This window comes from Lathyrus oleraceus, chromosome 2, assembly GCF_024323335.1.
Source record: "Lathyrus oleraceus cultivar Zhongwan6 chromosome 2, CAAS_Psat_ZW6_1.0, whole genome shotgun sequence".
Classification (NCBI taxonomy): Eukaryota; Viridiplantae; Streptophyta; class Magnoliopsida; order Fabales; family Fabaceae; genus Lathyrus; species Lathyrus oleraceus.
The window spans coordinates 432,676,282-432,820,460 of record NC_066580.1 but is presented as its reverse complement, the minus strand read 5'-3'; the positions used below and the strand labels follow the sequence as shown (position 1 = coordinate 432,820,460).

General features: G+C 38.3%; 1 protein-coding gene and 1 long non-coding RNA gene across 2 annotated transcripts; both read right to left on the bottom strand.

The window, feature by feature from the left end:
• Window positions 1–56,830: 56,830 nt before the first annotated feature.
• Window positions 56,831–126,910, bottom strand: LOC127123563 (uncharacterized). The gene is made up of 8 exons (XM_051053774.1): window positions 126,469–126,910; window positions 126,194–126,376; window positions 125,995–126,105; window positions 125,839–125,920; window positions 125,654–125,749; window positions 57,260–57,308; window positions 57,076–57,167; window positions 56,831–56,851 (listed from the first exon to the last, which is right to left on the bottom strand). Exons 1-8 carry the CDS (start codon window positions 126,612–126,614, stop codon window positions 56,831–56,833), a joined length of 780 nt encoding a protein of 259 aa, XP_050909731.1. The 5' UTR covers window positions 126,615–126,910.
• Window positions 126,911–132,905: 5,995 nt separating this feature from the next.
• LOC127121505 (uncharacterized) lies at window positions 132,906–134,123 on the bottom strand. Its single transcript, XR_007803469.1, has 3 exons — window positions 134,062–134,123; window positions 133,162–133,384; window positions 132,906–132,997 (listed from the first exon to the last, which is right to left on the bottom strand). It is a non-coding gene; the product is annotated as an uncharacterized LOC127121505 (long non-coding RNA).
• Between the last annotated feature and the right edge of the window lie 10,056 nt (window positions 134,124–144,179).

The window sequence follows — 144,179 nt, the reverse complement described above, 5'->3', positions numbered from 1 at the left end:
TTTGAAACAACTGATCTTGATGTCAACACTTCTCCACATACCTTGATTTGATTCACCATTTTTTGTAACCCTAGTAAAAAAATAACTTATGCTTTCATTGTCTTCCATCTGAAGCAATTCATACGTTCTTTTGTGAGTTTGTAACTTCACTTCTTTCACCTTTTCCGCGCCTCTAAACGATTTTTCCATAATTTCCCATACTTCTTTCGCTGATTCAACATCACTAACCTTTTCAGAATTGTCTGCATCAACACATTGATAGATTATAAAGAGAGCTTTATAATCTTTCTTCTTTAATTCTTTGTGTGCATTATTTTCTTCATTCGTCGCGTTTGCTGCAAGCGGCATCACTCTCTCCTTCATAAGATCCTAAAGATCTTGATAGAAAAAAACAACCTTTATCTGCTTGCACCAATTCTCATAATTCTGATTCTTCAAAATTGGGAGACTCACTAGAAAATGCCCATTCGAATGATTCATTATCATTGTGTTTTGCTTCCCACGAATCGCTCAGTCAGTGCTCTAGATACCAGATGTTGGAAATTAGACCCAAGACTTTGAGTAATTCCGAGTCAATCTTGATGAACAAGATTCAATCACACTGATTGAATTCCCTCTTATTCTTCACTCTTCACTCGAGTAAATCAAACAACCTTGGTTGCAAGATTGTATCGCTGCAAAATGATGATGAAAACAAGAAAATAAAATTGAATCGGGGAAGAAAAAGGTTAAGGTTTATTGAGAGAGGGAAGAAGATGAATTGATTATGCAGAGTAACTCTCTTCTCTCAAGCTGAGAATATTATTCTTTGCAACTTCAAGTATGTGTTATATTACAATGATATGAGTTACTCCATATTTATAGAGTTGGGTTTGCTTGCTCCTCAAGCAAAGCCCAAAATACCTAATTTTGCTAACACCACAAAATTGGGTCTAAGTAAAAAATCAATGTTGAGGTTAACTCCTCAACACTTCGACACTTCGACACCTAGACACTTCGACACCTTGGTGTTCCGACAACAACATGCTTCAAAACCATGAATTACATTCTCAACACACCACCTAATCCATTGTGTCTAAGTTATCTACATTCATCATAGATCTTAACTTCTTAAATACTTCTACTTGCACTCCTTTCGTCATGATGTATGCAATATGATTTTCAGTTCCACAGTGTTCCAACTCCAGCTTTGCTTCTTCTACTTGCTCTCAAAGATAGTGGAACCTCATTTCGATGTGCTTGCTTCGTCCATGCGCAAATCGAATACTTTTCCAGATTGATACAAACATGTTTTCGACCTTCATGGTAATCACTCCATTATTATTCTCTATACAAAGAGAATCAACTATGTACTATGCTTCACATGACGGCAATTCTACTACTGGTTCTTTTCTCGAACTCCAAGCAACCGGTGAACCATCTAGCATAAACACATAACCAACTATGGATTTTTTATCCTCAACATCACTACACCAACTTGAGTCAGTGTATTCCACTAGCTTGCATTCTTTTCCTTCACCAACTGCAGCAAACAAAATACCATAGTCGAGAGTTCCTTTTAGATACCTTAGTATTCTCTTCGTTGCTACTAGTTGTGATACATTTGGCTTCTTCATGAATCTACTCACCATACCTACACTGTATGCTATATCAAGCCTTATGTAACAAAGGTATCAAAGGTATCAAAGTGATCCAATGAGTCTTTTGTACTGCGTTGGATCAACATCATCTTCATTCGTGTGTTTCGACAGTTGCAATCTGGGCGCAGCCGGAGTCGAAGTTGAGTTGCAATCTTACATCTCAAATCTCTTGATTATTTCGCCCGAATATCTTCTTTGGTGCATCATCAAACCTCTATCACTCTTGTAGAATTCGATGCCAAGGAAATATGAGATATTTCCCAAGTATGACATTTCAAACTCCTCACTTAGGTTATGTTTGAAATCTTCGATCTCCTTCTTGCAACTTTCTGTTATCAACAGGTCATCAACATAGAGACATAGTATAAGAAATTCACTATTGTTTCTTCTTACATATACTCCATACTCAGTTGGGCACTTCACAAGTTCCTTTTCCCTTATGAAATTGTCTATCTTCTTATTCCAATCTCTAATGAGCTTGCTTAAGTCCGCACAAGGCATTATGCAACCTGTATACCTTTATTTCTTTGCCATGTTTCACAAGATTCAAAATTCAAGAGAATTGGGAATTGACTTTTAAATTGAAACACACATATCATTTTGCCACAAGTTCCATGCCAAGCTTTTGGAAATCTCCATATAATGAACAATAAGATGGATACACATTTGAATTTATAACTTATGTCATTTTATCAAGTTTTAGACTACAAGGAGAGTTTCAAATGGCTATAATTACAACTTTAAGATTCAAAGTTACACCAAGTGTCTAGAAAAATAATTCCAAGTTGGTACAAGAATTCAACCATTTGATTCATGGTAACATTAGGTTCCTAGTTTACAAATTTCAAATATTACAAGCAAACTACATTCAAGTTCCTAAAGCCAAGCATAAACATGTTCTACCCTTAATTTTCTACAATCATCATCACTTGATTCATTTTTCATCTTCAAACTCCATCACCATTTTAGCATCTTCATCAAAGCTTCATGCTACTTCAAGCGAGCGTCACATTCAAGCCAAAGTCCTAAGCATGAACATAGGTTATTAGCATTAGTAAATATATGAACCAAACCATATTAGCAATGAACATGAACAACAAATGCATATCAGAGGTACAAGTTGTAGACCTTTTAACTCATCTTGTTACTATACCATAACAAAGCTGTAAAATTAACCCTGCTAATAGCAAAACCACAAGTCACAATCATCAAATATACAACCTGACAGTTTTTTTGAAGAAATCATTTGAATGTGCAAGGTGTGTAAAATTGTGTCAACTTGAGATTGTAGCAGCCATGGCATTCAAGTATACTGCACTGAATTCACACGATTATGTAATAAATCTAAGTCGAATAATCTGGTTTTGCATTGATGTTTTGTATCAGTGAATTGGAAAAGATGGAAAGTCCCCCGGTTAAAACTAAAATCTCAGGAAAAATAGGGAGTTTGAACCCACCTCATTCCACAAAATCAGTAACAGTTCGTGCAGTTACATTACCTCCACACTAACTGAGTCAACCCCTTCCCCCTAATTTTCCTCTAACTGAATCCCACGATAAAGTCTATACACGGTTTCATTCAAAAGGGAGAAGAACCGAATTCTGCAAAATATAAAAATCACTCCCCCATAAACTCTTAGAAGGAGAAGGAATCGTGGTATTAAGAAAAAAGGTTTTGTTTTGGTAGATGGATTTGATAACATAGACTTTTTAATTCTTTCTATTCTTATTTATTACTATTTATGTTCCTTTATATAAGAGACAATTCACTTTTTAGATTCTTTGAATAATCAATGTATTTAGTCTATAAATCGACTAAATACATTGATTATTCAATGAACTTAAAAAATAAATTGTCTCTTATATAAAGGAACGAAGATAGTATCATTAATATCTTTCTTTTGTCATAATAATTATTAATAGGGGATTTGAATAATAATTAAATGACCAAAACTTGTTAGGAGGGGGCGTCCGCCCCTTGGTGTGTTGGTTTTGTTTTTTGTACTCTCTCCATCTCCTAGGGCTTGATAGGGGTTGGGTGTGGGCCAAGGTCGATCTTTTAAATTTGGGTGCCTTGGGAGAATCAAAAGAGTGGTGCTCCTATAATTTTTTAACAATAAATACATAAGAATAAAAGAAATAATGAGATAAAAAACACATTTTCATTTGACATTGTGCAAAAAGAATACAAGTATGGATCTTTGAATCAATGTTTATACTACATCAAAACATAAACCACTCTAAAGAGACTTCTTCTTCTTCTTCTCTTCTCTTGATCCGATCTTTTTTTCTATAACTTTTTTTTGAAAAAACCTTTAAATTATTTAAATATCATCCTCTTAGCATATTTTGTTGCAAAATCATTAATAATTCGTTCATAATCAAGGTTCTTCAAAAAACTATTTTCAATTGAAATCAATGCAAGACTATTTAATCTATCTTGTGACATAGTAGATCTCAAATAAGATTTTAATAATTTTAATTTAGAAAAACTTCTTTCAGCAGATGCAACACTGATAGGAATAGTCAATATTATTTTATAAGTTATGCATGCATTAGGCAAATAATATAAAGTATTTAAAGAACTCAATATCATATATCTTGATTTTGATTCAACTGTTAAAAATTCTCTAATAACTTTCAATTCTTCAAACAAAATTTCACCATCAAGATCAAGAAAATCATCATGTTTTAAACAAGTTTCAAGATGCCTATATTGCTCAAATATTTTATCAAGTGAGCCAAGATTAATTGATTGTTTGACTCTTAACCAGACTCAAGATTCAATTGTGTGAGTTGAGATAATGATTTTCACCATAGTGTTGCTTTCTACGAATTTGACATTTTTGAATAAACACACATTCAATCTCCATTTCACTCCCAATCTTTTCAGTACTAGCCATATCATTTATAAATCCAGGTTCTCTATATTTTTTCAAATACTTGATCAAACATTTTATTAGTTCTATAGTCACATCAATACGTATGTATTTTTGTTGTTGCAAACTTTTGCTAATTTCATTAACAACAGTTAAAAATTCAAACCAAATAATTATAGCTACTAAAAATTCAAAGTTTTGAATTTCATGAGTTGCTAAAGATTCGACTTCACTCTTAATTTTAGGATCATTATCTTGTTCAGTTAGTCGAAGTAGTGCTTCTCTTACATCTGAAGTTTGAGATTTAATTACATATACACTATTCATATGAATTTTCTAACGTGTTTATGACAATGGTTTAATAGTTAAATCTTCATATTGTCTCTAATAATTTTCCAACGTTTTGTCGAATGAGAAAATACAGTATAAATACGTTGTAACACTCCAGAAAATCCTTTTGCTTTAGTACAAGAATTTGCAATATCACAAAGTGTCAAGTTAAGGCTATGGTTATTCCATGTTCTTGGATCATAAATGTCCAATAGAATAGACTCGTTAGATTGTTCATCAACAAAATAAGGATATATTCATTTTTATTATTATTATTATTATAACATTCATCATCAAAACTTTCAGCTCCATCATCATCTTCATTTTCATTCAACCAAAATATTTTGCTCTTCAACAATCTTATTTAGTTGTTCATTCTATAAACTCTCAGCTTCAAGGTTCAAATTACCTATATTTGCATCATTTGAAATATAAATTGTAGGGTGTTTTCCAAAAAAATTATGAATAACACCCTTTTGAGATTTATTATCAACTTCAATTAGGTTCTTTCTTTTTCGTTTTAGATGACTAGATAATTGTTTTCTAGGCAATATTCAAGCAATCAAATAGATGAAACAATAGTACCTGATATTGATTTTTAACCTTCAACTTAAATTCTAATCAATTTGTTCTAAAAGTCTTTGAACACCAAATCAAACTTGATCCTGAAAAGTGAAAATCAACATGAAAATTAGAATCTTATAAAAGATTTTTTTAAAATATATTTTTGACTAATAAGTAATAGACATCTCTCTCTCTCTCTCTCTCTCTCTCTCTCTCTCTCTCTCTATATATATATATATATATATATATATATATATATATATATATATATATATATATATATATATATATATAACTTTTTGATTAATTGATTGTTTGACACTTATGATAGTCACTTATGCTTTTCCAATTTTCTTGTTGAATTGACGATTCACACTTATGCTTTTCCAGATAGATGGAGAGATTATAATTAGATTAAGATTTGAGAATTAGAAAGAACATAGATTTATAAACTAGGGTAAAGTTCTGTGACTTTTGGGTCTTAATAAAGAGTTGGAAATCTGACTTTTCAATGATTCATATTTCCTATATCATTATTTTGATTTTAGTGCCCCAATTAGACTCTTTAGTTGCTAAAAATATGGATATATTAATTGATTTTATTTTAGGGGAATTAATTTATTTTATTCTACTCGATATTTTATTTAAGGGAAATTACATTCATTTATTAATTTTGACTTTGCAGTGCCCTAAAATTTTGTTAGCCAGTATTTTTCAAAAAAAATAAATCTAGCAAGTATTTTCATAATAGAAAAATCTCTTTTAATATATATATATATATATATATATATTATATATTATATATATATATATATATAATATATATATATATATATATAATATATATATATATATATTATATATATATATATATATAATTTTTTTGGTGCCCCTAAAGTTATGGTGCCTTGAGCTCCCGCCCCACGAGTCCATGCTCAGGGCCACCCCTGGTGCGAGCCTCTCTAAAGTTGGGCCTGCGCCCTATGTTCTCAACACAACCCCAGCTGTTGTTTATTAACTCTCATTGTGGACCACTTGTTTTCTTTGTGCTGCCTGATCCGTTTGGTTGTTGTTAGCATTTAGTTTTTCTTTTCCTCTTTAGTATTTAGTTTAGTAATTAATTTAATATATAGTTTATTTAACCAATGTTTTTTAGTTTTCCTTAATTTAATGTAATTAGTCTTAATTTAACTAGGTTTATCAATCAAAATTACTTAACTTAATTAATTGATACTAATTGATTAATTTTACCAATTAAGTCTAATTAACCTTATTAATAGATTTTAAATTTTATTATGTTATTCATTTTGTGTTTTAGACTTAGATTTTATTTGTGTGGATCAATTTTATTTCTCTTCATCCATATTGTCCCTATCCAATAAAGGTGTATTACTTCTGCTATCTGTTAATCAAAATAACATAAAATGCATCATTTTTCAAAAGACCAAAAACATGCTCGATCTAATGTTGAGTCCTTTTTTTAAAATCTAAATTGAATACGACTCGAATGCTAGATCCAACACCGAGCACCTCTCTCGTATAATTCCAATTCAATCAAACTAATTTCGATTTTTTTTAAAAATGAAACGCTTGATCCAACATTAAGTGTTTTTCTCCACTTAACCAAATGCTTTCATAATAAATTTCAAACGCTTGATCTAATGTCAAGACGTTTTTATGTGCGAAATTTCTTTTTCATAATAAAATCGAAAGACAAAGTGACAATTGGCGCACTCATCTTGAATACCTTGATCTTTCGCCTAAAAATACTCTAAATAAACTTCGATAATAAATGACAATCAGTGCACGCCTTTTGAATATCTTGGGTAAACAAGCGCTAGGAGCACACCTATTTTCAAATGTTTACTAAAAGTACGCAAAGATTAATTTTCATAAACTTGGATTACAAGTGACAATTGGAAGCACATTCTTTTGAATATCTTAGATAAAAAAGCATTATGAGCACAACTATGCTCAAATATTTACTAAAATTCCATATAAAATCAACTCAACCAATTAAACTTCTTTTTTTCGCCTGTGCGCGACTTAAAAATATTTTTCAGAAACGAGTATGCTTTATCCATTTTGACGCGAAACAAATAAAGACTTCAACCTCCAAGAGCGAGCAACAAGTAAAGGTTTAACCGCTCAAATATGATCTAAGCATCACTCTTTAAAATAAATCAACCAACCCGTGGTTTTCTACCATGAACTACAGAACTTTGATTTTCTCATTGCACCATGAGAATACGTAGGCACATGATTATGAAATCTTGGCGAGCATAGTAATAAAAAACTTAGGTTTAATCCATTTCTTTTCTTTTTTTTTGCTTCTCACATAATAAGTAGAAAATAGCAAACAATTCATGTTAACACTCATTTGCATGACTAACTAAATGGGTCTCGTTGAGTACAATGAAAGCGAGGGGTGCTAATACGTTCCCCTTGCATAATTGACTCCCGAACCTGATCTAGTTGCGACGACTATTTCCCTTGGTTTTAGTAGGTTTTATTCGATATTTTCCCGTTCCTCTGGAATAAATAAAGATCGGTGACGACTCTGTTGTTTATTCCAAGTGTGCGATGCGCCCGAGTGATTTTTCACGCCACGACAGATACATTGAGAGAACTCTTGAGCTTGGCCTGGAGATCTATAAGTAAGATTAGGCATACAAATGTTTAAGTAATTCAAAATTTTGGCAATTATGGAAACATAGAAAAATGACGCCCCTTTGTTGCATTCCTTAATGGCGAACATTCGAGATACAAAGTAATGTGCCTAATTAATTTTGATTTTGTTCAAAAGAATATAAACCAGATGAATTTTAGCAAAATCAATTCTTGAGAATCCACCATTCTTTGTGCGTAAGACATGAGAAACCAACCACATCAAAATTCTAGGAACCATCTTCAGTTGACCAGTAGTAATAAGATCATAACAATCACCAACACGAGGAGCTTTAAGTAGATCATTCACATGAATGTTCCACTTAAAGTGTATATGAGTGTTAGTATCCATCACCAATGGGTCAGTTTCATCATCATCATCATCAACAACAACAATAATACCAAATAATGATTTCAAAAGATCATCAGTGGACTCATAGACAGTGTTACCTATGGTAAACTTGAAACATGAACCTCACCTATCATGTAACCTAGAGTAGAATACACGGATGAGGTCTTCATTATAGTCCTGAGTGAGCTTCAGAAAGTAATCAATTTGTTGATGCAAAACAAGACTATCCACTTCAGGAATATCCAAACAACCAATCATAATAGACTTCCAAACATATTGCTTCACAACAAGCCGATGTTAATGTTTTTCCTCAAATTCCTTAACACACTTAGTTGGAACCAAAGAAAAAGGAGTTTCCAAAGCAGTAAAAGATGTGATTTCCTTACCTTTTCCTTTAGAATCACCCTTGGTTTTTGAAAGCTTAGGCGCCATTGAAAAATCTTCAATTGAAGTTTGCACATCAAATGTTCGATGAAATGTGTGAACAAGAAGTGAAGGAGTTTGAGAGATAAATTATTACCCACAAACTCAAATCAGATACGCAACCCCAGAAACACAAAAAAAAGTGAAGAATAATTGAAGGCAAGTGCAAATTTGGAGTTTTTGAGTGTTTGGGTGAATGAGGGTTTTTGAAGATGAAATGAAGAAAATTGATGAAAATGCTAATGATTTATTGGAAATTTGAATGTATATTACAGATGGTGAATAAACCTAACAAGATTTAATACCAATTGATTCATTTGCAAGATTCAAGAAAAAGTGAAGAGTGATGGAGATTTGGTTCATGTATGAGAACAAAAGAGAAATGAAGAGAGTTTACCCAAAAATGACTTATGAGTCGACCTCTTGGAAGCATGCGCCAACCTAAAAAGGTTATGATTCGACACATACTGAAGCGAATTCAAAAGATTCCAAAAATAAATATATGCACTGACCTATCCAAAATATGAGTCGATACATACTGAACCAATTTTGAAAAATTCAAAAAATATTTTTTATGTGCCAACCTATACAAAATATGTGTCGACACATGATGTCCAAAAATTGAAATTTTTGACACAAGTGAATTTGGGATGACTTTGGAAGACTCAACTTGACTCATGCTTAACTAACTAATGAGAGACACATGCATATGATTTTTTTTTCATGATTTGCTAGCCAATAACATGCAAATACATAAATGTAAGCATGAAATAGTAAGAGATATAGATCTCACATGAATATATTTTGAATGAGGACATTATATACATGTTAAATGAAACACACAATGGTTACACTTGAAATTTTTAGAAATGAACACTCATAACATGTATCATACACACAATATATCACATACTTTTGAGAAATAAACAGGTAAAAGAAAGGACTTACTTACAAAGCAAGAAAAGGATTGAAACGATATTACCTCACCGTACGAATAACAGAGGGTGAACTTGAATTCCATAAGGAACTCTCAAACGAAAGTTGGAATAAATGAAAAACGTGGCACAAACTCTTATGAAAACAAATGCTCTTGCCACTTTTCTCTTTGTAAAAGTAATTGAAAGTGTGATTAATAATATCTCTAAGAAGGTAGTTGACTTAATGATCATCCTTTGTTGTTGGACTTTCACTCTTGTTTAATCGTGATAGTTATCTTGCTCCTCCTCAGGTTACATCATCTTAGGTTGACCAATCCTTAATTTGATGCACTTGAGTATGTCTTGTCGAAGATAAACATACAACATGAAACATAATACCTTTTTCGACACTTCTCGGACAAAAAACATTAATAATAATCAACACACTTTTACCAATTAATAGAACATTAATTGTTAACCTCCTTGGTAACACTATGCTTCTTCCTTGCTATAAAGTCAAAGCAATAAGAAAATGTCACCTGTATCATGTCTTGAGCCTACACAAATGAGATTGCATACTCTCTTCATAGAGCTAAGACATTTATCCTGCAAGATCAACAAAAAGTGATAGGTACCCAATCTTCATTGGGTCCTTGAGGATTCATGAAGCCTTGGATGCATTTAGGCAACCATTGAAAGACTCCTTTATGAACAAAAAGTTTACTAAACTTGCACTTTACAATAGTGTAATGTTAAATTCGTGACCATCAAGCTATGGATAAACTTGACGTCAATAAAATCAGAGTCGCCACCGCGTTTTTATTGTTTCCAAAGGAAAAGGGAAATGTACGAACCAGATATGGCTCAAGTGAGCAAAGTGAAAAGGACTGAATCATAAACAAGTTGCATGAAATATAAAATGGCAGATGAATGGTAAATGACTGAAATTTAAATTGCATAAAGTAAATGGCTTGAAAGTAAAAGATAATGAATAAAAGTTAGTCAATGGTTAGTCAAAAGTTAGTGTTGAGTTTTAATTGATTAAGCCATTCTTTGGAGAACACTCAATCATTCATTCACAAGTATGGATCCTTGAACCAAGACATCATCCATGAGAAGGGCTCCAACTTGGATAATTTAACAAGTATGCCACTAGCTCTCATGAAAGGAAAAAAGGCCAAGTCTCCACACAATGTCATGAAGAATTGGGAAACTTACAATCTCAATTACTAGAATGCTATGCTTTAAGGGTCAAATTTAGCTCTATGTTAAGCAATCATAATTGGACTTATGTAGAAGTCACAACCATCTGAGGCCGGACAATAAAAATATAGGTGTTAATGCATGTTAGAGATTCAGTAGAAAGAACCAAAATCCTAAAATATACTGCACACTAAAATAAAATGGGAGGGACCTATCTCAGCCATACTTGTATTGATTCATCTGACATAAGGTCATTGATGAATCAATTAGCATTTAGACATTAGAGATTTCATTGGTCAAATGAGGAAATGGGAAAGAAAATGGATGAAGATGAAGATGGATGGGAAGATAGAAACACAAATTGATCATGAGAGGAATTTTATCAAATCAAAACCATCCATTCATTTTGGGAGATGAAATGTACATTTCATCAATCCCCTAAATCCAATGGTTTTGATCCAACAAAAGTCAAATCAATCATGACCAAGGCCCAAACAGAAAGTCAAACTTCACAAGACCATAAAAATAGCCCAACATGATTTTTAAACATTTAATCAATTAAAAATCACATTAAAAATGAATTAAAATACATTTTAATTTGGTCAAAACCTAAAATCTCTTTAAAACACCAAATAAATGGCCAATGGATTTATCTTAGGTCAAACGAGGTCAAATGACCTTAGACAAAAAATTTCATGATTTTTAGAAAGTCAGAAGTATTTTTAAACAATTAAAAATATGCATAAAAACATTTAATTCATGAAAATACCAAAATTAATCCAAAAAATTATTTTAATTCATAAAATGGAAGATAGAAATATTTAAAGATTTTTGGAGAAAGTCCCATATTTATTGGATTAAAAATGAAATTAATATGAATTAAACAAAACAAAGGGATTAAATGAAAAATCAGAAAATACAAATAAATTCAAAAAACAAGGGCCATCAGATCTCCCTCATTAATTGAGGTGGCATATCTGATGGCCACGCGCGCGTTATCCACGATAGACCAAGTCAAACGCGTCACACCAATGGTAATCAGAACCAAGGGCCAAGATTAAAACATTTTGAATAGATCAAAGGGTTGGGAACACGCCAACACACCACCGGAGCTAGGGTTTCGGTCATCTTCTCAAGTGAACCTCACTGGACTGGATGACCACCAACCCTCACCAAAATGAAAAACAAGAACATGATTTTAAAGAAAAAATGCTTAGGAGCTCGAATCTGGCCTCAATTTTCTCCAATTCCAAGTATATTTAAAGATACATGGATTTGAATTTTGAGGATCATGAACTGGGTTGCTTTGATTTGATCTCAAAGCAACTCAATCTTGTTGCCTACATTAGTAGGACTTCAGCAAACCAACAATCAATCAAAATGGATGAGAAATGAGGGAGAATCGAAGAAGAAAAGTTTTTGAAATCTCACCTTCGAGGAGCTTCAAATTAGCTTGATCTTGCTTCCAATTTGGCATGGCTTGACTCTAGAAGCTTGCAGGACATGATTTAGATGGTTAAAAAGCTTGGACTCTTGGAGTTTCAATTCCAAAACAGAATGAGAATTGAAACTCGATTTCTCAAGAAATCTTTAAGATTATCCTTTCAATGGTGTTTGGGGAAGAAAGGGGTCGAAGCTTGGGCAAGAGGATCCAATTTTTGATCACTAGGGTCATGTATTTATAGCCATGCTCATTGCTTTTTGCACACTTCAAAAATTGGCCAAAATTGGAAAGGTGAGACGCATTCTTGCATGGGCGTGGGATAGGCCCATGAGATGATGTAATTAAGTCCATAAATGATCATAAGTGATGCTGAAAGTCTATCAATAGGCCATGCATTTGTAATTGAGAAGTGATCATGAGATACATCCAAATGGAACCATGAAGAGTAACCACGCGCAAGTCATTCAAACCTTGTCCAAATGAAGTGATTTTGAACATTTTCGAAAGGTGAGATCAAGGGGAACAACTTTAACATTGAACACTTTTCCATTTGAAGCTTGGATCATGATGAATTTTGATGTGTAAGTTTGAGAAATCAAACATAATTGAAAATTTTCTAAGTACCAAGTCAAATATCCACTACTTCCACCTTGAATAACTTTTTCTATGAGCTTCAAATGGAAAACGTTCCTTCATAAAAGTTGTATCTATTTAAATCCTATTCAATTTGGTCACAAATTTGACCTTATTTGAATTTGGCATGAAGGAGTTATGCATTTAGAAGTTGAGGAAAATTGCTTGTTCAATGGTAATGACCCAAAATGACCTATAATATTTCCTCTTGGCACATGCCCTTGCAAGTTGAATTCGACATTTATCAAAGAATAAAAGTTGGATAGGACATATTGAAATTGATCATTATACTTGGATGTCCTTCGTATCATAAAAATGGAGCAAGTTATGGTCCTTGGAAGTTGACCTTCTAACTAGGGCATATGCAAAATGACCTATAATCTTTCACCATAAAAATGACTTTGCAAGCAAAAATAGATCTTGACCTCAACGTGAAAGTTGTTTGGAATGCAATAAGGAGTAACTTTGGTCTTGGAATAATTTTCATATGACAAAATTTGTAGCAGATAGGGTCTAGGGAACCCCAATTTTGACCAGTTGACTTTCTCTGGTCAACCACCTTGAACCTACTTGCAAACTTGAAGTTATCTTGATCTTTGGGACTCATGGAGGATCATAAATGTATAAGATTATGTGAAATGAAGTATACCCTGATATATTGGACCAATTGTTGAAGAAACTTATTGAGGAAGTCACACAAGATACCTAGATGAATTAGGGTTTCCAAGGCCAACAAGCTTCAAACTCTTGATGATTTCTTGATCCAAATGATAAAGGAAGAACATGGGGGGGGGGGGTCATATATGATTTCTATAACCTTTATGACCATATATTGATTGATCCCCTTGCACTGAGGGTCTCAAACCCTAGTTGTGAGCTTGATGAGGCATTGGTGGATGCACACACTATCTACAAAAGAAACAAAGCTATACATGAACATATTTTTGGTATTTTGGTTAGTAAACAAAGAAAAACAATTCATGATACAATCAAATGTGCTTGGTGATCTCTCCCAATGCAAACAAAATGTATGAGGGCCAAGGTGTGATCCCAAAGCCGATGCATATGATGAGATAACATGAGGGATCTTAGGGTCAAAATTGGGGTCTTACAAATAATATGACCCTTCTTGCAACAATAATGACAATATAAGTTGTGAGAAGATGTGATTTTGCTATTAGAACCCTTTTCAACAAAACTATACCTTCTATAAGGATTATGAGAAGCTGAAGCTAGGCATAAATATACCTGAATGCGTTACACGATCGGACATACCAAAGAGTCACCACTGCACTTTATTTATCCCAAAAGAGGGAAGAGAAAATATCAATAAAACCTAAGGGGAACAAAGAAATGGGTAAGGAATTCGGTTATGCAAGGGGAAGGTAATAACACCCCTCACATCCATGGTACTCCATGGTGTCGCAACCTGAAAAATACAGTGTGCGAAAAAAACAACCGGCGAAAGAAAATGACAGAAGAGTCGCCACCGTGCGTTATTTATCCCAAAGGTGGGAAAGGAAACGCTCGAAGTAAACCTGAAAAGAAGAAAGGAAAAGACAAGGTCTCGCAACCAAATCTTGGGTTCGGGAGTCGGTTATGCGAAGGGAAGGTATTAGCACCCCTACGCATCCGTAGTACTCTACGGGATCCACTTTTGTAGTTCTTGTCTAAAGGGTGTGAGTTTATCTTGTGCTGTTTACCAAAAAAAGGGTTAAATGAAAATGACTCGCGCGGATGTCACATCCACTGCATACGTATCTCGTCTGAATATGAGAATCAGAGTCATCGTAGCTCGACTAACCTATGGGTTGGGGGGTGTGCTCGCTAAGACATCGCATCTTATGCCTACGTATCTCATCTGGAATGAGAATCAGAGCAAGCCGTAGTTCGGCTAACTACGGGGTTATGGATTGGGTTTTGGACGAACGACGCTACTACGCAATCTACCGGATGCTCGACCTTTGGAGACTTACTCACCTGTAGTAGAAGGAGTAAACGTGTGTTTAGGAGAAGAAAAATCAATGAAGGGTAAATTTTGGGGTATTACAGCTGCCCTTATTCAATCAACTAGAGACCTGGAAAGAAGATAGCAACGACTTTCGTGCTTTCGAGGTATCAAGGGATTGAATACAATAAAAGCCCAAAAATTTGTACTGAAGTGAAGTGAAGTAACAATGCCTGTCAGAATCGGCAAAGAGGTGGTCTTGAAAGAAGAATCCGTCTGGTACGGTGAGAGTCAGTCTGAATACCGAAAAAGAATGTTAACCTGGATACCAAAATAAATGGTAACACAGAAATAACCATGGCCTGAATGCCGCTCATCAGTCTGAATACTGGAAATGACTTCGATCTGAACATCGGGAGATATGAGATTATTAATATCGGTCTGAACACCGAGAGGTTGGCCTGAATGCCACAAGTTGCGTCGACCTAAACGTCGGAAACTTCTTTGATCTGAACGTCGGAAAATTGGCCTGAATGCCACAAGTTGCATCGACCTGAACGTCAGAAACTTCTTCGATCTGAACATCAGAAAATTGGCCTAAACGCCACAAGTTGCATCGACCTGAACGTCGGAAACTTCTTCGATCTGAACATCGGAAAACTGGCCTGAACGCCACAAGTTGCATCGACCTGAATGTCGGAAACTTCTTCGATCTGAACATCGGAAAACTGGCCTGAACGCCACAAGTTGCATCGACCTGAACGTCAAAAACTTCTTCGATTTGAACATCGGAAAACTGGCCTGAATGCCACAAGTTGCATCGACCTGAACGTCGGAAACTTCTTCGATCTGAACATCGGAAAACTGGCCTGAACGCCACTTCGGTCTGAATACCGGAAACTTCATGCCTGTCAGCATCGGCAGAAATAGGGAACGATAATAGAGGCGGCGCATGGGCCAATGACACTTGCTGGGGATAACAAAGGTAAGTCATGAACAATCTTCAGTCTGAGTACTGGAAACAACTTCTGGCTTATCACTTGGGATACCGAGAATGTTTTATGCTTACATGCGTATGTTTGAATTTTTCAATGGCGTAATGCTCCATGAAAATGGAAATGCTACGCGATTTGGGAGGATGCAATGCAATATGATTCTACATGCAGGGATGCGAAATGCTGGGTAGAATGCCAAGCTGAGGCAAGGGGATCTGCTGGGGAAATGATCACCATCTTCTGGACCTTGGCAAGGCTGCTGGAGATGCACAGCGCAAAGAATTCTGTGGGGAAACGACCCGCCACACGGTGTTCTAGCAATGACGAAATACCGAGATTCTGACTGGGGAGAGAACGACACTGAAAACCTGCTGTTGGGGAAAGCGATAGTGGTTCTGGCAACCATGATCTGCGAGAGATGACTCAGCAGGGGAAGCAAACACCGATACGGTACCGAGATTCTGCTTCAAGGAAAGAGACCATGGGTCTGGTGTCGAGATCATCGATCTGGCACCGAACTCTGAGAAGCAGCCGCTTCTGCTGGGAAGATACAGTCTGACACTGTCAACTCCGCTGGGGAGTGTAGTCTGACACTGTCAACTCTACTGGGGAGTGTATAATCTGAAACCACCGCTTGGGGGAAGGTACATTGGTGAGAACCTGCTGGGGATTGAAGAATCCAATGCTCTGATCAGCTCTGCAGGGATAAGATACCGAATTCGTCTGTTGGTGGAAAACATTCACGATCATCTGCAGGGGATTTTAAGGAAATGCCCCGAGGGTACCTGTTCTTAATAGACGATCCAAAGCACTTAAAATTTACAGCAATTTTAAATGTTTATTAAGCATGTACCTGTAAAGCTCTTATGTGTCATGATGCAATGTTTATCAAAAATTTGGACGTCATTCTTGCAAACAAAACAGTAAAATGAAAATGAAAACAGAGATATACTGAATAACATGATTTTATTGATTGAACGGCCTCTGAATAGGCATTTACATCAGGAAGCAATCCCTGGAAAGAGGTAATCGCACAAAATATAAAAACAGACATTAATCTAATGGCAATGTGAAATGGATTTCTATTTGGTTCCAATTCTGCTATGACTTGCTCGTCTTCAAGATCCTCCAGATGATCAGCTTTCTGAAAGAGTGATTGGACTGTTTCCTATCCTTCAAAAGTTTCCAGTCATTGACACGAGATGAGATTCAGAACTACTCAGAACGTAGTCATTCGCTTAATCCCTAACTTTTGCCTGGATCGCCCTTTCCGGGTTTTCAATCCACCGGGATACCCATTTTTGCCTAAGTTGCCTTTTCAGGTTTTCAACTTACCGGGTGTACAATCTTTTCACTTTTAATCCCTAACTTTTGCCCGAACCTTTTCATTTTCTTGGTTCGCCGGGATGCCCATATTTTGCCTGGACTATTCTTTTTACTGTCCAGCGGGTTTATTTCATGCGAAGTATTTTTTAACTGCGTCTGAGTTCACCGGGGAGGTGAAGTTTTCACCATCCATCGTTGCAAGCATTAAGGCCCCACCATCAAAAACCTTGGTGACAATATACGGTCCATCATAGTTAGGAGTCCACTTGCCCCTGTGATCTGTCTTAGGAGGAAGGATCCTTTTCAACACCAAATCTCCGACCTGGAAGCATCGAGGACGCACTTTCTGATCAAAGGCTCTCTTCATCCGACTTTGATACAACTGCCCATGACAAATGGCTGCCATTTGCTTCTCTTCGATAAGACTCAACTCATTGAACCTTGTCCGAATCCATTCAGCTTCGTCTAACTTGACATCCAACAGGACTCTTAGAGAAGGAATCTCCACTTCAACAGGTAGGACTGCTTCCATACCATACACAAGGGAGTAAGGGGTTGCCCCGGTCGATGTACGTACTGAAGTACGGTACCCATGCAAGGCGAAGGGTAGCATCTCATGCCAATCTCTGTACGTAAAGACCATCTTCTGCATAATCTTCTTTATGTTCTTATTTGCCGCTTCAACAGCACCGTTCATATTAGGGCGGTAAGGGGAAGAATTGTGATGCTGAATGTTGAAGTTCTGGCACAACTCCTTCATCATTTTGTTATTGAGATTAGAACCATTATCAGTAATGATTCTTTCGGGAACCCCATAGCGACAAATGATTTCTTTCTTGATGAATCGGGCAACCACATGTCTGGTGACATTCGCGAATGATGCTGCTTCGACCCACTTGGTGAAATAGTCGATGGCAACAAGGATGAAGCGATGCCCATTGGAGGCGGTCGGCTCAATCTTTCCAATCACATCAATGCCCCACATAGCGAAAGGCCACGACGAAGACATCACATTCAAAGGATTCGGCGGCACATGCACCTTATCAGCATAAATCTGGCATTTATGGCACTTCCGAGCATATTTGAAACAATCGGATTCCATGGTCATCCAGTAATAACCTGCTCTCAACAATTTCTTAGCCATTGCATGTTCGCCGGCATGAGTACCGAAGGAGCCTTCATGAACTTCCTGCATTAACATGTCTGCTTCGTGTCTGTCCACACATCTGAGCAAAACCTTGTCGAAGTTCCTCTTATACAGAACATCGTCTTTGTTCAAGAAGAAACTGCCTGCCAATCTTCTCAAAGTCTTTCTATCATTGTTGGATGCCCCTGCAGGGTACTCTTGATTCTTCAAAAAGCACTTGATGTCGTGATACCAGGGCTTGTCATCAACTACCAGTTCAGCAGCAAACACATACGCGGCCCTATCAAGGCGCATCACATCGATCTTGGGAGCATGGTTCCAACAGATCACCGTGATCATGGAGGATAGAGTAGCAAGAGCATCTGCCATCTGGTTCTCATCACGAGGTATATGGTACAACTTTACTGTTGTGAAGAAAGTCAACAGTCTTCTCGTGTAATCTCTGTAGGGGACCAGAGTAGGCTTGAGAGTGTTCCAATCACCATTCACTTGATTGATTACCAGAGCTGAATCTCTGAAGATGTCCAAAGTCTTAATTCTCAAATCAATGGCTTGCTCAATACCCAAGATACAGGCTTCATACTCAGCTTCATTATTGGTGCACTCGAAAGTCAGACGAGCGGTGAAAGGCATGTGGGCACCTTTCGGAGTTGTAATGACAACACCAATTCCACTTCCTCTGGCGTTGACGGCCCCATCAAACATTAAAGTCCACTTTTCGTCTGGATCAGGTCCCTCTTCAACAACTGGCTCTTCACAGTCTTTCATCTTGAGGAACATGATGTCTTCATCTGGAAAATCAAACTTCATCGGCTCATAATCTTCAACCGGCTATTGAGCAAGATAGTCTGACAGAATACTCCCCTTGATGGCTTTCTGGGAAGTATACTGGATGTCGTACTCTGTCAGTACCATTTGCTAACGAGCAACTCTTCCGGTGAGATCTGGCTTCTCAAATATATACTTGACTGGATCCATTTTGGAGATCAGTAAGGTTGTGTGAGACATCATGTATTGTCTCAATCGCTTAGCAGCCCATGCAAGTGCACAACATATTTTTTCAAGCATTGAGTATCTCGACTCGCAATCTGTGAATTTCTTACTCAGGTAGTAGATGACATGCTCTTTCCTACCTGCCTCGTCGTGTTGACCGAGAATATAACCCATGGAATTGTCTAGTACTGTCAAATACATAATCAGCGATCTCCCTGGGACCGGAGGCACAAGGATAGGAGGATTCTGCAAATACTCTTTTATCTTCTCGAACGCCCTTTAACAATCATCATTCCACCTGATAGCCTGATCTTTTCTCAACAATTTGAATATCGGCTCACACGTGGCTGTTAGGTGGGAGATGAACCTTGCAATGTAGTTCAACCTCCCTAAGAAACCACAGACTTATTTCTCTATTCTTGGCTCAGGCATTTCCTGTATCGCTTTCACTTTGGCCGGATCCACCTCGATCCCTTTTTCACTAACAATAAAACCCAGCAGTTTCCCAGATCTCACCCCGAAAGTACACTTGTTCGGATTAAGCCTCAGCTTGAATTTTCTCAAACGCTCAAACAATTTCTGCAAATTCACCAAATGTTCTTCTTCCGTCTGAGATTTGGCAATCATATCATCAACATAAACCTCGATTTCATGATGAATCATATCATGGAAAAGAGTCACCATAGCTCGTTGATATGTTGCTCCGGCGTTTTTCAGACCAAACGGCATCACCTTGTAGCAGAAGGTTCCCCATGGGGTTATGAATGTTGTCTTCTCCATGTCTTCTAGTGCCATCTTAATTTGATTATAGCCAGAAAAGCCATCCATGAAGGAGAATACCGAGAACTGAGCCGTGTTATCCACCAAAACGTCAATGTGAGGTAAGGGGAAATCATCTTTAGGACTAGCACTATTTAGATCCCGGTAGTCAACACACATCCGTACCTTTCCATCCTTCTTAGGTACCGGAACGATATTTGCAACCCATGGCGGATAATTTGTGAATGCTAGAAACCCTGCATCCAACTGTTTTTGCACTTCTTCCTTTATCTTGACATCCATCTCTGGTCTTGTTCTTCTGAGCTTCTGCTTGACCGGAGGACAACCTTCTTTGAGCGGCAAGCGATGTACCATGATGTCTGTGTCAATCCCTGGCATGTCCTGATAAGACGAAGCGAAGATGTCAACATACTCTTGCAGCAATTCAATCAACCCCTTCTTCACATTGTCTTCTAAAGCATCCCCTATATTGATTTCTCTCTTGGCGTCCTCGGTGCCGAGATTAATCACTTCAACAGACTCTTGATGCGGTTGAATGACCCTTTCCTCTTGTTTTAATAACCTGGTAAGTTCTTCAGGGAGTTGACAGTCTTCATCACCCTTTTCTTCAGCTTGAAAGATTGGATTTTCAAAATCGAAGCGAGCCATAGCAGAACCGTTATCAATAGGATCCGGTGATGTGCATCTGCATGAGTGATGGTATGTGCTTATGAGTGTGAGAAAAAAGTGGAAACTAAACAAAACATTGCCATTTTTTTTTGAAAAACTGCAAAAATAGAAAGACAGGGAACGAAATATTTGAATGCAAAAAGACGTCCTTTATTTATGATAAAAAATGCAAGTGTCACATAGATGAGCCCTACAATGAGTCATTACGCCCTGGCGGAACGTAAGACTTGGATATGCATGAATAAACAAAGAAAATTACTCCTCCAGACAAGTGGCTTGGACAATCTCCTCAGAAGACCAATTGTTGAGAACTTCACCCGGGATCCTCGGATGCACCCAATTATCGATGTCGCAATCACTATCCCCATCTTCATTGTTGACCGCAGAGACTAATTTGACTTCTCCTTCAACCATGTTAACGTTGTCTCCACCATGCTGGGGCATGGGATTGTTGACGACATTAGGAGCTGGTGCAAAGTTAACGGTCTTTGAATCAATGAGGTCCTGAACTACGTGCTTAAAAGCTTTGCAGTTCTCAATATTGTGGCCAGGTGCCCCAGAGTGGAAGCTACACCTAGCGTTGGCGTCATAACCCACCGGAAGCCTACCAACGGGAGGAGCCAGAGTGCGCAACTGCACAAGTTGTAGTTGTTGAAGACTAGAAAGCAACTGAGCGTACTACATTGGAAGAGTGTCGAAACGCCGGTCCATCGCCCTTGGCCTCGGTTGATAGGCGGGTCTGTTACCCGGTTGTTGTGGTTGGTACTGAGCTGGTTGACGCTGTGGTTGTTGTTGTTGTAGTAGTGCTGCAGCTGGAATGGTCACAGCCGCAACATACGGTTGCTGATGATAGTTCTGAAAGTTATTCCTCCGGTTATCCCTGTTCTGATAAGAAGATATGGCACTTGCATCCCCTTCTTTCCTCTTCTGTCCCTGAATGAACGACTTCTTCACCCCTGATGAGGATCCATCTCCACTCTGGGTCTTGTATGTCCTCAGGTAATTCTCCACCCTCTCTCCGGTAGAGACTACATCAGCAAAATTGGAGGCATTGCAACCCACCAGGCGCTCCAAATAAGGTCTTGGCAGAGTGTTCATGAACATGTTAGCCATTTCCTTCTCCAACATAGGAGGTTGAACACGGGAAGCTGTTTCTCTCCAGCGTTGAGCGTATTCTCTGAAGCACTCATTGCTTTTAAGAGACAGATTTTGAAGTTGAGTTCTGCCCGGAGCCATGTCTGTATTATACTGATACTGCTTCACGAAAGCCTCAGCCAAATCCCTCCAGCAACGGATGTGGGCTCTGTCCAGCCTCATATACCATTCCAGGGATGCCCCAGCTAGGCTGTCCTGGAAAAAGTACATAAGCAACTTTTCGTCATCGGAGTATGCAACCATTTTACGGAAATAGGCTTGCACATGGGTCTTCGGGCAAGAGTTGCCATTGTATTTGTCAAATATCGGGACCTTGAATTTCGGTGGCACCCTCGCGCCTGGGACCAATCCCAAGTCAGCAACGTCTACTCCCAGAGGATTCTGTCCTTCCACTGCCTTCAACCTCTCTTCCAATCTTCTAAACATGGGGTTCATACCATGATCCATGCCAAAGTCTTCTTGAAGTAGGGGAAATTGATCGTCCTGATCATCATGAACGGGTGGTTGACCGGAGGTGACATGTAGGATTGGGGTAGGCCCCGGTCCATTGGGTCCGTTAGCCTCTCCAGCTGGAGGATCAGTCAACGTCTCTAGTTGAGTAGTGGCGGGATTCCTCTGCATCATCTGCCTGAGCTCTTGCTGTCCCTGAGCCACCCCTTGAACCACATCCATGAATTGGTTCATGCGGATCTTCATCTCGGCGAACTCTGCCTGTAGGCTTTCCATTACTCTCTGTTGGTTTCTGCGGGTACCGTACCGGTGAATGCCTGGGTCAGCTATCCTGCTAGTGGAACACCAAATAAACTGAGAATACTGTGGAGGTACCTGTTATGCACGACATGCTAATGTGTATGCAAATGCAATGACATGTTTATCAGTTCCACAAGTATTCTACCCCCTTGATTCCAGTCTCACATTTGATAAACAGTGTAAGAAAAAAAAACCGACTAGAATCAAGAAGAAGATATGAGCCCCTGGGAATAGATAAACATGTGTTAAATGATATGAATGAAAAATGATGTGAATGCAATGCAGTGGCATGGGAATCCGGATCGCTGTATCTGCTTGAACATCTGCCAGGTTGCACTGTCTGGAGAGAAATTAAGAGCACACCAACAAAGGTCATGAGATGGATCATGTTATCCTTAATATCAACCACCCATTTTGGTGGATTATGGCTTACACCTTATCAACACCCAAGTTTCATTGATATTAAGGATACCTGATCGGATCAACCATGAATCAAGGGTTTGTTGCAAGTCACGAGCATGGAGTTTAGGTTAAGAACCACCCAAAAGGAGTGTACTAAGGTTTAAACCTGCCAAACATGTTCTACAAAAGGTTCCCATAGTCATAATCCCATCTTTCGGATATTATCGGAGGAACGACTACTCGTATTCCAAAAATATTCTCAAGAGAGACTCTTATGAGTGTAGTATCGCGTAACAATCGTATCAAATGTTACACTTGAATGACTTTCGCACTACGTCCTACGAATAGGCCAAGATGGGTTTGGTAAACTAAGGTCCTCGGCTTCTAAGGTCTATATCGGAAAAAGTAATGTCTAACCACAACTTACTTGTGTGACATTATTGATCCCAAGATGACCTCCACCAAGTGAATGGGCTTGCAAGTCAACTTGCTAAGGAATAACTCCACACAAGTCGACAAGACTATGCCATTCTCCTATCCTAAGCGCACTCGAGTTCGGGTATAGAACTCATCTCACAAAGATCACCAAGCAGCCATAGCCAGCCAACAGATACAATAATGATATATACACAATGCAATAAGGTAAAGCAGGTAAATAAATAACTGTACAAAAGCATGAACACCCAATAAACAAACAAACTACAAAAGCTAGGAGGGACTCGCTTAGGGAAACCGGGTCCCCAGCAGAGTCGCCAGCTGTCGCAACCTGAAAAATACAGTGTGCGAAAAAAACAACCGGCGAAAGAAAATGACAGAAGAGTCGCCACCGTGCGTTATTGTTATGGACCAATTAGTACTACTTTTTATATTATTTTATTGGTCCCTTTTACCAAACTTTGATGTAATTACACACTTTTATTCTTATTAATTTGTATAAATGCAATTAGATTTAATTTATTTTGTTTTGAATAGTTATTTCACAGATTTGTTAGTTTTGTAGAACTTTTAGATGAAAGAGCTTTTGGAATGCAACACCACATCTTGGATGAAGATTGCAAAACAAGGAAGTTGGATAAGCTTCAGTTCGCGCCGCGAACTGCCTTTGCGCCGCGAAGGCTGCGAATCCAGCAAGCTGATTAAGGGCCAAAAGTGGTGTCTTTCAGGAAAAGCTGTCTTGCCATTTTGGTGTCTGTCTTGGAATAGATTTTCTGCTTTGGATGAAAATGATCAATTAAGGAAATGTCAACCCTTTTTGAAGAAAAAAATACATTATTCTAGGGCATTCATTCAACATTGGTACATTGAGATATTTTGTAAGAGAGAAAACAGAGTTTTCTTCCATTTAACATTCTGCTTTGTAACAATGATGATGAGGAGCTAAACTCCTTTTGTTAAGATTGGAGGTAGTAGCTATTCTCATTTGTTTATGTATTCCATTTGATATATATGTATGAAAAAGATTGTTGATGTATTGAATACTGTTTTTGCCCTAAGTTGAAAACCAAATTTGAGTAGTTGTTGAAAGAGATTATTTGAGTCTTGACATAAAACAGATTTTCAAGTAGTGAATAAGTTGTAGAGATAGATTTATTCATTACTCTTCTTTGGTATTTAACATTAAAGATTGCTATATTGATAGTTAGGTGGAGAGATCGTCTAAGGATCAATATAGTGATTATCACAATATCATTTAGACATAAATGACTTTGAGAGGATACTTGAACATCATCAATAATCTTAAATCTATATAGTTATCATAAGGAATCATAAGCATTTGAAATAGTGAACTCCAATCTTGCTAAGCTTTCACATTTGATTAAAACCATTTTACTGTTTTTAGTGACATTTACTCACAAGATAATTTTCCAACCAAAACAACTTTGTTACTTTCTAAACTTATAACAAATCGGATTATAGAACGGCGGTAATATCAACCAATCTCTGTGGATACGATATAAAAATATTTGCCGAAGATATACTTTTCAACAAATTGGCGCCGTTGCCGGGGATTGGTGTTCGATATTACAAGCATTGCAATAATTCATTGTTTTAAGTTTGATACTTTTATTACTCTCCCTCTTTTGTTTCACTTGGTTTGTTAGTTTTGTAGATTCTAGTGCATGCGAGGAAAAGCTACCGAGGAGCAATTGCAATTCGATCCCGAAATTGAAAGAACACTTCGGAAGCTCAATAGCAAAACACGAAGAAGAAGGAAACTAGCTGAAGAGAGGAACCGGAGAGAAGAAGCATCTACTTCCGCACTTGTTCCAATCGAAGAAGTGGTTGTAGAGGCTTGTGACGGAAAAATGACGGATGACAATCGTACCGAAATGTCCGCTAATAGTCCAAGAAGAAATGCTCAATTTGCCCGTGGAGGAAGAAATACGGAGATGAAGACCAGAATCCTCCAACTTCTCTATGCAAATCCATTCACCGGAATGGACCATGAAGATCCGTATACCCATCTCATCAAATTCTATGAGATTGCGGGTTCTACGGGAATTGATGAAACGGGTGAAGAGGCATTATTCAAAAGGATGTTCCCACACTCCTTAGTGGGAAAGGCAAAGGAGTGGTACCTTGATCAAGCATCGAGAGTGATGACAGATTGGAATTTGTTAGAAGAAAAGTTCTTAGAAAGATATTTCCCTCAATCCCGATTCATGGAAGCCAAAACGGCTATTGCGGTATTCACTCAAGGAAGCAACGAGTCTCTAAATGAAGCTTGAGAAAGATTCAAGTCAATGTTGAGAAAATGCAAGGGTCATGGTTTTGATGAGCTCACTCAAATCCATATTTTTCTAAACGGGCTCTAATCAACTCACAAGACACTTCTGGATGCTACCGCGGGTGGCTCGCTTATGTCAAAGAATGCGGAAGAAGCTAAAGTCATTATTGAACGGATGGCACTCAATGATCACCAAAGTCAACATGATCGTAGCCCTTCACAATGTAAACCGGGAGTTCTTGAGTTAAATACCAATGATGCCATTCTTGCTCAAAACAAGCTACTCTCTCAACAAGTGGAGTTGCTCATTCAACAAATGGCCAAGCTTCCACAACAAATGAAAGAGATTCAAGGGTCTCAAGTTCGGCATCAAGTAGCGTGTTGCGAATTATGTCAAGGGGATCACCCTACTGGTTTTTGTCCTCCACTCTGTCGCATCCGCGAAAAACAACCGGCGGGAAAAACAAACAAACAGAGCCGCCACCGTGCGTTATTTATCCCAAAGGAGGGAAAGGAAATGCTCGAAGTAAACCTGGAAAGGAAATGGTCTTACGACCGGAGATTGCAAGGATCGGGAGTCGGTTACGCAAGGGGAAGGTATTAGCACCCCTCACGTCCGTCGTACTCGACGGGATCCACGCTCAAAAGAATAGAATAAGGTTGCTAAATAACTGCTAAAAAAGAATGCATACACGCTGGAATAAAACACAGGTGGAAGGAGACGGGAACGGGCTCGGCAGGACATCGCATCCTGGTCCTACGTAGTTTGTCAGAAACAAACATCAGAGTCAACGTAGTTCGGGGATACGGGAAACGGGCTCGCTAGGATATCGCATCCTATGCCTACGTATCTCATCTGGAATGAGAATCAGAGCTACCGTAGTTCGGCTAACGCACGCCGAAACAAAACACACGCAAAGACGCTGAGACGTCAAAAGAAACTCGCAAATGGAAACAGACTGCCAATGGCTGGTCTTACGTCCAACTCTGAACACACAAACACAAACGGGAAACCGAATGCCAATCGCTGGACTTACATCAGACTCCACACACAACAAACACGAAAAGGAAAACGAATGCCAATCGCTGGACTTACATCCAACTCCTAACACCCACAAGAGGGTCATCAAACAGACAAGCTAATAGGGAGTCTGGAACTCGAGCCTAATAACTGTCAAGCAAACACACACAAAAAAGGAAAAGGGTGCCCGGAGAGATCTCGCACGATCTCCTGCCTACGTACCTCATCTGGTATGAGGATCAGGGCGACGTAGTTCCCATTAACAGGGGAGAAACTTTCTCCTAAACCAGAGACCGAGAAATAACAACTAAAAGGGAGACTGACTCGAGCCAAAAAGTTGTCATGCAATCCACAATAGTCCTAGGTTGAGGTTTCTAACAGATCCTAACTCGCACAGGCAGCAAGTCAACAACACAGCAAGTAAGCAAACGGGTGAACAAGTATCACACACTATATGCAAACAAGAAGGCTCACACAACATGGATGGGCTTTAGTCAAGGGGTCAAATCAACCTCGACAAACAAGCCAACTGACAAGGGGTGTTTTGAGCTCTTAACCCTAACATTGAGAGTTAGGGTGAAGCAGATGAAATGGGAGATGAGGGTAAGACCTCATAGCTCTTATCCCTGGCCTGGGAGAGCTTCAATCAATGAAAGTGCGGGAGTCTAGAATCAGGAACTCTACTCCACATGACTGACACAACAAGATTTTGGGTTTTTATCCAAAGTGCATCAACACATGGTGTGAGCAAGATGAAAGACACAACTGAATAGCAGGGGATGGATTGCACATCCCTTTTATCTGCCAATGTCTCTTCACTTAGGAGGTCTTTGAATGTACAAGGCACAAAGATAAACAACCATAAACATGGCCTCTTAAGGAGGGCTTCAGACAGGTGCCTGCCAACATAACATGACAGGTCTTCCAGACTACATGAAGAGTAGGAAGTTACCTAAGTGGTATGCCAACCACAAGCAAAGCAAAGCAAAGTTCAAATGAACTTAAAGCAACTTAGGTACCTGTGTAAACAACTAAACACATCAGTATAATACTCAGACAAACAGACAACAGTCAATAGATCTCAACAGACAGACAAATCCAATATGCACAATGAGTAAGCCATAAGGCAAACACTCAAGTGAATTATCATCAAAGCCTACAAAACAAACAAATGTTAGCCAACAACAACAAATGACCAAGCTCAAATGAAGGAGCAACATCAATCATGGAGATGCATACTTGAACCTGAAATTCACAACTCAAATGGTAAGTCCAAACCACTAGGTCAAAGCCTAGGGTCAAAGGTAAAGAAAAAATTAAAAACAAGAGCTGAAATTCAATACAATGCAACTTCAAACACATATTAACATGTCCTAAAAAGGACCAAAGCAAAATCATCAAGTAAAGGCATTTCATGTGCAAGAGAAGTCAAAGACAATTTCAAAGCTCACAAATGATCATCATGAATGAAAATTCCCAATCAAAACAGAAATGATTCAAATAATTCTGGAAAAATTATGAACATTCAACACATCCAATCCAATCATCATACAAAAAATCAGAAGCATCAAAGCTCAATTGGCATGGAAATTAAATTGCACAAGTTGAACAACCAAATGTGTGACACAAATTGTCACACCATGCAAACATGTGTGTAAAACAGAAATGGCAAATGATAAAAATACCAAACTAAGCCTAAAACATCCATCAACATGTCAAGAATCATCATGCAAAATTTCATGTCCATTGGATTAATATTGAGTATTTTATGATAAGATGAATGGAGCAAGGTCACAAATGTACACATGAACACATATTCTAACACAATCCAAAATCCAGCCATGCACAACTTTAGAAATTATCACCATAAAAACTAGACAAACAGAGGATCATGCTACAAAAAATTTGGAATTATTTGGAGCATTTTTCAAATTGTTATTATTTTTCTAAGTTGGAAGAAAATAATTGAAATCAAAATGATCATATACGGAAATTAAGGAGGGAAATGGATAAAAATGTGAATGAATTTGAAAACTGGCGCAGGCAAGGTTCGAACTCGGTAGCAATTCAAAATGAGCGCGCGCCAACCTGAAACGACGTCGTTTCAAACAGAAACCCTAGCGAACCAGAGTGGACGCTAGGTGGACGCAAAGTTGACGCTAAGATGAAGATCATCATCTTCCTCACGAAGATGATGATGAACAGTAACAATGTCCATAAATTTTTTCCAGAATCTCAAAATTTCTACATCATTTAAAAGATCTCTCAATGGAGGTTCCAAATCAACCAAAAGTTAAGCCTAGATCATAATCAATCAAGAGAATCGAACAATAAAAGTTTGGTACACAAAACTTCATTCACACATAACTCACTCAATAATGCACCATTTCATGTGAAATTTCCACCAGATTCATCAGTGTTAAAAGATCTACACAAATATGTACATAGATTTGAGGATTATGAAGGTCGAAAAATTCACCTCTTGAAGAGCAGGTTCTGGATTCACACGATTCAGCACTTGTAATGGTCCAAATCAGCTCCAGAATACTTGTTATGATGATTGATGAAGAATTTGAAGCTTGGAAACGTGTAGATCTAGCTCACCAATCAACTTCCATGGCAATGTTCTTGAACTTCAACTGCTCGATTATGGCTCCAATTCTTCAAACAAAGGCTGAATTCACACTCAATCACACTCACTGATCATGAATCTTCAATCAAAACAAGGTGCTATGTTGAAGAAATTTGAATTTTGCTTAGAAGAAAATTTTGGAGGGAGAGAGAATTTTGAGATCTAGATCTAGAATCCTCTCAAATTCGGTTATGATTATCAATATATATGCTTCACTAATCCACTCTTAATCCAAATTAAACATGTTTTAGTTGAAATTAATCAAGATAAGGTGCATGGCAAAAAATGACAAATTGGAGGGTGTGTGAAGCATGCACACGTGAACAGTAACCATTACCAGCTCAAATGCACTTAAAATCATTTTCTTAACACATTGGCAATGGTAAAAAGTTCATGTAATGCACCATTTTCAAATTTTGCAATTTCCCTCCAAAATGGGCATGGATATGCAAATGATCATGTGATAACATTTTATGCAATGTGATGACTGATTTGGAAACTTCATGACATGAGAAGCATAATGCAAAAAGAACCACCAAATTTGGAGTTATGAATCAAAAGTTATGGCCATTTGAAGTTCCATGTACACTTGGCAATGATTGGACCATATCTCCTTAACCATTCATCAGATGCTCATGATCTTGGACTTTTTGGAAATGGGAGAAAGAGATCTTCAACTTTCATGTTGGACAAAATTTCATTTGAAGCTTATTTGATGATGCAAGATCAAGTTGGATTTGAACCAAAAACTTTCCATTTTTGGAAACTTCCAATTACAGGTCACTTTCCATTTTTGGAAACTTTTGATCTGACCTCAAATTCTTCAAGATATGCATTTGACATGATTAATAAGCCCCTTTTGAACATGAATGAGATGTTGAAACTCATTTCTCCACCTCCTAGCCCTCAGTTGACTCTCAGTTGACTTTCTAATTGACAGATGACTTGGCCATGCTCTGATCAGCCTGAGCCTCAACCACTTGAGGAAATGGCTCCAAAATGAAACCCTAGCTTATACAAGATCAATAAAATCATATGATGATTTCCTTATCAAGAAAGACCTCACCTCCTTGAAAATCCCTGACTGGTAAAATGCAACTGATTAGGGTTGACCAGAGGTCAAAACCCTAATCCCAAAGAATCTGAGCATAAACAATGAGACTTTGAGGATGAAATAACCATGATGATGATGATGTACCCTTGCCAATAAGATAATGCTCAAACTCCTTGAAGGACCAAGAAACCCTAATTGAAGCACAAACCCTCAGATGGCTAGTGATCAATTTATGAGACCCTCATGCTTGCATCTCTTAACCTCTCCATCTTCTGAGAAAGACTTAGGAGGATGACTTGTCTATTTTCACATGATATGCAATATGCAAATGCCTAATATCCTAAAAAATGAAATGCAATATGCTAAGCTAGTCCCAAGAAGAGGAGGGCAAATTTTGAGGTGTTATAGCCTCCAAAAAGAAGTGAGTTATGTGAACAATCAAAATCAGGGCTATCAAAGACAACCGCCTAACAATCAAGGCTACCAACCAAGAAACAATCAAGGCTATCAACCATCTAGGTTCAACAATCAAAATTTTCAGCAGCAAAGTCCTTACCAACATCCAAATTCTCAAGGATAACAATCGCAAGGAGGAAGTTCCAAGCTAGAGGATACTCTTCAACAATTCATGCAAGCTTCCATGGCAAATCGGAAGAGTAACGAAGCAGCAATTAAAAATCTGGAAAATCAAGTAGGCCAACTTGCGAAGCAACTGTCGGAACAAAGTGCAGGATCTTCCTTCTCTGCTAACACTCAACCAAATCCAAAGGAGCATTGTAAAGCAATTGTCACGAGGAGCGGTAAAGAGTTGACAAGTGAAAAGTGAAGAAATTATAGAAGAGAACGATATGGATGGGATGCTGGAAGAAGAAGACATGGTTGGTGGAAGGGAGAACGCTGCTGGAACTGCTCAGTTCGCGGCGCGATCTCCTTTCACGCCGCGAAAAGAGCAGGTTTTGCCAGCAAAGGAGAAACCTGAATTGGAGGTGAAAAAGGATGCTGAACCAAGGAAGAAAAAGAAAGGAGAGAAAGGTGTGAGCGTCATTCCAACCTAACATCTACCCTATCCACATGCTCCATCAAGGAAGGACAATGCTAGGCATTATGCACGGTTCATGGACATCTTCAAGCAACTCCAAATCAATATTCCATTTGCCGATGCATTAGAACAAATGCCACGGTATGCAAAGTTCATGAAGGACATTCTTACAAAGAAAAGGAGACACGTGGAAGACGAAACCATATTGCTTGATGCACGGTGTAGTGCCATCATCCAAAAGACTCTCCCAAGGAAGGAATCCAATCCGGGCCGAGTCGTTTTGCCGGTAACCATTGGAAGCACATACATTGGTAATGGTTTGATTGACTTGGGCTCTAGCATAAATTTAATCCCTCTCTCCATTGTTAAAAGATTGGGGAATGTTGAGATTAAATCGACAAGGGTGACTCTACAACTAGCCGACAAGTCTACCACTTCACCATACGGAATTACTCAAGACATGTTAGTGAAAGTGGACAAATTCTTGTTTCCGGTGGATTTCGTGATAGTAGAGATGGATGAGGATCGTGATGTGCCTCTAATTCTTGGAAGACCTTTTATGAAAACATCCCGGATGATGATTGACATAGATGATGGACTAATGAAGGTGAGAGTGCAAGACGAAGAGGTGACCTTTAATCTTTTTGAAGCTATGAAGCATCCAAACGACAAGCATGATTCTTTCCGAATCGATGCAATTGAGGAGGAGGTAGTGGAGGTCGCGAACCAAGTTCATATTTCTAATCCTCTAGAAAGATCCCTTATCGGAGCATACAATGTGTTGACCGACAATGAGGAAAAAGAGATTGAAGCAATGTTGCATGAGTTAGAATCTTGTGGTGAGCTTACTTATCAAGAAGAAATAAAGGAAGACTTAGATGCGACGAAAAAAATGGAAGAGCCAAAATTAGAGTTGAAAATGCTTCCCTCACACTTGAAGTATGTGTTCCTTGGAGACGAATGTACTAAACTGGTGATTATAAGTAACACCTTATCCACAAAGGAGGAAGACAAGTTGATTCAAGTATTGAAAAAGAACGAAGGTGCAATAGGGTGGGTTTTATCCGATTTAAAAGGTATTAGTCCAGCTTATTGTATGCATAAGATCATGATGGAGGAAAATTTCAAACCCGTTGCACAACCTCAAAGGCGTCTAAATCCATCGATGAAGGAGGTGGTCTGGAAAGAAGTTGTCAAACTCTTGGAAGCCAGAATGATTTATCCTATATCCGATAGTGCATGGGTGAGTCCGGTACAAGTAGTTCCCAAGAAAGGTGGAATGACGGTGATTAAAAATGATAAAAATGAGTTGATTCCGACAAGAACGGTGACCGGGTGGAGGATGTGTATCGACTATAGAAGGTTGAACCAAGCTACAAGGAAAGATCATTTTCCATTACCTTTCATGGACCAAATGTTGGAGAGGTTAGCCGGTAAAAATTTCTACTGTTTCTTGGACGGGTATTCGGGGTACAACCAAATTTCGGTCAATCCTGCGGATCATGAGAAGACAGCTTTTACATGTCCTTTTGGAATCTTTACTTACCGAAGAATGCCTTTTGGGTTATGTAATGCACCGACCACATTTCAACGGTGTATGCAAGCTATATTCTCGGACTTAATAGAAGAATGCATTGAGGTGTTCATGGATGATTTCTCTGTTTATGGATCATCTTTCGAATTGTGCTTAAAACACCTTGATGTAGTTTTGGGGAGATGCGTGGAGACCAACCTAGTGCTCAACTGGGAAAAATGCAACTTTATGGTCACCGAAGGTATCGTACTTGGTCACAAGATTTCTTCCGAAGGACTAGAGGTGGACAAAGCCAAGGTGGAAGTTATCGAGAAACTACCACCTCCAACTAACATAAAAGGGATAAGGAGCTTCCTAGGACATGCCGGTTTCTACCGGAGATTCATACAAGATTTTTCAAAGATAGCGAAGCCATTGAGCAACTTGCTCAATAAAGGTACGCCTTTTCTTTTTGATGAATCATGTCTTAAAGCTTTCCTTGATTTGAAAGAAAAGTTGGTCACCGTACCCATAATCATAGCACCAAATTGGAAACTTAATTTTGAACTCATGTGTGACGCTAGTGATTATGCGGTTGTGCGGTGTTAGGTCAAAAAAGGGATAAAGTTTTTCATGCTATCCACTATGCTAGTAAAGTGTTGAATGAAGCACAAGTCAAGTACGCAACAAATGAAAAAGAATTACTAGCCATAGTGTATGCATTGGAAAAATTTAGAGCTTATTTGATTGGCTCAAAAGTTGTAATCTACACTGACCACTCGGCGATAAAATATTTGCTAAACAAGCCGGATTCCAAACAAAGACTTATTCGTTGGATTCTCTTATTACAAGAGTTTGATTTGGAAATTCGGGATAAAAAAGGTTCCGAAAACTTGGTGGCGGATCATTTGTCTCGGTTGGTCAATGTGGACATTACAAACAAAGAAGAGGAAGTGAGAGAAGAATTTCCAGATGAAAAACTGTATGCGATTCAAGTGAGGCCTTGGTTTGCTGATTTTGCTAACTACAAAGCAACCGGTTTAACACCGGAAGACCTCACTTGCAATCAAAGAAGGAAATTCTTGGCAGATGCAAAATATTATGTTTGGGATGATCCTTATCTGTTTAAAGTAGGAGCAGACAATATTTTGAGAAGGTGTGTAACAATTGAGGAGTCAAGAGACATTCTTTGGCACTGTCACAACTCTCCGTATGGAGGTCACTATAGTGGTTTGAGAACAGCCACTAAAGTGCTCCAATCGGGCTTTTATTGGCCATCTTTATTCAAAGATGCGCATGAACATGCGAAGAGTTGTGATACATGCCAACGGAGTGGAGGAATAGGAAAACGGGATGAAATGCCTCTAACCAACATGCTAGAAGTGGAAGTTTTTGATTGTTGGGGTATTGATTTCGTTAGCCCATTCCCCTCTTCTTTCTCAAATGAGTACATACTAGTGGCTGTTGACTATGTCTCGAAGTGGGTAGAAGCAATTGCCTCACCTAAGGCCGATGCCAAAACAATGATTAAATTTTTAAAGAAAAATATATTTGCACGTTTTGGTGTGCCTAGGGTGTTGATAAGTGATGGAGGCTCACACTTTTGCAATACACCTCTAGAAAAAGTTTTGCAACATTATGGTGTAAAGCACAAGGTGACCACTCCCTACCACCCACAAGCGAATGGTCAAACGGAGGTTTCGAACCGGGAAGTCAAGCGGATTCTTGAGAAAACAGTCTCGAATTCAAGAAAAGATTGGTCCTTAAAACTGGATGAAGCTTTGTGGGCGTATGGTACCGCCTACAAAGCACCTATTGGGCTAACTCCGTTTCAAATGGTGTATGGGAAGACTTGTCATCTTCCAGTGGAATTGGAGCATAGAGCATTATGGGCTCTTAAGTTCTTGAATTTCGACTCCACTCTAGCTGGAAAAAGAAGAAAAGGGCAACTCCATGAATTGGAGGAATTAAGGAATGATGCTTACCATTCGAATAAGCTATACAAGGAAAAGGTAAAGGCATACCATGATGGAAAGGTCCGTCATAAGGAGTTTCATGTTGGACAGATGGTATTGATTTTCAACTCAAGGTTGAAGTTATTTCTTGGTAAGTTGAAGTCGAAGTGGTCAGGACCATTTGTTGTCAAGGAAGTACGGAATTATGGAGCCATTGTGATTGAGGATCCAAAGTCACAAGAGAGCTGGACTGTTAATGGTCAAAGACTCAAAATCTATCATAGTGGTGACGTAAATCGTGATGTGTGTGTTGTGTCTCTATATGGACCGAGCTAATCAAGGGACCGTCGAGCTCTTAACGACGTTAAACAAAACGCTTGTTGGGAGGCAACCCAACGTCGTAAGTTTGCATTTTATTTTTCTCTGCTGTGTTGATTTTCAGCTTTGTTAAAATTTTTAAATTTGGTTCTGTTTTTCACAGTTCGCCCCGCGACCACAGTTCGCCTCGCGAACTGAAGGATGAGTCTCAGGTTGCGCCGCGAACATGGTTCGCCCCGCGAACAGTGCGTGACAGAACCACTTAAGTTCTGTTAGGTTATTTTCATTTTCACTTCAACTCATTTTCAAAACACCCAGTTTGCCTCGCTTTTGCTCCCGCTCCCAAAAACCTCCCAAAAACTGAAAATTTTCCTTCCCCAAATCCCTAATCTTCATTTGCTAACAAAGAACAAGTGATTCAGTAAGGTATGTTGCTTTTCAATTCATCTTCTCCATTTCCTTTTGGGTTCACATTTAGGTTTGGTTAGGGATTGGTAAAATTTGTAGATTGACTCTTGAAATCATGATGCATGTCTGTTTTAGACTAGGATTAGGATAGAGTTGGAGACTTTGACTACTAGAAGGAGCATATCTCCCATTTTTGGAACCCTAGGAAGCTCCTGGAGATTTCCTGGTTCGCAGAGTTCGCGCCGCGAACGGGCCTTTGCGCCACGAACGGGCCTTCGCGCCGCGAACGGGCCTTCGCGCCGCGAACTGGAAATTCCAGGGCCATATTTTTATGTTGATTGATTGCTAACCCTTTCCATATTTGTTTCGTGGTTGCTCTGATGTTGAATGCAGATGTCGAAAAGAACCAAAACCACGGCTCCTGCTCATCCTCGTTCTTTGAGAAGGTTCACAAGCGACGAACATGAGGAACGATTCGAGAGTTTAATCAAGAGAACAATCTTGCCAGAGAGGTTCATCCGTCTAGCACCGAGTGGGACGTATCACAGTTTGGTTGCAACGTTTGAGAGACGAAGGTGGATGAAACCGTGTGAACCAGAAGCGGCAATAAACTATGATATCGTTCGGGAATTCTATGCAAATGCCATGCATCAAGAGGAGGGGACAGCTTTCATCTACCAATCAAGGGTAAGAGGTAGGATTGTTTCTTTTGGAAGGGATGCCATTAATTCATATATGGGTAATTCCTTAACTCTTGGAGAGAGCGAGCGGTGCGAGTACCGTACCATGGAATCAGCTAATAGGTGGAATCTCGAAGCGGTAAATGCTACCCTGTGCATTAGAGGGAAATCCTTTGACCTCAATGATCAAGGCCATCCAAAATCTTGGAAAAGAGAAAATTTCAATCTGGGAGCTAGGGCTTTTCTTGTGCTGCTGTTGAGTAATATTCGGCCAAGGAGCCACACCACCACGATTCCTCTGGACGTAGGGTGTTTGCTATATTTCATTATGGTTGGGAAATCTGTGGATGTAGCATCCATCATCGCGGAAGAAATGAGAAAGATGGTTTTAAGTGGAACCAAATTCGGTGGTAAAGCAGGTGTTCTGCATACCCAGGGCTGATCATGGGACTTTGCCGTCAGGCGAATGTTACCATCCCAGAGGAAGTACACTTCTCTATCACCAATATGATCAATGACGCATATCTGAATAGGTTTTGCCAAAACCAAAATGATAGGACAGAAGCACCTGGAACTTCGTCATCCAGACCCCGACCCCAACCCCACACTACTCCTGTCTTTGACCAGATGGCGTTTGCCAATTACTGTTGCGAAAGCTTTGAGGCCTCCAGGTGGTCTCAATCATTTATCTTTGATGCCATGCAACAACAGTTCCAGAACACGTTCCTGGCACCAGAAGCCCGCACATTTCCGTCTCAGGCGGAATATGTGGCTTATGCTAATTGGCCTGAGGGCAGGCCAAATTTTATGGGGGGTGCAGGAGGTGGTGCAAACCCTAATGAGGAGATGGAGGACGTCCTTGGTGATGTAGGTGGTGGCCAAGAAGAGGAGGATTGAGAATTTGGTGAATTTGAGGAGTTGTTGTCATTTTGAGTTTCTTTGTATTATTTTTGTTTTTGTTTTTGGAAATTTTTGATGTACTTTTGGGTGGCTCTAGTTCACCAAAATTTTGTTTTTGTTAGTTGTTTTGATAATTGCATGAATACTATTTGAGAATTAAGTGTGTTACAATCAAACTGGTTTACCAACATTTTTGTTTAGTTGTTCTTACTCTTAAGTCAAGCTTAAAGCAACCGAGAAATGATCGCAAAGAAAGAAGCATAGGACACTTCGAGTGGTGATGATAAGAATTAGTGTCGGCATTTCAAGGTACACTTTATCGCTTTCTAGACTTAACATGAGTAGTTGATGGTGTGTGCAAATTTCATATCATAAACTCATTGAAATGTATGTCACCTTTGAATCAAAATAGGACTTAACCAATTGTGAGGAAGCTTTCCAGTGTACACTAAAAAGCGGGAAACCAAGCATTATTTTAACTCATTCTTATCATGCTAAATCATGCATCATTCTATTTTTGTGTGAAAATTCTGAAAATGATAGAGGCATTGTTTGTGAGAAAAACCACTTGACCAAAAAGTTTGAATCGACTAACCTTGTGAGGAATAACCCTTAGTTAAACCCCTTTGAGCTTATTTTAGGATTCATTTGATTGATCATTGTAAAATCAATTGAAAATTTTGGAATAAATGAATCCTAATTTCTTTCGTATCAATTGAAACCTCAAACCGAGTTGTTCGCAAATTTTGCCTTTTGGTTATGTCAAAGTAGGGAGCATTATTGAATAAATTTGGTTTTGGAGTCTAAAGTTGGGGAGAGTAAAGTGAAAAGTTGATTAGAAACTTGGAAAAGTGAGTTTTCATGAAAGGGTGAATATTTGAAAAGGAACAAGAAAAAGAAATCACCCTTGAAACCATAGAGCCAAAAAAACAACAAAGAAAATGCTCATGGTTATGTGGATGTAAAAAGAAAAAGAAAAAAGATAGGGATCAAAGAAAAGGAAATTGTGTAGAGTTGAATGTTTGGGAATGCTCCCTTAGGATAGACAACTTTGTTGAACTCTCTTAATCATATCCTTTCTTGTAACCTAAGCCACATTACAACCTTTGAAAGACCTCTTGATTCTTAATTTTTACATGATTTGGTATTTGTTGTGATAATCGTATGATTTGAGTTGTTGTTAATTTAATTGCTTGGATGAGTGAAAGTAACCCTTCATGTTATTCATCATTATTATGATGTGTGTGTAAGTTTGATTCAATTTTGGCATATATGGCTTTGAATTCCTTGGAATGATTTTTGCACTCAACCATTTTCCTTATTCATGTTTTGTCTAGAATTGAGATAAGTGGATTGAGAAAATTGCCAAACACTTTTGAACCATTTGAATGTCCCTAGTAAATCCTTGTTTCAATCTTTTGTGTCATTGCTTTGGTTGTGAGGGTGGAAACTTTTGTTTAGGGACAAACAAAATGCTAAGTTGGGGAGAGTTGTTAGAGACCAATTAGTACTACTTTTTATATCATTTTATTGGTCCCTTTTACCAAACTTTGATGTAATTACACATTTTTATTCTTATTAATTTGTATAAATGCAATTAGATTTAATTTATTTTGTTTTGAATAGTTATTTCACAGATTTGTTAGTTTTGTAGAACTTTTAGATGAAAGAGCTTTTGGAATGCAACACCACATCTTGGATGAAGATTGCAAAACAAGGAAGCTGGATAAGCTTCAGTTCGCGCCGCGAACTGCCTTCGCGCCGCGAAGGCTGCGAATCCAGCAAGCTGATTAAGGGCCAAAAGTGTTGTCTTTCAGGAAAAGCTGTCTTGCCATTTTGGTGTCTGTCTTGGAATAACTTTTCTGCTTTGGATGAAAATGATCAATTAAGGAAATGTCAACCCTTTTTAAAGAAAAAAATACATTATTCTAGGGCATTCATTCAACATTGATACATTGATACATTGAGATATTTTGTAAGAGAGAAAACATAGTTTTCTTCCATTTAACATTCTGCTTTGTAACAATGATGATGAGGAGCTAAACTCCTTTTGTCAAGATTGGAGGTAGTAGTTATTCTCATTTGTTTATGTATTCCATTTGATTTATATGCATGAAAAAGATTGTTGATGTATTGAATACTGTTTTTGCCCTAAGTTGAAAACCAGATTTGAGTAGTTGTTGAAAGAGATTATTTGAGTCTTGACATAAAACAGATTTTCAAGTAGTGAATAAGTTGTAGAGATAGATTTATTCATTACTCTTCTTTGGTATTTAACATTAATGATTGCTATATTGATAGTTAGGTGGAGAGATCGTCTAAGGATCAATATAGTGATTATCACAATATCATTTAGACATAAATGACTTTGAGAGGATACTTGAACATCATCAATAATCTTAAATATATATAGTTATCATAAGGAATCATAAGCATTTGAAATAGTGAACTCCAATCTTGCCAAGCTTTCACATTTGATTAAAACCATTTTACTGTTTTTAGTGACATTTACTCACAAGATAATTTTCCAACCAAAACAACTTTTTTACTTTCTAAACTTATAACAAATCGGATTATAGAACAGCGGTAATATCAACCAATCTCTGTGGATACGATATAAAAATATTTGCCGAAGATATACTTTTCAACAGTTATTTATCCCAAAGGAGGGAAAGGAAACGCTCGAAGTAAACCTGAAAAGAAGAAAGGAAAAGACAAGGTCTCGCAACCAAATCTTGGGTTCGGGAGTCGGTTATGCAAAGGGAAGGTATTAGCACCGCTACGCATCCGTAGTACTCTACGGGATCCACTTTTGTAGTTCTTGTCTAAAGGGTGTGAGTTTATCTTATGATGTTTACCAAAAAAAGGGTTAAATGAAAATGACTCGCGCGGATGTCGCATCCACTGCATACGTATCTCATCTGAATATGAGAATCAGAGTCTTTGTAGCTCGGCTGACCTATGGGTTGGGGGGGTGTGCTCGCTAAGACATCGCGTCTTATGCCTACCTATCTCATCTGGAATGAGAATCAGAGCAAGCCGTAGTTCGGCTAACTACGGGGTTATGGATTGGGTTTTGGACGAACGACGTTACTACGCAATCTACCGGATGCTCGACCTTTGGAGACTTACTCACCTGTAGTAGAAGGAGTAAACGTGTGTTTAGGAGAAGAAAAATCAATGAAGGGTAAATTTTGGGGTATTACACATGGGAACTATTTTGATTGCTCTTGCTTGGATGTGTGTTACGATCTTCATGTACCTGCAAAACAGAAAATGGGTTAGAAAGAGAGTGCTTGAGGAGGATTAAGGCCCTCCTGCCTACGTATATTTATAGTGAAATGAGAAAGTCAGAGCCTCGTAGTTTGTGGAACCAGAGAGCGAAAGGGGAGAAATAAAATAAAAGTGCTCGTTAAGGATTCACATTCTCGTGCTTACGTATTCTTATAGTGTAATAAGGAAGTCAGAGCTCTGTAGTTTGGAGAACTAAGACTAAAAGAAAGATATATCAGGGGTGGTATTTAAACCGGAAAGAGCTAGAAATTGACTGAAGCGGTGTTTAAACCAAAAGGAGGGATTATGGTATTTAATCCAAGAAGTAAGTGTATAACCATAAAGGTGTTACTCAAATTGTGGTGTTTAAATGAAAGAGAAAAAATAAAGGTAAAAATGGTGTCAAAACCAAGAAAGAAGGTGTATAACTATGAAGGTGCAACCTAAGTTGCGGTGCTTAAACCAAAGAGATAAAGGAAGTAGGAACTTATCAAAGAACTGGGACTAACATGACAAGAATCTTACCAAAGCATTGGGACTGAAATGGTAAGGGAAAAAGCAGGAACTTCTAAAAACACTAAGACTGACATGACAAGGATATTACGAAAGCACTAGGACTGACATGGTAAGGGAAAAAGCAGGAACTTGTCAAAGCCCTGGGACTGACATGACAAGGATCTTACCAAAGCACTAGGACTAACATGGTAAGTTAAAAAATAGGAACTTGTCAAAGCACTGAGACTGACATGACAAGGATCTTACCAAAGCACTGGGACTGACATGGTAACATAATGGTGTCAAAACCAAGAGAGGGGTGTATAACCACTGAAGGTGTCATCCCAAGAAAAGAAAGACAAAGGTATATAACCATGAAGGTTTCAACCTGAATTGTGGTGTCACAACTGAGAAAGGAAAGTGGTGTTTAAACCAAGAAAGGGATGTGTACCCATGAAGGTGTAAAAAATGGTCTTTCAATTGAAAAACAATGATTAACCAAGGAAATGGTGTATAACCATGAAGGTGTCAACCTAATAAGAGAAAAAGAGTGGTGTTTAAACCAATAGGAAATTGAAAGGGGATCCATAGGGCCAGCTGCTGACTTGACAGTGAATTGACTTGAATTGCACTAAATTCAATGAATAGAGGTGAATACTCTGAGAAACTGGGTCACATTGTTCCGTACCCCAAATATTCAGAATGAGGATAGGAATACTCCCTCTCACCCCTTCTCTATTGATTAAGGCTCATGGCATGCAATCCTTGTCAATGTCTGACAAGTTGTTGAAATAGGTCCCCAGGGATGCTATGTGGGGATGAGGAAGATGATTGATGCCTTGACTTGAGCTTGAGGTATTGTACTTGTTGGGAAGCTTGAGCTCCAAAGTAGTAGATGCAAGTCCCATCAAGTGACCAAGAGACTTATGGTCACTTGACAAAGATAAAGAGAATATGTGTAAAGTTAAAGGATCTAGTTGATCAAATGGAATTTGATCAAGATAAATCAAGGGGAACGAGATGGATAAAACATACAATGCATGATTATACAAAGGTTAGAACATGGTCTCATTGTTAGGTAGCCCAATAGAAAGTCATGTGTATGCAAAAGTGTACTAAGCCTAGGTCTCATTGTTAGGTAGCCCAAGAGAAAGCCACATGTGTGCAAAAGTGTACTAAGCGTAAGTCTTATTGTTACGTAGCCCAAGAGAAAGCCATGTGTGTGTACTAAAAGAACTTTTTCACCACTCTTACGAAAAACAACTCACGCTCTGCATACTCTAATTATTTCTTCATCACTGTTGTTGTAAGAAAAAGTTTCCATACAAGAGATGCTGCTCAATATTGTGTGGTTATATTTCACTGTTCTTAAATTGTGTCTATACTGCTTATCTAGAAGCATCCTGCGAAACACTTTGTAATTCTTGTAATTATTTTTGATTCCTCAAGTGACTTGTTTAGGCCTGTAGACTCGAGAGGGTTAAGAGGTTGTTGAACCCTTAAATGTACTTTGTAATCTATTGAAATTAGTGGATTAAGTCCTTGTTGAAGGCGAAATCACCTTGCCCAAGTGGATTTGAGTAACTTTGATTTTCAAGTGAACCATGATAAATCGTTTGTGTTGTTATTATTTCTTCTTTACGTGTGTTGTTGCGAAAATCTGTTAACTCTTGTGAAAACAATTCAAATACCCCTTTCTTATTTTTCTCTACCTTCAGCACAAACTATAATTGTAATGAGATAGAACGCGAAATCATGCTCAGAAAAAAGGAAGGAAAGAAAGCTACTCCCTCTGCATTTTTAAAAGTCCTCAAAGTCTTTTATTTTGTTGTCACTTTTGACCTTTATTGAATCTCCTAATCTAAACAAACACCGTCTCAAATGTACAATCTAAAAGTGTAAAATACTCACATCAATTTTTTTTATAATTCTTTTTTATTAATATGAATCAACCAATTCAAAAGTGTAAAATACTCACTTCAATTTTTTTTTAGAATTGACCAAACCATGGGTGTAAGTAGCTCTAAAAAAAATAAGGGAACACTCAATAAGAAGGATGAAACAGGCTAAAAGCCCAATAAAGAGAGACTGAGCATTAGCTTGAATGGGCCTAAGCATTAATCTTGCCGATCTGCAAATGGGACATGGGAATGCCCCTAAAAACTGTGTAACACCATCCCTAAAACGGCACTAAGAAAAACTTGCCAACTCCTACGAAAGACCCCAAAAATATAACAAAAAGGTATGTCCCTCTAAAGAGAGAAAAAGTAAGATAAGTTGTCATAGAGCCACGTGAAGTTATTCAAAAATTAGAATAAATTGAATGGTCCCAAATTGAAAGCCAAATCATTTATAGTGATGGAATCATTACTTTCATCATCGATGTCATGTTATCTTCTTTAGGTTCTCATTCTCATGCACATGAGCAAAGCAAAAATATCAACATAATTAGGATGATAAAGGGACCCTTAACAACTTATGTTCTATCGGCACCATTATACCTCATGAGTTGTAAGAGATTTAATTTCCTTTTTCCATGGGAACCACCACCAAGAGGAACCATGTCCCTTCTTTTGGAATCTACACTACTACTACACATGACACATGGTGATTCATTACATTAGCTACAATTACTTATACTTAAGGTCAGGGTAACTTGGGTCCTGTCTAAAAAAAATATTGACCTTTCTTTTTAAATTAAAAAAAAATATATATTAAATTTTTTTAACATGTACTCTAAAGATGCTAGTTACGAGAAATATTTGCATGAAAATGCATCTATATTTATATTTTTAGAAATAATCATTTTAAATTTATTTAAAAATTAATTTTTAAAAATTAAAATCATGGGATAATTGTGATAATGAAGGAGAGAAAAAATTATATTTTTATCTTTTAATTAATAAAAAGTTGTAATTAATATTGTTCTAACAATAAAGGTGACTTCTTAGTCATCTTGAACGAGTTATCGATTTTTTTAATAAGAAATATAAATTCTTTTTTATTTATATAATAAAGAAAACACTTTTATAAAAAAACTTGAAACCTGTTTTAAAATTATATATAATAGAATCCATTTGATAACTAAGATGTTAAGACCATTAAAAAATTATTAAAAAAAAAAAGAAGTGACTAGAAAATATTTTAGGATAAGAGAAAATTGAAAAATGCGTTTACTTTAATTTGATGTACATTTTATAAAAGGCAGAACATTCTTTATATAATGTGAGACTTTAAGTACCAAAGTGTAAAAGCAATCTTAGTTTAACACTTGGCCCGTTTATTTTGATTTTTTCACAAAAATAAATTTTATAGTGTCATATAATTTAATGTAAAAAAAATTATAACATTTTTTTGTATAAGAATTTAAATAAAAACTTGGTTTGAATAAATTATTTTCAAAATATTATTTTATATATTTTATCATTTTATTAAAATATTTTTTGAAAATCAAAATTTTAAAAAATTATTTAATTCTGATCTTATTTCAAATAATTTTTTATAAAAAATATTTTTGAAAAATAACTTTTTGAAAAAATACGATTTCAAGATTTTTTTTAAAATAACCATTTTAAAAAAAAAATCTAAAATAACCAATATTTTATTTTTTTTTTCAAAATAACCACCTTTCAAAACAGATGCGTCAGATGAACTGACACATCCATTTTGAAACAAGAGGAGGCGCCAATGGTGTTGGCGCATGCTTTCAAAGCATTGCATGGAGGCACCAGCAACCATGGCGTCTATGCTTGGGCTTTGGTGTATACGCCAATTCATCTGGTACACACACCTTTGTATTATTATTTTTTAATTTTTAATTTTTTTAAAGTTTTTTTTAATAAATAATGAAATATAATATTAAAAAAAATAATTCATGATATAATAAAAGTTACATGGGATTGACAAAAATTTAATGACGGTGTGGTTGGGTGAATTGTGGACGGTATAGTTGCCCGAATTGGGACATTGAATCGTCTTGGAAAAGAAGCAATGGTTCCTGGGGTGTACTATAGTTAAACAATAATTGGGTGTTTTGGTGATGGGATGTTTGGGTGGTCATTGGTGGGGGGCTACGATGAAGTGACCCATATGAATCATCTGGGATATAGACGGTTGTGGTTGATGAGTATGGTTGTTGGTGGGTAGGGTTTGATTCTTGGTTTTGTGGTTGGGTGGGTGACATGAATGGATTGCGAGGTTGGGTGTTTGGTTATTGGGTGGGTGACATGAATGGGTTGCGAAGTTGGGTGTTTGATTGTTGGATGTATGTGGTAGGTCGATGGTGTGAGGTTGGTTATTGGGTTTGGGTGGTTTGACATTGGTGTTGGACGGTGACTTGTTGTTGGGCGTATGATTACGAAGCTAGTTGGCGTGAATCAATCAAATAATATGGCTCATACACAAATTGTTGCGTTGTTACCAACCTAAACCATGCCATATATTGTTGAGTTGGTCTTGCACCATGTATGACTGGTTCGTTTAAGATGTGTTGTCGTCGATTCCTCCAATGACGACACATCTCTTTTGCGAAGTCTCTCCATTCGGAATAATTCCATTGTGCATCGACTCTTTTTTATGCCAATATCCCAAACACGTCGGAGGTTCTGGAATCTGTTGTTGCATGCCGAACTGCAGTTTTACCCGGTCACTCTGGTGAATCTCCACAGTAGTGAACCGAATAATTTGTGTCTTTGTTGTCCAAACTGCATCATCATCATGGTTAACCTGATGATCAAGACCCAGATATGGCCTCCATATAAAGTATAATTAATTATATGGTAAAGTTTTAATCTTATTTTGTTACAAACGGGAATATGAATGACTTCTCGTTTACCGGGGCGAGTGACGACATTCTTGACCAACCTCATGGTTGTAGCAAATACACACATGAATAAAAAGTACAAGTATTTTTTTGCCAATTTTACACATTGCACTATATAGATGGGCCAACACAGTTGAACCCCAACTATATGTGCTTACCTTATTAATGTTGCGTAATAACGGTAAATATATAATATTTACTGTATTAACAGTATTTTCTGGAAATAAAAAATTACCAAATAAAATCATAATATAACACCGAGCTTTAATTATTTTTCGTACTCGGTTGATTCTTTGGACAATATTATACTCAAATAATATTGTTTAAGATATTTTAAATTTATACCTTGCCCCCTAGCTTGACCAGATGACTCTCCCTCAGTTTGGTCGTCACACAAAGGGGCATCCAATAATTCATTGCAGATAGAGTTGTCCTGGTTAACTCTACCATTCACGGTCTTACCATCTATACGTAGACCCAACAACATGTATACGTCCTCAAGTGTGACGATACACTCACCAAAAAGAAGGTGAAATGTGTGGGTCTCGAGTCTCTATCTCTCCAACAAAGCAAGAATAAATTTGTAGTCCATCGAGTATGAGACTATGTTGAGGAGATTTCCAAAACCACGTCCTCTAATATATGGTTCTATCAAAGGATCGTGGGGTATATATTCATGTACATGACATCGAAATCACTTTGGGTCCTAATAAAACATAAGTAAGAAATAAAATAAGAAGAAGTAATATATAATAAAAACATAGATAAGAAAGATATACTAAATAAATATGAAATAAGTAAAAAGAGAGTAATAACATACAAATGTCGAGATATTGTCGAGTGTTCCTCTGTGTTCATCACCCATAGTCAACAAAGACATAATGTTGCAGAAGTTGAGTGTTGCAAAGGTTTAGTATGGTAAAGATAGAGTGTTGCAGAGATTGAATGTTAGTGTTGTAGATGATGAGATGTTGTGAGTTGATGCCCTATTTATAGATGATGAAGCATTTACTAGATTGAAGAGTTACATGGCATGTGATTGGATGCATGCATGGCATAATAGAGGAGGCTCCATAGCCTTAGGCGCATGCTTGTAGGAGGTGTTATAGCCTTAGGCGCATGCATGCAATACTCACATGCAAGGTCACATGCGCCAAGGCTAGTGGCGCGTGCATGTGAATTTTGCCATGCAATGAAGAAGCGCCAATAGCATGGGCGCCTAGGTTTCATTATGCGCCATTGGAATGGTCGTCTTCTTTGGACTATTAGGGCAGAGATTCTTGTGAGATTCCTTGTGTGCAGGCACATGCTTTGTATGTGCAAAGATTCTACCAGGCGCATGCATTGTATTATCTTGTCTCTGTATGAATTATTTTCATTACATTGTCTTGTCTTTGCAGATGAATTGCGTGATCAATGCATGTGAATAACATATCAATGCATTCATCATCATTACCCATATAGATTAATAGAAATACTAAAGTTAGATTTAAAAAAATGTCTTCCTCACCACATTACATGATCAGTGCCCATACCGAAGGTGAAATATTTGAGCATCAATTATTCGGTTTTTGTTTTCGCAACACAGAGGTAACTTGGTTTACAATAAATCGAAGATCAAATTTTTCACATATGAAATAAAGAATAAAAAAGAAATTGCAGTGCAGTCCTGTGGGCCAAATCATCTATATAAATCCGGCTTGGTTTGCAGAAAACCAGGTGAAGTTTTATCAGAAGAAGATTCGAGATGATGACGATGTTCAACATATGTTTGTCAGTCACGAACAATCTGGGTAGAATGATATAGTGTTATATATATTACCACAACAACAACAAGTGTCTCAGTTCATTGATCAGTCACAAGTGTTTTGTGAAACTGATGACGACGAACAAGCTGAGGTGAATATTGTAGATGACGAAAAAGAAGAAGCCAAGATTTTGTTTGATTTAATGGTGAACGCTGGTGAAGAAGAGGAGCCATTACCAGCTAGTCATGTATATTGTCCACCTCAACACATGACAAGCTTGAATTTATGTTCCGATGAACCTTCATCAGATATATGGTACAATCCTTATGTGCAAATGCAAGGATCTTTGAAACAAGGAGACACATTTCGCACAAAAGAAAATTGTGTAAAAGCTATTAAAAAGCTTCACATGGAACTATCAGTTGATTTTAGAGTTGATAGAACTAATGCATTGAGGTACAAAATTTATTGTCCAAATAAGCACTGCCTTTTCAGGTTGTCAGCTTTGTACCAGAAGAGGAGTGATTCTTGGGAGATTGGATCCATGAGTCCAGTTCACACATGCATGCTCACAAACCCAATGCAAGACCATCGGAAACTTAGCTCTCAGATAATATGCGATGAAATATTGTTTGTCATTGGCGACAATCCGTTGTTAAATGTGAGTACAATAATCTCACATATTGTAGCACAATACCAGTACACTCCATCATATAGGAAGGCTTGGATAGCTAGGACAAAGGTTGTTGAAAAAGTGTATGGAAATTGGGAGGAGTCTTAAAAACAACTTCCAAAATACATGTTGGCTCTTAAATAATATGCTCCAGGGACTATTGTCAAGTTAGAAATGTTGCCCGTGTATACATCAGACGGGACATGTGCTATTGGAAATGGAATATTCCACCGTCTCTTTTGGGCGTATCAACCATGCATCAAAGATTTTTCTTTCTGTAAACCTATTATACAAATTGACGATACATGGTTGTACGGGAAATACAAAGGAATGTTACTGATGGCAGTGACATAAGATGGCAACAACAACATCTTTCCAATCACCTTTGCCCTTGTTGAAGGGGAGACTGTTGAGGGATGAAGTTTTTTCCTAAGAAATCTCCGATTGCATATTGTTGTAAGACCCCAATTTTGACCCTAAGATCCCTCATGCATTTCATCATAAGCATTGGCATTGGGATCATACCTTTGCATCCTCCTTACCCCTTATTCATTGGGTTTGTTTTAGGAGATATCACCAAGAACTTTGTGATTATATCATACTTGTATTTTATCATTTCACTAACCAAAATACCAAAAATATGTCTTTGTATCTATCTAACTCTTTTGTAGGTGGGGGCATGATTTCCTTGATTCATTGATCACATATAGGGTTTGAGACCCTCATGAACAAAGAGCACAATCAAGAATTTATTCAATAATGGTTATGAGTATCATATATGAGTCCCAATTGTTTCTACATGTTATATTGATCAAGTTTGCTTCAAGAGTTTGAGGGTGATTTGCCTTGGAAACCCTAGTTTGACTGGGTATCTTGAGTAACTTCTCCAATAAGCTATCTCACCAATTGATCCAATTTCTCAAGGGACACTTCAAATTTCATCATCTTATTCATATATGATCTACCATGATCCAAGAAAGTCAAGAGAATTAGAAATTAGCAAGTTGGTTGATGGTGGTTGGCCAGATGGATTCATCTAATCAAAATTGGGTCTCCCTAGACTCTATATCCTACAATTTTCACCATATGAAAATTATTCCAAGAGAAAACTTACTCTAAATGACATTATAAACAACTTTCATGTTGAGACCTAGAGCTAGTTTTGCTTGGAAAATCATTTTCTATGTTGAAACATTATAGGTCATTTTGTCTAAACCCTAATTTGAAAGTCAACTTCCCAAAGCCATAACTTGCTCAATTTTTATGAGATGAAAGATTTCCAAGTTTCAAAATCAAATTCAATGTGTCTACTTCAACTTTTATGTTTGGAGTGAGAGCTGATTCAACTTCTTTTCACATGTGATATGAGGCTACATTATAGGTCACTTTTGACCTATACCTTTGATCAAGTGATTTTGCCAAACTTCAAAAATGCATAACTCTATCATTTCAAATCCAAATGGCTTGAAATTAGTGACCATTTTTAATTTCTTTGAGAGAGATACAACTTTGATGAAGACACTTTTCTCATTTGAAGCTCTCATAAAAAGTAAAGCAAGGTGGAATATTGAGACATATGGCTTGACACTTAGAAAATTTTCAATATGTCAAATTTTTCCAAACTTCCACCTCAAATATCTCCAAGTTCCAAGCTCCAAATGAAAAAGTGTTCAACATCAAACTTGTTCCTCTTGATCTCACCTTTCCAAAGAGCTAAAACTCATGCATTTTGGATGAGAAATGCATAGGTTACGCATGGCTTAAACATACTGGTATCATGTGTCATGGAGAAAACTTCAAATTCAAATTCTCAATTGCCTTGCATTCCAAGCTTGCTTCAACATATATGAACTTCAAATTTGGACTTATGGCAATCATTTGATGGGCATATGCGCGCCCACGCATCAGTTGACCTTACTTTGCCAATTTTAGAAACTTGAATGGAGTGTGCAATTAACACTTGAATCCTCTATAAATTGAAGCTCATTTGCTCACAATCAACACACACACTGCACCAGCTTTGATTCTCCATAGAAAACCCTTCACATTGAGAGGATAAACCTGAAAAATTCAACTGAATTTAAGCTTGAATCTCCACTGTTTTGGAATTCAATTCTCCAGGAGTCCATTGATTCTAAGCCATTCCATTCCTCTTCTACAAGCTATTGGAGTGAAGCAAAGCACAATTCAGATCGAGATCTAGCAAGTTCTGACCTCCATTGAAGGTAAATTTCAGAAAATTTGATCTCTTCGATTCTCTTTGTTTCTTGCTCAATTCTCTTGATTATTGTGTTGGCTGAAGTCCTACCAATGTAGGCAAGGTGTTTGAGTTGTTTTGATGATGAATCGAAGCAACTCAGATCATGAACCTCATTTTTCAATTCCACATATCTCTCAATATAGTTGGAATTGGAAGAAATGGAGGTGATATTCTTGCTCAGTGATGTTTTCTCTTTAAAATCATGTCCCTGTTTTGCATTTTGGTGATGGTTCATCTTAACCAGACCGGTGGAGCTCACCGGGGAAGATGACCGGAGCTCTGGCTCCGGCGATGAGGTGTCTCACCTCTAGACCACTTGATCCAAGTCCCCCGTTATAATCTGGACCGCTTGATTTGATTACTCATTTTGCCACACTGTTGACTAAGGAACACATGGAACGCGTGTTTTGGATCATCAGATCTGCCACCTCAATTAATGAGGGAGATCTGATGGTCCACGTTTTTTTGTAATTTATGATTTTCCATTTAATTCCATTATTTTCAATAATTCATAATAAATTTAATATTGATCCAAAAAGTATGGGACTTTCACTTAAAGTTTTCAAATATTTTTCTCTTTCATATTCTGAATTAAAATTATTTTTTGGATCATTATTAATATTTTTCATGAATTAATTGATTTTTCACTTGTTTTTAATTGTTCAAAAATATTTTTAAGTGTCCAAAAATTATGAAATTTTTTATCCAAGGTCCTTTGACCTTGTTTGACCTATGATAAATCACATGGCCATTTATTTGGTGTTTTGATGGGATTTTAGGATTTTGACAAAACATATTTGAATTTAATGTATTATTTTGATATTTTTAATTGAATAAATGCCATTTTAATTGTGTTGGTCATTTGGATTGATTTATTTGAGTTTCTCATCTGTTGTTGGGCCTTGGTCAAAGTTGATTTGACTTTGTTAAGTTAGTATTATTGGATTTAGGGGATTGATGGAATGTACATTCCATCTCCCAAAATGAATGAATAATATTAATTTGGTAAAAGTCCTCCTTTGACCAATTTGTGATCCCATTCATCCCTTTCCCTCTTCATATAATTCCCCTTCTTCATCCATTCATTTTCAATTGGCGAATGACATCTCAAAGTCCTAATGCTAGTTGATTGAAAGATTAACATGAGTATGGATGAGATTAGGCCACACCTTTGCATATTTTTTGTGTGTGGTATGTTTAATGAGCATAGTTCTTAATACTATGTCTCCAACATGCATTAACACCAAAAATTTATTGCCCGACCTCAAATAGTTGTGACTTCTACATAAGTCCAATTACGATTGCTTAACATAGCGCTAAATTTGTGACACAAAAGGCATAAGCATTCTAGTTAGTGAGATTGTAAGTCTCCCCTCTTCCATGGTATTGTGTGGAAACTTGGCCTTCTTTCCTTCCTTTGGAAGATGTTTTGGTTCAAGGATCCATGCTTGTGGCAAGTGGGTTGAGTGTTCTCCAAAGAATGTCTTGAAATCAAAAGCAAAACAAAACTAACTATTAACTTACTAACCATTAACCTTTACTTTCAAGCTTTTACTTTTAATGCAATTTATTTTTATCATTTGTCATTGTACATATCATTCTAATTGTTTATGTTTATGCAATTTTCACTTTGTCCACTTGGACCATTTTGTGAGATATACTTTGTTGTCTTGTTTGTTTGTTTGGTCTTTGACCATTAATGCACATAATAATAACAAGAACCCTAAAAGACTTTTTGAGTGGACTGTTGTGTTGATCTCCCCAATTGGACTTAGAACTTAGGCAACATTCCTTTGCTAATGGACTTAGCCAATGCCAATTTGTTGAAAGACCAAGAACTTGCATGTTTGAATTCATCTGATACATCAATCAAGATCTCTCCAGTCTCATCTGCAATATTGATCATTGATAAGCTGTTATGTTGAACCTGTGACTTGTGGATTTCATCTGCTACATTGGATATTTTGAAGAAGATCATTGAAGTGGATAAGCTTGGATGAGGCCATCTTTATTTGATGCCTTTGCTCTTCAAGATTGATATAATTGTGCATTGTGTTGCTTGATTCTAAAAAGTCCAAGGGAATTCTGGGTTTCTATTGACATACTTGTCTATTGGATTGCTCCCATTTGGTCAGATCTTTTCAACTTTAAACTTTTAAATTTCTTGTATCTAGGATAGTCTCAAAATCATTCAAACCATTTTAGGCCTTTGTGCCTTTCCAAACTTAATTTTTGTTAAAACCAACATACTCACTTTGAGATTTATAGCACGAACTACGAGGTTTTGATCCCTCATTTACATGTTGGTACGTAGGCACAAGACCGAAGGTCTTGTCAAACACAAAAATATAATTAATCAATTCTTTTCTCATCCCCCCATTCTATTTGTTTGTGAACATCACTTTGTACAAAATACATATGCACACAAAAAGGGCTCCCTAGGAGTACCTAGGACACTTTGGGTGCTAACACCTTCCCTTTGTGTAACCAACCCCCTTACATGTGATCTCTGATGTTTATTAGTTTTTATTTGAAAACTTCTTACTATTTGGGTTTTGTTCGCATTTTTCCATTTTCCCTTGGAAACAATAAAATCGCGGTGGCGACTCTTGTTAATTGATCTTTAGCTTGTCAATAGCTTAATGATCATGAATTTCCCGCTACAGTTGCACCTCAACCTAACTTATGTTTGATCTCCGACAGACACCCTTCAATCATCAGTGCATATAATAACATTGATAATGGCTGGCAGGATCCTCCTTCGACGCATGTCTTCGGTATTAGACATATTGCTCATAATTTTATGCGGGAGATCAAAGACAAAACATTGCGGAAGAAGGTTGTCAACGCATGTTACGCATTATTAGAACCTTCTTTCAAACACTACCGCGAATAAATAAGATTGTCAAACGCAAATGCAGTACGGTGGATCGACAGTATTCCATTGGAGAAGTGGACTAGGGCATACGACAACGATCAACGTTGGGGCCACATGACAACAAATCTTATGGAATCAATGAACTTTGTCTTCAAAGGCATCAGAAATCTACCTATAACCACTTTGGTGCAGACAACATATTTCAAGCTAGGGGCGTTGTTTGAGACCATACGTTCCAAATGGAGTTCAGTGTTGCAATTTGGGCAGTTGTTCAGTGATGCTTCAATGAAATTCATTAGACATGAAGCTGCCAAAGCAAACACACGCGTGGTCACGGTGTTTGACAGTACTAAAGGTTGATATAGTGTTGCCGAGTCCATGGATCAAAATGAGGGCATGCCGTTGGGACAGTTAAGAGTGGAACTAGACAGAGGTTGGTGCAACTACGGAAAGTTCCAAGCCTTTCGTGCGCCCTACTCCCATGTCACTGCGACATGTTCAAAGGTTCGAAGGGATCCATCCTACTTATTATCTGACGTTTACAAAGTCACCAGTCTATCAAATGTTTACAAAATTAGTTTTTCCGTAGTGGTAAAAGAGGATTACTGGCCAGAATATCAAAGAGACATTGTCTGGCACAACGAAGGTATGCGAAGGAAGAAAAAGGGTCGCTCAAACAACACCCGTATTCGAATTGAAATGGATACGTCGAACAAAATGGTTAGATTATGTAGTTCATGCCGTCAGCCAGATCACAATCGTACTACATGTCCTAGTGTTGGAACGAGCACAACAAGATAAATTCACATGTACCTCTATTGCAATATATGAAAAACTAAATTTATTTCATATTATAAGTTTGTGAGGAAATACCATTACATAAACAACAACACAAACAACTAAAACAATTAAAATACCATTACAATAACTAAGCGATTACAACCATCAAAACAATTTTGAACATGTAATGCATCATCCTATTAACGTCTTTGTCAGTCTTAATATCCACCCATTCACGCACTTCTCCATTTTGGTTGAACGTAGACACAAGCCATTGGATTCTTCTAATCCTTTCACCATCTCCAATTTCTCCATCTAACCAACTATTCAACGTCCGATTAAGACGTTCAAACGAATTTATATTCCAAAGTCGAATCTTTATCGGAGACGCAACGGCGGAAAAGATTAAATCGGCATTTCACTTGTAAATGTATTCAGACATGGTTAATACTCAAAAACTTGAAGGAGATTGAAGTTGAATGAAAGAAAATGTGATTGTAGGATAAAAGTTATGTGAAAAATATGGCTGAAGGGCGGGGTATTTATAGAAGGAGTATGAAAATGCATGCGCCAAAGGGTTAGGCGCCACACATGTCAACACATGTAGGTGCCAGAAGCATTGGCGCAAGCACATGCAAGTACATGCATGCGCCAGCACCCTTGGCGCCACCATGCAATGCTTCTAAAGCATGCGCCAGTGGTGCTGACGCCTCCTCTTGGATTTTTTTTTGAAATATTGGTTATTTTGGATTTTTTTTAAAAAAAGTGGTTATTTTAAAAGAAAAATCACAATTTCGACTATGTTTTGATATTCAATAATTAATGTTTATATTATAGAATGTCAAAATTAATTTTTTAATTAAAATAAAAGCTTATAACAATTTTATAAAAAAATAATTTAAAATTAAAACAAACCAATCATTAAGTAACCAAAATGTAAAAGCTATTCAACACAGAACTATGTATTTTTCGGTTGACACATTATTATGCTATATGTTTCAATAATTCTTAACTTGAATTTAAAATTAAATTTCCAAAATAACGTTTCTATAAAGATTATATATAAATAAATGTATTTTCGATGAAAAATTCATATTTTACTAATATGACTCGAATCTTAAACTTATCAATTAGAATAAAATTTGTCTAGCTACAAAGGAATAAATGATTGAGAGACTTTACTCCTATGAAAAAATTAAAATAATTAAAATAAATTATTTAAATAAGAAATAATATTTGATTTAGAGACAAATTAATACAAAATTACTAAATAATAAAGTCACTTAAAATAAATAAATTATAGATATCTTTTTTTATTTTTAGATATCTATTATTAATATATGACAACTTTTTAAGCATGGACTTCTTGGTTGGATGGATGGAATTCTTATTAAGGAAGGAATTGGCAACATCCATCAACTTGGAATTTTTATTTCTACATTATTTACATTGTTTCAAGAAATAACTATTAAATAGACACCAATCCAAATGACATAATTCTCATTCACTTGACTTAAGATATCTCTGATCTACCATTTTCTCTAAGAATGAGACTAGTGGCTTAACCATTTGTTACAAAGCAGCAGGAAGAAGAGTTTGAACAAGAGGAAATAATTCCACATCTGAGACCCAAGAAAAATCGTGGAAGGCCCAGACACCTCAATGATTATGAAGTTTCAAAGGAGAGAAAAAAATGGTAGAATCTACTAAGTATTCTAGAATGTATTTGATATTGCTTTGTTATGAGTCACATTATTGGCATTTTTAGTGAATCAGGAAGAGTTAGTTAGGGAACTCTTGGACTGTGGTGAAATAAAAATACTATAAGTACTAGTCTCTGATGTAATACAATGGAAGCATGAATGAAAAGAATTAGTAGATTTACCCTTGAATAGTTATCGTTGTAGAATCTGCAGTATCCATAACAATATTTATAACAAATTGGTGCTCTCATTAAATTGATCATGACTCACCCTCCACCACCACCCACCTTCGACGAACTTTCTGCCACCCTCAATCAACTCCTCCATAGCCAACAATCATTTCAAGCTAGCGTTTCCGCCAACATCAACACATTAACATCAAAGTTTCAGGATTTGCCCGCTCGCATTCCACCACCAGGGTTTGCGTCACCTATGCCTTCGATTGAATATGAGATTCATTCTTTTCCCCCTACTACCATGAAGCTTGATATACCTCACTTTAATGACACGTATCCCTTAGGTTAGATCTTTAAGATCAACCAATTTTTTGACTATCACATGACGGTGGAGGACCAACAACTTTGCACCGCGTCTTTCTACATGGAGGGCGAAGCTTTGGCATGGTTTCAATGGATGTACTCCAATAACATGCTACTATCGTAGTTAGCTTTATTACAATCAATGGAGTCCATATTCGCTTTGTCACTCTACGAAGATCCTAAGGACGCTCTGTTCAAACTTTCCCAAACTTCCCCTGTGAAAGAATACCAGGATCAATTAAAATCACTCGTAAATCACATCATAGGGCTACCACCTCCGTTTTACCTCATTTGCTTCATCTCAAGACTAAAATCAGCCATCCGTCAAGAGGTACTGGCGTTTCAACCCCTTTCACTGACTCAAGCGATACACTTGGAAAAACTTTAGGAAGAGATACCTGGATCGTACCCCATTTCTGGAGAAATCGTTCCAACTCACTGCACCCACAACCATCAGTTCCTCCTCCTCATTCAAACCTTCCATCGCCGTTAAACCATATAAACCACCAACATCTATCAAACGACTTTCCCCTGAAGAATTACAAGCTCGAACGTAAAAAGGATTATGTTATAATTGTGATGAATACTTTCACACGAGACGCTGTTGCCGCCAAATGTTTTACCTCTTGATCGTGGAACTTGAAGGGACGGATAACACCATCGAATCTCCTTCTGGGAATGATTGGGAAATCCCTCATTATTCACACTAGATTGACGGGTCAGATCAATACCCGGCCCAAATAAGCCTTCATGCCCATATGAGCCACTCAATACCACAAACCCTTCGGGTCATGGACCAGATCCGAACAAGCCCAATAGCCATTTTAATTGACAGTATCCATTTTCGTGACGACGATTTCACCTCATGTATTAAAAAACAGAGGTATAATTCCTAGACGCACTCTATTTTTTTTAAATATACAATATATTCTGTCAGTTATTTTGAAAACTGAAGGGTAAACTTATTCAGTGTACATGCTTCAAATCTCATCAGCCTCATCTTATGTTTTTATCTCATTAAAAGTGGAGCCTTATTGAATATTTTATTTTTAATCTAAAAGTATGTTACTTTTCATCTCGATTTTCTTTCCAACCGATGTGAATATGTTTGTATGGTATATATAACTTTAGGTTGTAGCATCCAGTTTGATTTGTCTAAACAACACAAATAGAAACCTAACATAGAGTCATAAACATCGAGAGCCATAAACACACACTATAGCGGTAAATTTATGACCATCAAGCTATGGATAAGCTTGACGTCAACAAAACCAGAGTCGCCACCACGCTTTATTGTTTCCAAAGGAAAAGGGAAAAGTACGAACAAAACCCAAAGATAAAAAGTTTTCAAATCAAAATTAATAAAACGCCAGAGATTACAGGTAAAGGGGTTGGTTACATGGAGGGAAGGTGTTAGCATCCAAAGTGTACTAGGTACTCCTAGGGAGCCATTTTTTATGTGTGCATATGTGTTTGGTATAAAAGATGTTTGAGAAAAATAGAGTGTGGGGATGAGAAAAGAATTCATTGATTATATTTTTATGTTTGACAAGACCTTCGGTCTTGTGCCTACATACCAACATAAAAATGAGGGATCAAAACCTCGTAGTTCGTGGTAAATATTTCAAATGAGTTAAAAGGAACAAAGGGCCAAATATTTGAATGAGGTTGTTAGTTCTCTTTGTCTTTTAAAATTTTAAGTCAATATGATTAAGTTTATTTACAAATTTGATTAAGAAAAAGTTTGAAAATTCATTGGCATAAGGCAAAAGTTTCTAATTATTAAAACATGTCTAAGTTTTAAATCACAAACAAAGAATTTTTTTGAAAAGGGGGAGAGATTTTGAAATTTAAGAAGTGGGAAAAGATGAAGAGACTATCCTAAGCACAAATTTAAAAGTTAAGAGTTGAAAAGATCTGACCAATGGGATGGAATCCAATTGACAAGAATGTCATATAGAAACCCATTTTCCCTTAGACTTTGAATCAAGCAATAATCAATAAGCAATTATCAATATCCAGACATAAAGAAGATTAAGGCATCAAATAAAGATAGCCACATCCAAGCAAGCAGTTCTCATAGCTAGCATTCTTCTTTGTCTTCCAATGTATCAGATGAAATATTCCTTGACTAACTCAGAGCAAAGCATCAGACACAAGATTAAAATAACAATTAAGCATAAAGATAGAGTAGCAGATGAATTGAAAACAAATCCCAAGGCTTGCATTACATGAAGGCTCAGTTCATAATAGCTCAGCCTCAGAATGTTGGCATTGGCCAAGTCCTTTTTGTACAGGGAATGTTGCCTAATCCTAAGTCCAAAAGTTCAGATCAAGTTCAACAGTCCACCAGATGTTTTTAGGGTTTTTGTTGTTATTAGGTATTTTAAGGTCCTAAGACCACAAACAAAACCAAAACACACAAACAATATATATATATACAATCACAAGATATGACTCAAATGAGCAAAGTGAAAATGACATAAACATAAACAAGTTATATGAAATGTAAAATGGCAATGAATGATAAATGACTGGAATTCAAATTGCATAAAGTAAATGACTTGAAAGTAAAGCAATATTAACAATAATTAGTCAAATGCTAGTCAAATGTTAATGGTGATTTTTAATTGATTAAGTCATTCTTTTGAGAACACTCAACCATTCATTCCCAAGTATGAATCCTTGAACCAAGATGTAAGACCCTAATTTTGACCCTAAGATCCCTCATGGCATCATAACATTGCATTTGCATCTTGCCTCAAGGATCATAGCATCTTGGCTCCTTTACCTTTGGGTGGGATCTCTTGTGAGTTGGTTTGAGATCACCAAGCATGCTTGAATTGTATATTATTGCTTTTCTTATGTTGTTTACTAACCAAAAGCACAAAAATATGTCACTAACATCTTTTGTTTGTAGTTTGAGCAGTCACAAGGTCCAAAGCTTCTAGGAGATCCTATGTGCATTGATAGGGCCAATTGAAGATGAAGGCAAGCATGGAAATGGTTCCCAAATCTCTCATCCATCAAATATTCCTCCCAAGTATCTCAATTCATCATTTTTATCAAAGCAAATCAAAGGTTTTGAGGCTTGTTTCCCAAGGAAACCCTAATACATCTATTCATCAACTGTGCCTTGCTCATGAAGCAACCTCAACCCATGATCAAATGCAATCAAGGGAAGTCATTTTATTCATAATTTCATGCATATTTGAACTTAATTGAGTGTCCTCAATCATCAATTCATCAAGATATGAGGTTTGGACTTGAGAAGTTGATCAGTCAATTCATCTGACTATTTTAAAATACACTGAGACCTAACTTTTTATGTGTTTGTCAAATGGAGATGAACCCAAGATAAAACATGTTATTAAGGACTATATGAACAACTTTCATGTTCGTCAAAAATTGATTTGAAACTTGGAAGGTCATCATCCATTTCAAAACATTATAGGTCATTTTGACTGAAACCCTAATTTTGGGTCAACTTCCCAAGGACATAACTCCTTCATTTTTCATGATTTTGAGGTGAGATCAAATGAATTGGAAAGATTAAGATGTCTAATTCAAATTTTATGTTGAGCAAAATTTCAAAATCTCAAAAGAAATACATGTGATAATGCAAAACATTATAGGTCACTTTAGACCAAAAGCATTGAAATGTGAAAAAGTCCAACTTCAAGTACCCATAACTTCTTCATCAAAAATCCAAATTATGCAAAATTTAAGTCCAAATTGATTAAGTTGAAACGATCTACAACTTTGATGTTGAAGATTTTGTCATTTGGAGCTTGCATCATTGAAACAGAAGGGCTTGAACTTTGGCCAATTTTCAAAATCTCACATGTACATGTTTTGCACCCTACACTTCATGACCACTTTTCATCAATTTCCAAGGCTCAAATGGAGTTTTGATCAACATAACATTTTATCCTCATGCAAAAAGCTTTCCAACCATTACTCATGAGGTGGTGTTTCTATTTTGGACATGGCATTTTCGAAGACTTGAACATAATGGCACATTTTTGAAAATCATTTAAATTTGCATTGCATGATCCATTAATACACAATCTGCACGTCCAAATTGCTTCTATCATTGTTCAGCTTCCAAATCCAAGTGGAATTGGGCCCTCCATGCGCCTGTACAGGCCCATGCATGGAGGCCCTTTCCATTCATGCAATGGAATGATCATGCATTTCAGCTTGCCTTGCCTATAAATACAATGCGATTTCTCTTCATTTCACTAACCTGAAGGCGCCCTAAATGCTGTGAAATTGAATCCTCACCCTCACACCAAAGGAACTCTCTCATTTTTCTCTCAATTTTCAGATCTGAATTTTGATTTCCTCAATTGATTTTCAGATCTTAAAGTTCCTAAACCTCATCACCTTGATCCATAGAGTGAACTGCAAGCATCCATAGCAAGGAATTGTGACTCCAAGCTCTACAAATCAGAGGTTTACCTCACATTTTAATTCCTTCGAATCTACTTATATATTGGTTATTTCTTGCTGTTGTTGTGTGATCTGAAGTCCTCTGCATAGAGGCAACATTCTTGAGCTTTTAATTTTCAAAATCCATTAAGTTCACTTGAACACCACAGATTTTCCATCTCTGATTTCTCTTAATGTAGAAACCTAGAGTGGATTTGGTTGGTACAGGGGTGATGTACATCACCCCAACTTTCGATTGGTATCTGGATCGCGGCTTTTCATGAACATTTATTTCTCTGCAACTTGAAGCTTGGCCAGAAGTTGGCCGGAGAAGACGGTGGCGCTGGTCACCGTCTGGTCTCCAGATTGGATCTAAGCCGTCCATCTCATTTTCCAGATCAGATCCCATTCATTCATTATTAGGACTATTTTAATGGCCCTGTGCGCTTTAGTTGACCAAGGAACATGGTAGGCGCGCGTGTGTGAGCCTCATGATTTGCCAGCTCAATTAATGAACTCAGATCAAATGCTCCACGTTTTTCCATATTTTCTAATTTCTGATTTTAATTTCTTTTATTTCTTTTAATTCCATTTTTTTTTAAAAATTCATATCTCCTTCATTATTGATCCAAAAAATATGAGACCAATTGCATTTTTCTCCTTTTAATTTCTAGTTTCTAAAAATGATTTTTAATTTTTTTTATCATTTGATATTTTTTTAGGAATTTTCTCTTTTCTGCTTATTTTTAATTCATTTTAAATAGTTTTTGATATCCAAAAAATACAAAAATATTTTTTCGACCTCTTTGAATGATGATAGATCTATGAAAAATATTCTCATCAATTTATTAATTGATTTGAGATTTATTTGAGATTTTAATTCAATTAGGTTATTTTTATGCATTTTTAATTGATTTAAAATAGTTTCTGACTTCTAAAAATGCTAAAAAAAATTGTCAAACTTTGTTTGACCTTGTTGAACTTGGGATAATTCACTTGGACTTTTCAAAGTTGATTTGAAGTGAGTTTGAAGTTGACCTTTCTTTATTATTTTAATTCAAGTTTTATTTTAATATTGAAAAATACCAAAAATATTTTATTTGTTTCTTGACTTCTAATCTTCATTTTGCTTCTGTTTTCTATTGTTTGACCTTGATCTTCTCTATCTTTGGTTAATGATTGTTGATTATCTTATTCCATTTCCATTAATGTACTTTAATTTTCATTCATTCATTCTTCTTCTTCTCCTTTTTTTCTTTTTGATCAATGAGTTGAAGATTGGTGGTTGGCCTTGATACATGGAGGTTTAACCTTCCTTGATTCAAATCTAATTCAACTTGATCATGGATCAAGTGAATGGCTTTGCATTAAGGATAGGTTGCTTCCTAATCAAGCAAAGAACCTAAATCAACACAAGATCATTTCTCATCTTCTTTTTGGCATGACAAGTTGTAGGAGTTTGATTCACTAATCAAAATCTCTAACTTGTGTTGTTGCCTACATTATTATTGACCGGCCTCAGATAGTTGTGACTTCTACATAAGTCCAATTACGATTGCTTAACATAGCGCTAAATTGCCTTATGGCACACTAACTCTAACACTAACCATTAACCATTAACATTTAATTTCTGCTCTTTACATTTATGCAATTTACCATTTTTGTACATATTATTCATTTGCTTTTTGCTCTTTGCTCACTTGAGCACATGTTTATGTTAATGCAATTTGCCTTTTGCTCACTTGAGCATATAATTGTGTATATATTATCGTGCTTGTGTTTTTGTTTTGATTGTTGTGTACCAAATGCAAAAATGGACAAATGGACTTAGTTTCTAGGACATTCCCTATGCAAATTGGAGTAAAAATGCCTAATATTGAAGATGGATTAGAAGGACCAAATCTCTAAATTCACTCTTGTCCATTCTTGATTTACTTCATGGAACTTTTTGATGTGTGTGCTTTTGTGCTAGGGAATCCTATTTTGAGCCAAAATGAAGAACCATTGCCATGTTCATCCAAAGTGAAAGATACAAGAGGTATTGGGGATCTTCTAAGAGCTTGCTTGATTAATTTGATTGCTTGAGCTTACACTTATTTTGCTTGCATATTCCAAAGGATGGGAGCTACTTGGATCATCAATATGGTCTCAAGAGAGGAACTCCATTTGTGGTCTTGTTTCTTATCCTTCATCTCTTATATGATTAGGACTTTAGCCATTCTTCTTCTTCCCTCCACTCTAACCCAAGCCAAAACTTTTTGTGCTAACATTTAACACTTGTTTTCAAACATTAGAAACCTAAGCATTATGCTTTTGATTTTCCAACTTCCTTTTCATAACACTTATTTTGAATTGAACCTTTAAGCCAACTTTGACCATATTTTGTAAATACTTTTCATTGGTAAATATAACTCATCCAAATACTTTTGTGGTTTCAATGGCCACTTTCTTAATCAAAAACTTTTTCATAACCTTTAGCAATTAGGTTTGAGTTATCCTTGAGGTAGATATAATACTCACCTATATCCATAGTGATGGACAATGAGTCTTCCATGCTTATTATAGGGTTAACCCCTCACTAGCATGTTGAAGCTATCCTCACATGGTGGATTTGTGGTTTTTAGGTTGAGTTTTCTCCCTTGGATAACAAAAAACCTTAAGGCTTTTGGACCCAATCAATTCACCAACTTGTTTTGAGATTTTTACCCCGAACTACGAGGTTTTGATCCTAATCTTTTTTAAGATGGTACGTAGGCAATGGGTTTATCCATCGAAACACAAATTGTAAATAACTTGTATGTTCTTTTCTCATCTCTTCAATCATGTTTGCACAAATAAATTTTTACAAAATACCAACCTTACAACAAGTGTGAAAAGGGCTCCCTAGGAGTACCTAGGATGTTTTGGGTGCTTAAAACCTTCCCATTGCATAACCAACCCCCTTACCCCGATCTCTGACATTTTTACTAGTTTTTGATTCGATAAAGCTTTTAGGTTTTTGTTCGCTTTCTAACCATTCCTTTGGATAAATAGAAGTGCGGTGGCGACTCGACTTGTATGGTTTACTTTTGATTTAGTCAATAAATCTAAAGGTAATGAATACCCCGCTACAGAAAAGTGGCGACTCTGCTGGGGACATTTGCCTAGTGGGTTTTGCCTACTTTTCATATTTGTTGTATTGTATTGTATATTATTTTGTGACATATTTTTGTGCAATTTGGGATTACTGTATTGTATGTAATGATTGAATTGCTTGAATATTGATTCCTTGTATGCTTGGTGATCTTTGTGAGATGAGTTCTATACCCGAACTCGAGTGCACTTAGGATAGGAGAATGGCATAGTCTTGTCAACTTGTGTGGAGTTATTCCTTAGCAAGTTGACTTGCAAGCCCATTCACTTGGTGGAGGTCATGTTGGGATCAATAATGTCACACGAGTAGTCGTGGTTAGGCATTACTCTTTCCAATATAGACCTTAGAAGCCAAGGACCTTAGTTTATGAAGCCCATCTTGGCCTATTCTTAGGACGTAGTGCGAAGGTCGTTCAAGTGTAAGATTTGATACGATTGTTACGCGATACTACACTCATAAGAGTCTCTCTTGAGAATATTTTTGGAATACGAGTAGTTGTTTATCCGATAATATCCGAAAGATGGGATGATGACTATGGGAACCTCTTGTAGAACATGTTTGGCAGGTTTAAACCCTAGTACACTCCCTTTGGGTGGTTCATAACCGAGACTCCATGCTCGTGACTCGCAATAAACCCTTGATTCATGGTTGATCCATTCTTGTATCCTTAATATCAATGGAACTTGGGTGTTGATAAGGTGTAAACCATAATCCACCAAAATGGATGATTGATATTAAGGATGACATGATCCATCCCATGACCTTTGTTTGGTATGCTTTGCTTGATCCTTGAGTGTGATTGTTGCATTCATGCATTCATGCACCCATTTGCATCCATATCATCAATAATGAGAAAATTTTCAAGGAACTTAAGAGGTCTATTTGCAAATTTTCAGACATGGAAAGACAAAGAAGGAATACGATGAAGTATAGTTTCAGACAACCCGACTTGAAAGAGCTAAGGAATTTGACATCCTATGTATTAGATCCCTTGGGTTTCAAGGCTCGTTATGGGAAGCTTCTATCTATTCTGACTACTCAAGTGGACAAAGGTTTGATGAGTGTATTGGTGCAGTTCTATGATCCCTTGTACCGTTGCTTCACATTTCCGGATTTCCAGCTTTTGCCCACGCTTGAGGAGTATGCCTATCTTGTGGGTATACCTATCCTAGACCAGTTACCATTCAGTGGCTTAGAAAGGGTTCCTACTTCTCAAGAGATAGCTGATATGTTACATATAGATGAATCTCTGGTTGATGCTCATATGACTACCAAAGGCGGAATTCAAGGTCTTCCTTCTGAGTTCCTCATTGCTCAAGCTACTTCATATGGGAAGGCCATGAGTGAGGACGCCTTTGAAGCCATATTTGTACTTCTCATCTATGGGCTAGTGTTATTCCCCAACATCGACAAGTTTGTGGATGTGAACGCCATTAGGATTTTCTCTACTCTTAATCCCGTTCCGACTCTGTTGGGTGACACTTACTTCTCTTTGCATATGAGGAATGCAAAGGGTGGAGGTACCATTGTGTGTTGTTTGCCTCTGCTGTAAAAGTGGTTTATTTCACACTTACCACAGAAGGTCGCCTTCAAGGAGAATAAAAGATGTCTACGGTGGTCCACGAGACTTATGTCTCTCACTAATGATGATATCTTTTGGTATAATCGTGTGTATGATGGTGTGCAGATTATCGACTCTTGTGGTGAATTCTCCAATGTGCCACTTCTTGGTACATGTGGTGGGATTAACTACAACCCTATTTTGGCACGTCGTCAGCTTGGGTTCCCTCTAAAGGATAAACCTAATAACATTCTGTTAGAAGGCGTATTTTTCCAGGAGGGTAAAGATCCCCAAGGCTTGAAAGGAAGGATGGTCCGCGCTTGGCGCAAGATCCATAGGAAGGGAAGAAAGGAGTTGGGTCCGAAGAACTGTATTGCTTTGGAACCCTATACCTCTTGGGTTAGGAGGAGAGCTTCCGAGTACCTCATGCCTTATGAGTATCCAAGACCTACACCTTTGGTTGTGGCTGGGCCTTCAACCCTCTCTGACCAAGGAGTAGAGGAGTTTAGAGACGAAGACCGTTCATGTGCCTGGATCCGTGAACGAGAGGAGTTGCTTCAGTAGATTAGAGAGAAGGATGCTTTGATAGAGTTCCTTGAGCACCAGGTTATTGATGAGCCTGATGATGCGTTGACTTCTCTTCTTCCTCAGTCTTCCAAGTTTTGGAAGAGGAAGTATGATCGACTCACCTAAGAGAAGGCCGATATGGAGGCAGCCTATGAGAGGGAGGTGAAGAGGCTTCATGCAGCTTATCTTCCACTCTCCAGAGCTTTAGATGATTGTTTCTAGGGTTCCATAGGATGTTCATTTTCCTTCTCTCTTGTATTGTATTTGGTTACCAAGACTGTACTTCTTTGGTGTAAAAATATTTTTCAAATATTATTGATGTGATATTTCCATATATGTCTAAATGATTAATATTTTCAATATTTTGCAAATAGGACTCTAAAGTTCCTTTAATTAAAAAATAAATCATATGCACAAGCATTGCATGCATCATGTGCATAAGCAGGTTTTGCTCCAGGCTTCTTGTTCTATGGTCTAACTCTGTGTTCTTCATTTATTTTGAAGACAAGCTGACTCACCGGTACTACACCCGAGCCAACTCTGCAAGACTAATGGATCATTTGGAGCAAGAGAACCATGAACTCAAGGAGGAAGTGGCCAGATTGACTGCCCTGATGGAGTCTTTCATGGCCGCCCAGAGCCAGTCGTCTCCAACACCTTCAAATCCTCCCCAGAGGACAATCATCTCCGAGATTGCTTCTTTAACCGTGCCTGCGGCCAGCGCCCACTTTGCACCAACAACTATGCCAGCCGGGTTTCCTTGGGGGATGCCTCCCAACTTCGTTCCTGAGGGTCTTGCGCCCACCTTTGCTTCTTTGTCGGCATCTAGCCTGGTCCTTGCCGTTCCACCTCCTGTCGTGCATACTATGCCCAGAGTAGACGACACCATCTACCATTCTAAGACGTCTGAGGGCCCAGATGTCTATGAAAAGATGGATGCTATGAATGATCAATTTCTTGAGCTCCGCAAGGAATTGAAAACTCTCGGAGGAAAGGACCTCTTCGGCAAGTATGATGTTGAACTCTGCTTGGTTCCTAACATCAAAATTCCTGTAAAATTCAAAGTGCCTGACTTTGAAAAATACAAGGGAAATACTTGCCCTCTCAGCCACCTGGTCATGTACGCCAGGAAGATGTCAACTCATACCGACAATGATCAACTTCTTATTCACTACTTCCAGGACAGTTTGTCTGGTGCTGCCCTGAGATGGTATATGGGCTTGGACAACACGAACATCCGATCCTTCAATGACCTTGGCGAAGCCTTCGTCAAGCAATACAAGTATAATATGGATATGGCTCCCGATAGGGATCAATTGAGAGCCATGTCTCAGAAGGACAAGGAAACTTTCAAAGAGTACGCCCAGAGGTGGCGAGAGTTAGCAGCACAGATTGTGCCTCCTCTGGAGGAGAAAGAAATGACCAATATCTTCCTGAAGACCTTGAGCTAATTTTACTATGAGCGGATGATTGCCAGTGCTCCTTCTGATTTCACCGAGATGGTGAACATGGGGATGCGTCTGGAGGAAGGAGTCAGGGAAGGGCGCCTGACCAGAGAAGAAGGCTCTTCTGCCAAACGATATAGGGCGTTTGGAAAGAAGAAAGATGGTGAGGCACATGTTGTGACCTCCCATGTTAAACCAAGAAGAGCCTCAGTGAGGAGAAAGACCGTGCGTCCTGCCGGTAATCAGCATCAGGTGGCTCACATAGCATCTATTTTCAGAGATAATCAGCAATATTAGCATCACAACAATAACCAACAACAACAACATCAACAATATCAACAACAACAACACCGTCCTCAACAGCAGGCCTACCAGCCTCGAAACAACAATCAAGCCAGTACAAGCTATGAGAGGAAGAGGGTCACCTTCGATCCTATTCCTATTACCTATGCGGAATTGTATCCCTCTCTGATAGAGAGGAAATTGAATACTCCACGAGACCCACCGGCTATACCTACCAACCCTCAGTGGTGGTATAAGCCCGAGCTACACTGTGTTTATCATTCCGGTGCTCCCGGACATGACGTGGAAAACTGTTACCCGCTGAAGACCAAAGTTCAAGACCTGGTGAGATGTGGTATCTTGTGTTTCGAGGACGTAGGTCCCAATGTGAAGAAGAACCCATTGCTCGAGCATGGGAAATCCTCTATCAACATGGTCCAAGACTGCCCTGGTAAATATAAAGTCAAATATGTCAGCCACATTCGACAATCTTTGGTCCAGATGCAGACTGTTGTGTGAATACAGTCATTATGAGCATGACCATGACAGATGCCGAGTTTGCACTGTCAATCAAAGGGGATGTCGCCAAGTCCGTAAAGACATCCAAGAAATGCTGGATGAAGGAGTAATTGAGATACTTCATTATGATGATGAAGTCAATGTGATATCTCTGGTATTTCGGATCCCTGAGCCTGTTGTCATTCAGTATGATGGCAGCAAGTAGAAGGTTTCTCCCTCTTTGATCATTAAACTAGCTGGCCCTGTGCCATACTCTTTTGATAAAGCTGTCCCCTATCGCTACAATGCTGTGGCATTGGAGGATGGGAAGGAGGTGCCCCTTCCCTCTACTTCTGTTGTCAATATCGCCGACGTCAGCGGCCTGACCCGTAGCGGTTGTGTTTTCTTGGCTCCGTCGAAACCCCAAGTTGATGTCTGAAGGGCTGATGTTGCTGATTATGCTGAACGCCCGGTTGGGAATGCTATTATTGCTCCGAATCCGGCACTTGTTGCTAATAAACCTGCCTCTGTTGTAAAAACTCCTGTCTCTGCTGGCCAGAGTAGCACCGTGAAAGAAGACTGTGATGAGATGTCGAGGCTCATCAAAAGGAGTGAATACAACGTTGTAGATCAACTTCTATAGACGCCATCAAAGATCTCTGTGCTATCTTTGTTGATGAATTCAGAACCACACCGTGAAGCTCTGCAGAAGGTGTTGGATGTGGCGTATGTAGATCATGACGTCACAATAGAACAATTTGACAGTATTATTGCAAACATCACCGCTTGTAACAATTTGAGTTTTTGTGATGCTGATCTCCCCGAGGAGGGAAGAGACCACAATTTGGCACTACACATATCTATGAGCTGTAAGGAGGATGCCATGTCCAATGTGCTGGTGGACACTGGATCATCGCTGAATGTGTTGCCGAAATCCACTCTCGCTAGATTGTCATACCAGGGGCTTCCCATGAGGCAGAGTGGAGTAGTGGTTAAAGCTTTTGATGGATCCCGCAAAACTGTGATTGGAGAGGTTGAACTCCCAATCAAGATCGGACCAAGTGATTTCCAGATCACTTTTCAGGTCATGGATATTCACCCATCATATAGCTGTCTGTTGGGCAGACCATGGATTCACGAGGCAGGCGCCGTGACATCCTACACCGGAAACTGAAATTTGTCAAAAGCAAGAAACTGGTGGTGGTAGGGGGGGAGAAGGCTCTCCTGGTTAGCCATTTGTCTTCCTTTTCTTACATAGATGTTGAGGATGAAGTTGGAACGCCGTTCCAAGCTTTATCTATTGCTGAGCCTACTAAGAAAGGAACTTCTTCATTTGCATCCTACAATGATGCTAAGTTGGCCATTGAGCATGGCACAACTACCGATTTAGGACAAATGATCAAGCTGGAAGACAACAAATCCCGGGATGACATAGGGTATTCTTCTGGCGCTTTCAACAAGCTTGGGCTGTTTAAGAATGGTGGGTTCATCCACACTGTCCAAGATGAGGAAGCTGCTGCTGTTGAGGAAGAGGATGCAGAGGAAGATTCTAGCAACTTTGTCATCCCTGGAGGGGTCTGCAATAATTGGGTCGCTGTTGATGTTCCAACAATTATCCATAAGTCAAAGTAATGTTCATTTTGTTCAAAAAACCCTTCTCCCATGCCAAAAGGAGGAGTGATGACATTGTTGGCTCATAAATACAATGATATTTTCATTCAATAAATTCATGTTAAATGTTTGTTTTTCCAATTATTTTCACTTTTCGCTTTTTGCATGAAATTGGTGGTCACATAAAACCCTAAAAATAGAATAAAATCAATCTTTTCATCTGCATAATGATTTTCCTTGTTTGAATTCTAAAATCTCTTTTATATCCAAAATCATTATGCAGGTTGATTAAACCCATTGAACATAATGATCCAACACCATCTCCCAACTTTGAGTTCCCTGTATTTGAGGCGGAAGAAGATGATGTTGAAGAGATTCCTGACGAGATCACCCGTCTACTTGAGCATGAAGAGAAGATCATTCAGCCGCATCTTGAGAATCTGGAAACAGTCAACTTGGGGTCTGAAGATTGTGTGCGAGAAGTGAAGATTGGGGCACTCCTTGAAGAGTCTATGAAGAAGGGGTTGATTGAGTTGCTACGAGAATACGTCGAAGTGTTTGCCTGGTCATATGAAGACATGCCTGGTCTAGATACTGATATCGTGCAACATTTCCTGCCGTTAAAGCCTGAGTGCGTGCCTGTGAAGCAGAAGCTCAGAAGAACTCATCCCGATATGGCAGTGAAGATTAAAGAGGAAGTTCAGAAGCAAATTGATGCGGGGTTTCTTGTGACTTCTACATATCCTCAATGGGTGGCCAATATTGTGCCCGTGCCTAAGAAAGATGGAAAAGTCCGAATGTGTGTGGACTATAGAGACTTGAATAAAGCTAGTCCGAAAGATGATTTCCCTCTACCACATATTGATATGTTGGTAGATAATACAACTAAATTCAATGTCTTCTCGTTTATGGACGGATTTTCCGAATATAACCAGATTAAAATGGCACCCGAGGATATAGAGAAGACAACATTCATCACACCTTGGGGAACATTCTGTTATCGAGCGATGCCCTTCGGTTTGAAGAACGCCGGAACCACGTATCAAAGAGCTATGACTACCTTGTTTCATGATATGATGCATAAAGAGATCGAGGTATATGTTGATGATATGATTACAAAGTCGAGAACGGAAGTTGAACATGTAGAGCACTTGCTGAAGCTTTTTCAGCGTTTGAGGAAGTATAAGCTTCGCTTGAATCCTAACAAGTGTACATTTGGAGTCCGTTCCGGCAAGTTATTGGGCTTTATTATCAGTGAGAGAGGTATTGAGGTTGATCCTGCCAAGGTCAAAGCAATACAAGAGATGCCTGCGCCCAAAACTGAGAAGCAAGTCCGAGGTTTTCTTGGCCGCTTGAATTATATTTCCAGATTTATATCCCACATGACTGCCACATGTGCGCCGATATTCAAGCTCCTCCGGAAAGATCAATCTCATGATTGGACCGAGGATTGCCAAAAAGCCTTTGACAGTATTAAAGAGTATCTGTCCGAGCCGCCGATTTTGTCTCCGCCTATGGAAGGAAGACCATTGATTATGTATCTGGCAGTTCTTGAAGACTCAATGGGTTGTATCCTTGGTCAGCAAGACAAATCAGGGAAGAAAGAATATGCTATTTACTACCTGAGTAAGAAGTTTACCGATTGTGAGTCTCGATACTCAATGCTTGAGAAAACATGTTGTGGTTTGGCTTGGGCTGCTAAGCGCTTACGCCAGTATATGTTGAATCATACGACTTGGTTGATATCCAAAATGGATCCAATCAAGTATATCTTTGAGAAGCCTGCTTTAACTGGGAGGATTGCCCGTTGGCAGATGTTGTTATCTGAGTATGATATTGAGTATCGAGCTCAGAAAGCTATAAAAGGTAGTATCTTGGCTGACCACTTGGCACATCAACCTATTGAGGATTATCAGTCAGTTCAGTATGACTTCCCAGATGAGGAGATTTTATGTTTGAAAATGAAAGATTACGATGAGCCTACGCTCGATGAAGGGCCAGAGCCTGGTTCCCGATGGAGCATGGTATTTGATGATGCTGTAAATTAGTACGGAAATGGTATTGGGGCAGTGATTATTACGCCTCAGGGCACACATTTTCCTTTTACAGCAAGGCTAACTTTCAAATGCACGAATAATATGGCTGAATATGAGGCCTGTATCATGGGATTGGAAGAGTGTGTTGATCTTCGGATCAAACATCTTGATGTTTATGGTGATTCGACCCTTGTTGTTAATCAGATTAAGGGTGAATGGGAGACGAATCAGCCTGGCCTCATCCCATATAGAGATTATGCGAGGAGGATTTCAACATTCTTTACTGAGGTTGACTTCCATCATATTCCTCGAGAGGAGAATCGGATGGCAGATGCACTTGCTACACTTGCTTCGATGATCGTAGTGAGACTCTGGAATGAAGTTCCCAATATCACTGTGATGCGCTTGGACAGACCAGCTCATGTATTTGCAGTAGAAGAGGTGCAAGATGATAAGCCATGGTACTATGATATCAAGTGTTTTCTTCAAAATCAGATTTACCCGCCTGGGGCATCTGTGAAAGATAGGAAGACTTTGAGGAGATTATCAAAAAGTTTCTACCTCAATGGCGATGTGCTTTATAAGAGGAATTTTGACATGGTCCTGCTCAGATGCGTGGATAGACACGAAGCAGACCTGTTAATGACTGAGGTCCATGAGGGTTCATTTGGTACTCATTCCAATGGGCATGCCATGGCTAGGAAGATGTTGAGAGCAGGCTACTATTGGCTGATAATGGAGTCTGACTGCTGCAAGTATGTGAAGAAATGCCATAAGTGTCAGATATATGCGGATAAGATTCATATTCCCCGGACACTTCTGAATGTGATTTCATCACCATGGCCTTTCTCCATGTGGGGAATTGACATGATTGGCATGATAGAGCCAAAAGCGTCCAACGGTCACAAATTTATTCTCGTAGCAATTGATTACTTCACCAAATGGGTTGAAGCGGCGTCATATGCAAATGTGACCAGGTAGGTGGTTGTGAAATTTATCAAGAATCAACTCATATGCCGTTATGGTGTGCCACACAAGATCATTACTGATAATGGATCTAACTTGAACAACAAGATGATGAAAGAGCTGTGTAGCGAGTTCAAGATAGCACATCATAATTCTTCTCCTTACAGACCCAAGATGAATGGGGCTGTTGAAGCTGCTAATAAGAATATCAAGAAGATAGTCTAGAAGATGGTTGTTACATACAAAGATTGGCATGAGATGCTGCCATTTGCTTTACATGGATATCGTACGTCTGCCCGCACTTCAACAAGGGCAACCCCTTTCTCCCTTGTATACGGCATGGAGGCCGTGCTCCCAGTAGAGGTGGAGATCCCATCAATGAGAGTCCTGATGGAAGCCAAGTTGACTGATGCTGAATGGGTTCAGAGTCGTTATGACCAACTGAATTTGATAGAAGAGAAGAGATTGACTGCCATGTGCCATGGGCAGTTATATCAGCAAAGGATGAAGAAAGCCTTTGATAAGAAGGTCAAACCTCGTGTGTTCCGAGAAGGTGACCTAGTGCTCAAGAAAGTTTTGTCTTTCGCACCCGATTCCAGGGGCAAGTGGACTCCAAACTATGAAGGTCCATATGTTGTTAAGAGAGCCTTTTCAGGAGGTGCTTTGATACTTACAACTATGGATGGGGAGGATTTCACTCGTCTTGTGAATTCAGATGCAGTCAAGAAATACTTCGCCTAAAAACAAAAACAGAATAGCTCGCTAAGTTGAAAACCCGAAAGGGAGGCTTAGGCAAAAATAAGCGTCTTGGTGGATTGAAAACTCGAAAGGGCGATCCAGGCAAAAGTTAGAGACACAAAAAAAATGAATATATGTATCCCGCTAGATTGAGTATCTCACCCTGGGGCAATCTAGGCAAAAATTAGGGATTTGGCAAGTAACTGCATCCTGACAAGACTTTGTTCTACAACTGTCATCTATCAAAGATTCCCGCTCAGTCATCGTCAACTGAAGCTTCAAATACATCGGATTCAGAGTTGGTGGAGAAATGGTCATTATGTTCAATGTAGCCCTTTTCCAATATATATCACCAATTTCAAATTTGTAAAGATCCATGGAGTCTTGCCATTTGCAGACTACCATTCCATCAAATAAATTTGAGCCTTTTTCCAATTCTTTGCACTCTTACTTGTTTTTATCTAACAAATGTTTTGCATGTTTTATTTGAAAAATATCATTGTTTTAAATAAATAAAATTTTCATAAATTGTTTTTTAAATAAAGTGAATATTCACAATGACAAAAGGATACTTGGGATGTCTTCAGTGCTCTCCCAAGGATAGTATGATTCCCAAAAGGGTGAGACATTTGTTCAAATTCCCAGCATACTTGTATCCTCTTCATTTATCTTTCAGGTGATCTCTTCTGCGAGCATAGAAGAAAGTTGTACATCCCACCAAATCCCCAGAGAGTTTGGAGTTTTGGATGTGGTCTCAATCTTCTAAACTCCAGTGAGGCTGGAATTTAGCATTTGTGCTATCAATTATATGGTTGTCATCCCTTGTGTGGATTGACCTAAAATCCCCTATGAATTGATAAATTGAATAGGTTAATCTTTCCGAAGGAGTTGGTTTTCCCTCACTTCGAGTTAGAAAGTTCTCCGCCAGAGCGAGCAGGAAATCCCCAGCATAAGTGGAGTCATCATCAAGTTTGATGTATAGCTCTTCCCCTGCGGACTTGTCTCTTTGTTGATCTCCAACAAATTTGCTCCTCGGCCATCCTCAGTAGGGTCGATCCCACTTGTACTCCCCAGTATGGTCACCAACAGGGTATCCCCAGTAGTTGCCTACGGATAGTCCCCGATTCGGCCGTCAACAGTGTTTCCCTAGTGCAATTGTCTGATCAGAGCTCGTTTATGATTTCCTCCCGAGCAGAGTGGTTGTTAGAGATGCTTGTCTTTCCTTCCCCAGCGGAGTAGTACCCTTCCTCCTCGGCAGACATGATTCATTCAGCAGTGCAAGGAATTTGTAGTTTTTGGAACCTTCTGATTGGTGGTTGTTCCCCACAGAGTTTCATCTCCTCCTTCGGTAATTTCCCCAGTAGAGTTGCTTCTACGGAGGATTTTATCCGTGTGTTGATCCTATCTCCAGCTGGAGTGACTGATTCTCATTTCCCTGCAGAGATCTTTGCTTCCTGGCATTGGTTGCCCCCATCAGATTGGATGTTCTCCAGTGGGCCTGGCTCTTTCTCTCCTGAGATGTAGTACCAGATGTTTGTCCGTTGATTCTTGGACATGTTTGCGTTAGATATGTCTGTTTTATCAGCATTCATCATACATAAACCATGCATATATATATATATATATATATATATATATATATATATATATATATATATATATATATATATATATATGCATAATTTTAACATTCAGATATTCATGTTTCATTTCTTGCCATATATCTTTGTTTGTTATCTCCTGCTATTTGGTGGTACATATTTCCCCAAGCAGATGTTTGTGTCTGATCTCCCCATGTAGAGTCAGCCCTATAGGCAGAAGGTGTCTAACCTTTCTTCCATATTCCCCACTGAGTTATGTCCTCGTGGATGATTGTTATTTCTGTTTCCTCCCCAAAACATGTATTGGGATGGAATTACTCCCCTGAGTTATATCCTCATTTGGATGAGTCTTGTTTCTTGGTGTCTCTCTAGTTTGTTCCTAGATTGACTACTCTTGTTACTTCCCCTGCACTTCCCCATAGTTTAGATGAATGATTGCTCAGTAACCAGTAATTGTCCATCTTTTCCTGGCGGAGTTTGTGGCCTTCTACCCAGTAACTAGTAGTTGTAAGTCCTATTTATGTGGTTTTCTACCCTTATACCGGTAGTTATAAACCCCATTTTATCCCCTCGCAGAGTTAACCCCGTTTTGTTCGTCCTAACTGATGACGGTTACTCTTCCGTGGTTTTCTACCCGGTATCCGGTAGATGTAATCCCCTTTTTGTTGGTTATCTTTATCCAATATTCGATATTGATATTCCTTCACTTATGAGTATATCTCCCAGTAACTGATGATATATCTCCCGGATCATTGCCTTTGTCAATATATCCCCAGCGAGTCATCTTTCATTTTACCCTTTGTCATACCCCAAAATTTGCCCGTTAATATTACGAGGCATTTTTCAAGGCACTCCAACTCATTACTCAAGGCATTGATCTTAAAGGAACAAAGACCCAGTACACAGATGGTCAAATCCAGAAAATGGCCCAGATTGGCATGCTCGCTAGGCGATCAACTCCTTCGCCTAGCGAACCCTTCGCTACGCCACTCGCCTAGCGAAGCTTGCGAATACCAGAATTTTTGGGCTTCATTCTGAGCCCATTAGGTCACAAGAACTATTATAAATACCAAGGACCTCATTCAGAAAAAGGGACAGAGAGAAAGAACGGAAACGGGAGATAGAGAGAAGGTACGGCAAACCCTGGAGGCTAACCCAGAGAATTCAGAGCAACCCTAAAGGAAACCCTGAAGGAAACTCATCTGCACCAAGGTTATCTCCGCCCGACTCAATCCGGCGCCAACCCTAAGAGTGACTTGCCAATTCAAGGTTGCAATTCAATTGCAAACAGGTTTGCATTACCATTACCGCTTTATGTTCTTAATTTGCATGTGGCATTATGATTAAATTTATAGAAATATCTTAAGTCTTGCATGTGAATTTAAGTATGTATGAATGTCTTGAACGTTTAACCATGTAATTTCTATGATGGATGCCATAGGGTTTGGAGCTTTCTGGAATTGCACTGTTATTAAAACCAGAACGCGCAGCCGCTCGCTAGCACCTCGCTAAGCGAGCATGTAGCGAGCATTCGCTAAGCCGTCGCTAGGCGAGGCAGGAGCGAACGTGACAGTCGCTGATTTTTTTTTCGTTCTGATTTTTGCTTATCTGACATGTTTTATTGTAATCATACATTATTCACCTAACACTATTTCTGTTGTGAAGCCTTTTGTTGGGTGCAACTCTTGACCGCACCTTGATTTGGTATTCTGACCTGTTTGCTGAATTTTGTAAGGGTTCACATACTCCCAGAGAAGGTAGCTTGCTAGGTATTCCACTTTATTTGTGGGATACCCTTGTGGAGATTCACCCTAATTACCTAATTGATTGTAACGTGGACCTAATTACCTAATTGATTACAACTAACTAATTGATTATAAAATATTGCCTTTGAATATGTGATCTCGGACCTCTCTTTGTTGCTTTACGGTATTACGGTATTACGGTCATGTCCCGCGAAAGTGGGGATACACTTAGCAAAGACCCTCCGGTTAAATCATCATGTCCCTATAAGATAGATCATAGTCCCTCGGATGTTGCCTTCGAATATATGATTTTGCCCCTCGATGTCCCGTCGTTGTAGCCTACGGTTAAATGATGATCGCCCCATTCGAATGCTAAGGTATCCTTACAAATGTTGCCTTCAATGACCAATCGATGACCCTACGATGACCCCTTTACATCCAAAAGGGATAAGACTACTTACTTCTCAATAGTAGGGACAGTTTTACCCTCATAAGGATAGGAAATGCCCATAAAGACCTTGGGTGGGTATAACTCTTAATTGTTGGCTCACAACCTAAAACATTTTTCATACCTCACACTTTGCAAATACTAGAAAATCACCACTTGGTATACATTCGTACTAGAATCATTGCCAAGTTATATTTTTCTAAACCGCTTTCAAAATTAAACGAGATAAATACTTTGTATACATTCGTACAAGAATCATTACAAAGTTAAACTCTCTTTTCAAAACATTTTTTAAGCAATTCACAAACACTTTTTTCAGACAAACATAAGTGATCAAGCAATTAAGAGCCCATGGATAACCATGGATACAAAGGGTGCTAACCCCTTCCCTTTGTATAATGTACCTCCCGAACCCAAAGTCTAATTAAGGTCTTTCCTGTTCTTTTCCACCTTTCCTTATGGGATAAAAGAAAAGTCGGTGGCGACTCTTGCTATCCGCGACATTTGCTTTCCAAAGCAAAAACACACAAAGTCCAGTTCACCGTATGACACCCTTGGTTGGTAATGATTATTTCCCCCTTTGATTGGTCATCATTTTATACCTAGTATTCGGTATCCCGATGTCCTTTCTTTTCGGTCGATTTATCCTTTGTTAACCCAGTAACCGGTTGTGAATAATCTTCCATGCGAGTATATTATCTACGTTCTGACGGTAATAGATAATATATCTCATGCACTCTTTGGTCGAAGTCTATTGTTCTTCCCCAGTCTAGTTAGATTCGTATCCCCTTTGCGGAGTCGAATGTCCATCCTGAAAAGTGAGTTTGCTTTTTAGCCCTCCTTTCGGATGATGAGTGTCTTGGAAATATTCCCCAATTCACGCCTTGGTTGGTCACCTATTATATGCTCAGTAACCGGTATCTCTGGTGTTCCTTCCCTTCTGCTCCCTATTGTGACTTTTTGTCCCCTGTGGAGTCAGATTTCTTGAGTCGGAATATACCTTTTTAGGTCTTCCTCAGATGATTTTGGATGTTTGATATCTCTCACCCTCATACCGGTCTTAGATATTCATTCTCCCCGAGCGTGTTGTTCTCTCACCCTTATACCGGTGTTTTGATCACATGTCTCCTTGAGCTTATTACCCAGTAACCGGTTGTAAGACCCCAATTTTGTCCCTAAGATCCCTCATCATATCATATCATTGCCTCAAGGATCTTTGTGCACCTTGCCTTCTTCCCTGTGGGTGGGTTGTACCTTGAGAGTGGTTTCTTGATCACCAAGCATGTTTTGCATTTATATATCATTGCTTTTCATTTATTTACTAATCCAAAAGTACAAAAATATTGTCATCTAACCTTGTTACTTGCAGATGAAGCAACATTAGGTCAAGCCAGTCAAAGGCATTCATTGAGCCATGGATGGTGGCCATTCTGAAGAATTTGGGCACCATAATCATTCATCAAGAGTTCATATGAGTTGTGACATCATTTTGAATCAAGATCTCAAGTGGTAGAGGCTTGAAATTCATCAAAGCATGGCTCAGTCAACCAAAACCCTAGCAAAGTCAACTGTGGTCAACTGTGCATTTAATCAGGGATTTGATGGTGGGAAATGGTTGGAGAGACCTCATTTATGTCCATACAAGTTTCATTTGACATTTCAAACATCAACATTGAAGGATTTGAGGTCAGATGAAAAGTTTCCAAAAATAGAAAGTGACCTGTAATTTCAAACTGCCAAAAATGGAAAGGTCTTCTCCTCAACTTTACATGTCCAAGAAAGCTTCAAATCAAATTTTGTCCAACATGAAAGTTGAAGATCTTGCTCTCACTTTTCCAAAATGTCCAAGAACATCCATTTCTCATTTGTGGTTGGCAAGTTATGATCAAATCATTGTCAATGGATTTTGAACTTCAACAAGGCATAACTTTTGCATCAAAAGGCCAATTCATGTGGTTCTTTTTTGAGCAATTTTCTCTTGATGTACACTATCATAATCATGCATCATATTTCACAAATTCTCATCATAAAAAAATGGCATTTTTCAATTGAATTAATTTGAGTTTTTGGAGGGAAAGTGCTAATTTGAAATTTATGCATTTCATTCAATTTCAACCAATGTCATTAGCATCCAAACTGATTTTGAAGTGCATTTCAAGTGGAAACTCGGTACTGTTCATTGCCATGCACATGTGAGGGTATTATGGCCATTTTTGCATTTTTACACTTCATTTGAGCTAATTCTCATTACCACTTGATAAGCATGATTAAGGATTGGATTAAGAGGGAGTATATAACCTTAATCATAACAGAATTCTGCAAGAACATTCATAATTTCAGATCCAAAACTTTTCATCTCAGATTCTCTCAAATTTTCTCAACTTTGTTCATCGAATATCAGCATTTCTTTTGCTTGTTTCTTGTGCTAATCATTATCTGCAGGGATTATTGAAGTGAATTGAAGCCAAATCTTGGAAAATTCTTGAAGAATTGTGGCTGTTGAAGCTTGAATATTCACATGGCAGTTGGAGATTTCATCGTGTTCAAGCACTGTTGAGCTAAAGCCTTGCATTCATTCATCTTCCTCATCATCATTGAGCATCTGTTTTGCATTTCCAAGCATTGAAACTCACGAATCTAGCTCTGCATCATCATCAAGGTAAGAACTCGATTGCTCCAATTCTTGCAATTCTCATGTGGATTTTGTAGATCTTGGAATGTAGATCACACTACACTTTAGATCTCTTGATTTCATTAGGTTTTGAGAAAGTTATGTGAATTTGAATATTGGATGTTAAAACTTATTGTGATCGATTCTTTTGTCATGCGTAGAATTAGAACAAATCCATGCTATATTGTTGATGTGTGATGAAAGGCGGATCGAATGATATGCGGTTCATGAATTTCTGTGGAGTTTTGTTCTTGATGAGTATGAACGTGATGAACTTGCATGAACTTGTTAGGTTTTCCAATTCCAGAATCCGTTTGATCTTGCATGAGCCTTGTTTGCATGTTTTCACTGTTTGTGTGCCATGCCACGAATCAGAACGCGCCACCTCACTTAATGAAACGGTGCGTTTCATTAAGTGAGCGCCACATTTGAAAGTTGACGCGGTTCGAATCCGACTTCCAGCATCCACATATTTTGCTTTTTGCATTTTCTCACATATGCTTATCACATTCACATACTTCCTTTCATTCATTTTTTAATTTTCTTCCACATTAAAAAATCCATAACTCCTAAAATAATCATCCAAATCATATGAAATTTTTTGTGAAATGTTCATCATCATGTCTACTTTTTTATGGATATTTTTTCAAGATTTGTGAACGGTTGAATTTTTAAATGGCCTAGGGTTTGTTCTCACATGTCATTTCTTGCACATTGCTTGCCATTTCTTTTATGAAATCATGATTCTTGATCCAATGAAGCTGAAATTTTACATACATAATCTAAACACTTTGATGAGCATTTTGGCTTTGAGTTTGCTATTTTTGCATTTCTGGATGTTGAGATATGATATGATCATTGGAGGTGTGACAATGTGTGTCACACCATTTCTTCTCCAATTTGCTGATTTTATTTACCATGCCATTCATGTGCCAAATAATCTGAATTTTTGCATGTTGCTACTTCTGGATGTTAGGTTTGAGCATGAATTTTTGTAGGATTTTTGGATCCATTTCCAATTTGTTTGAGATTTTCTTTGCTGTTTGGTTATATTTGGACTTTAAATGAGTGTTGAACTTCCATGATTTGTAAAATTCTTATGCCTTATCCTATGAGCTTGAAATTTTACACATGTTTTCTAGACACATTGAAGTTCATTTTTGGTTTTGGTTTGGATCATTTATCATTTGTCATCACTGTTTTATGCTTGTGTGGAGTTGATGCACCATTGGTGGCCTTGTTTGAGCTTGTTTTTGCATGCCTTGACTTGTTGATTTTAATTGACTTGCTTCCACTTATCCAAATGCCATGATTTTTGGTGTGTTGATCATTTGATGTGTTTTGTTTAGGCATGATTTTTCTTGGAATTTATTGAGCCATTTTTGATTTGATTTGAATTGGTTCATTCTGTTTTCCTCTATGAGTTTCCAACTTGCCTAGTTTGACATGATTTGTTTGTGAAATGGAATTGGTGCATAGTTTTGATATGGGACCAATTGGATGATGTTCTTATTTGATTAATATTGATTTTGGTCAATTTTCATGTACTGTTTTGGTCTATTTCTCCTCCTTTGACCCTAGGCTTTGGCCTAAGGGTTTACTTCTCATGTTTGAGTTTGTTTTCAGGTTAAGAAGCATATGGCTTTAAGGAGATTAATTCACATGGCTTAAGTTGGTTTGTGTGATTGTTATGAACTAACTTTGACTTGTTTTGTAGGATGCTTTGAGCTCCTTTGAGTTGGGCTCATGCTTTGCTTAATGCATTGCTTGTGTATAGTTGACTGTCTGTTGTCTGTTGACTTTCTTTTTTGAATCGAATACTGATTGTGTTGGATTGTTTTCAGGTACCTTAGTTGCTATAGTTCCTTTGTGAACTTGCTTTTGCTTTGCTTGATAGCTTAAGCATTGAGGTATAACATCTCTTCTTCATGTAGTCTGGAAGACCTGGCTTGTTACTTAGCCAGGCACCTGTCTAAAGTCCTCCTTAAGAGGCAATGTTTGTGATTGTTTATCTTTGTCCCCAAGCAGGAAAAGTCCTTTTGATAAGGAAATTGGTAGATAGAAGAGATGTGTAGTCCATCTCCTACTATTCTGTGTGTCTTCCCTTTGCTCACATTACATGTTGTAGCATTGTGGATCTTAACCCAAGATCTATCGAGTCATTAACTTGTGGAGAGAGTTCCAACTTTCTGAACTCCCACACCTTCTGATATTCCATGCTCTCCCTGACCAGGGATAAGAGCAATGAGGCACACCCCTCATATCCTTTCATCTGCTTCACCTTAACTCTCAATGTTAAGGTTAAGAGCACCACTTACCCCATTCCAGTAGACTTTAAAGTCTAACCCTTGCTTGAGCCTAATTGCTTGGTTATAGTGTGTGCTAAATGACTTTGTTTGATTGATTGCTTGATTCATCTGTACATGTTTGCTTGCATGCCTTTGTGCATTTATCACCATTAATTGTTCATTATTGCATGATCATCATTTCATATCTTTGTGATTTGTTTGAGTTTGCCCATTGAGGAATCAGCTATAAGTCCATTCTTTGGCCTCTGTTCCTATGATTTGGAAGGGATTGAGTGTAAGACCATTTCATTGGCCACTTATGTCCTCTTAGCTTTGTGCTTCTGTTTGTTTGTTGTATGTGAGGATGCAATTGTAAGTCCATGTTGTTGGCACTTGTATTCCTATGATCATCCTGTGGAGGTTGGTATAAGTCCAGATAGATTGGCATCTGATATCCATGTTTTGTTTTGCTTTGTGAGAATGGAATAAGTCCATTTATTGGCATCCGGTATCATTGTTTTTGTTTTAGGAGATTGGTGTAAATCCATTTATTGGTATCCGGTATCCGCTTTAGTTTGTGAGATTGGAGTAAGTCCATTTATTGGCATCCGGTATCGTTGTTTTTGTTTTAGGAGATTGGTGTAAATCCATTTATTGGTATCCGGTATCCGCTTTAGTTTGTGAGATTGGAGTAAGTCCATTTATTGGCATCCGGTATCATTGTTTTGTTTTAGGAGATTGGTGTAAATCCATTGATTGGTATCCGGTATCCGCTTTTGTTTGTGAGATTGGTATAAGTCCATTGATGGCATCCGGTATCACCTTGCTTTTATTTGCTTGCTTGCTTTGTTGCCTTATTCCAAAGGACACACTTGAATCATCTTCTATATGATTTCAAGAGGTGAACTTCTGGGAAGTTTTACACTCCCTCATCCACCCTTTTGATTCAAAACTCCCTTTTCACTTGTTGATTTTAAAACTTGTAAATACATGTTGTGCAAACATTCTCATCCCTTTTCAAATTAGAAACCTGGACCTTAAGTCCTTGACTTTTCAAACTCCATTTCATAACACTTCTCTCTGAATTGGATACTAATCATATTTTGACCATATTTTGTAAATACTCATAATCAATTAACTTCACCCATTCAATTGTTTTGTGGCTTTGTCCATTGTTGATATGTTTTCATACATTAGCCATAGGTTTCAATTACCATAGTGGTTGATGTAAATCTTACCTTATCCTTAGTGAGTTGATTGTAAGTCTTCCATACTTATTATAGGGTTAACCCCTCACTAGTATGTTGAAGCCGTCCTCGCATGGTGGATTGTTGATTCAGGTTGAGTTTTCTCCCATTGGTAATGAAAAGCCTTAGTGCTCTTGTTTTAAAATGAACTCACTCATATTTTTGGAAATCTTTTAGCCGAACTACGGCGTTTTGATCCTTACCTTTTCATGGAAAGGTACGTAGGCAACGGGTTCATCCGTTCAAACACAAAAACAATAAAAATTGTATATTCTTTTCTCATCATCCCATTCATGTTTGCACAATATGTCATGAACAAATAAACATTTTCATTCAACAAGTGTGAAAAGGGCTCCCTAGGAGTACCTAGGACGTTTTGGGTGCCTAACACCTTCCCATTGCGTAATTTACCCCTTACCCAAATTCTCTGATCTTTTCATTGGTTTTCTACGTGTAAAACTTCTTAGGCTTTTGTTCGCTTTTTAGCCAATCCTTTGGATAAATAAAAGTGCGGTGGCGACTCGATTTCTTTGTATGCTTTGCTTATGGTTTAATCAATAAATCATATAGCGACGAATACACCGCTACAGAAAAGTGGCGACTCTGCTGGGGACAAAATTGCACCTTCCCTGGTGGTATTGCCTACTTTTCACCCTTGTTGTGTGATATTGTTTATGTGTTATTTGACATATTTTTGTACAATTTGGGATAACTGTATTGATTGTAATGTTTGAATTGTTTGATATACAATTGCTATTTGCTCTGGTGATCTCTGTGAGATGAGTTATATACCCGAACTCGAGTGCACTCTAGGATAGGAGAATGGCATAGTCTTGTTGACTGGTGTGGAGTATTGCTTAGCCAGTTGACTTGCGAGTCCATTCACTTGGTGGAGGTCATGTTGGATTAATAATGTCACACAAGTTATTTGTGGTTAGGCATTATTCTTTCAATCATGTGCCTTAGAAGCCAAGGACCGTAGTTTACCAAGCCCATCTTGGCCTATTTTTAGGACGTAGTGCGGAGGTCGTTCAGATGTCAGATCTGATGCGATTGTTACGCGATACTACACTCATAAGAGTCTCTCTTGAGAATATTTTTGGAATACGAGTATTCGTTCCTCCGATAATATCCGAAAGATGGGACGATGATTATGGGAACCTCTGGTAGAATATGTCTGGCAGGTTTAAACCCTAGTACACTCCCTTTGGGTGGTTCTTAACCAGGACTCCATGCTCGTGACTCTCAGCAAACCCGTGATTCATGGTTGAGTCGTTCAGACAACCTTAATATCAATGGAACTTGGGCGTTGATAAGGTGTAAACCATAATCCGCCAAAATGGATGGTTGATATTAAGGATGTTTGAGCCGGTTCATGTATTGTTAATATCAATGGAACTTGGGTGTTGATAAGGTGAAAACCTAAATCCACCAAAATGGATGATTGATATTAGGGATACAATGAGCTTTCCCATGACCTTTGTTTGGTGTGACTTGCTTGATCCTTGAGTGTGATTGTTGCATTCATGCATTCATCTGCATTCATGTCATCAGAAAAAGGAAAATTTTCAAGGAACTTAAAGGGTTTATTTGCAAAACTTTCAGACATGGAAAGACCAAAAAGGCATACAAAGAATTACAGCTTTAGACAACCCGATGTGAAAGAGTTAAGGAATCTGACATCTTATGTATTAGATCCCTTGGGTTTCAAAGCTCGCTATGGGAAGCTTCTGCCTCTGTTGACTACTCAGGTTGATGAGGGTTTGATGAGTACTCTGGCTCAGTTTTATGATCCTCTGTATCACTGCTTCTCTTTTCCGGATTTCCAGTTGCTGCCTACTTTGGAGGAGTATTCTCATCTTATTGGGATCCCGATTTTGGATCAGGTGCCGTTCAGTGGCTTAGAGAGTATTCCGACCGCTCGAGAGATTGCAGACTTGTTGCACATAGATGAAGCATTGATTAAAGCTAATATGACTACCAAAGGTGGAATTCAGGGTCTTCCTTCCGAGTTCCTCATCGCTCAAGCTACATTGTATGGGAAGTCCAGGAGTGAGGATGCCTTTGAGGCTTTATTTGTGTTGCTCGTCTATGGTTTGGTATTGTTCCCCAACATCGACAAATTTGTGGATGTGAACGCCATTAGGATCTTCTCAGTTCTTAATCCCGTTCCGACTTTGTTGGGTGATGCCTATGTCTCTTTGCATCTGAGGAATGCAAAGGGTGGAGGAGTTATTGTGTGCTGTCTGCCTTTGCTGTACAAGTGGTTTATTTCGCACTTGCCGCAGACAGTTGCTTTCAAGGAGAACAAGGGATGTCTACGGTGGTCTCAGAGACTCATGTCTCTCACTAATGATGATATCTCTTGGTATGATCGCGTGTATGATACTGTGCAGATTATTGATTATTGTGGTGAATTCCCTAATGTGCCTCTTCTTGGTACATGTGGTGGGATCAGCTACAACCCTATTCTAGCACGTCGTCAGCTTGGGTTCCCCCTAAAGGATAAACCTCATAACATTTTGTTAGAAGGTGTATTCTTTCAGGAGGGTAAAGATCCCCAAGGCCTGAAAGCCAGATTTGTCCGCGCTTGGCGCAAGATCTGCAAGAAGAGTAGGAATGAGTTGGGTCCGAAGAATTGCATTGCTTTGGAGCCTTATACTTCTTGGGTCAGACAGAGAGCTGCCGTATATCTGATGCCGTATGATCATCCGAGACCTACACCTATGGATGTGGCTGGGCCTTCAACCCTCCCCACCCAAGATGTAGAGGAGTTGAGAGAAGAAGACCTTTCACGTGCTTGGATCCGTGAAAGAGAAGAATTGCTTCAACAGCTGAAGGAGAAGGACGCTCTGATTGAGTTTCTCGAGCATCAGGTGATCGATGATCCCAATGATACTTGGACTTCTCTGCTTCCTCAGTCTTCCAAGTTCTGGAAGAGGAAGTATGATCGACTTGCAAAGGAGAAAGCGGATATGGAAGCAGCCTATGAGAGAGAGATCAAGAAGCTTTGTGCATCTCGTCTTCCAGCATCCCGAGCTTCTAGGGATCCATAGGAGGTTTATTTTCCTTTTCTCTTTGTAATATAATCAAAAATGCTGTACTTCTTTGTTCAAAATATATTGAATGAAATATTTTCCATATGATATCAAATGCTTTAAATGATCAAAATTTGCAAATAAATGCCCTAAAGGTTCCTTGAAAATAAAACAAAGCATATCCACAAACATTGCATGCATCATTTTGCATGAGCAGGTGTCGTTCTTGGTCTTCTTGTCTGTGGCCTAACTCTGTGCTCTTCATTTATTTTGAAGACAAGCTGACTCACCGGTACTATACAAGAGCCAATTCTGCCAGAGTAATGGATCAACTCGAACAAGAGAACCGTGAACTGAAAGAAGAGGTCGCCAGACTTGGCACTTTGATGGAGCAACTCCTTGCTGCTCAGAATCAACCTGCCCAACCGCCCGCAACTCCTGTCCAGAGGACGGTTATTTCAGAGATTGTAGCTTCGACTGTGCCAGTTGCCAGTGCTCATTTCGCGCCTCATGCCATGCCAGCCGGGTTTCCTTGGGGAATGCCTCCGGGTTTCATGCCAGATATTCCTGCTCCAACTTTTGCTTCTATGCCGGCATCTAGCCCGGTCCTTGCTGCTGCTCCTCCTGTCGTGCATACCATGCCTAGGGTAGACGACACCATCTATCATTCTGAGCCGTCTGAGGGCCCGGATGTTAATGAGAAGATGGACGCTATGAATGACCAATTCCTCGAGCTGAGAAAGGAGTTGAAGACCCTCAGAGGGAAGGATTTGTTCGGCAAGTCTGCTGCCGAGTTGTGTTTAGTTCCCGGTGTCAAGATACCGATCAAATTCAAGGTACCTGACTTTGAAAAATATAAGGGGAACACCTGCCCTCTGGCTCACCTGGTCATGTACGCCAGGAAAATGTCTACCCAAACTGATAATGATCAACTTCTGATCCATTATTTTCAAGACAGTCTGTCCGGTGCTGCACTCAGATGGTACATGAGTTTGGACAGTGCTCATATCCGATCCTTCAACGATCTTGGCGAAGCCTTCGTCAAGCAGTACAAATACAACGTTGATATGGCTCCTGATCGTGATCAGCTTAGGGCCATGTCTCAGAAGGATAAGGAGACATTTAAGGAGTACGCCCAGAGGTGGCGAGAGCTGGCTGCTCAGATTACTCCTCCGCTGGAAGAGAAGGAGATGACTAAGATCTTTCTGAAGACTCTTAGTTCTTTTTATTATGAGCGGATGGTAGCGAGTGCTCCCTCTGATTTCACCGAGATGGTGAACATGGGGATGCGACTGGAAGAAGGAGTCCGTGAAGGACGATTGGAAAAAGAGGAAAGCTCTTCTAAATGATATGGGGCGTTTAAGAAGAAGGATGGGGAGGCATATGCTGTGCAGTCCCATGCCAAATCCAGAAGACCCTCTGTTCAGAGGAAGCCTGCACGTCGTGCCAATAATCAGCACCAGGTGGCTCATATAGCACCTGTTTTCAGAGACAGTGCTCAGTATCAGCAGCCTCAGCAGCATCAGCATCAACAGCAACCTCAGTATCAACAGCACCGTCCACAGCAACAGGCTTACCAGCCTCGTGGCAGTACAACCAACCAAGCTAATTCGAGTTATGATAGGAAGAAGATCAACTTTGATCCGATTCCTATGTCATACGCTGAGCTGTATCCTTCCCTGTTAGAAAGGAAGTTGGTTAGTCCCAGGGATCCTCCTGCCGTGCCTGCAAATCCTCAGTGGTGGTACAAGCCAGACCAGCACTGTGTTTATCATTCTGGTGCTCCTGGTCATAACATCGAAAACTGCTACCCACTGAAGACTAAGGTTCAAGACCTTATGAGATGTGGAATTCTGAGCTTTGAAGATTCAGGCCCGAATGTTACCAAGAACCCGTTGCCCGCACATGGGAAATCTGTGAATATGGTCCAAGGGTGTCCTGGGAAATATAAAGTCAAATATGTCAGTCATATTAGACAGTCCCTGGTCGAATTACATCGCTTGCTGTGTCAGTACAGCCATATGGAGCATGACCATGATAGATGCCGCATCTGCTCTGTCAACCGTCTGGGGTGTCGCCAAGTGCGAAGAGAGCTTCAAGAGCTGTTAGACGAAGGAACCATAGAGATTCTTCAAAATCGCAATGTTGATGAAGATGAACCAGAGGTCAATGTTATATCTCCTGTGTTCAAGCTGCCCGAGCCTGTTGTTATCCGATATGATAGCAGCAAGCCGAAGGTCTCTCCTTCTCTAACAATCAAGCCTGCAGGCCCTGTGCCTTATTCTTCTGATCGAGCTGTGCCGTTTAGATATAACCCCGTTGCTGTTGAAGATGGGAGAGAAGTGCCGTTGCCTTCAACCTCCGTCACCAATATTGCTGATGTGAGTGGGTTGACCCGGAGTGGTCGTGTGTTTTCTGCGCCTAAGCCTCAGGCTAGGGCTGTTGCTTCTGATTCTGCCGAGCGTCCGGTTGGGACGGCTGTTAATATTCAGAATCCGGCACCTGTTGCCAAATCCTCCTCTGTACAAAAGAGTCCTGATTCTTCTGTTGGCCCGAGTGGCATTGTGAATGAAGAATGTGATGAGATGCTGAGGCTCATCAAAAAGAGTGAGTACAATGTTGTAGACCAGCTTCTACAAACGCCTTCCAAAATCTTCGTATTATCTTTGTTGCTGAATTCAGAACCTCATAGGGAGGCTCTGCAGAAAGTTTTGGATCTGGCGTATGTTGATCATGACGTCACTGTAGAACAGTTTGATGGTATAGTTGCAAACATTACTGCTTGCAACACTTTGAGTTTCTGTGACGCTGATCTCCCTGAGGAGGGAAGAGATCACAACATGGCTTTACACATCTCTATGAACTGCAAATCTGATGCCATGTCCAACGTGCTGGTGGACACTGGATCATCTCTGAATGTATTGCCAAAATCCACTCTTTCAAAGTTGTCATATCAGGGGCCTCCCATGAGGCAGAGTGGTGTTGTTGTGAAAGCGTTTGATGGGTCGCGTAAGACTGTGATTGGGGAAGTTGATCTCCCAATCAAGATTGGACCAAGTGATTTCCAAGTTACCTTCCAGGTTATGGATATCCACCCATCATATAGCTGTCTCCTTGGTAGACCATGGATTCACGAGGCTGGCGCCGTGACATCCACCCTACACCAGAAGCTAAAATTTGTCAAGAATAAGAAACTGGTTGTGGTAAGGGGAGAAAAGGCTCTCCTGGTTAGCCACTTGTCTTCTTTCTCGTATATTGATGCCGAGGATGAAGTTGGAACTCCGTTCCAAGCTTTATCTATTGATGAACCAATTGAGAAGAAGTCTCCTTCATTTGCTTCCTACCGTGATGCGAAACTGGCCATTGAATGTGGTGCAGTTGCTGGTTTGGGGAAAATGATTGAGCTTGAAGACAATAGATCCCGGGCTGGCATTGGCTATTCCTCTGGGGCATTCAATGAGCATGGGATGTTCAAGAGTGCAGGATTTATCCATGCTGATCAACCTGAAGAGGCTGCTGCTATCTTGGAAGAGGATGCAGAAGATCTGAACAATTTCATCATACCTGGTGGTGTCTGCCATAATTGGGTCGCTGTAGATGTTCCTACAGTCATCCATAGATCAGAGTAATTGTTCACTTTGTTTAAAACCCTTCTCCCATGCCAAAAGGAGAAGTGATGACATTGTTGGCAGCATATATATACAATGATGTTTTCATTCAATCAATGCATTGTTAAACATTTGTTTTTCCATTTGTTTTCACTTTTTGCTTTTTGCATGAAATCAGTGATCACAAAAAACCCATAAAAACAAGAATAAAGGCAATCTTTCCATCTGCATAATGATTTGCTTGTTTAAATTCTAAAGTTTTTCATTAACCAAAATCATTATGCAGGTTGATTCTAAAACCCATTGAACATAATGATCCAACGCCATCTCCCAATTTTGAATTCCCTGTATTCGAGGCAGAGGAAGACGATGTTGAAGGGATTCCTGATGAGATCACCCGTCTCCTTGAGCACGAGAAGAAGATCATTCAGCCGCACCTTGAAGATTTGGAAACAGTCAACTTGGGGTCTGAGGATTGTGTTCGTATGGTGAAGATTGGGGCACTTCTTGAAGAGTCTGTCAAGAAGAGATTGATTGAGTTGCTACGAGAATATTCCGATATCTTTGCTTGGTCATATGAAGACATGTCGGGTCTAGATACAGATATTGTGCAACATTTCCTGCCTTTGAAGCCTGAGTGCGTGCCTGTGAAGCAGAAGCTCAGAAGAACTCATCCAGATATGGCAGTGAAGATCAAAGAGGAAGTTCAGAAGCAAATTGATGCGGGATTTCTGGTGACTTCTACATATCCTCAATGGGTGGCCAACATTGTGCCTGTTCCTAAGAAAGACGGAAAAGTCCGTATGTGTGTTGATTACAGAGATTTGAATAAGGCTAGTCCTAAAGATGATTTTCCTCTACCACACATTGATATGTTGGTAGACAATACAGCTAAATTCAAAGTCTTTTCGTTTATGGACGGATTTTCCGGTTATAATCAAATCAAAATGGCACCCGAAGATATGGAGAAGACAACATTCATCACACCTTGGGGAACATTCTGTTATCGAGTGATGCCCTTCGGTTTGAAGAACGCCGGAGCCACGTATCAACGAGCTATGACTACCTTGTTTCATGATATGATGCACAAGGAGATAGAGGTCTATGTTGATGATATGATTGCTAAGTCCCGAACGGAAGTTGAACATGTTGAGCATTTGTTGAAGCTTTTTCAGCGTCTGAGGAAGTTTAGACTTCGCCTGAATCCGAACAAATGTACATTTGGAGTCCGTTCCGGCAAATTGTTGGGTTTTGTGGTAAGCGAAAGAGGTATTGAGGTTGATCCTGCAAAGGTCAAAGCAATACAAGAGATGCCTGCACCCAAAACTGAGAAGCAAGTCCGAGGTTTTCTTGGCCGCTTAAATTATATTTCCAGATTTATATCCCACATGACTGCCACATGTGCGCCGATATTCAAGCTCCTCCGGAAAGATCAGTCTCATGATTGGACCGAGGATTGCCAGAAAGCTTTCGACAGTATCAAGGATATCTGTCTGAACCTCCGATCTTGTCTCCGCCTATGGAAGGAAGACCTCTGATCATGTATCTGACTGTTCTTGAAGACTCGATGGGTTGTGTACTCGGTCAACAAGATGAATCAGGGAAGAAAGAATCTGCTATCTACTACCTCAGTAAGAAGTTTACTGATTGTGAGTCTCGGTACTCAATGCTTGAGAAGACATGCTGTGCTTTGGCTTGGGCTGCTAAGCGTTTGCGCCAGTACATGATAAATCATACAACTTGGTTGATATCCAGAATGGATCCAATCAAGTATATCTTCGAGAAGCCTGCTTTAACTGGGAGGATTGCCCGTTGGCAGATGTTGTTATCTGAGTATGATATTGAGTATCGAGCTCAGAAGGCTATCAAAGGTAGTATCTTGGCTGACCATTTAGCGCACCAGCCGATTGAAGATCATCAGTCAGTTCAGTATGACTTCCCAGATGAGGAGATTCTGTATTTGAAAATGAAAGATTGTGATGAGCCTACACTTGATGAAGGTCCGGAACCTGGTTCCAGATGGACGATGGTGTTCGATGGCGCTGTAAATCAGTACGGAAATGGAATTGGGGCAATAATCATTACTCCTCATGGCACGCATATTCCGCTTACAGCAAGGCTAACTTTCAAATGCACGAATAATATGGCTGAGTATGAGGCCTGTATTATGGGACTTGAAGAATGCATTGATTTGAGAATCAAGCATCTTGATGTGTACGGTGATTCGGCCCTGGTTGTCAATCAGATCAAGGGTGAATGGGAGACGAATCAGCCAGGTCTCATTCCGTACAGAGATTATGCAAGAAGGATTTCAACGTTCTTTACAGAAGTTGACTTTCATCATATTCCTCGAGAGGATAATCGGATGGCAGATGCGCTTGCTACGCTTGCCTCAATGATTGTGGTCAAGTATTGGAATGAAGTTCCCAACATTGCCGTGATGCGCTTGGATAGACCAGCTCACGTATTTGCAGTTGAAGAAGTCAATGATGACAAGCCTTGGTATTTTGATATCAAGAATTTCCTCCAGAACCAGGTTTACCCGCCTGGGGCATCTGTGAAAGATAGGAAAACTTTGAGAAGGTTGTCAGGCAGTTTCTACCTCAGTGGTGATGTACTGTATAAGAGAAATTTTGACATGGTTTTGCTCAGATGCGTGGATAGACACGAAGCAAACCTGTTGATGACTGAGGTTCATGAGGGTTCATTTGGTACTCATTCCAATGGACATGCCATGGCTAGAAAGATGTTGAGAGCAGGCTACTATTGGCTGACAATGGAGTCTGACTGCTGCAAATATGTGAAGAAATGCCACAAGTGTCAGATTTATGCGGATAAGATTCATATTCCTCCGACACTTCTGAATGTGATTTCATCACCGTGGCCTTTCTCTATGTGGGGAATCGACCTGATCGGCATGATTGAACCGAAAGCGTCCAATGGACACAGGTTTATTCTCGTAGCAATTGATTACTTCACCAAATGGGTCGAAGCCGCTTCGTATGCGAATGTGACCAGGCAGGTGGTTGTGAAGTTTATCAAGAACCAGCTGATTTGCCGTTATGGTGTGCCAGATAAGATCATTACTGATAATGGATCTAATCTGAATAATAAGATGATGGATGAGTTGTGCGCTGAATTCAAGATTGCACACCATAATTCCTCTCCCTACAGACCTAAGATGAATGGGGCTGTTGAAGCTGCTAATAAAAATATCAAGAAGATTATCCAGAAGATGACAGTTACGTGCAAAGATTGGCATGAGATGCTGCCATTTGCTTTGCATGGTTATCGTACATTTGTCCGCACTTCAACAGGGGCAACCCCTTTCTCTCTTGTTTACGGCATGGAGGCTGTTCTCCCGGTAGAGGTGGAGATCCCATCAATGAGAGTCTTGATGGAAGCCAAGTTGACTGATGCTGAATGGATTCAGAGTCGTTATGACCAACTGAATTTGATTGAAGAGAAGCGATTGACTGCCATGTGTCATGGTCAGTTATATCAGCAGAGAATGAAGAAAGCATTCGATAAGAAGGTCAAGCCTCGTGTGTTCCGAGAAGGTGACTTCGTGCTCAAGAAAGTTTTGTCTTTCGTGCCCGATTCCAGGGGCAAGTGGACTCCAAACTACGAGGGTCCATATGTTGTTAAGAGAGCCTTTTCAGGCGGAGCTTTGATGCTTACAACAATGGATGGGGAGGATTTCACTCGTCCTGTGAATTCAGATGCAGTCAAGAGATACTTTGCCTAAAAAAAAAGAGTATATGCAAATGAAAAACAGAATAGCTCGCTAAGTTGAAAACCCGAAAGGGCGGCTTAGGCAAAAATGAGCGTCTCGGTGGAGGACCCGCAAGGGTAATCCAGGCAAAAATTAGAGACTTGAAAAAGAAGTATATTTGCATCCCGCTAGATTGAGTACCTCACCCTGGGGCAATCTAGGCAAAAATTAGGGATTTGGCAAGTAACTGCATCCTGACAAGACTTTCTGTTCTACAGCTGTCTTTCCGTCAGAGGTTCTCGATTCGTCGTCAACTGAAGCTTAGAATACATCGAGATTCAAATTGGTAGAGAAAGGATCATTATGTTCAATGTAGCCCTCTTCCAATATATATCACTGATTTCAAATTTGTACAGATCTATGGAGTCTTGCCATTTGCAGGCTACCATTCCATCAAATAAATTTGAGCTTTTTATCCAATTATTTGCACTCTTATTTGTTCAATTCAACAAATGTTTTGCATGTTTTAATTGATAAAATGTCATTGTTTTAAACAAATAATTTTTTTTAAAATTTATTGTTTTAAACAAAGTGAACATTCACAATGATGAAAGGATACTTAAGGATTTCTCAGTGCTCTCCCGAGGGTGGCATGATTTCCAACAGGTAAGACATTGGTTCATATTCCTGGCATTGGTTGTATCCTCTTTCTCCTGCTTTGTTGTTGGGGTTGTTCCTCAAGCAGAGTTTTGTGGTGGGTTGTTCCCCCAAGCAGAGATGTTGTTGAAGACTTCGTTTTCTTCTCCAGCAGTAGTCTCCCTCCAGTGCAGTCGCTCGAGGAGTTGTTGTTTCTCTCCTCAGCGTGGTGGCTTTCTTTTTGAAGATTCAATGGTTGGTGGATTGATATCCCGGTACTTTACCGCTTTCCCCAACATTGTCGCAAGCAGGGTTGTTGCTATCTTTCCTCAGCACAGTCGCTAGCAGAATCTGTGGTATATCCCCAGAGCAGAGTGTTGTGGAAGACTTCGTTTGTTCCAGCAGTACCCTCTTCCCGGCCAAGTCGCCAGCGGAGTTGCTATCTCCCCATCAGTGCGTTTATCCCTTCAGCAGAGCAGTGATTGTGTTCCTCCTCAGCAGTTGTGGATGTTCCCCTCAGAAGAGTTAGCATTTAGTGGTTGATCCCTAGCTCTCTTCCATATCCCAGTGGGTCTCTCAGTGGATTTCCCCAGTAGATTTGCCAGTAGATTCGTGGTTTGGTGGATTGTATTTATGCAAAATCCCCAAAAGAGTTGGTATCTCCAACAAAACCAGAATCCCCGTCAGAGCCAGGTTTGTATCTGTGGTTTTCCCTCAGAGTCTCCTTCAGAGCTGATATCCTCAACAGAGTTGCTTTTGTGGCAATTTTTGCCTGTTGAAACCTCTGTTCTCCAGTAGGTTGGGTTGGTGGTCTAACATCCAGATTGGGTTGATTTCCCGATTGTTTTGATCCTCAGTAGAGTGACTTATTGCAGAATCTACTTGGGTGATCTGTTTTTCCCTCAGTGGATGTATCCCCGATGGAATGGATTTGTGTTTTCCCCAGGTAGAGTTGCTTGTGCAGTAGATTCTACATGGATGATTTGTTCTCCCTCAGTGGGTTGTTCCCCAGTGTGTAGCACCTCAAATTTGCACCTACCTTTTGTACATACATTCTCATATTAGGTCATAGCATTAACATAGTCCACTGCATAACATTGCATTGTCCCTTTTGCCCAAGTGCAAGATCATCAGACAGATTAGGTCAAACTGGTCAGGAGAGCAGTCAATCAGTCAAGCAAGTGAAATTTTCATTGAGCCAAGGCCCTAGGGTTGGTCCAACATGTTCATATGACCTAGGGGTCCTCTTGAAGTGTTTTGGTCAAGGTTTGATTGCTCAGAAGTCATCAGTCATGGCCCAGTTCACCAGAAACCCTAAAAAGTCAACTGTTGGTCAACTGTGCATTTAATCAGTGATTGGATGGTAGGAATTGGTTTGAGAGGCCTCAATCATGTCCATATAGGCCTCATATAACATGTCAAACATCATCATGGAAGAATTTGAAGCCAGACAAGAAATTTCCAAAAATAGAAAGTTGACCTGTAATTGGAATTTGCCAAAAATGGAAAGTCTTGATCCTCAAAATTACATCATGATACAAGCTTCAAATGAATTTTTGCCCAGCATGAAAGTTGAAGATCTTGTTCTCCCATTTCCAAAAAGTCCAAGAACACTCAATTCCCATGTATGGTTGGCAAGTTATGATCAAATCATTCTCACAAATTTTTGAACTTCAAAGTGGCATATCTTCCAAACCATTTGGCCTAATTGGGTGGGGTTTTTTGCTACAAGTCACATTTGATGCCCTCTTTCCAAATATGTCATCACAATTTACCAAAAACTCACCAATCAAAATGGCACTTTTTGAAATGACTTGAATTATTTCAAGTGAGGTAAAAAAATGAGTTTTTAAATTAAACATTTTCAACCACTTTTACCACTTGCAATTGATCAGAAATCACATTTGGAGAATGGTTTGGGCCCAAATTCGCACTGTAGAGCCACACACCATGTCATTTGAGTGGAAATCCAAAATTAGCAAATACATGTCATTAAGCAAATTCCAATTATCTTTTCCATTAACCAGCTTAAGCAAACCTTAAACAGCAAATATATACTTCATTTTGGACTCTGAAAAGCCCTAGCCACAATACACAAGCAGATCAAAAACCTTTTTTCTCTCAAACATCCATCTTCCTCATTTTACATTTTTTCCGAAAAACTCCAAAGAACACGAGCTAGCCTTGGTTGCTTCATCATTCACCATCACTTTGGAAGCATTTGCAAGCACAAGAACCCAGCTGTAAAGCCTTTCAAGCAACTGTTTCAACAAGAGCTCATCCATGGCAGATCGTGTTTTGAGCTATTTCCAACATTGCTAAGCCAAATTCCCTCCTCCATTCATCTTTTGGAAGCTTGTAGTGCATCTGTTTCAGCCATTCACGACCAAACAACCACTACATCACAACTGTTCTTCAAATCAAGTAAGAATTCGACCTTAACCATTCACTAAACCATGCTATGCTTTGTATAGGTCTCACTTTGCTGGTCGTTCTGAAACTTAAATCGTGCAAAATGGTTGTTTATTGAGTGAGAAATTTGGTTTTAAAGATTGATGTTCATTTATGTTTTTACATGATTCATCCATGGTAGTTCGATTTAATGAATTTGGTTGTTGGATTATTGATGCATGATGTTTGCTGGTTCTAATGGTGTATTTGATTTCCAAAACTGTGACAAAAAGAATTTCACGATTTGTTGAACAAGATGAAGGTACTGTAGCATGAACACATAAACCCTAGTGTATAACCCAGAATCGTGTTTCTGGAAATTCCTTTTGCATGCGCCCTGTTTCATTGCCCATGTAACCAATAGCCGAGTGACACGCCTCCTTCCCATGCGCTGCGTTTCACTAACATTTCCAAGTATTTACAAATATGCCACTGCCGTGCCACATTGCCCTATTAAATCATGTCATTTTTAATTTTTATTTCATTTGATACACCAAACTTCAAAAAATCATAGAGCATCCAATTTTGATCCAAAATTTATGGGATTTTTTGCCAAATGTTCATCATAATCTCTAGTTTTTTATCATATATTTTCCAGATTTTTGGCATGGATGGTTTTTTAATTGTGCTAGAGTTTTGTTCATGTGTCCATTTTTTTGTACACTTTGCCAAATCAATTGTGAAATGATGATACTTTATCCAATGACTTTCAAATTTTTTGTGCTCAAACTAGACACATTCATGGTGATTTTGGTGTAGAGTTTGTGAATTTATCATTGCTGGTTTGAGAGTTATGATTTTTTGAATTAGGGTGTGACAATTTGTGTCACACCATTGATGTCCAACTTCATGATTTTGATTACCTTGCCTAATGAACTCAATTTGGTCTGATTTTTTGCATGAACATACTTATGGATGTCTAGTTTACATGTGAATTTTCTTGGAATTATTAATGGCATTTCCTAATTGTTTGGATTTTTCTCCCCTGTTTGACCAAAATGTTGACTTTTGTGACACTTGATGCCATTTGTTTTGTGAAATTCTCATACATTATTGGATGGACATGAAATTTGACATGTGATTAGTGGACATCTTAAGGTTTATCATGGTTTTAATACCATTCATTTCTCATATGTTGTCACTGATTTATGATTTATTGAAGTTGGTGCATGCTTGGTTGACTTCTTTGAGCATGCTTGAACTTGCCTTGCCTTTCTGATTTTCATTTCCCTACTTCCCATGATCCAATTGAGCTGAAATTTGGTGTGCCTATCATGATATGGATTATGTTTGATCATGATTTATTTGATGATTTTTGGAATTGTTTATGATTGGTTTTGAGTTGAGTCTTGCTGTTGACTTCAATGAGCTCCCATATGCCATGCCTTGACCTATTTTGCTTATGAAATCATGATGATGAATGGTATGAACATGGAACCACTTGAGTTTGTTTCTTGATTGTTTGAATATGATTTTGATTGGATTCCACTTGCTGTTTTGACTTTCTCATCCCCTTTTGACCCTAGGCTTGTCCTAGTGGTCCTGTTGCTCATGTTTGAGTTCATTTTTTCAGGTTAAGAAGCAATTGTCCAAAGAAACTTATACAAGTTGAATGAGTTTTAATTGATTATCATGACTAACTTGTTTGTTTTGTAGGTTGCTTGGCTCACATGTTTTGAGCCTTGTGCATTTCACATTTAACTGACTGTGTTGAGTTCTATCTCATTTTGATTTAACTTTGAATTGAATACTGATGTTGTCTGACTGGTTTCAGGTACCTTTAGTTGCTTATAAGTTCTTTAGGAACTTTGCTTTGCTTTGCTTAAGAGCAATTTGCATTGAGGTATAACTTCTTTACTTCATGTAGTCTGGAAGACCTGGCCTGTTACTTGGCCAGGCACCTGTCTGAAGTCCTCCTTAAGAGGCAATGTTTGTGACTGTTTACATTTGTCCTTGCATAGAGTCAAAGACCTCCTAAGTGAAGAGGCAATTGGCAGAACCCAAGGGATATGCAATCTATCCCCTGCTATTCTGTGTGTCATCTGCTTTGCTCACACCACTGTGTTGATGCATTGCAGATACAAACCCAAGATCTTGTACAATTGTACAGTTGAGTCAGTTTCAAATGTGTAAAAGGGTTCCTCCTTTCTGAACCCACACATTCTTGTCTTAAGCTCTCCCAGGCCAGGGATAAGAGTTGTGAGGTCTTATCTTCACTTACCTTTCATCTGCTTCACCTTAGCCCCTCAATGGCAAGGTTAAGAGCACCATTAACCCTATTCCAGTTGGCTTCAATGCCTAACCTTTGTGTGAGCCCATTGCTTGTGTATAGTGTGTGCTACTTGTGTTTGTGTGTTTTGCTTTAGCTTGCTTCCTGTGCAAGATAGGTTTAGTTAGACTTGCTTCCTGTGCAAGTTAGGTTTGGTTTGGCTTGCTTCCTGTGCAAGTCATGATTAGGATAGGCTTGCTTCCTGTGCAAGTTAGCTAGAAACCTTAACTTAGGGATGAATTTGCATGATAACATCTAGGCTCGAGTCGTAGTCTCCCTAGTTGTGTCTCCCTCTGTTATCTGGTTAGGCTAGTCCTGTGTCCCTCCGTAGGGGAACTACGTCGCCCTGATTCTCATACCAGATGAGGTACGTAGGCAGGAGATGAGCTGATCTCTCCGGGCGCCCTTTTTCTTTTCAAACCTTTGTGTTTCAACCCCCTTGGTGTGTGTTTTGGTTCGGATGCTGATGTAAGTCCAGCGATTGGCATTCGGGCTCCACGTTTGCCTTTGCCTGTGTTTGTTTGTGTGCGTGTTAGCCGAGCTACGAATGCTCTGATTCTCCTTCGTCCAAGGAGATACGTATGCATAGGATGCGACATCCTAGCGAGCATGTTTTCCCCCAGTCCGAACTACTTCGACTCTGATGTCTATGCCTGATAGACTAAGTAGGCCCAGGATGCGGTATCCTGCCGAGTCAGCCTTGTCTGTTTTCTTGTGTCTCTTTCAGCCAGTGTGTGTGTGTTTGAGCACTGTTTTAGCAACCATCTTCCTTCCTATTGTGCGTGGATCCCGTCGAGTACGACGGATGCGTAGGGGTGCTAATACCTTCCCTTCGCATAACCGACTCCCGATCCCATTCTCTTTGGTCGCGAGACCATGTCTTTTCCAGGTTTACTCTGAGCGTTTCCTTTCCCTCTTTTGGGATAAATAACGCACGGTGGCGGCTCTGTTGTTCTTGTTTTCCCGCCGGTTTTTCGCGTAATGCGACACAGTGGAGTTGTGTGGAGTTGCTTTCATAGCAGTTCTCGCTTTGTGCAGTTCTCAGTTGATACTGAGGATTCCCCTGCAGATATCTTGGGATTTCTCCTGTTTCCCCAACAGATTTGTCTTTGTGGCTATTTATGCCTGTTGTGACTTTTTGTTCGTCAGTTGGGTTGTTGTTGATCCATCACTCAAAGATTTTTGTGATTTTTCTTGATATCTCTGACATCTTTTGCCTTCCCGCAGATCTTTGCTTTTCAGCATGTAGATCTCCAGCAGATTGGCTTTCCAGTTGGTTTTTCCCCTGGAAGTATAGTACCGGGCGTTTGATTCCTGGACTCTGTTTGTGTTAGATATGTCTGTTTTGTCAGCATTCATCAAACATAAATCGGGCATATTCATGCATAATCATAAACATTCAGATATTCATGTTGCATTTTTGCCATATATCTTTTGTTTGTTGTCTCCTGCTATGGGTTTTATAGATCTCCAATAGATCTTCCCAAGCATATGTCGGGTGTTTAATCTCTCCATATAGAGTCAACCCCATAAGCAGAAAGCGTCTGTCTTTCCTTCTGCAGTTCCCCACTGAGATTACTCTCGTGGATGACGGTTTCTTCTGTTTCCTCCCAACAAATATATTGGGATGGATTTTCCTATTGAGTTATATCCTCATAGGATGAGTCTTGATTCAGTCTGTCTTTTCGGTTCGACCTCGAATTGGCATTTGTCAACCATTTCTTGTGCTTCCCTGTGGAATGAGTGAATAAATTGCCCAGTAACCGGCATCAATTCATTTATCCCCAGCGGAATCTTTTTGGGCCTCTACCCAGTAACCGGTAGTTGTAAGTCCTATGCTTCCTCTTCTTGGCGGAGTTTGTGGTTATATACCTTTTATTCCTCAGCAAGAGTCTTTGGTTTTCTACCCAGTATTCGGTAGTTGTAAATCCTGATTTTCGTACTCTCCAGCAGAGTTTGTGGTTTGTTATAAATCCTATTTTGTTTCCCGTGCGGATTTGTGATTCTTTCATTTCCCACGTGGAGTTGTTGGTTTTCCACCTAGTATTCGGCGGATGTAAACCCTATCTTTTATCCTCATCAGAGTTGATTTGGCCACTACCCCGTATTCGGTAGTCGTAAGTCCTATCTCTTTTCCCCTAGCAGAGGTAACCTTTGTGGTTCGTTCTGGTTGATGGCGGATTTTTGATGTTGTGTTTTTCTCCCCAGTGGAGTTTGTGCCTTGTGGTACAGGTGGATAATTGCCGGTTGCTAGCAATTTTATCCTCAGTCAGAGTTTTGGTATTCTACCCCGTTTTCGGTAGTTGTAAACCCTAATTTCTCCCTTTGCAGAGTTAACCTTGTTGTTCATCCTAACCGATGATGGTTACTCTTTTGTGGTTATCTTCATTCAATATTTGATGTTGATATTCCTCCCTTTGCTTGTGGATAATTGTCGGTTGCTAGCAATTGTATCCCCAGCAAGTTGTCTTCTGGATCATTGCCGTATGCTCGCAATGTTGTATCCTTTGAAGTCGCCAGTGGGTCCTTTCACCGTTTGCTAGTGATTTGTTCCCCGGATCATTGATTGTTTATCAATGTATCCCCAGCTAGTCTTTGTGGATAATTGCTGTTTATGCAATTGTATCCCCAGTTGAGTCGCTTTTCATTTACCCGTTTGCTTGGTAATGATTGTTGCTCCCTTTGTTTGGTCATCATTATATACCTAGTTTGGTATCCCGATGCCTTTCTTTTCGGTCGATTTATCCTTTGTTAACCCAGTAACCGGTTGTGGATAATCTTCCATGCGAGTATGTTATCCACGTTCTGACGGTAATGGATAATATATCTCATGCACTCTTCAGTCGAAGCCTTTTGTGTTTCCCTAGTCAAGTAATATTCGTTATTTCCCTTTTGCGGAGTCGAATATTTGTTCTTGGATAATTGCCGGATGCTTGCAATTTATCCCTCTGAGTTGTCTTTCGTTTACCCGTATGCTTGGTATCGATTGTCTCTCCTTTTTGGTTAGCCACCTATTATATGCCCTAACCGGTATCTCTGGTGTCTCTTCCTTTTCGAGTATATTATTCACGTTCTGACGGTAATGAATAATATATCTCTTTCACTCTTTGGTTGGAATCCTTTGTTGATCTTCCCCCAGTTGAGTAAGATTCGTATTCTTCGTAGAATCGAATATCCATCCTTTAACAAATTTGTGTTTTGGATGATGAGTGTTTTGGCATATATACCAATCCACGTTTTCGGTAGATCACCTATTATATACCCAGTAACCGGTATCCTTGGTGTTTCTTACCATGCGAGTATATTATCTACGTTCTGACGGTAATAGATAATATATCTCATGCGAGTATTCTATCCACGTTCTGACGGTAATGGATATTATATCTCATGCACTCTTTGGGTTTGTGTCCCCAGTTGAGTAAGATTCGTCTTCCCGTTGTGGGTTCGAATGCCCATCCTGTAAGTCGATTTGCTTTTTAAGCCCTCCTTTCGGATGATGAGTGTTTTGGCAGTAAAAACCAATTCACGCTTTGGTCGGTCACCTATTATATACCTCGGTATCCCTGGTGTTCCCTCCTGTCTGCTCCCTATTATGACCTTGGTCCCCTGTGGAGTCAGATTTTCCTGAGTTGATGTACCTTTTTCAGGTCTTTCTCAGACGTTGGTCGATTGATATCTCTCACCCTTATACCGGTCTTAGATATTCATTCTTCCTGAGCTTGTTACCTTTATACCGGTAACACCTCATTTCCTTGTTGCTTTTCCCCGTGAGAGTCTCTTTGTTAGACCTTCTCCAGTGGAGTTTCTTGTTGTGATTTTACCCCTTTGCTGTATTGACGTTTTCCCCAATATATGCAATTTTTCCCCGGCAGGGAGATTCTTTGTGAATCTTTTCCTGGTCCGAGTCCGGATTTTTATCCGAGGTATCCTTTGTGGATAATTTGAGTCAGCTCGTGTCTTTCCAATGGATGTGTTTCCTTTGGAAATCCTCTATTCCCAGTGTGAGTCCTTTACTTCCCCAGTAAAGTCGTGTCAGTTTTTGTTTTTTCCCAATTCAGAGTCGTGTCCTGCTCACGTATCACTTTTTCTTTTATCCCCAATAAAAGTCTTGTTAGAGTCTCTGTTCCTGGTGAGTGTATTACTCCGATGGATCGTCTTTTCTTCTGTGTGAACCATGTCCCCACAGAGTTTGTGTCTTTTACATGCATACATCTGCATCATGAGGTCTCTTAGGGACCAAAATTTGTCTCATTACTGTTATTTAAGCCCATTCTACCGCGTCGAGATGAAGATTTCTAAACTTCATTTCTCTGGCTAGAATGACCTTAAATAGGGGCATCTGTAAGACCCCAATTTTGTCCCTAAGATCCCTCATCATATCATATCATATCATTGCCTCAAGGATCTTTGTGCACCTTGCCTTCTTCCCTGTGGGTGGGTTGTACCTTGAGAGTGGTTTCTTGATCACCAAGCATGTTTTGCATTTGTATATCATTGCTTTTCATTTATTTACTAATCCAAAAGTACAAAAATATTGTCATCTAACCTTGTTACTTGCAGATGAAGCAACATTAGGTCAAGCCAGTCAAAGGCATTCATTGAGCCATGGATGGTGGCCATTCTGAAGAATTTGGGCACCATAATCATTCATCAAGAGTTCATATGAGTTGTGACATCATTTTGAATCAAGATCTCAAGTGGTAGAGGCTTGAAATTCATCAAAGCATGGCTCAGTCAACCAAAACCCTAGCAAAGTCAACTGTGGTCAACTGTGCATTTAATCAGGGATTTGATGGTGGGAAATGGTTGGAGAGACCTTATTCATGTCCATACAAGTCTCATTTGACATTTCAAACATCAACATTGAAGGATTTGAGGTCAGATGAAAAGTTTCCAAAAATAGAAAGTGACCTGTAATTTCAAACTGCCAAAAATGGAAAGGTCTTCTCCTCAACTTTACATGTCCAAGAAAGCTTCAAATCAAATTTTGTCCAACATGAAAGTTGAAGATCTTGCTCTCACCTTTCCAAAATGTCCAAGAACATCCATTTCTCATTTGTGGTTGGCAAGTTATGATCAAATCATTGTCAATGGATTTTGAACTTCAACAAGGCATAACTTTTGCATCAAAAGGCCAATTCATGTGGTTCTTTTTTGAGCAATTTTCTCTTGATATACACTATCATAATCATGCATCATATTTCACAAATTCTCATCATAAAAAAATGGCATTTTTCAATTGAATTAATTTGAGTTTTTGGAGGGAAAGTGCTAATTTGAAATTTATGCATTTCATTCAATTTCAACCAATGTCATTAGCATCCAAACTGATTTTGAAGTGCATTTCAAGTGGAAACTCGGTATTGTTCATTGCCATGCACATGTGAGGGTATTATGGCCATTTTTGCATTTTTACACTTCATTTGAGCTAATTCTCATTACCACTTGATAAGCATGATTAAGGATTGGATTAAGAGGGAGTATATAACCTTAATCATAACAGAATTCTGCAAGAACATTCATAATTTCAGATCCAAAACTTTTCATCTCAAATTCTCTCAAATTTTCTCAACTTTGTTCATCGAATTTCAGCATTTCTTTTGCTTGTTTCTTGTGCTAATCATTATCTGCAGGGATTATTGAAGTGAATTGAAGCCAAATCTTGGAAAATTCTTGAAGAATTGTGGCTGTTGAAGCTTGAATTTTCACATGGCAGTTGGAGATTTCATCGTGTTCAAGCACTGTTGAGCTAAAGCCTTGCATTCATTCATCTTCCTCATCATCATTGAGCATCTGTTTTGCATTTCCAAGCATTGAAACTCACGAATCTAGCTCTGCATCATCATCAAGGTAAGAACTCGATTGCTCCAATTCTTGCAATTCTCATGTGGATTTTGTAGATCTTGGAATGTAGATCACACTGCACTTTAGATCTCTTGATTTCATTAGGTTTTGAGAAAGTTATGTGAATTTGAATATTGGATGTTAAAACTTATTGTGATCGATTCTTTTTCCATGCGTAGAATTAGAACAAATCCATGCTATATTGTTGATGTGTGATGAAAGGTGGATCGAATGATATGCGGTTCACGAATTTCTATGGAGTTTTGTTCTTGATGAGTATGAACGTGATGAACTTGCATGAACTTGTTAGGTTTTCCAATTCCAGAATCCGTTTGATCTTGCATGAGCCTTGTTTGCATGTTTTCGCTGTTTGTGTGCCATGCCACGAATCAGAACGCGCCACCTCACTTAATGAAACGGTGCGTTTCATTAAGTGAGCGCCACATTTGAAAGTTGACGCGGTTCGAATCCGGCTTCCAGCATCCACATATTTTGCTTTTTGCATTTTCTCACATATGCTTATCACATTCACATACTTCCTTTCATTCATCTTTTAATTTTCTTCCACATTAAAAAATCCATAACTCCTAAAATAATCATCCAAATCATATGAAATTTTTTGTGAAATGTTCATCATCATGTCTACTTTTTTATGGATATTTTTTCAAGATTTGTGAACGGTTGAATTTTTAAATGGCCTAGGGTTTGTTCTCACATGTCATTTCTTGCACATTGCTTGCCATTTCTTTTATGAAATCATGATGCTTGATCCAATGAAGCTGAAATTTTACATACATAATCTAAACACTTTGATGAGCATTTTGGCTTTGAGTTTGCTATTTTTGCATTTCTGGATGTTGAGATATGATATGATCATTGGAGGTGTGACAATGTGTGTCACACCATTTCTTGTCCAATTTGCTGATTTTATTTACCATGCCATTCATGTGCCAAATAATCTGAATTTTTGCATGTTGCTACTTCTGGATGTTAGGTTTGAGCATGAATATTTGTAGGATTTTTGGATCCATTTCCAATTTGTTTGAGATTTTCTTTGCTGTTTGGTTATATTTGGACTTTAAATGAGTGTTGAACTTCCATGATTTGTGAAATTCTTATGCCTTATCCTATGAGCTTGAAATTTTACACATGTTTTCTAGACACATTGAAGTTCATTTTGGTTTTGGTTTGGATCATTTATCATTTGTCATCACTGTTTTATGCTTGTGTGGAGTTGATGCACCATTGGTGGCCTTGTTTGAGCTTTTTTTTGCATACCTTGACTTGTTGATTTTAATTGACTTTCTTCCACTTATCCAAATGCCATGATTTTTGGTGTGTTGATCATTTGATGTGTTCTGTTTAGGAATGATTTTTCTTGGAATTTATTGAGCCATTTTTGATTTGATTTGAATTGGTTCATTCTGTTTGCCTCTATGAGTTTCCAACTTGCCTAGTTTGACATGATTTGTTTGTGAAATGGAATTGGTGCATAGTTTTGATATGGGACCAATTGGATGATGTTCTTATTTGATTAATCTTGATTTTGGTCAATTTTCATGTACTGTTTTGGTCTATTTCTCCTCCTTTGACCCTAGGCTTTGGCCTAAGGGTTTATTTCTCATGTTTGAGTTTGTTTTCAGGTTAAGAAGCATATGGCTTTAAGGAGATTAATTCACATGGCTTAAGTTGGTTTGTGTGATTGTTATGAACTAACTTTGACTTGTTTTGTAGGATGCTTTGAGCTCCTTTGAGTTGGGCTCATGCTTTGCTTAATGCATTGCTTGTGTATAGTTGACTGTCTGTTGTCTGTTGACTTTCTTTTTTGAATCGAATACTGATTGTGTTGGATTGTTTTCAGGTACCTTAGTTGCTATAGTTCCTTTGTGAACTTGCTTTTGCTTTGCTTGATAGCTTAAGCATTGAGGTATAACATCTCTTCTTCATGTAGTCTGGAAGACCTGGCTTGTTACTTAGCCAGGCACCTGTCTGAAGTCCTCCTTAAGAGGCAATGTTTGTGATTGTTTATCTTTGTCCCCAAGCAGGAAAAGTCCTTTTGATAAGGCAATTGGTAGATAGAAGAGATGTGTAGTCCATCTCCTACTATTCTGTGTGTCTTCCCTTTGCTCACATTACATGTTGTAGCATTGTGGATCTTAACCCAAGATCTATCGAGTCATTAACTTGTGGAGAGAGTTCCAACTTTCTGAACTCCCACACCTTCTGATATTCAATGCTCTCCCTGACCAGGGATAAGAGCAATGAGGCACACCCCTCATATCCTTTCATCTGCTTCACCTTAACTCTCAATGTTAAGGTTAAGAGCACCACTTACCCCATTCCAGTTGACTTTAAAGTCTAACCCTTGCTTGAGCCTAATTGCTTGGTTATAGTGTGTGCTAAATGACTTTGTTTGATTGATTGCTTGATTCATCTGTACATGTTTGCTTGCATGCCTTTGTGCATTTATCACCATTAATTGTTCATTATTGCATGATCATCATTTCATATCTTTGTGATTTGTTTGAGTTTGCCCATTGAGGAATCAGCTATAAGTCCATTCTTTGGCCTCTGTTCCTATGATTTGGAAGGGATTGAGTGTAAGACCATTTCATTGGCCACTTATGTCCTCTTAGCTTTGTGCTTCTGTTTGTTTGTTGTATGTGAGGATGCAATTGTAAGTCCATGTTGTTGGCACTTGTATTCCTATGATCATCCTGTGGAGGTTGGTATAAGTCCAGATAGATTGGCATCTGATATCCATGTTTTGTTTTGCTTTGTGAGATTGGAATAAGTCCATTTATTGGCATCCGGTATCATTGTTTTTGTTTTAGGAGATTGGTGTAAATCCATTTATTGGTATCCGGTATCTGCTTTAGTTTGTGAGACTGGAGTAAGTCCATTTATTGGCATCCGGTATCATTGTTTTTGTTTTAGGAGATTGGTGTAAATCCATTTATTGGTATCCGGTATCCGCTTTAGTTTGTGAGATTGGAGTAAGTCCATTTATTGGCATCCGGTATCATTGTTTTGTTTTAGGAGATTGGTGTAAATCCATTGATTGGTATCCGGTATCCGCTTTTGTTTGTGAGATTGGTATTGTAAGAACAAAAATTGTTCTACAACAGATTCCATGATTTTGATGATAACAAAGGATGAAACCAAAAATGGCACCCTAACGAAAAGTTTCTAAGTGTGCAGGGTTCTAAGGAAAGAAGGAAGAGATCTGATGACGTCATCAGATACAGAATCATATCAGATGCAAATTATCAGAAGATCAGAAGCATCTGAAGTAGAAACACGCTCAAGAAGTTCTAACTCTGAGCAAAACAGCAAAATATCAGAAGCATCTGAAGAAGAAGTACACTCTAGAAGTTCTGACTTTGAACAACGGTATATCATTCCAAAAAGCTCTCAGCGTCATCTGAAGACATCATCAGAAGCTCCGAATCAACACAGGAAGATTCCAAGATTCCCAGAGTCACGCGACTATGGTAATGGATCTCCTAATATAGAAAGAGTAACGTTAACTTCAAATTCAATGTGGAAATGGATTTCCTAATACAGAAAGAGTAACGTTAAACTTCAAATTCAAATGGAAAGGAACCATTTTTGGAAAGAAGTTTTTCGAGGAGAAAAAGTTGTTTTGGCAAGAAACAACATAAGTTATGGCATTAATTCTTATTCAAGACAAATTATCTGCTATCAATTTCAACGGCTCTTTCACTCCTATATAAAGGATAGCAATCAACATTGAGATTTTTGGAGAAGTAGTATACACTGAAACATTCTCTCTCTCTCAATATTTCACAAAGCTTTTGCTTAGAACGTGAAACACTCTTGTTCTTACTGTTGTAATATTTGCTTATCTTAGAAGCACTCTAGATTACATAGTCTTTTATCCATTGTTTTATTTCCTCAAGTGACTCTGCGCAGTCTGTATACTTGAGAGGACTAAGAGATCCTTCTCTTAGACGTTGGTTGTAAACAATCTTTCAAGATTAGTGGATTAAGTCCTTGTTGAAGGCGAAATCACCTTGGCCGGGTGGACTGGAGTAGCTTTGTGTTATAAGCGAACCAGTATAAATTCCTTGTGTGGTCTTTATTTTGAAAAAGCGCTTATTTTCCAAAACAATTCAAACCCCCCTTTCTTGTTTTTTCTCACCTTCAATTGGTATCAGAGCTTCGGCTCTGTTATTGATTTTCTAATCAAACACTTAACAGTGTAGAGAGATCCAGAACGAGAAAAACTATGGCCCACACAAATGAAAGAGACAGTTACAATGCTAAGCCTCCTGTTTTTGATGGAGAGAAATTCGACTACTGGAAAGATAGAATTGAAAGTTTCTTTCTGGGTTATGATGCTGACCTCTGGGACATTGTCACAGATGGATACACACCTCCAGTCTCAGAAAATGGAGTTGAAGTTCCCAGAAGTAAGATGTCAGAAGATCAGAAGCGTGTTTTCAAAAATCACCACAAGGCCAGAACCATACTTCTCAATGCTATATCTTACAACGAGTATGAAAAGATCACCAACAGAGAAACAGCCAAAGACATACTTGACTCTCTGAAGATGACTCATGAAGGAAACTCCCAAGTCAAAGAGACAAAGGCTCTAGCGCTTATCCAGAAATATGAAGCTTTCAAAATGGAAGATGACGAAGCCATAGAAGTAATGTTCTCTAGATTCCAAACTCTTATTGCAGGTCTCAAGGTTCTAGACAAAGGATACACAACTGCAGACCACGTCAAAAAGATAGTCGGAAGTTTGCCAAAGAAGTGGAGACCCATGGTCACTGCCCTGAAGCTGTCAAAAGATCTGAACAATATCAGTCTTGAAGAGCTTGTCAGTTCCCTCAGAAGCCATGAGATAGAACTAGAGGAAGATGAGCCTCAGAAAAAGAACAAGTCTGTAGCATTAAAGTCCAAATCTGAAAGACGCAAATCTGACAGAACCAAAGCTTTCCAGGCAGAAACTGAAGATGCTGATGACTCTGAACCAGAAGATTCTGATGATGAAGAAGAATTGTCCCTCCTGACCAGAAGAGTTAAACAACTCTGGAAAAAGAGGAACAACAACTTCAGAAGACCAAGACCCAGAGGGGATCGATCAGAATCAACCTCAAAAGGTAAAACTAACAAAGACATTACTTGTTATGAATGTAAAGAAACAGGTCACTACAGGAATGAATGCCCCAAGCTAAATAAAGACAATCCCAGAAAAGAAAGTTCCAAGAAAAATACCTTCAGGACAAAGAAAGGACTAATGGCTACCTGGGATGATAGTGAATCTGGCTCATCAGAATCTGACTCTGATGAACAGGCCAATGTGGCATTTATGGCTACCACATCCAGGAGCAGCTCAGATGAAGAATCTGAAGAGGTATTTTCTGAACTCTCTCGATCTGATCTAGAATCATGCTTGTCAGAAACTCTTAGCTCATATCAGAAATTAAAACAAAAGTTTAAAAGTATAAAAGGCTGTCTTGAAGCAAAATTTGAAGAATGTGGCAAACTTGAGATGACAATTCTAAAACGAGAGGATGAAATCAGATCCTTAACATTACAAAGAGATGCAGCGAATAAAAAACGTTTAGAACTGGAAGAAGTGTTATCTCAAACTCCACAAACTTCAAATACAATAATTTATAAATACAAAGAAGCCTTTCAAGAATTTCTGAAAAATGGGATAGGAAGGAGTGTCATGGCATCCATGATTTATGGAGTCAGTCAGAACAATAAAAAGGGAATTGGGTATGATCCTAAGGAAGATAAAACTTCTACTGGTGACCAACTTAAATCTCCGTTTTCATATCACTATACGCACACACAAGAACAAAAATTTGAAAATGCTAGAAAACCCAAAGTTATAAGAAACTTTGGGAAAACTAATCAAAGAGGACCCAAGAGATTCTGGGTACCAAAAGATAAGATTGTTTATGTTGCAGATATCCTATGCAGCAAAGTTCAGACACCAGTCATGGTACCTGGACTCTGGATGCTCGCGACACATGACGGGAAGAAAGTCTATGTTCCAAAGCCTGGAACTTAAAGACGCTGGATTCGTAGGCTTCGGAGGAGATCAGAAAGGAAGGATCAGAGGCTCCGGAACTATTGGTAACGGTAATCTTCCCTCTATATCTGATGTTCTTTACGTAGAAGGATTAATGCATAACTTGTTATCCATAAGTCAATTAAGTGATAACGGTTATGACATGATCTTTAATCAAAAAACATGTAAAGCCATAAATCAAAACAATGGTTCAGTCCTATTCACAGGCAAGAGGAAAAACAACATTTATAAAATCAATCTTTCTGATTTAAAAGAACAAAATGTTAAATGTCTGATGTCTGTTCACAAAGAGCAATGGGTGTGGCATAGACGCTTGGGCCACATTAGCATGAGGAAACTTTCTCAGCTAAATAAACTCGAGTTAGTCAGAGGCCTACCTAAACTGAAGTTCTCTTCAGATGCTCTATGTGAGGCATGTCAGAAAGGAAAATTTTCAAAAACATCTTTCAAAAAGAAAAATGTTGTTTCTACCTCTAAGCCTCTGGAACTTCTCCACATTGACTTGTTTGGTCCTGTGAAAACAGCATCAGTCAATGGAAAGAAGTATGGACTAGTCATTGTTGATGATTACAGTCGCTGGACATGGGTGAAATTCCTAAAGCACAAGAGTGAGTCTCACTCTGTATTCACTAGTTTCTGCTCCAAAGTGCAAAAAGAATTTGACTCTAAGATTATCAGAGTCAGAAGTGATCATGGTGGGGAATTTGAAAATAAATCCTTTGAGGAATTATTTGACTCTAATGGAATATCCCATGATTTCTCCTGCCCTAGAACTCCACAACAAAATGGAGTTGTAGAGAGGAAGAATAGGACACTCCAAGAGATGGTCAGAACTATGATCAATGAAACTAATGTGGCAAAACACTTTTGGGCAGAAGCTGTAAATACAGCGTGTTACATTCAGAATAGAATCTCAATAAGACCTATTCTGGATAAGACTCCCTATGAACTGTGTAAAGGAAGGAAACCAAACATTTCATATTTTCATCCTTTTGGATGTTCTTGCTTTATCTTAAACACTAAAGAACATCTGAACAAGTTTGATTCCAAAGCACAGAAAGGTATTATGTTAGGATACTCAGAACGCTCTAAAGGCTACAGAGTATACAACACAGAAACCAAAATTGTGGAAGAATCAATTCATGTCAGATTTGACGATAAGCTTGACCCTGAAAAGTCAAAGCTAGTTGAAAATTTTGCAGATTTAGAAATCACTCTTGTAGGATCTGATAAAGCTCCAGAAGCAACTGTCACTCAGAACTCTGAGGAAATTAAATTCCCAGAAATCCCAAAGAAAGCTAAAAGTCGTATCAACGTATCTGAAGAATTGATTCTAGGCAACAAGGACGAACCTGTCAGAACCAGATCTACCTTCAGGACCTCTGAAGATACTCCTCTGGGACTAGTGTCTCTGATCGAGCCTACGTCCTGTGATGAAGCACTTCAAGATAACGACTGGGTGTCAGCCATGCAAGAAGAATTAGATCAATTCACAAAGAATGATATCTGGGATCTTGTTCCAAAGCCCAGAGGCACTCACGTTATTGGAACCAGATGGGTATTCAGAAACAAGCTGAATGAGAAAGGAGAAGTCGTCAGAAACAAAGCTCGACTGGTAGCTCAAGGTTACAGTCAACAAGAAGGTATTGACTATAATGAAACCTTTGCTCCAGTCGCAAGGTTAGAATCTATTCGTCTTCTTGTATCTTTTTCTATTAACCACTCTATCAAATTATATCAAATGGATGTCAAGAGCGCATTCCTTAATGGTTATATATCAGAAGAAGTGTATGTCAACCAACCTCCAGGTTTTGAAAATCCAAAATTTCCAAAACATGTCTTTAAACTTAAAAAATCTTTATATGGACTTAAACAAGCTCCCAGAGCTTGGTATGAACGGTTAAGTAATTTTCTTCTGGAACACAATTTTATCAGAGGGAAAGTTGACTCCACACTCTTCTGTAAGAACCTTAACAATGATCTCATGATATGCCAGATATACGTGGATGATATCATTTTTGGTTCAGCTAACGCCTCTGTTTGTCAAGAATTCTCTGAGTTAATGCAGGCAGAATTTGAAATGAGCTTAATGCAAGAACTAAAGTTCTTTCTGGGAATTCAAATTAATCAAACTTCAGAAGTTACATACGTTCATCAAAGCAAATACATTAAAGATGTTCTGAAGAAATTTGACATGGCTGACTGCAACTCTGCAAAAACTCCCATGCATCCAACATGCATTCTTGAAAAGGAAGAAGTAAGCAAAAAGGTTTGTCAGAAGCTCTATCGAGGTATGATAGGCTCTCTTCTCTATCTAACTGCTACTCGACCTGATATTCTCTTTAGTGTCTGTCTCTGTGTCAGATTCCAATCAGATCCTAGAGAAACTCACTTAACAGCAGTTAAGAGAATTCTCAAATATCTGAAAGGAACTCCTAACCTGGGCCTGATGTATGAGAAAACATCAGAGTATAGACTTTCGGGTTACTGTGATGCAGATTATGCAGGAGATAGACTAGAACGAAAAAGCACATCTGGAAATTGCCAGCTTCTGGGAAACAATCTGATATCCTGGGCCAGCAAGAGACAGTCAACTATCGCTCTATCTACTGCAGAAGCAGAATACATCTCAGTATCACTGTGCACAACTCAGATGCTCTGGATGAAGAATCAGTTAGAAGATCTGCAAATCTTCGAGAGTAACATTCCTATCTTCTGTGATAATACTGCTGCTATTTGTCTAAGTAAGAATCCCATTTTACACTCCAGAGCTAAGCACATTGAAATAAAACATCATTTTATCAGAGACTATGTTCAGAAAGGGATAGTAACATTGAAGTTCATTGATACAGATCATCAATGGGCAGATATATTTACTAAGCCTTTGGCTGAAGATAGATTTCTTTTTATCTTAGAAAATCTGAACATTCAAAATTGCCCTGAATAAATTGTGCCTCTGAAGATGTAAAATGAGACTCTGACATAAACAAATTAGCTTCTATCTCTGACTCTGATACTTCTACCAAGTTAAGAAGATATCTGAGTTAGAAATCTCCAGGAACCAATCCTTTGGTATTCCTGAAGATCAGATACATCAAACCACGTGGAGCACTTAGCGTCTAACCTTGGAACTTCTAGACAGCTGTCCAGAAGAAATTCAAAGGCCAGACGTTTGAGATCTCTTCGAGCAGTGTGCATACTGTTGGAATTAGACATTCATTAATGAGCAATAATCATTTTCCCCCAAGCGTGCTAACTTGGTTTTTGTGCTAACGCTGTTTTGTGTGTCGTTTTGCATGTGTTTTTTGTTTAGGGTATTTAAACACTCCTCTCACACTTCACACACTTTTCACTCTCACTCACTCTCAAACCTATTCTCTGAAGCATTTCTGCAAGCAGTTCATCTTCAACTCATCTTCATCAACAATGGATGCTCAACAACAACAAGTTTTCAACTTTTCTCAGCAAATGGAATCAAGCACCACAGCTCAAAGCACAAACACTTCCACTCCAACTGTTACAGGCGTATCCATTACTCCAGTATACAAGGAACCCCATGTTCTTGATCGTGAGCCTCATATCAACCTGGCAACTCCCTTTGAGGGACTGGAAGTTTTATGTGAATCACTAGTAGACTTCCAGAACATGAAAAGGAATGGAGTAGATCTTACTGAAGAACTTCGTCAACAAGGTTGGGAAAACTACTTTCAACGGCTTTATGGCCCTGTTTACCCATACCTCATCAAAGAATTCTGGAGATTTGTTGACGCTGATGATCATTTCATCGTCTCCTACGTGTTGGGGGTCAATATAGTGATTACTGAAAAATCAATTGCTTCTCTACTGAACATGGAGAAAACTGGAGGAAGAAGGATCTACGACATCAACCCTAGATCAAGGTACATTGCTCAAGTAATCAATCCCACCATCTTCAAACCTAACACTGAAGGCAATCCATCAAAGAACAAAGAACTTCATCAGAACCTCAGAGTATGGCTCAAGATCATTCTGGGAACCATTCATCACCGCCCAGCATCAAACTTCTCTGACTACATCAATACAGATCAGAAGTGCATTCTGTATTGCATTCACAAGGGTTTGAAGCTCTGCCTCCCAGCACTACTCTTCAAGTATCTCAGAGACTCTGTACGGGAGACCAGAAACAACATGAAACCCAGAACCTACATCCCTCTGGGAAGACTTCTGTCTGATGTTCTGATCGAAAATGGGCTTGTAGATCATCTGGAGAAGAACAAACTTATGGAAGATCTGGCGGTAGATACTGGAAAGCCTCTTAACTCCAGAAATCTGAAGAGCATGGGAATTCTGAAGAAGATTCAAGTCAAACCCACGCTGGACACCTCCTGGGACGCCTTGAAAGATCAGAGGAAGCTGCCACATGGTCTTGCAAGGTTCTACAAGAATGAACCCAGAGAAGCAATCCTTCACTACTTGCAGCGTCTGAAGGATGAAGGAGTTGACATCTCTGACTTCAGACTGGACGATTGTCTAGATTCAGAAGAAGACTTCGTCAAGTACAAAAGAGGTCCCTCTGAAAAGAAGTCTTCAAAGGCAAAGAAAGCAAGGCTAGGAGAAACTTCTGAAACAAGATCTCCAGCACCTCTGCAAGTAACTACTGGTAAGTCTGCTCCCTCTATTCCCTCTGAACCTCCTGTGGCTTCCTCTAATCCTCTCCCAGCACCTATATACACCACCTTTGAAACCCCACCTTCTACAACCAGAACCTCACAACCTTTACCAAAATTCAATCTTGCCCATACCTCTTTACCACGCTCTGAAGCTGAAGAACTCAATCAAACCACCTCTTCATCTTCAGCTCCAGAATCACCTCCCTATCTTATCCTCTCCTCTGACCCAGAACCTTCTGACCCCGCTTCTCCCACTTTAGCTCACCTTCATTCTCTAAATCAAAACTCACAACAACCACAACAACCTCCACCTGAACCTGAAGTCACTTCACCACCCCCAGAACAAACAACCAACAACCCTTCTGAAGATCAACCCTCTGACATCACTCCCCAAAACACTTCCGCTGAACCTGAACCTCTAACATTAAACTTAAACCCTCCAAACTCTCCACCCCAAACATCTGAACCTGAACCTGAACATTCCATGCCTACCCTTGAGGAAGCCATAATGTTGTTCGCAGGGGCTTCAGTACAGAAGGTCAAGTCTCTGACCATTAACTCTGGCATCAGTGATGATCCTGACTCTGTAAGGACACACTGGAACAGAGTCATTGGCTGGATGACTTCTGAAGCTTTCAAACTGAAGCACATCTCTGAGCAAGTCAGAAACGACTTCATCAGAGATGCTGAGGCAAGACTACAGGAAAAACTTGCCAAAGAAGCTGAAGAAGAAGCAAGAAGACAAGAAGAAGAAAGAGCTCGACTAGCAGAAATCCAAAGGGCAAAGGAAGCTGAAGCCAAAGCTCTGGCTGGTGCTGTTGCTGCTGCTGAAGCTGAAGCACAAGCTGCTGCTGAAGCTGAAGCGAAGGCCGCTGCTGAAGCACAGAGTGCTCTGACTCAAGAGGAGTCCTCCACTGTTGTCCCTATGGTTCTCCAGACACTTGAAGAACTTAAGAAAGACCAGAAGGAACTCAGAGCCAGAATGGACAAACAGGATACCGTCAACGACAACATTCAGAACATGCTGGCTCAACTGCTTCAGAGGATGCCTCTGCCTCCCAACCCTTAGGCACTTAGGATTTTGTTTGTTTGTTGCCTTGTTTTCCTTGTTCTGATGTTTGCTTGTTTGCCTTCTTGCCATTATCTTTGTTGCTCTTTTATCTGAATATAACATCTTTTTGATTAATTTGTTAAGTCTTTTTGATTCTGACAAAAAGGGGGAGAAATCGAATATAGCTCTGATGAAATATATTGCCTAATACCTTAAGCCTCTGCAACATATTATTTCTTAAAAATAAATTCATCTAACACTGGACTTAAGAAATTGCAGAAGGTATAAGAGAAACTTCATTGCTTGGAAGCTCTGGTAAGAACTTCTGAACTCCCTAACCTATCTCAGGGGGAGCCCTCTTCTATCTGATCTGATATTTGTTATGTTTCATCTGCTATTTAAGTTTGTTTTGTCATCATCAAAAAGGGGGAGATTGTAAGAACAAAAATTGTTCTACAACAGATTCCATGATTTTGATGATAACAAAGGATGAAACCAAAAATGGCACCCTAACGAAAAGTTTCTAAGTGTGCAGGGTTCTAAGGAAAGAAGGAAGAGATCTGATGATGTCATCAGATACAGAATCATATCAGATGCAAATTATCAGAAGATCAGAAGCATCTGAAGTAGAAACACGCTCAAGAAGTTCTAACTCTGAGCAAAACAGCAAAATATCAGAAGCATCTGAAGAAGAAGTACACTCTAGAAGTTCTGACTCTGAACAACGGTATATCATTCCAAGAAGCTCTCAGCGTCATCTGAAGACATCATCAGAAGCTCCGAATCAACACAGGAAGATTCCAAGATTCCCAGAGTCACGCGACTATGGTAATGGATCTCCTAATACAGAAAGAGTAACGTTAACTTCAAATTCAATGTGGAAATGGATTTCCTAATACAGAAAGAGTAACGTTAAACTTCAAATTCAAATGGAAAGGAACCATTTTTGGAAAGAAGTTTTTCGAGGAGAAAAAGTTGTTTTGGCAAGAAACAACATAAGTTATGGCATTAATTCTTATTCAAGACAAATTATCTGCTATCAATTTCAACGGCTTTTTCACTCCTATATAAAGGATAGCAATCAACATTGAGATTTTTGGAGAAGTAGTATACACTGAAACATTCTCTCTCTCTCTCTCAATATTTCACAAAGCTTTTGCTTAGAACGTGAAACACTCTTGTTCTTACTGTTGTAATATTTGCTTATCTTAGAAGCACTCTAGATTACATAGTCTTTTATCTATTGTTTTATTTCCTCAAGTGACTATGCGCAGTCTGTATACTTGAGAGGACTAAGAGATCCTTCTCTTAGACGTTGGTTGTAAACAATCTTTCAAGATTAGTGGATTAAGTCCTTGTTGAAGGCGAAATCACCTTGGCCGGGTGGACTGGAGTAGCTTTGTGTTATAAGCGAACCAGTATAAATTCCTTGTGTGGTCTTTATTTTGAAAAAGCGCTTATTTTCCAAAACAATTCAAACCCCCCTTTCTTGTTTTTTCTCACCTTCAGGTATAAGTCCATTGATGGCATCCGGTATCACCTTGCTTTTATTTGCTCGCTTGCTTTGTTGCCTTATTCCAAAGGACACACTTGAATCATCTTCTATATGATTTCAAGAGGTGAACTTCTGGGAAGTTTTACACTCCCTCATCCACCCTTTTGATTCAAAACTCCCTTTTCACTTGTTGATTTTAAAACTTGTAAATACATGTTGTGCAAACATTCTCATCCCTTTTCAAATTAGAAACCTGGACCTTAAGTCCTTGACTTTTCAAACTCCATTTCATAACACTTCTCTCTGAATTGAATACTAATCATATTTTGTAAATACTCATAATCAATTAACTTCACCCATTCAATTGTTTTGTGGCTTTGTCCATTGTTGATATGTTTTCATACATTAGCCATAGGTTTCAATTACCATAGTGGTTGATGTAAATCTTACCTTATCCTTAGTGAGTTGATTGTAAGTCTTCCATACTTATTATAGGGTTAACCCCTCACTAGTATGTTGAAGCCGTCCTCGCATGGTGGATTGTTGATTCAGGTTGAGTTTTCTCCCATTGGTAATGAAAAGCCTTAGGGCTCTTGTTTTAAAATGAACTCACTCATATTTTTGGAAATCTTTTAGCCGAACTACGGCGTTTTGATCATTACCTTTTCATGGAAAGGTACGTAGGCAACGGGTTCATCCGTTCAAACACAAAAACAATAAAAATTGTATATTCTTTTCTCATCATCCCATTCATGTTTGCACAATATGTCATGAACAAATAAACATTTTCATTCAACAAGTGTGAAAAGGGCTCCCTAGGAGTACCTAGGACGTTTTGGGTGCCTAACACCTTCCCATTGCGTAATTTACCCCTTACCCAGATTCTCTGATCTTTTCATTGGTTTTCTACGTGTAAAACTTCTTAGGCTTTTGTTCGCTTTTTAGCCAATCCTTTGGATAAATAAAAGTGCGGTGGCGACTCGATTTCTTTGTATGCTTTGCTTATGGTTTAATCAATAAATCATATAGCGACGAATACACCGCTACACCGGTAATACCTCATCCTGTTGTTTCCTCAGATGAGTCCTGTTTGGACATTTCCCGGTAATTTCCCTTAGTGGATTTTTCCCATCTGAGTCCGGATTTTCGTCCGAAGTATCCTTCGTGGATAATTTTGCTGTATTGGCATATTCCCCAATACATGCATATTTGAGTCAGCTCGAGTCTTTCCATTTGATTTATTTTCATGGAATCCCTCTTGTGTCTCTCAGTAAGTCTTAAGTCGTGACCTGCTCACGCATTTTATCCCCTTTCTTATCCCCATAAGAATCCCCAGAGTCTCTGTCCCATTGAGCGTATTACTCATATGGGTTGTTAGTTTCTCCTGATTTCGTTTCTCTTTGTGGACACATATCTCCACAGAGTATCACCTTTTGCATACATACATTTGCATCATGAGGTCTCTTAGGGACCAAAATTCGTCTCTTTGTTATTATTTAAGCCCATTCTACCTCGTCGAGAAGAAGATTTTAACCTTCATATCTCGGGCTAGAATGACCTTAAATAGGGGCATCTGTAAGACCCTAATTTTGACCCTAAGATCCCTCATGGCATCATAACATTGCATTTGCATCTTGCCTCAAGGATCATAGCATCTTGGCTCCTTTACCTTTGGGTGAGATCTCTTGTGAGTTGGTTTGAAATCATCAAGCATGCTTGAATAGTATATTATTTCTTTTCTTATGTTGTTTACTAACCAAAAGCACAAAAATATGTCACTAACATCTTTTGTTTGTAGTTTGAGCAGTCACAAGGTCCAAAGCTTCTAGGAGATCCTATGTGCATTGATAGGGCCAATTGAAGATAAAGGAAAGCATGGCAATGGTTCCCAAAGCTCTCATCCACCAAATATGCCTCCCAAGTATCTCAATTCATCATTTTGATCAAAGCAAATCAAAGGGTTTGAGGCTTGTTTCCCAAGGAAACCCTAATTCATCTATTCATCAACTGTGCCTTGCTCATGAAGCAACCTCAACCCATGATCAAATGCAATCAAGGGAAGTCCTTTAATTCATCATTTCATGCATATTTGAACTTAATTGAGTGTCCTCAATCATCACTTCATCAAGATATGAGGTTTGGACTTGAGAAGTTGATCAGTCAATTCATCTGACGATTTTGAAATACACTGAGACCTAACTTTTTATGTGTTTGTCAAATGGAGATGACCCCAAGATAAAAAATGTTCTTAAGGACTATATGAACAACTTTCATGCTCATCAAAAATTTATTTGAAACTTGGAAGGTCATAATCCATTTCAAAACATTATAGGTCATTTTGACTGAAACCCTAATTTTGGGTCAACTTCCCAAGGACATAACTCCTTCATTTTTCATGATTTTGAGGTGAGATCAAATGAATTGGAAAGCTTAAGATGTCTAATTCAAATGTTATGTTGAGAAAATTTTCAAAATCTCAAAAGAATTACATGTGATAATGCAAAACATTATAGGTCACTTTGGACCAAAAGCATTGAAATGTGAAAAGGTCCAACTTCAAGTGCCCATAACTTCTTCATCAAAAATCCAAATGATGCAAACTTTAAGTCCAAATTGATTGCCGTGAAAATATCTACAACTTTTTTATTGAATATTTTGTCATTTGGAGCTTGCATCATTAGAACAAAAGGGCTTGAATTTTGGCCAATTTTCAAAATCTCACATGTACATGTTTTGCACCCTACACTTCATGACCACTTTTCATCAATTTCCAAGGCTCAAACGGAGTTTTGATCAACATAACATTTGATCCTCATGCAAAAAGCTTTCCAACCATTACTCATGAGGTGGTGTTTCTATTTTGGACATGGCATTTTCGAAGACTTGAACATAATGGCACATTTTTGAAAATCATTTAAATTTGCATTGCATGATCCATTAATACACAATCTGCACGTCCAAATTGCTTTTATCATTGTTCAGCTGCCAAATCCAAGTGGAATTGGGCCCTCCATGCGCCTGTACAGGCCCATGCATGGAGGCCCTTTCCATTCCTGCAATGGAATGATCATGCATTTTAGCTTGCCTTGCCTATAAATACAATGCTATTTCTCTTCATTTCACTAACCTGAAGGCGCCCTAAATGCTGTGCAATTGAATCCTCACCCTCACACCAAAGGAACTCTCTCATTTTTCTCTCAATTTTCAGATCTGAATTTTGATTTCCTCAATTGATTTTCAGATCTTAAAGTTCCTAAACCTCATCACCTTGATCCATAGAGTGAACTGCAAGCATCCATAGCAAGGAATTGTGACTCCAAGCTCTGCAAATCAGAGGTTTAACTCACATTTATTTCCTTTGAATCTACTCATATACTGGTTATTTCTTGCTGTTGTTGTGTGATCTAAAGTCCTCTGCATAGAGGCAACATTCTTGAGCTTTTAATTTTCAAAATCCATTAAGTTCACTTGAACACCACAGATTTTCCATCTCTGATTTCTCTTAATGTAGAAACCTAGAGTGGATTTGGTTGGTACAGGGGTGATGTACATCACCCCAGCTTTCGATTGGTATCTGGATCGTGGCTTTTCATGAACATTTGTTTCTCTGCAACTTGAAGCTTGGCCGGAAGTTGGCCGGAGAAGACGGTGGCGCTGGTCACCGTCTGGTCTCCAGATTGGATCTAAGTCGTCCATCTCATTTTCCAGATCATATCCCATTCATTCATTGTTATGACTATTTTAATGGCCATGTGCGCTTTAGTTGACCAAGGAACATGGTAGGCGCGCGTGTGTGAGCCTCATGATTTGCCAGCTCAATTAATGAGCTCAGATCAAACGCTCCACGTTTTTCCATATTTTCTAATTTCTGATTTTAATTTCTTTTATTTCTTTTAATTCTATTTCTTTTTAAAAATTCATATCTCCTTCATTATTGGTCCAAAAAATATGAGACCAATTGCATTTTTCTCCTTTTAATTTCTAGTTTCTAAAAATGATTTTTAATTTTTTTTTATTTTATCATTTGATATTTTTTTAGGAATTTTCTCTTTTCTGCTTATTTTTAATTCATTTTAAATAGTTTTTGATATCCAAAAAATACAAAAATATTTTTCCAACCTCTTTGAATGATGATAGATCTATGAAAAATATTCTCATCAATTTATTAATTGATTTGAGATTTATTTGAGATTTTAATTCAATTAAGTTATTTTTATGCATTTTTAATTGATTTAAAATAGTTTCTGACTTCTAAAAATGCTAAAAAAAATTGTCAAACTTTGTTTGACCTTGTTGAACTTGGGATAATTCACTTGGACTTTTCAAAGTTGATTTGAAGTGAGTTTGAAGTTGACCTTTCTTTATTATTTTAATTCAAGTTTTATTTTAATATTGAAAAATACCAAAAATATTTTATTTGTTTCTTGACTTATAATCTTCATTTTGCTTCTGTTTTCTATTGTTTGACGTTGATCTTCTCTATCTTTGGTCAATGCTTGTTGATTATCTTATTCCATTTCCATTAATGTACTTTAATTTTCATTCTTCTTCTTCTTCTTCTCCTTTTTTTCTTTTTGATCAATGAGTTGAAGATTGGTGGTTGGCCTTGATACATGGAGGTTTAACCTTCCTTGATTCAAATGTAATTCAACTTGATCATGGATCAAGTGAATGACTTTGCATTAAGGATAGGTTGCTTCCTAATCAAGCAAGGAACCTAAATCAATACAAGATCATTTCTCATCTTCTTTTTGGCATGGCAAGTTGTAGGAGTTTGATTCACTAATCAAAATCTATAACTTGTGTTGTTGCCTACATTATTATTGACCGGCCTCAGATAGTTGCGACTTCTACATAAGTCCAATTATGATTGCTTAACATAGCACTAAATTGCCTTATGGCACACTAACTCTAACACTAACCATTAACCATTAACATTTAATTCCTGCTCTTTACATTTATGCAATTTACCATTTTTGTACATATTATTCATTTGCTTTTTGCTCTTTGCTCACTTGAGCACATGTTTATGTTAATGCAATTTGCCTTTTGCTCACTTGAGTACATAATTGTGTATATATTATTGTGCTTGTGTTTTTGTTTTGATTGTTGTGGACCAAATGCAAAAATGGACAAATGGACTTAGTTTCTAGGATATTCCCTATGCAAATTGGAGTAAAAATGCCTAATGTTGAAGATGGATTAGAAGGACCAAATCTCTAAATTCACTCTTGTCCATTCTTGATTTACTTCATGGAACTTTTTGATGTGTGTGCTTTTGTGCTAGGGAATTCTATTTTGAGTCAAAATGAAGAACCATTGCCATGTTCATCCAAAGTGAAAGATACAAGAGCCATTGGGGATCTTCTAAGAGCTTGCTTGATTAATTTGATTGCTTGAGCTTACACTTATTTTGCTTGCATATTCCAAAGGATGGGAGCTAATTGGATCATCAATATGATCTCAAGAGAGGAACTTCATTTGTGGTCTTGTTTCTTATCCTTCATCTCTTGTATGATTAGGACTTTAGCCATTCTTCTTCTTCCCTCCACTCTAACCCAAGTCAAAACTTTTTGTGCAAACATTTAACACTTGTTTTCAAACATTAGAAACCTAAGCATTATGCTTTTGATTTTCCAACTTCCTTTTCATAACACTTATTTCGAATTGAACCTTTAAGCCAACTTTGACCATATTTTGTAAATACTTTTCATTGGTAAATATAACTCATCCAAATACCACTACGCCAAAAAAGACCTATGAGAGCGCTTTTTTTGGCCTTTAAAAGCGCTTAAAAGCGCTGCCGTAGGTGGCGCTGCTATAGGTTTTAGCAGCGCTTTTTGTTTACTAAAAAGCGCTGCTAAAGGTTGTCAATAGAGAGCGCTTTTTAGTAAAAAGCGCTGCTAAAGGTGGTATATAGACAACCTTTAAGAGCGCTTTTTACTAAAAAGCGCTCTCTATTGACAACCTTTAGCAGCGCTTTTGAGTAAAAAGCGCTCTTAAAGGTTGTCTATATACCACCTATAGCAGCGCTTTTTACTAAAAAGCGCTCTCTATTGACAACCTATAGCAGCGCTTTTTAGTAAAAAGCGCTCTCTATTGACAACCTATAGCAGCGCTTTTTACTAAAAAGCGCTCTCTATTGACAACCTTTAGCAGCGCTTTTTAGTAAAAAGCGCTCTCTATTGACAACCTTTAGCAACGCTTTTTACTAAAAAGCGCTGTCTTTTCCTCTAGTAAAATAACAAAACGCTGCCTTCAGTTTAAGCCTACCATTTCAACCTGTAATATTTTTTGGGAATAATCCCATAAACTTGTAAATCAAGCCTCTCTAATTCAAGCATTTGGAGTCATAATTCAAGCATTTGTAATTTTTTAAACCAACACAAGCAAACCAACACAAGAATGAACACATTTGGAGTCATAATTCAAGCAAACCAACACAAGGATAGATAGGCACTGAACACATTTGGAGTCATAATTCAAGCATTTGTAATTTTTTAAAGCAAACCAACACAAGAATGAACACATTAATCTATCCATGAAATTAAAGATATCACTAAAATTATAAAGAACTATACACAAGTCAAAACTAATATGTTATACGGCCTATTTGGAGTCATAACTAATCTGTTAAAAATATAAAGAACTATACACTTGCCAACCAGAAACCATTCTTCATCAAAGTATTCATGTTATTTTGAAACCATTATATACTAATTAATCTTTTCTCAATAAAATATTGACACAATTCCTCCTTGATTTGTTCCAACTGCAGTCTCGTGTAATGAGCACACTTGTATTCATCAAAGTACTACATAACAAAACATAATATGCATGATTTAGTTAAAAGTAATAAATAATATGAAATATTCGATAAATATTAAAACAAATCCTAAGTTATAAATCCATACCGTGATTGGAATCTCTATTTGATTCATATTAATGATTTCCCTCATAAACCTCATTACAAAGTATCCGCAATCGATACCGTTGCGCTGTAGAGGACACTACATAGAAAAATAAATAAGAATGTATAGTTATCTTTTCTTATCAAGTAGCATCACTATTATAAGCAAAATTGTGAAAATTAAAGTACCTGCACTTTTATCCACGTAATGTTGCTGGATTTAGTACGTGGTACTCGAGCTTGTCTTTGAGATCGGAACACTTTTATTGATCTAACAAAATAAAAACATATATTTAGAACAATCTCACATAAATATACACGAATATTTAGAACAGTCTCACTTACGTATCAACTAATTGCTTCATATCCGGATAATTTGTCCATTCACCATCTATCGAATTCAGAAAATATACCACTTCTTTTAAAGGATCAATAGCAAGCAACAACCAGTGACACCTATAAATTAAAACAAAAGTTTATATGGAAATTTTTTACGTAAAAGAAACAATTAAAGATTAGAATAAACTTAGAATTAAAATCTAACCCTGAATTATACGGCCAAAGATACAAGTTGTTTGTACTGCTGGCCATGAATCTCTTGACTAAGTACTCTCTACATGAATCCGGTTCCCTACAAATTAATGCTTTGTTGACCAGGGAGGAAGACACGAAACGGAATCTGTTTGACAATTGATCATTCCCGCGCATGAAATTGTCATACAAGAACCTTCAATAAAAACATAATAAACATTAGACTATTTTTATTGAAATGTGTAAATAAATTGTTCAAGTAATTAAATAATATATAGATCGGATTACCGGATGTATGTGTGTATAACACCGACGCCTAATTCTTGATGCCGAAAAATATGTTCCAGATCTTCTTTTCCGATTGTTTCAGTGCATGAATAACCAAAGATATCTTCCTCCATATCCAGTAAGCGAATAGCACCAGCTGTTGCCATATCTGATGAGTCAACAAGTGTTTCAAGAGATATCTGGTATCGAGGCACAAAAGCACCTTTTTTTGGCAAAGAAGTCACTGGAAGATCCCTTTGTTTTTCTGTCGACTACCAATTTTCTGGCTCAGTTGTTGTGACCCTTGAGCAAATACCTATAAATCATATAACATAGGTAAATTATAAAATCATGCATTTTTTGATTCGGATCATATAATTAACACTTTCAATATACCTCTTTTTGTGATGCAACAGACTCGTTGTGCCGCAAAATCCCTTTATCCTTAGATGCGGGTTTTGTAGGCGTCTAAAATTACCATGTAAAAAAAATTAACTTAACGGTTCAGAATTGACATTTGAATACTAAAAGATTCATAGTGGTTTTTGAATTCAACATACCTCATCATCAATGTAAATGAGATCCAAGGGCCATGCAACAAATGATCCTATTGCATCTCGCAGCAATGTTGTCTCTGAAACAATGTCAGGTATCGGTAGCAACGCATCCTTATCTAATACAACATCAACCGATACTTTAAGGTGTCCATCCGGGAGAGGTCTATGGTGAAGTAAATCTCCCGAAGTGTTGTGCACTTTTCCCTTGCCAACTAGGCGATAAGTCGGTGACGATAAGTATAGCTGACAAGATGAAATGCCCTAAACCAATAATAAATATGTTACTTTTAATGTGTATATATTTCAATTAACATAAATGTGCTATTTTAATTTCAAAATAACATATATAATTACCTCGGGAAATTTATTTTGACAATTGATACTGGCTTTCTCACTAGTTTCTTTCAACTGTGAACTGCACTTTTCCATACACCTATATCTCTCATTATCCTTTTGCAATTGAAGAACTTGCGCTTGTAATGCCTGCAACGTCTCCATCACTTCTTGATTGCTAGGATTTCTTCTCCTTGGATTCTTATACAAGGAAGTTGGAGTACAACCATGCCCTTTACCCCTCACCCGACCGGGATACTCAGGAACATTTAGTGCTCTACTAAGTACGCTCCTGTTCTCCTGGTCCTCAGCTGTGCTTATCGATTGAGATAGGGTCTCCTGAAATTCATTTACATATCGGAAATTATTAGTGGAGATAAAAAAATTAATTATATATTATTAAACTTTTGATTTAATTAAAGACACAATGTTCTACTTACACATTCATCATAAATATGTTGAACGTCATCCCTAACAGTTCCATCCTTTCCCACACGAGCTTCTTTCCACAAAACATGTGGCGGAAGTGATGTTGCGTCACTTTTCGTCTCGTCTAACTACGCATTGACACAAATAATAAGATAATCAATTATAACACATTGAGACAATTAATAAGATCGTAGCATTTTTGTATACTTACAATTTTTTCCTCTAAGCGTGCATATCCCAAACGCCCTTTTTTGTATGCATACGTGGGATTTGACGCTCTCTCGCGATTTGTGGCACTCACTTTCTTGAAATTTTCGTCTCTTCTTTGGGCTACAAAAGCAACCCATTCTTCTTCTGTAATGAAGATCGCATACTTCACTGGATATTCCGGATCATATTCAACAAAAAATTTTTCTTTGTCCTTAAGATACTTGTTTGTTAAAAACGTTCTCCACCCTCTGTGTCTTTTTCCGGCCAATTGAAGTATATACTTTTTTTGGATAGTTGTATCTTCAATGTTAAAAGACCTCTACGAAAAAATATTGGAATAAAGTGTGTTAGTATAAGTAATTTAAACACATTATCGTCAATATAAAGAAAATATAAACAATCATATATTGTACCAGTATCTCAGTCCAAATCTTATCTTTAGCGCTACCCAACTCTTTATTACTCCATCTTGTAGCAGTGATTGGAATGTGCATACGAACAAGTGTACCAATGTAGCTTGCCAACTTTGCAGCATTAGACCCAATTAGTTGGTTATCGGCATTCCAATTTACATTATATGTTACTGCTTTATCTCTATCACGAATGATACTCTTCATAATAGTGATGCCTCGTGTAATTTCTTTTTCTGAAGTATCATCAGGAGCATTTGCATCTTGTGAGTTTTCTTGATCACTAGCCATTTAACCTGTAATAAAGAAAAAATATAAAAATGAAATGAAAAATATAAAAATCCATAATCAATAATCCATATATATATTGAATAATATAAAATGACATAGGCTATAATTAAATTTTCTTGAATGACATAGGCTATAATTATACTATTACCTTTTTCAGTAACGTCTCTTTCTTTTCTTGGTAGGAATATGTTCTACTTTTCTTTTAACAACGCGGACGGTTGGATTGATCCAAATACCCTCATTATGATCATTTCTAAGACATGATTCATTCTCATTTTGATCATTTATGGTAAAAGATTCAATCTCAACATCAATATCACCTTGATCTCCAATTCTTTCATCAATTACTTTGTTAGATAAAAGCACTATAGACCATTTCGTACTTGTCGGATCAGTGACATAGAATACTTGTTTAGCTTGAGAGGCTAGAATGAAAGGCTCATCTGTGTAACCCACCCTATTAAGATCAACTTGCAAAAATCCTGACTTATCCACTCGTATGCCATTATTATTTTCAACCCACTTGCAACCAAATATAGGAATCTGAAACTTCTCATAATCAAACACCAAAATGCGCTCGATAACCCCAAAATATGACAGATTTGCAAATTTCGGATTTAAGTCCTTCACACTTGATATGTGCATTGCTTCAGCTACCAAGGTGACACCACTATTTTGCATAGTACTTTTATCATCTTGTTCTTTGGTATAAAATGTGTATCCATTAATTGCGTATGCGCTATAAGAAAACACAACCAAACTTGGACCATATGCTAAACATCTCAACCTTTCTGTTATTGAAGCGGGATCTGAACGATACTTTGAATAAATATGTTCCTTAAACCATGGTATGAAACTTCGATTGTGCTCTCGTACTATCCAATTCTCATTTCTATTCGGATTTAAACCTCGAAGAACACGCTTGTGCATTTCAACATACGGCTCAACCTCAATCTCATTGTGCAGAACATACAAATGCACTTGATCTCGTTCGACCCTTGATACTGTCACAACTTTATTTCCAATTAGCTGTTTACCTTCTTTTTTTTCAACAATATGAGATTTGGGGAGTCCAATTGATTGAACATTTGACAAATATTCTGTACAAAACTCAACCGCTTCTTCAACAATGTATCGTTCGGCAATACAACCCTCTGGTCGACTTCGGTTTTTCACATACCCTTTTAATATTTTCATATAACGTTCAGCAGGGTACATCCATCTCATATAAGCTGGTCCGCACAATTGTGTCTCTTTCACAAGATGAACGACTAGATGGACCATTATGTCAAAAAACGAGGGAGGAAAATACATTTCAAGATCACACAAAGTAACAACTATTTCTTTTTGCAATGTTGGTAAGATCGCAGGATCGATCATCTTACTGCAAATTGACTTGAAGAAAAAAACACAATTTAGTTATTGCGCTTCTTACTTTTTCTGGCAGAATAGAACGTATACTTATCGGTAGAAAATGTTCCATTATAACATGGCAATCATGCGTCTTTAAACTCTTTAACTTGAGGTCTTTCATAGACACAAGTCTTCTAATATCTGATGAGTAGCCTTCTGGAACTTTAACTTCACTTAGGAACTTACACAATATTTTTTTCTCCTTTCTAGATAGAGTGTAAACAGCAGGTGGTAGATATGTTCGTTTTCCTTTCTTCACGGGTCCCAATTCAGTTCTCATTCCCATGTTTACCATGTCCTTCCTTACATTAAGGCCATCCTTAGACTTTCCTTGTATATTGAGTAACGTACCAATAACACTGTCAAATACATTTTTTTCAATATGCATAACATCGAGGAAATGTCTTACATACAAAGACTTCCAATATGGCAGTTCAAAAAAAATTGACCTTTTCTTCCACCCACTCTTGACAAGTGTATGTGCAAAAGGCTTGCCAAACTTAGTACTTACGTCCTTCACCTTTTCAAAAATTTGATCACCTGTCAACATTGTTGGAGCTCTACCTTCTTCTGTATTTCCATTGAATGCTTTTCTCCACCCACGGTAGTGATGATTAGAATTTAAGAATCTACGATGACCGAGAAAGACATTCTTATGACAAAGGTCCAATCGCATCGTATCGGTTCCGTCTTCACAAACAGGACACGCTTTTTCACCTTTAATGTTGTACCCTGATAGATTTCCGTATGCTGGAAAATCATTAATTGTTCCAAACAACATCGCCCTCAAGTTGAAACTTTCTTTCCTATACCCATCATAAACCTCCACACCGTTCTCCCACAAAAACTTTAAATCTTCGATTAAGGGTGTCAAGTATACGTCTATGTCATTCCCTGGTTGTTTAGGCCCAGAAATTAACATAGATAACATCATGTACTTACGCTTCATACATAGCCATGGAGGTAGGTTATAAATCATAAGAATCACAGGCCATGTGCTATGCGAGATACTTTGAATACCATGTGGGTTCATTCCATCAGTAGACAATGCCAAGCGAAGGTTTCTTGCTTCTTTTCCAAATTCAGGATAATCATTATCAATTTTCATCCACTGGGGTGAATCTGCCGGATGTCGAAACTTTCCATCAATAATTCTTTCATCTGCATGCCAAGTCAAGTGTCTTGAATCGGTTTCACTACGATACATGCGTCTAAATCTCGGAATTATAGGAAAATACCATAAGACTTTTGCTGGAGACAACTTTTTCTTATATCGAGGGGCACCACATTTAGGACACTCATTTAACGATGCATACTCGTTTCGAAACAAAACGCAATCGTTTGAACAGGCATGTATCTTATCATAGCTCATGCCAATAGAGCACAACATCTTTTTGGCCTCATACGTTCGATTGGGAAGAACATTATCCTCTGGTAGTATATCTTTCATAAGAGCTAATAACTCTGTGAAACTTTTATCCGACCATCCATTGCCCGCCTTTAAGTTGTACAACTTTAATAACGCAGACAATCTTGTGAATTTTGTACAACCATTATACAACGGTTTCTCTGCATCGCTTACCAACCTCTCGAACATTTTGGGACAGTCCTTAAGATCTTCTTCAAGCGCTTCTGCAATCTCTTCGACTCGATCATAATCATATGTATCTGTGCAATCGTCGTTTGAAGCATAGGTCGTATTATACCCCGATTCAACATTCTCGTTACTTTTCTCACCATGCAAATTCCAACATGTATAACTTCTATCAATTCCATACCGTAGTAAATGCGATGCCAACTGAACCGCGTCAACCTGACTCCCATAACAGCAACTCAAGCAAGGACATGTCATTCGATTGGGGTCTTTGGCGTGCGCAATAGCAAACTTAACAAATTTCGATACCCCATTCTCGTACTCTTTCGACAATCGATTGGAATACATCCATGTCTTATCCATGGTTTTAATGCAAAGTAATTAGGGTACAAAACGGTATAACGCGTTTCTGTCAAAACCCAAAGTATACACGGAATGAATACGGAGCAAGAAAACACAACATATTCACGCAATTTCAGACAAATTCATCACAGTGTACCAGTAATTTGAGGAAGAAATTTACCTCGGATTTACCGAACAGCAACGTCGAGAAGGTCAAACTCACGGAAACACAGGGAATGAGCGCTGTACATATAAAACAACATCAAGGATAAGTCATAACGTATAAAACAATTCAAGAAACTTATATGATGCACATGAACAATTCAAGAACCAAGTAATCGATCATTCAAGAAATTCAATTCACAAGTAAGAACCAAGAAATTCAAGAACCAAGAAATTCAATTCACATTATCAATTTTATTAAATTATCAACTCGATGGGGATATAAGGTTAGTGTGTCAATGGACGAACCGGTATATCAATAGTTAAACTACGTGGACTAATATTAATAAAAGGAGTGCTAACAATACCAACTCTAACACTCTTTTATTGGGTGAAACTCGTCTAAGTCCCACTATTTTGAGTCTTTTGTCTGTCTCCTTTCCAAGAACTCAAGAGCTTGTTGCGACCAAAACACAGTTCCAAATATCATAACTGCTTCCTAATGCATAACTAGAGCTAAATAATATAAAACTGTCTAATTAGCTCAGACCAATCACTTTGAACCTCTAGGCCACCACTCATGATCTTTACTAGTAAGAGGTCATATAGATTTAAGATGGAATACATCCCACACAGGCAGTTTAATTGGAACAGTACCACATATAACTGGTTGTACATAGTTACTGGTTGTAAACAGAACTATACTAAGTGCACAAGTACCTGAGTTTGTCGCTTTGAGATTAAAAAATATAGGACAGAACCGGACAGCTACAACAGCTTTGCTTGCGCAGGGAATCTGTATAGCAGGCCTGCATATCAAGGTCAAATAATAAAGCAACATACATAACTAACATATTTTGGTAACTTGATTCATTAGCTTAACATGAATAATTGAACATAATGATTCATTCTAGATACTAAATGATTAAACACATGCTTTGGGTTTGTATAATATCTAAGCTGAAAGACATACCGAGAAAGATCTTTTCTAGAAAATATGTAAGCTGCATTAACAGATTCAGACGCAGTACCGATTTTGTAAGAACCTGAAATGGGCAAAGACGTGAAGTTTTCAATTAGACGCAAACCATGTAATAAAAGCTAAGCAAGAATTTATCTATAAAGGAAGAAAACAACATATATGGTTCCCTCAGATCCTCAAGACCTCCTATTTGCTCACCACGATACTCAACAACCTGCAGACAAGCACATGAAAAATGTACATATAGTCCATCAGGGTTCATTTTACACTACAGTGACCATCTTAAAAATTCACATAATATTAAAACATCATTTTACAACATTAAATAGGATTGCCAAAATATGACTGTAGCAGACAAAGTTATGCCAAAATATGAATGTACATTTTGAAGTTTAACTGTTCATTCAAACCAACATGTAATAGGATTGCCAAAATATGAGACATTGCTCTAAGTTCTTGAAACCATATCACATATATCACTGTAGCAGACAAAGTTATTCCATTTGAGTATCCAACATTTAACATCAAAATCACTTTCTGAAATTTCAGTAATAGTTAGAATATGAGGATACAATGGTGCAAACATATCAGTTCATTCCTTCCTACTTTCTCAGCAAATTTAAACAAATGTTGAAAAGGCACTGATTCTATTAGAACTCCCAACATTATTTCTAAGTCAATGGCGATGCAAGTTACAGAATATCATTTATATCAGAACAAGATGAAACTTTCGGTAAGTTACAGAATATTAAGCAAACATAGTCACAAACTCTAATAATCGATACTGACAAATAAATAACCCATAATGTAGCAATGCAAGTCCATTCAAACCAAAATCGACAACCTATTCTTTGACTTCTAGGGCAAAACAGAAAGACACGAAAACCTAACCTTAAAACGCAATGAGATTTCCAGGTATTGAATCCTTCTCTTTCGAATGCAGTCTCTTTCAAATTTGCAGTGTTTATCGTTGAGATTTCCAGGTACTCTGTGGAATTTTTTCCAGGGCAGCGAGAGCTTCGAACGAGAGAGAGTGAAAGAGGGATTTCTGAAAGTCAGGGATTTTGTAATATTAGATTTATTATAATTTTTATAAATGACCTATGAGAGCGCTTTTACCATGAAAGCGCTTTCATAGATGTGAGACTGAGACCTATAAGAGCGCTTTTACCTTAAAAGCGCTTTCATAAGTCTGAAACCCATGAGACCTATAAGAGCGCTTTTACCTCAAAAGCGCTTTCATAAGTGTGAAACCCATGAGACCTATAAGAGCGCTTTTACCTTAAAAGCGCTTTCATAAGTGTGTGAGACTGAGACCTATAAGAGCGCTTTTACCTTAAAAGCGCTTTCATAAGTGTGAAACCCATGAGACCTATAAGAGCGCTTTTACCTTAAAAGCGCTTTCATAAGTGTGAAACTCATAGATGTGAGACTGAGACCTATAAGAGCGCTTTTACCTTAAAAGCGCTTTCATAAGTGTGAAACCCATGAGACCTATAAGAGCGCTTTTACCTTAAAAGCGCTTTCATAAGTGTGAAACTCATAGATGTGAGACTGAGACCTATAAGAGTGCTTTTACCTTAAAAGCGCTTTCATAAGTGGAGACCTATAAGAGCGCTTTTACCTTAAAAGCGCTTTCTTTACATAGGCGAATTTTTTTTCAAGCTATTACAGCGCTTTTTTTAAAAAGCGCTTTCTTTTTGGTGCTGCCAAAAGCACTTTTTGGCGTAGTGTACTTTTGTGGTTTCAATGGCCACTTTCTTAATCAAAAAATTTTTCATAACCTTTAGTAATTAGGTTTGAGTTATCCTTGAGGTAGATATAATACTCACATATATCCTTAATGATGGACAATGAGTCTTCCATGCTTATTATAGGTTTAACCCCTCACTAGCATGTTGAAGCTATCCTCACATGGTGGATCTGTGGTTTTTAGGTTGAGTTTTCTCCCTTGGATAACAAAAGACCTTAAGGCTTTTGGACCCAATCAATTCACCAACTTGTTTTGAGATTTTTACCCCGAACTACGAGGTTTTGATCCTAATCTTTTTTAAGATGGTACGTAGGCAATGGGTTTATCCATCCAAACACAAATTGTAAATAACTTGTATGTTCTTTTCTCATCTCTTCAATCATGTTTGCACAAATAAATTTTCACAAAATACCAACCTTACAACAAGTGTGAAAAGGGCTCCCTAGGAGTGCCTAGGATGTTTTGGGTGCTTAAAACCTTCCCATTGCATAACCAACCCCCTTACCCCGATCCCTGACATTTTTACTAGTTTTTGATTCGATAAAACTTTTAGGTTTTTGTTCGCTTTCTAACCATTCCTTTGGATAAATAGAAGTGCGGTGGCGACTCGACTTGTATGGTTTACTTTCGATTTAGTCAATAAATCTAAAGGTAACGAATACCCCGCTACACAAGACATCTTCCATGAGAAGGGCTCCAACTTGGATAATTCAACAAGTATGCCACTAGCTCCCATGAAAGGAAAAAATGTCAAGTCTTCACACAATTCCATGAAGAATGGGAGACTTACAATCTGATTTACTAGAATGATATGCCTTGAGTGTCAAACTTAGCTCTATGTTAAGCAATCATAATTGGACTTATGTAGAAGTCACAACTATCTGAGGCCGGGCAATAAAAATTTAGTTGTTAATGCATGTTAGAGATTTGGTATGAAGAACCAAACTCCTAAAATATACCACACACTAAAATAAAAGATCAAGAGGGAGGGACCTATCTCCGTCATACTTGTATTGGTTCATCTGACACAAGGTCATTGATGAACCAATTAGCCTTTAGACATTAGATATTTCATTGGTCAAATGAGGGAATGGGAAAGAATAGGAATGAAGATGAAGAGGAAGGGGAAGATAGAAACACAAATTGACCAAGGGAGGATTTTCATCAAATCAAAACCATTCATTCATTTTGGGAGATGAAATGTACATTTCATCAATCCCCTAAATCCAATGGTTTTGATCCAACAAAAGTCAAATCAACCTTGACCAAGGCCCAAACAGAAAGTCAAACATCACAAGACCATAAAAATGACTCAACAATGTTTTTGAACAATTAATCAATTAAAAATGAATTAAAATATATTTTAATTTCTTTAAAACCTAAAATCCCTTCAAAACACCAAATAAATGGTCAAGGAATTTATCCTAGGTCAAACAAGGTCAAAGGACCTTAGACAATTTTTTTTACTATTTTTGAAAAGTCAGAAGTATTTTTAAACAATTAAAAATATGCACAAAAACATTTAATTCATGAAAAATAGCAAAATTAATCCAAAAAATAATTTTGATTCATAATATGGAAGAGAAAAATATTTATAGATTTTTGGTGAAAGTCCCATATTTTTTGGGTTAAAAATGAAATTTCTGTGAATTAAATAAAATAGAAGGATTTAACATAAAATCAGAATTTAAAATAAAATAAGAAAAAACAAGGGCCATCAGATCTCCCTCATTAATTGAGGTGGCATATCTGATGGCCACACGTGTGGTGTCTACCATACAACCAAGTCAATGTGCTGCAATATAGGTAATTCAAACCAAATGCCAGAATTAGATCATTGGACCACAATCAGATGGATGTGAAGCTGCCAACACACCACCGGAGCTAGGGCTCCGGTCATCTTCTCTGGTGGACCTCACCGGACTGGTCCACCTTCAACTTAATAAAAAATGAAAAACAAGGACACTATTTCAAAGAGAGAATGCTCAGGAGCTCGAATATGGCCTCAATTTTCTCCAATTCCAAGTATATAGAAAGATACAAGGATTTGAATTTTGAGGATCATGAACTGAGTTGCTTCGATTTGACCTCAAAGCAACTCAATCTTGTTGCCTATATTGGTAGGACTTTAGCCAACCAAAAATCAAAGAGAATGGTGAAGAATTGAAAGAGAATGAAAAGATGAAGTTTCTGAAAAATCACCTTCAAGGAGCTTGAATCTTGCTTCCAATTGGTCTTGGCTTGACTTTAGAAGCTTGCAGGAGTTGAATTGGATCAAAGAATGGCTTGGATTCTTGGAGTTTCAACTTCAAAACAGAAGTGAAATTGAGACTCGATTTTTAATTGAAAACCTCAAGTTTATCCTCTAATGGTGAGGGGTAAGGTTGCAGGATCAAAGCTTGGGCAAGGTGTCCCTAATTTTGAGCATGAGACAATGTATTTATAGGTTGAACCATTGATTTGCACTCACTTTCAATAAAATGCAAAAAATATCAATTCTCACTTGAATGGATGCATGGGCGTGTGATAGTCCCATGAAATGATGTCAAAAGGTCCAAAATTGATCATGACTGATGTTGGAAGTGTGTCATGAAGCCATGCATTTGGAATTATTAAAATGGTAATGAGATTCATCCAAATGGAACCTTGAAGAAAAGCCATGCGCAAGTCATTCAATCCTTGGCCAAATGAAGTGATTTTGGACTTTTTAGAAAGGTGAGATCAAGGGGAATAACTTTAATTTTGAACACTTTTCCATTTGAAGCTTGGATCATGATGAATTTTGAGGTGGAAGTTTGGGAAATCAAACATAATTGAAATTTTTCTAAGTCCCAAGTCATATGTTTACTTCTTCCACCTTGAATAACTTTTGCTATGGGGTTCAAATGGAGAAAGTTCCTTCATCAAAGTTGAATCTATTTCAACCCTATTAAATTTGGTCACAAGTTTGACCTCATTTGGATTTGGCATGAAGGGGTTATACATTTTAGAAGTTGAGGAGAATCTCTTGTTCAATGGTAATGGCCCAAAATGACCTGTAATGTTTCCTCTTGGCACATGCCCTTGCAAGTTGAATTTGAGATTTCTCAAAGAATCAAAGTTGGAGAGGACATCTTGATTTTTATAATTAAACTTAGATGGCCTTCATATCATAAATATTGATCAAGTTATGATTCTTGGAAGTTGACCTCCTAACTAGGGCACAGACAAAATGACCTATAATCTTTCACCATAAAGAATGACTTTCCAAGCAAAACTAGATCTTGACCTCAACATGAAAGTTGTTTATAATGTCACAAGGAGTAACGTTTCTCTTGGAATAATTTTCATATGACAAAAATTGTAGGAGATAGGGTCTAGGGAACCCCAATTTTGACCAGTTGACTTTCTCTGGTCAACCACCATGAACCATCTTACTAGCTTGACATTCTATTGACTTTTGGGACTCATGGAGGATCATATATGTATAATATGTTGTAATATGAAGTATCCCTTGAAATATTTGATCAAATGTTGAAGAAACTTGCTGAGGAAGTCACACAAGATACCTAGATGAATTTGGGTTTCCAAAGCTAACAAGCTTCAAACTCTTGATGAATTCTTAATCAAAATAATATCTGAAGACCATGGGGATCCATATATGATGTCTAGAGCCCTTGTGAACCATTTCTTGATTGGTCTCCTTGCATTGAGGATCTCAAACCCTAGATATGAGCTTGATGAAGCTTAGGTGAGCACACAGACTACCTACAAAAGAGTTAAACTATACATTGACATATTTTTGGCACTTTGATTAGTAAATAATGAAAAAAAAAGTATGATACAATCAAAAGTGTTTGGTGATCTCTCCCAATACAAGCCCAATGAATGAGGGGTAAGGAGGATTCTAAGGTGTGATCCAAAAGCTAATGCATATGATGAGATAGCATGAGGGATCTTATGGTCAAAATTGGGGTCTTACAGTTGCCCCTATTTAAGGACATTCTAACTGAGGATGTGATGGTTAAAATATTTGTATCGACTCCGTAGAATGGACTTAAATAACAACATATAGAAACAAATGTTGGTCCCTAAGAGACCTCATGATCCATATAATATGAATGTTAAAAAGAATCTTTGTGGGGAGAATATTGCCACAAAGGAAAAGAATCCAGAGAGGCTGAAAGTCCATAGGAGCATAATGCATTCCATAAGGAATACTCACTAGGGAGACAGAGACTCTGGGGTTAAAAGGTTATGCGTAGGCCAGGCTACGACTTAAAAACTGTTGGAGACACGAGGAGGGATTTCCCTAAAAATAAATTAGTGGAAGGACTCGATCGGGGGTAAAAGGGAAAATCTACAGGGGAATCAGGTAAATCAGAACAAAACTGAAATACTCGAATCAAACTCAATTGGGGAAGAATAAACTTCAACGCATGAGTACCAAAAGTATATTATCCACTACCGGTTACTGGGTAGGAAGATAACATACCCTGACAGAGAGGCATCTATTACCGGTTAGGGTAAATATATCAAGGATGACTTGCTGGGGAAACTGAGGTATGTTCGTTACCAGTTGCTGAGTAAGAACAACCTGCCGGGGAAAATCTCAAATAGGGTTTACAACTACCGGTTACTGGGCAGAAGACCAAAGAGAGAGAGAGAGAGAGAATATTCGTCACCTGTTAAAAAGTGAACATATCAAGGATAAACTCAGAGGGAAATATATCTGTCATCGGTTAGGATGAACATATCAAGGATAAACTTCCTGAAAAAGTAGGAATTATATCTATTGGTTACTTGATAGAATACCAAAGAGAATATCCGTCACCGGTTAGGATGAACATATCAAGGATAGACTCAGCAAGGGGAAATAAGACTTACAACTACCAGTTACTGGGCAGAAGACCAAAAGAGAGAACCCGTTATCGTTTAGGATGAACATATCAAGGATTAACTCTGAGGGGAGAAATAAAGTTTATATCTACCGGTTACTGGGCAGAATACCAAAGAAAAAAGAAAATATGTCATCAGTTACGATGAACATATCAAGGATTAACTTTCTGGGGAATGAAAATAGGGGTTACAACTACCTTTTTACTGGGTAGAAAACCATGAAAGAAGAATATTTGTCATCAGTTAGGATGAACATATCAAGGATAGACTGCCTGGGGATACAGGAAAATGAATCCACTAGGGATAAAAAAGAAGTAGGTTACTTTTACTGGGTATTGGGTAATAGTAAAATACTCGACAATTGAGAGGAATATTACCAGTTATTGGGTAATAAACCCTTAAGGGACCAAAGGTGTCTATCTAGGTAAGATCTAGAAAGAGACGATCAAGCAAGGACTCAACCCAATGAGGATATAACTCAAGGGGGTAGTTCCATCCAGGTAGTTAAACTGGGGAGGAAACTGAAACAATAATTATCCACAAGGAAATAACTCAGGGGGGAGGTGAGAAAGGTTAAATTCTTTCTGCCTAAGGGGTTGACACTCTACAATTGAAAGAGGACAGACACACCAAACCTGTATGGGGAGATAATGTCACCGTAACAGGGGATCAGAATAATGAAACGCCATAGCAAATGCATAATGGATTATCTGATGCTATATGTTATGCATGAATATGTATATGTTTGATGATTATGTTGACAAAACTATCGCAAAGGATACAAATGTCACAGATTCGAATCATCGCTACAACACTCGGGCAATCTTGACAAGATGGAAACACCAACTAGAGAAAAATGTTGGGATAGATATAAATTATTTGTTCATGAAGGCTTCAACCCTGGCTGGGGAGAGAGCAAGGAAAACCTGCCGGGAATCCAAATTGTCAACTCTGCAGGGAATTTTAGATCAACACCATATTATATGGGAGATAACCTCGCAGGGGACCACTTCAAACATTATTCCGGAACAACACTGGTGGGAACCAGAAATGAACTCCACCGGGGAGAACAGGAGATAAGACTCTGTACCGGGGGGCCAGGTAAACTGTTGAGGGTGTCAGCCTGTAATTCAGCATGGGAAAGTGATTTCAAACTCAGCTGGAGAAACCGACTTGCTGTTGGGAAGAGGTTATCAAATTAGCTCCTTAGGGAAGACCAACCATGCTTCGCACTTTAAGACTTACCTTTTCTCAAATTGTTGTTGATATTCCTTACCGAAATTGATTGCCTTTTAAATTGTTTGCTTTCATTTCTTAAGAAAAATGATTTTTATTAATTTATTTCGAAATTATCATCATAAAATTCAGTTCTATTTTAGCTGAAAAATAAATAAGAGTAGAATCAATTGGACAAAAGCTCAACTTTATTTAATAGAATGGTAGTATGTAAATGACAAGACTCCATAGATCTTTACATATAGTTGAAAATGGTAATTTACATGGAAAATGACTACATTGAATACAATGATCACTACTCTCCTCCTACCAACTTCAATATCCGCTGCGCTCTTGGCTTCAGTTGAGAATGATGAGTCAGAAACGACTAACTTGCTCAAAGTTGCTTCTATAACCTGGAAAACAACTGACTGCAGTTACTTACCATAATCCCTAATTTTTTCATAGATTTCCCCATGGTGGGGTACTCAATCCATCAGGATGAATTTTTGTTTTGTTTTATGTCTCTAACTTTTGCTTGGATCGCCCTTTCGGGTTTTCAATCCACCGAGACGCTCATTTTTTCCTAAGCCGCCCTTTCGGGTTTTCAACTTAGCGAGTTGTTCTTTTCTTTTTAGGCGAAGTATTTCTTGACTGCATCAGCTTTCACAGGACGCGTGAACTCTTCACCATCCGTAGTTGTAAGAATCAAAGCACCGCCCGAAAAGGCTCTCTTAACAACATATGGCCTTCATAATTAGGAGTCCACTTTCCCCTGGCATCAGGTTTGAAGAGATAGAATCTTCTTGAGCACGAGGTCACCTTCTCTGAATACTTGAGGCCTAACCTTCTTATCAAATTCCTTCTTCATTCTCTGCTGATATAGTTGACCATGACACATGGCAGTCAATCTCTTCTCTTCAATCAAATTTAGATGGTCATACCTGGTCTGACACCATTCAGCCTCAGTCAACTTGGCTTCCATCAAGACACGTAGTGATGGGATCTCAACCTCTATGGGGAGCACAACTTCCATACCATAAACAAGTGAAAAAGGGGTTGCCCATGTTGAAGTACGAACGGATGCACGGTACCCATGCAAAGCAATGGGAGTATCTCATTCCAATCTTTGTATGTTACAACCATCTTCTGAATGATCTTCTTGATGTTCTTGTTTACAGCTTCAATAACCCCATTCATCTTAGGTCTATAGGGAGAAGAATTATGGTGTGCAATCTTGAAGTCTTTGCAAAGGGCTTTCATCATGTTATTATTCAAGTTAGATCCATTATCAGTAATGATCTTACTTGGCACACCATAACAACATATAATCTGGTTCTTGATAAACCTCACAATAACTTGCTTGGTTACATTCGCATATGATGCCACTTCAACTCACTTTGTGAAGTAGCCTATGGCCACCAGAATAAAATGATGTTCGTTCGATGCTTTTGGCTCAATCATGCCAATCATATCAATTCCCCACATGGACAAGGGCCATGGAGAGGAAATGACATTCAACAGTGTCGGAGGAACGTGAATCTTATCTGCATAAATTTGACACTTGTGGCATTTCTTCACAAACTTGCAACAGTCGGATTCCATTGTCAGCCAATAGTAACCCACCCTCAAAATCTTCTTTGCCATAGCATGTCCATTGGAATGAGTACCAAAGGAACCTTCATGGACTTCAGTCATCAACGTGTCTGTTTCATGTCTATCCACGCATCTGAGCAAGACCATTTTGAAGTTTCTCTTGTAAAGCACATCACCATTCAGATAGAAGTTGCCAGCTAATCTCCTCAAAGTCTTCTTATCTTTCAAAGATGCCTTTGACGGGTAAATCTGACTTTGGAGGAAACTCTTGATATCAAAATACCACGACTTATCATCTTTGACCTCCTCTACAGCAAACACATGAGTTGGCCTATCAAGGCGCATCACCGTCAAATTGGGAACCTTGTTCCAAAAGTTCACTATAATCATTGAAGTCAACGTTGCAAGAGCATTTGCCATCCGATTTTTATCTCGAGGGATATGATGAAACTAAACCTTTGTAAAGAAATTTGAAATCATCCTCGCATAATCTATGTATGGTATCAAACTGGGTTGATTCGTCACCCATTCGCCTTTGATCTGATTCACAACCAAAGTTGAATCTCCATAAACATCAAGATACTTGATTCTGAGATCAATGGCTTCTTTAAGCCCTATAATGCAAGCTTCATACCCAGCCATGTTGTTTGTACAATTGAAAGTCAATCTAGCTGTAAATGGAAAATAGGTGCCTTAAGGAGTAATAATCATTGCCTCAATGCCATTACCATATTGATTAATAGCTCCATCAAATACCATGCCCCAACGGGAACCAGGTTCCGGTCCTTCTTCAAGCAATGGTTCATCACAATCTTTCATTTTCAAGTACAAAATCTCTTCATCAAGAAAATCATATTGCACTGACTGGTAATCTTCAATTGGTTGGTGGGCCAAGTGGTCAGCCAAGACACTACCTTTAATTGCTTTTTGGGACCGGTATTCAATATCATACTCTGATAACAACATCTGTCAATGGGCAATCCTCCCGGTTAAAGCAGGCTTCTCAAAAATATTCTTGATTGGATCCATTTTGGATATCAACTAAGTAGTATGATTCAACATATACTGGCGCAGACGCTTAGCAGCCCAAGCCAAGGCGCAACAAGTCTTTTTAAGCATAGAATACCGAGTCTCACAATCGGTGAATTTATTACTCATGTAGTAAATAGCATATTCTTTCTTTCCAGATTAGTCTTGTTGACCCAGAACACAACCCATACTTTCATCAAGCACAGCCAGTTATATGATCAACGGTCTTCCTTCAACAAGCGGAGATAGAATCGGAGGTTCAAGTAGATACTCTTTGATACTATCAAAATCTTTCTATCAATCTTCGGTCCAATAACAAGATTGGTCTTTCTGAAGAATCTTGAATATAGGCGCACACGTTGCAGTCATATGCGATATGAATCTTGAAATATAGTTCAAGCGACCAAGAAAACCTCTGACTTGCTTCTCAGTTTTGGGCGCAGGCATCTCTTGTATTGCTTTGACCTTGGTAGGGATAACTTCAATAATCTTCTTACTGACAATAAAGCCCAATAACTTACCAGAACGAACACCAAAT

Bases quoted from the DNA above. Each gene is read 5' to 3' on its own strand.
- LOC127123563 (XM_051053774.1), bottom strand. From the start codon at position 126,614: ATGGCAACAGCTGGTGCTATTCGCTTACTGGATATGGAGGAAGATATC. The intron at 126,377-126,468 runs GTAATCCGATCT...TTTTTATTGAAG, and splicing joins GTTATACACACATACATCCG to GTTCTTGTATGACAATTTCA. The intron at 126,106-126,193 runs GTTAGATTTTAA...TTTAATTTATAG, and splicing joins CTTTGGCCGTATAATTCAGG to GTGTCACTGGTTGTTGCTTG.